General features: G+C 50.4%; 2 protein-coding genes across 3 annotated transcripts in view; one reads left to right on the forward strand and one right to left on the reverse strand.

Annotated features, from left to right (window-relative positions):
* The window catches only part of Slc66a1 (solute carrier family 66 member 1), an 11214-nt gene extending 965 nt beyond the window's left edge, over positions 1-10249 (forward strand). Inside the window, exons 2-9 of the mRNA XM_048443391.3 lie at positions 1849-1973; positions 2569-2813; positions 5751-5880; positions 6456-6543; positions 6923-7065; positions 7213-7305; positions 7984-8169; positions 9795-10249. Coding sequence (XP_048299348.1) covers positions 2650-2813; positions 5751-5880; positions 6456-6543; positions 6923-7065; positions 7213-7305; positions 7984-8169; positions 9795-9872 — 882 coding nt within the window. The 5' untranslated portion in view covers positions 1849-1973; positions 2569-2649 and the 3' untranslated portion in view covers positions 9873-10249. The remainder of the gene's footprint in view (positions 1-1848; positions 1974-2568; positions 2814-5750; positions 5881-6455; positions 6544-6922; positions 7066-7212; positions 7306-7983; positions 8170-9794) is intronic.
* A 7065-nt stretch (positions 10250-17314) lies between these two features.
* Positions 17315-120378, reverse strand: Capzb (capping actin protein of muscle Z-line subunit beta). 2 transcript variants are annotated; one of them, XM_048443387.1, is made up of 10 exons: positions 120274-120378; positions 77926-78015; positions 53817-53938; positions 48370-48483; positions 29048-29189; positions 28619-28735; positions 22186-22251; positions 21434-21510; positions 20258-20370; positions 17315-18120 (listed from the first exon to the last, which is right to left on the reverse strand). In XM_048443387.1, exons 1-9 carry the CDS (start codon positions 120361-120363, stop codon positions 20268-20270), a joined length of 921 nt encoding a protein of 306 aa, XP_048299344.1. In that variant the 5' UTR covers positions 120364-120378; the 3' UTR covers positions 17315-18120; positions 20258-20267. The 2 variants fall into 2 exon arrangements, with proteins under 2 accessions (XP_048299344.1, XP_048299345.1); XM_048443388.2 differs by lacking the exon at positions 20258-20370.
* Between the last annotated feature and the right edge of the window lie 5264 nt (positions 120379-125642).

Here is a 125642-nt window from a genome sequence, read left to right on the forward strand (position 1 = left end):
CTTGCTCGGTCGAAACTTCTTAGTCCTAGGCCCCCCTCAATTCACAAGTTTCCTCCCTTCTCCTCTCCCCTTCTAGTGTCTTTTTCTTTCCTTCTCCCCTCTCCCCTTCATCATGCTTCCTTCCCTTCCCCTCACCTTTACATTTCCTGAGTCTTGGTTGTGTAGCAGATGCATCCTGATCATGAGAAAAGGAAATACACAGACAGGGAGAGCGGAGACAGGCTTGTCTGAAGAGCAGTGTTTAACAAGGATAGTGGTGTGTCTTCTCGGGGTCGGGAGGAGGTCTCTGCCGCACCTCTTGGAGAAGGCAGTTTAGAAATGGGTCGTGTATCACCCAGGCATCTGTGGTGGAGAAGGATTCCGGAGTAGGAGATGAAGTTAGAAGAGCAGTTCTTAGACCCAGGTGGTGGTGGCGCACACCTTTAATCCCAGCACTCGGGAGGCAGAGGCAGGCAGATCTCTGTGAGTTCGAGGCCGGCCTGGTCTACAAGAGCTAGTTCCAGGACAGGCTCCAAAACTACAGAGAAACCCTGTCAAAAAAAAAAAAGCAGTTCTTGAGGTGTGGGGACCTTGTCTCTGTGTATTTGAACTTGATCCAGTATCAGAATGAAGCCTGCATCTGCTTTTGTGGGAAGTACCTTGGAGTTGGAGAGGAGAGGGGTGTTTCAGGAGATCTGTCTCCTGGCCAGCATTTCTGGAAATGAACCATGAGCATCAGAATCCTTCACATAGAGGGATATAACCCAGGGGTAAAGCACTGACTAGCATGTAGCATGTATGAGGTTCTTGGTGCAAACTTTGGTATCAAGGAAAGCGTCTTCGAAGAAGCTGGGAGAGCTGCTTACACCCACAGCCCCTGCTCACCTCATTTCCTTCCTAACCCGGTGAAAGGGGGTGGAAGAAAGACTCCATAGTGGCCAAGATACTGGGTTCTCATCGTCAAACCATCACTACCGTGGATCAGAGTGGGGCTCAGGATTTTTGTTCAGCTCAGAAGGATATTAGCCCTAGTTCATAGACAGGCCCAAACAGGCTGACTCACAGGCCCAAAGCCAATTAAGTCTGCCTTTACAATGGGGACAGTATTCCCTACCCGACCTGGATGTTGTGAGGGAGGACAGTGTATGGATGTGTGATGAACTGTGGTGGCCCATTCGGAATCTACATAGGGGCACGGGGCGGGGGAGTCCGGTAGGATGTGTGTGGCTGATAAGCAAGAGAGCTTCTTAGGCACAGCTCTTACCTGGACTGCGAGTGAATCGAGGTGTCAGGTAATTGCTCCCCAAATGCTGATGTCATCTGCACCAGCCACTGAGACCAGGGAAGAACCTTCCATTCATCCTCTGCCCCATACTGGAGCTGCCACAATGAGCTGGCCAATCAGTGACCTTGGGCACCCTTACCCCCAGCTCTAATAGCTGGTCATGTTAGGTCCTCTGGGCTTCCTGGAGAAAGGAACTGCCTTGCTTCCTCTCCCTGGACCGATCATCGCAAGCTCCGCAGTCCGGGGTCCAGCCAGAGCCAGGCCTCCCTGGCATAAGTGGGAACTGAGAAGGTACCAGAATGAGCCTGTCTCGATGAGGAAGCATCCTCCTAACATGGTGACAAAAGGGGAAGCCGTGGCAGTCACCAGTGAAACCTCTCCCTTGGGCTTTGATGCTTTTGCTTTCTGTCTGGCTGTCTGTCCTAGCCGATGACTTCCCTACTGTGGCCTCGGGTTCCTCCAGAACATGTCAGTAGTGTTCCATTCGAGTCAGGAGGAGGACAATGTGGGATTGCATGCTGGTACCGGAGGAGATAGCTTCAGCCAGCCAGCCAGCCAGACCTTGCCCTCCCTCCCCTCTCTAGGTTGTCAAGTGTCCAGAGTGACAGTGTCCGGAGTGACTCTGCAGGTGGCAGGGATCTGGGAGGACTCCTTTCTTCTTGTTCCTTTAACCAGCCACATTCTGGTGTGGGGTGTGGCTTCCTTGCAGGTAGGTGTCGTGCATGTCTTTCAGGGTTTGGGAGGACCATGGGCCCCAGCTTCTTATCTGGGTCCCTGGGCAACCGTAGGAACCACCTTCTCATTCACACATACACAATGCAGAGGGTAGTCTTTCCTCCAGAGACGCCTGGCCTTAGAGACCTTGTTAGAAGATTGCAGTGGCAAAGGGATGGAAGCCTGGCCTGGTGGTTCAGACCTGGAAACCCAGCACTCAGGTGTCTGAAATAGGATTGTGAGACCCTCTTGAGATACAAAGTCAAGGGAAAAAAATGCTGGGAATAAGGACAGTTGGTGACCTCTTGTTCAGCACATGCAAGGCTCTAGGTCTGACCTCTGAAACAGAAAAAAAAAATACCTACATGTTCATAAGTTGTATCGAAAGATGCTGTTGGCATACAGGCCCACCCGCTCTAACTTTGAACTCATTGAACTGTCCCATGTTAACTGTCACATGTTAAATGTCATATGAAGTAGAGCCTGTCTTTATCTTCACTGTGTAGAGGACAGGGCCAGTTGACATCACCGGATCGTGGAAAGGGGCTACACCTCCCAAGGCTGAAGACTTCCTCTTTCCCTTTTTGTAGAACGAACCTTCGGCAGCCTCTGAACTGTGACCAGACGTACACCTGCACCTTCTTCCCTGCTGGGACCCTTCCTCTGCGGCCATGGTCTGGAGGACACTAGGCGCAAGCAACTTTTCCATCTGCCCCAACGGCTCCATCCAGTGGATCTGGGACGTGTTTGGTGAATGTGCTCAGGATGGCTGGGATGAGGCCAGTGTGGGCCTGGGCCTGGTCTCCATCCTCTGCTTTGCTGCATCTACCTTCCCGTGAGTATATGCCTATGTGGCAGGAGCAGGTGGGGCCTCAGGGGTGGTAGCAGTCCATGTACTGCACAGAGGGTTCAACTGGCTGGCTGGTCATTGGCCCATCTAGATTCCAGGCCACATAGAGTCCCTCCTTCCCTGATCATGTTCACTTATGACCAGCTTGCTCCGAAGATAGGGGGCTGCATGGAGTCTTCATAGGCCAGACCTCATGTGTGAGGGATGCTGGTGCTGAAATAGTAATATTTTCTACCATGTATTCAATACCTACTCTATTTTTGGCCTGTGTCTAAGTGCTGGTGGGGTTACCGCCACTGATCCTCATAACAGCCCCGTGACACAGGCAGAGTTCACTTCCCTGTTTTACCAGATGAGGGCTGGGTGATGCGCTCTTCGTTGCTCAGTTGGAAAGTGACAGGGCTGGAGAACGGGAGTGCTGGGCTGCTTTAGATATGGCTGCATCCTTCAGGTGAAGACAGGTTGGTGGTGAAGATGAAGCAGGGGCTACAAAATCCTGTGGCGGTTGCTAGGCTGGGGGATGAGGACCTTACTGCACAGGGGTCCAGAGCGCCCACCCTCGGCTCCGCCACCTACTGACTGTGACCTGGGTAGACCTCTGCCATGCCCTGAGCCTTAGAGCTCATCTACCCAATCAATATGTGTGCAAGCTGGAAAGCTGGCATAGTGCCAGCGTCCAGCTATGTGAAGTGTGAAAGAGAGCCCCTGACCACCCAGCAGCGGCAGGGAGGGCCGCAGCCAGGAAGAACGTGGGGGTATGTGGGCAGGAAGCAGCTGGTCAGGGGCAGCAGGTGTGTGAGAGAAGGGACGGCTACTCTCATGCCTGGCTGGGCACCGTGGGAGGTGAGGCAGGCGGTAATGAAGTCAGGACCTCACCGAGGGCTCTGTCCTCTAAGGCTGCTGTCACCGTTTTAAAAATTTATCTTGGACTGGGCGTGGTGGCACACATCCTTAATCCCAGCACTCCAGAGGCTGAGGCAGGAGGCTCATGAGTTCAAGGGCAATCTGGGCTATCTAGGGAGACCCTTTAACCCTGAACTCCTGATCTTCCTGCTTCTGTCTCTGAATTACTGGGATTACACGTGTAGCCACCACTCCTGTCCTTTCATTTTTTAAAAAACTATTTTACACGTTTGATTATTTTACTTACATGTACGCAAGTGCACCACATGTGTGCTTGACACCTGGTGCCCATTGACTGTATCTGGACCCTTTGGTACTATAGTTTACAGATGGTTGTGAGCCTCCGTGTGGGTACTGGGAACTGAATCTTTGTCTTCTGCAAGAGCAGCAGATGCTCTAGTCTCATGAGCTCCTTTTTAAAAATTGTTATTATTATTATTGTTTTGTTTTGTTTTGCTTTTTGAGACAGGGCCCTTCTACATAGCTTAGACTGTCCTGGAACTCACTCCATAGACCAGGCTGGCCTCAAACTCAGAGAGACCCACCTGCCTCTGCCTCCCGAGTGCTGGGATTAAAAGCGTGCACCACCACTACCCAGCTATTTATTATTGATTAATTAATTTTGAGACAGAGTCTCACTATCTCCAGAAGCCTGAAACTCACTGTGTAGACCAGGCTGTCCTCAAATTCATAGGGATCCACCTGCCTCTACCTCCTGAGTGCTGAGAGTAAAGTCTGTGCCATTGCATCTGGCTCTGAGTTTCTTTCTTTCTTTTTTTTTTTTTTGATTGGTTTTTAAATTTTTCATCTTATTATTTTATATGTACCGATGCTTAGCCTGCATGTGTGTCTGTGTGTCACATGTGTGCAGTGCCCTAAGAGGTTAGAAGGAGGTGTCTGATGTCTTGGAACTGGAGTTACAGGCGGTTGGAAATCACCATGTGTAAGAGTCGAGAGCAGGAGTGGAGAGCCAGGAATGGAGGTGTACACAGAGAGTTCAAGGCCAGCCTGGACCATCTGAGGCTTTGTCACACACAAACCAACAGTGAGAACAGCAACAGAGCTTTCAGGCTTGAGGCTCTGGCCAGGGTGAATCTTAGGAGTGACAGAGCCATCTGTCCCCACTGTGCAGAATCCTGATAGATCTGACTGTCCTTGTGTTGGGACTCGAGCAGTCAGTACCCACAGGGGGCTTAGTCTGTGCCCAGACCCCTTAGCAGCAGCTCACATTACATTTGGCTTCATACCCAACCCAGCCACAGCCTGAAGGGCCTTGGGGAAGAGTCAGGGACCAAAAGCCTGTGAAACAGCTACAGGAGTCTGGCCACCCTTCTGCTGTGCGCTGTGAGTGACCAGGCTATAAGTCTGCATGTCCTACCATCAGTGGCTCCTAAAAGAGGGCCGGACTGGGCCTCAGACCCACCTCAACTGCCCTACCCCTGCTTCCAACTCCCACCAACCAGATATTAAAGAAGCAGCCAAGGTGTTTCTCAAGGCCGGGTACAGGTTTCAGAAACCTACATAGACCCTTTGTCCCTTCTGGAGACCCCAGGGTGCAGTGGGAGAGAATCTGATTAAGACTGTGGCTCTGTCTGGAAAGGTACACGGTGCTGTGCTCCTGAGCTAGCAAGGGTTACCACTGGTAGAATTCTAACACAGATCAAAGAAACGCTCTGAGGATATTGCCTCTGAAATTCTAGGTTCCAGCCTAAGCCCTGGGCCCTCTCTTGCCCATCATTGCCCCAGTCATACTGTGACTGTTAAGGTCTTCTTTTTGGCCTTGTTTTGGTTTGGTTTGATTTGGGTTAGTTTTGTTTTTTTCAAGACAGAGTTTCTCTGTGTAGCCTTGTCTGTCCTGGAACTCACTCTGTAAACCAAGCTGGCCTCAAACTCACAGAGATCCACCTGCCTCTGCCTCCTGAATGCTGGGATTAAAGGCGTGCGCCACCACCGCCCAGCTCTTATTGGCCTTTTAAGTGGGCCTCAACCTCTGAGCATGTGTTCCCTCCTCTTCCACAGCCAGTACATCAAGGCCTGCAAGACAGGGAACATGGACCAGGCCCTATCACTGTGGTTCCTCCTGGGCTGGATTGGTGGAGATTCCTGCAACCTCATTGGCTCCTTCCTGGCAGACCAGCTACCCCTGCAGGTGAGTGGGTCCCAGGCACAGTAGGGCAGCTAAGGACAAGTGGGAACAGCTGTGGGAGAAGAGACTAGGGCGTCAAATCTGTCAGCCAACACTCAGTGGCCACCATGCTGTGGAACCATGGGTGAGTCAGGGTTCTGTCTAAGTCTCAGTTTCCCCAATTGCCATGCAAGCATATCACACCACAGGGGTCTGTGGTTCCGAGGGGTTGGGACCCAATTAAAATTTTTGAGTGTGGGGTCCACAAAGTAACAAATGGGGTTTTCCTTGGGAACCACAGACATCATTCTATGGCCAGCAGACATAGGGTCAGTCAAGGCCTTGGCCATTCTGCCTCAACTCTGGTACTCCATGCTTTGCGGACTGTCCAGGCTGGATTCTCGCTGGACCCCTTGTCCACCTGATCCCTCATTTACCTAGGTAGGAACAGGGAACCCTCTGTTCAGTTGAGGGAACAAGAGGCTCGAAGAGGTGACGTAACCAGAGCTGGTCACCAGTTGGGGTGCAGTAGAGGGCTGCCAGGGTGCTTGTATCAGGGACTATCGGCAGCCGTTGCCCAGGTCCACTTCTCTTTCCAGACCTACACGGCTGTGTATTACGTCTTGGCCGACCTCATGATGCTGACCCTGTACTTCCATTACAAATTCAAGAACCGGCCATCTCCGTGTGAGTCTAGGGGTCACTTCGGGTCAGGCTCTGCGGGCCTTGGGAGGCTTGGGACCTGAGTTGAAGCGGGCCCAGATGGAGATATATACAGATCAAGCTGCAGGGAGACCCCACTTGCTCCCTCCTCTCTCTGGTTCAGAACCAGAAAGGAGGGTGAGTCATAGAGCTGACCCCTCTGCCCTGACGGTCTTTCCTTTATGTCCCTAGGGTAAGGGTACTGTTGTATCCCCATTCTACAGATGAAGGACTGAAGCTCAGAGAGGCTAGGTCACTTGTCCAAGGTCACATAGCTACTGAGAAGCAAGGCTGGGCCTCCCATCCCAGGCTGTCTGCTGTCACCTAAATACCTAATCTTGGCTTCTCTCCTGCCTCAATCCAGTGTCTGCCCCTATCAATTCTGTGCTCTTCTTCATCTTGGGGACAGTGTGTATCACACCACTGTTAAGCGTCAGTGATCCTGTGGCTGTCCCCAGGGAAGGCTTCCGGGGACGGATGCTCTTGTCTGTGGAGCCAGGCAATAAGGTAGGGGATGGGCCTGTGGTGGTAACATGGGGGGGGGCGCTGACTCTCATTGCCCTGCGTGATGTTAAGGGGCTACTCATCCCCCTGGGGAAACTGTTCCCTAAAACTCCCACCAAATAGTGAATGCCCCTTTCTTCCCCGCCCCAGCCCTTCACAAAGAAGGAGGTCATCGGCTTTGTCATTGGCTCCATCTCCAGCGTGCTGTACCTGCTCTCAAGGCTGCCTCAGATCCGCACCAATGTGAGCTTTCGGTAGGGGTGTGGGTCACGTGGAAGGAGGGCTGGCAGGTTAAGCAGTGGTGTGGTGCAGGAATCTTTATTCAGAAGCTCTTGGCCACAGCAGCTGTTGATGTGGGCAAAGTCCCCCAGCTGGGGAAATTGGCCCCATGACACTTGCCGGGAGAGGTGATTGAGACTGTGTCTCAGCAACATTGGAGGTCAAGTGAGAGGGAGCCGCTGAGCTGAGAAGCCAGAGAGAGCAGACAGGAGATACTGAAGACCCCCTCTCCCACTGGAGGCTTGCCTGGCAGGAGGAGTCCAGTGAGGGCTGCAGAGCGGGGTGGGGGGAGGGGGTGCACAGCAGGCACAGACAGCCATGATGTCTGTGGTACTGGGAGAAGTGCTTGGAGCTGAGCCCTGGATAGGGCTGTTTTAGGTGTCAAGTCATGCTGGGCATTGGGCACACAATGAAAAACCAGCTCAGAGTATGAACCACACAGGGCACACACACAGACAGTTACAATCCAGAGTCTTCCGAGCCTGGGGACAGGGCTGTCTGTGTAGCCCAGATCACCCTTAACTGGCTATATTGTCTAAGCCTGGCCTTGAACTCATGATCCTCCTGCCTTAGCCTCCCAAATGCTGGTGTTGTAGACAAGAACCCTCTCTAAGGGCTCCAACATCACCCCTTTCCCTCCAGTTCCTACGGCAGTCAACCCAAGGCATTTCCTACTCACTGTTTGCGTTGGTGATGTTGGGGAACACGTTGTACGGGCTGAGCGTGCTGCTCAAGAACCCTGAGGTGGGCCAGAGCGAGGGCAGCTACCTGCTGCACCACCTGCCCTGGCTCGTGGGCAGCCTGGGTGTGCTGCTGCTTGACACCATTGTATCCTTTAAGGTGGGTCATGTTGGCAAAATCATGTGGGCAAGGCAGCCGCTGCTTCAGCATGCACGTCCCTGTCTGGGCACCCTTCTGTCTACACATCCATCCACCCATCTGTTCATCCATTTACATATTCATCTACACATCCACCCGCCCATCCGTTCTTCCATTTACATATTCATCTACACATCCATCCATCCGTCCGTTTGTCCATTTACATATTCATCTACGCATCCATCTACCCAACCATTCGTCCATCTACAATCCAGTCTTTTATCCATCCTCCATTAACCCGTATCCAACATCATCCACCCATTCATTCATCTATCCATTCATCCACCACCCATCCATCCACTCACTCACCTATCTACCTACCTATCCATCTACCCTACCATCCATCCATCCATCCATCCATCCATCCATCCATCCATCCATCCTCCCATCCACCCATTCACCTCTTCATGCACACATCCATTCATCTACCTATCCTTCTACCTACAATCTGACCTTTCATTCAAACTGTTTCCCCCTCCAACCTCATCCATCACCCACCCACCCATCCATTCTTCCATCTGTCCATTTATCCACCCATCCAACCTCCCATCCATTATGCATCCATCCACGCACTCATTCACCTTCCCATCTGTCCATCTATTCATCTACTCACCCACCCCCCATCCATCCCTCTGTAGCCATCAGTTCATCCATTCATCAAGAGTGTATGTACCTCTTTTTGTGTGTCAGGCACCTAGCCAGGACGAGCACCATCAGAGAGCAAAGAGAGCAAAGACAGAAGGCACCGGGTTTTTAGGTGGTCACTTCACTTCAGTGACACCAAGTGCTACAGAGAGAGAGAGAGAGAGAGAGAGAGAGAGAGAGAGAGAGAGAGACAGCGAGACAGCAGGAGCATGTCGCCGCTGGACTACTGTCCTAGTTTCGGGTAAACAGAGGCCTCAGCAGGTGTCATCTTACCTGGGTTGGGGGAGAAGTTATTCAGGCGAAAGCAAGGGAGCTTTTGTGCAGCAAGAGTCCAGCCGCAGCCTGTGTAAAGGCCCCGGGGAATAGAAAAGCCAGGGCACCCGTCCACTGGAAATGAGAGCTAGCTCATGAAGACATGGGTGAGCGGGCTTAGATCCTGACCCCCGCTGCCTCCTCACTGAGTGATACGGCGTAAACCCTCAGTCCCTCAGTGTTTCTCTCCTTTCGTCTGAGTTATTAGTCGTTGCTGTCCCACCCCGGTAACAGCTGATGGCATCAATTTCTGAGCACCCTCCCCATGGGACCCGGCACTCAGTGAGTGCTCTGCCAGTGTTTGCCAAGAGGCTCAACTGGATATTATTTGGGTCCCACTTGGCAGAAAGTAAACATGGCCCTTGGCCCTTGCTAAGTCCTCATGGGATATCATGAGAAAGGCCCACGGTGGTCCAGCCTCTTAGTGTTGTAGCGAGAAAGGCAGGGTCCTAATCCAGGGTTCCTGATGGCTGAGCTGGGAGATCAGGGTTGGCACTCAGCGTGGTGGGAGAGCAAGGGCAAGGCTCAGAGGTCCTGGCTGGCACTGCAGAACAGGGAAGAGTGATGCGAACAGCTCTGGTCCAGTGTGTCTGCTGCAGCCTTAACGCCGCCCTCAGATCTCCATCCAGTTCCTGGTGTACAGGAGCCGCTCCACTGCTACCGCCTCAGAGCAAGAGCCTCTCCTCCCAAGCTGACCTGTGCCCTGGATGACGGGAACCTCGGCTGCCATCCCAGGAAGAGCAAAGCATGGGCAGTGATACTGCAGCCCTTGGACTGGGCCTAGGAGGCGGCCTGAGGGAGGCCTGGGACTCTTGGCCTGGTTGCCTCCCGTCCATGCTTGGACTTAGGACAGGTCTGGAGTTGGATCATGCTATGCCGGGACATTACCTCTCAGGTAAAAGGCAGCTGCTCAAGGAGCCTGTAGGGGACCCATAGCTGAGACCCCAGAAGATGGTGTGGCCACCTCCCATCCACCTACCTCAATCTGCCTGTGTACCCCAGGCTACATCCTATCCAGGGGACCCAGGGTTGTCCCTCTGACTGGACACAACCTAGTAAACAATATCTTCCAGCTGGGCCTGTTTCTGCTGCTCCTTCCCATGACACCTGGGGTCTGGGCAGGGACCCAGGGTAAGTTCATACTGACCATGTCCACTATCCATGGGCCCTTGGCTTTCTAACTTTTTATCTCTCTGCCCTACTCTGGTGGTGTGATGTGGCAGTAACAGGGACACCTCAGTGGGCTCCCTGCTCCTGAGGTGCGGGAAGAGGCAGATAACTAGGTGGGGTTTGGTTGGACATCCCCAGAGGCTTGGCATGACCATGCTACTGCTCCGGCATTCTCTCCGGGGCTACATAGAGTGGGGTGGTCTGCCCAAAGCGAGGTGTCGTCAGACATCTTGTGTAGTCAGAACTCAGCGAAGGTCACCTTGGAGGTAAAGAAGAGGTACAAACTGGTGCTTTCCTGAAGAAGGTAGTGACCAGAAGCATGGGTGGAAGAGGAGAAGTGTAGGAGACAGGGCACAGAAGTGACAAGGCCAAAAGGAAGGGAGAAAGGGTGGTTGGTTCCACGTTCCTGTGACTGGGGACAGAGAACTAACGACCTTTCCTGTTAGCCCCCGCTTGTCACATACATTATTTTAGGTCCAAAAACCCAGATGCAGGGCCAGGGGCCACCTGACAGACAGGACTGCCACCTCTGAGTGTTCGTTTAGCGTCTCTGTCCGCAGCTGCGGAAAGGAGAGGGTCCTGGCATCGACCCAGGCAAAGCACTGCTGGCTTCAGGTGCTCCTTGCAGCTGGTTGTCTGGCCTTGCCCCATCCTGGGACCTGGCTCTGTGATACTTTCCTAGCTGGGTGGCACCTTTCCAAGTTGGGAGATCTGGGGCCTCGGTGTGGCACATGACCTGAACTGAAGCTGCGTGGGCAGGAGAAGATGAAATGACAGTCGTGCCCGAGAAGCCCTCCTCTGTCTCTCCAGCAGGGGTGACATCCCTTTCACTGGGGAGATGTGCTCTGCCTGTGGCGAATGCCTGGCTGACAGAGGAGGTGTGGTCTCTTCCCAGGGAGTCAGAATGCAGGCTATCTAACCCCGATTCCTCCTCTGTTTTGGAGGCTTGCTCCAGTGCTCCAAGGAGGGGTCAGAGTAGGGGGCTCGCACAGCCTGGTAATGCTCACCAGGTCTGTCCCTGGTGAGTGGTCCAGGGATTTGAGGATCTCAAGCCTGCATCAGCCACTGGTGAGCCTTGTGACTTGGGCCAACTCCCTCAGCCTGTTCTTCCCCATGACCCCAAAAGCGGGGTTAGTGACTCTCGAAGCTGTTTGTGCTGACTGCCTGAGATGCACTTTTGGGTTTCTGTCCCGGGGCTGGCACATGGGCGAAGAAATGGTAACTACGTGAGTGTCCTGTCCCCATCTGAGGGAGTTTAGCCACCTTCCATCTCCTCAGGCTCCTGGGGCACAGCCAGTTTGACTGACAGGACCCTGCTGTGATGATGGCCCCAGCTGTCTTCCCTTTCTTCTTCCTCTGCCACACCTCTTGCTACTTTTTACAGGTCAAGGAGGGGTGGGATGCTCATTCTGAGGTGGTCTGAAGGTACAATAGGCCCCTCAGGTCTTTCCTCAGGCCTCCTGTGGGCATTTTGGTTCCAGTCCAGGCTCAGCCACAGAAATATACCTGCCAGGAGGGTCTCCCTCAAGCCATTCAAAGGGAGGGGAGGCTGGACCATGTGCCTGCCAAAGATTCCTCCTATAGTGAGTCAGATAGTTGTGTGTATGTGTGTGTGTGTGTGTAATTTTTTTTTTTTTAAAGATAGAGTCTTACTATAGCTTACATCAGCTCCCAGACTAGACTTCTCATTGGTTATTTATCAGACCTGGGATTTTCCCCCCTCACTACAACTAGCACAGTATGACTTCCAGATCTCCTCTTCTCATGGAGGTGGGGTCCCAAATCACCCTTCTCCACCCCTTCTGAATTGGCTTCAGGGACCGCTTTACCATCCCTACCTGTCACCCAGCTCTGCCCACCACAGCTGAGGATGCAGCCGCCCCCTTCTTCCTTCTACACCTGAAGCAGAAAACTGAGTAGAGAGCATCCATTTCTACACTGCTGTGTCCCCAGGATACAGTAGACGATGCTCAGTAAAATGCCCGAGACACTGTCCGCCTAGAGACTGGCAGTGGGGAGCTGGCTGGCTTGCACTAGGTCACTAGCAACCATCCTTGGCGTGGACCACATGGTGAGCACTGCTTGCTTGACAGAGTTCCAGCATTTCGACATTGCGGATCAGGAGATCAGGATTCTCCAGCACGCTTTTACTTACGCCTTTCCCCTGGGGAAATTTTGTGCGGGCTTTGGTGAAGGATGAACGTGTGTACAATGGTAACTGTCTCTAAACAAAATAATTCTTTGGGAAAAAACCAAACCACCACCCTGGGACCATCGAGTGTGAGAACTCGGCCTACTCCCACACAAGTTAGTGCCAGGCTGCTAGAAAATGTAGATAAGTAACATATGCTTGATAGGTGACAGTCAAGACTTATAAATTCCTGAGGTCTGCTCGGGCTCACAGTAATACTTGTCTGGCCTCCTCTTTGCTCACTTTTAAGCTTTAGTTAATTGAATAAACAAAGCCACACAAGAAACTACAATATTCTGTAAGAGTGTCTGATTCCACCAAGAAAGTCTTTTTCTCAAGGTTAGGCATTTAGACGTGTTCCCGTTTCCTCAGGGGCTTGAGGAAAGTTCCTGCTTGCTAAAAAGGAGACAAATTCTTCTGTTTGGCAAGAGGAACTTGTGGCCCTTCCATTAACATATGACTGGCGCCTATTGCCAAGGCCAGTGCTTCCTGAACCCCTGATCTCAAGCCACATGCCAGCTCACGTGCCTCCTTTTTCCCATTTAATCCTATGTGCAACTGTAGCATTTAAAAGATGTATTTTTTTTCCCAATAAACTCAAGGGCAGCCATCCCAATTCACTCTCAGATATTGTACATCTCCTCCTTTCCCCTTGCTGCCAACTCCATACATCCTCTCTGGAACCTGAACAGCACCACCCCCCACCACCCCACCCCAACCCCACTCCCATTCCCCAGGAAGCAGGTCTCTGGTATATCCTTAACTACATTGTGAGACCAACCTAGGCTACACTGGACCCTGTCTTAAAAACAACAGAAACGTAGAAATAGCAAGTGCAAATAAGGCACCAGAACATAGCAATTTAAATAGATTTCAGAGTTTGTGAGTTTATATAGTCTGAATTTCATGTTTTTAAAAGTATTTATTGAAACGAAGCTTGGTCAGGCTGGAGAAATGACTCAGGTTTGGTTTGGTTTTGAGACAGGGTTTCTCTGTAGTTTTGTGCCTATCCTGGAACTAGCTCTTGTAGACCAGGCTGGCCTCGAACTCACAGAGATCCGCCTGCCTCTGCCTCCCAAGTGCTGGGATTAAAGGTGTGCACCACCACCACCAGCTTAATTTTTGTGGGTTTTTCTTTTTTCGAGACAAGTTTCTCTGTGTAGCTTTGGAGTCTGTCCAGGAATTCGCTCTGAAGACCAGGCTAGTTTAGAACTCACAGAGATCCGCCTGCCTCTGCCTCCCAAGTGCTGGGATTAAAGGTGTGTGCCACTGCCGCCCTAATAAAATTTTTTTTAAAAAAATAAAAAACCAAGTTTGGTGGCATAGGCCTTTCATTCAGCACTGGGAAGGCCAAACAAAAGTTGAACATCAGCTTGGGCTACAAAGCAAGTAAAACCCCGACTGGGCAACATAGCAAGACTCAAAATTAAAAAAAAAAAAAAACCAAACAAACAACTGAGTAAGGGAGACACAAATTAAAGCTTAACTATAGAGCAAGCAAGAAAAATAATGTCAACTCGTTTGTTCTAGGGAACTGTCTACACATCTGGGCTTACACCACCACACCCAACTCTACAGTCTGTCTTCAGTTTTACAGAAGAGAGACAATAAGGCAATAAGAAAACACACACACAAAAATCTTTAAAAAAAAAAACCATCATGTGGTCACCATGTGATCAGGGAAGGTCAGGGAGGGCAAGGGTATCCTCAAAAACAACAACAAAAAAATCAAGGTCATGGTTTGGGGAAGGTCAGGTTCCAGGGGCAACTCATAATAGAAACTTATTTTAAAAAATATAGCATAATGGCTCCTACCTTCAAGATGGGGTTAGTCAGGTTCCTCACCAGGGCTACACAGTGAGTGTTAGCATCCAGGCACACCTGGCCCCACCACGTGAGGACCTGGCAGTGTGTCACCCTGAGTGCCGTCCCTTTAAAAGGTGGAACTCCACCTACTTCTCTCTCTTCTTTCTCTCTCCCACCTCTCTCTCTCTCTCTCTCTCTCTCTCTCTCTCTCTCTCTCTCTCTCTCTCTCTGCCTCTCTGCCTCTCTCTCTTCTGTTGCTCCTAATCCCAGAATCTCTTCTGTCCCCTTTTTTATGTTCCCTTTTCCCTCCACACCACATCACACCCAGCTCTTGGGCCGGGAGTTTTTGAGACAGGATCTCCCTAAAGAGATCTAGATCTCCCTAAAGAGAGCTAGCTAAAGATGAAGAGGACCTTGAACTTGTAAAGCACTGTGTGAGAATGCTTTACCTGTGATGTGGGATTCCCCTCTGTATACTGTGAATGTTTTATTGCCATTTATTAATAAAGCAGCGGCTTTGGCCTATGACACGGCAGAACAGAGCTAGGTGGGGAAAATTAAACTGAATCCTTGGAGAAAGAAGGCAGAGTCAGGGAGACACCATGAAGCTGCCGAAGGATTAAGATGCCAGAAACCTTACCGGTAGGCCACAACCTTGTGGTGATACACAGATTAATAGAAATGAGTTAATTTAATATATAAGAGTTAGCTAGGAATATGCCTAAGCTATTGGCCAAAGTGTTATAATTAATATGGTTTCGGTGTGATTATGGGCGGCTGGGAAAAGAACGTGCAGTCTCCACTTACATACATATATGTGTGGCAACCCTGTGTGCATGCCTGATACCCATGGGAGCCAGAATATGACTTTGGATCCCCTGGAACTGGGGTTAGACAGTTCTGAGCCATTATCATGTGAGTGCTGAGAGTTGAACCTGGGTCCCGTAGAAGAGCAACAAGTGCTTTTAACCACTGAACCACCACTGCAGCCCTGAGGACCTTGAATGGTTGGTCCTTGTGCTAACTCCTGAGCCCAGGATTTCAGGTGTCCACCACCATGCCCAGTGTGTGTGGTGCTGGAAATCACCTCAGAGCTTTCTTGCGTGCCAGGAAAGCACTCTATCCTACACCTCTAGTCCTCCCGTTTCTTCTTCCGAATGCCCCATGGGCCCTGCTAGCCATCACGGCTCTTCCACTGATGGGCATCAAGGAAAGAGCAGAGGGCCAAAGTGAGCCAGGCTGCAAATGCTCTTTGATGTGTCCCATGCTGTCCCTTGGCTAAATGGCATCCCCACTGCATAGAGGGAAGTTTGCTGTGCCTGTCCCAAGAGTCCAAGAGTAAGAATATAGGAATGTGGGTTCCAGAAATGGGAATGTAGAAATACATACAAAGTTGTAAGCCTAGGAGAATGAGAGCAGACTGTCAGCCGCTTTAGATTAACTATTAACAGTGGGTTACTCTGCTTTCCAACCCATAACTCTGTCTGCAAGGCTGAAGCAGCTCTCTGCAAACTGAGGGTCAGCTTTTAGATACCCCCCCCCCCCCCCCCCGGCCACTCGTGACCAACAACTGATGTGAGCTGGGTTAACCTTTAAATGATGGGATGTACGTGACTGGTTGTGCATTGTCCCATACCCTCCCCTGCTAAGCAAAACTGGCCGTATCAGGGGAGCATAGAGCTTTGGTAAACACCATCAGAAAGTGCCAGAAACAATGGGCTAAATACAAACTAGTTTAACTGAAAAATCCTGTTAATGGAAATTGTGTTAAAAAAAAAAGCAATTTGTATCTGAGTTTTACCTCGAGATTGTAAAAATTCTTTTGTTCATGCCCAGTGCTTGCTTCAGAAACCACCATGGCTGCAGAAGCCCATCTCTGGCTGTGGTCACAGCTATAGCTGAGCAGCTTTGTGTGCCCTATGGAGATTTTCTTTTCCTGGAATAAAGTTTGCTTCTGGTTTAATAGACTCTGGTGGTCTGTCCCCATCTTTGCACGACACAAGGACTAACAAGTCCTACTCACAGCCCACGGAAATGGGTTTTGGGCAAGGCCCACCTTTTCATTATTCTGATCTGTCCTTACAGGTTGCTTTATTAAAACCAAAACAACCTAGTTGATTCATGCTTGTTTGCTACATTTTCTCCCTGAGCAACTAATCTATATGACACTACAAGTAGCATTTGTGTGTGTGTGTGTGTGTGAGACTCTCTAAGACTGGCACGTGCTAGTGGAGTGCTTGTTCACCAAGCTGCCTCTCCACCCAATTCTGTTGCTTCTTTTTACATTCTGTTTTCATGTGTGCACACGCCGGCCAGTTCTTTCCCTACGTGGGTTCCAGAGATGGAGCTCAAGCCCTCAGGCTTGGCAGCAAGCAGCCTTTCCTACCAGGCAGCACCTCGCTGGCTCACAGCCTCACTAAGCGAGCCTGAAGTTACTCTGAGGACTAGGCTGGCCTCAGGTCTCTGCCAGTCTTCCGGCCACCGACCCCCATGTGCTGTAATTACAAATGTGTGCCAACGCCCAGTTTTCTTTTTAGTTGAGACAACATATGGATGTATATAGTGCAGGCCAGACCAGCCTTGAACTCACAATCCTCCTGCCTCAGCTTCAACATTGATAGCACAAGTAGGAGTCATGGCACCCAGCCTGCTTTACCTCCCATGGAATTCTGTACTCCACAGAGCACCAAATAAGAGAAACTAGGAGTAATGAGTCAGGGACATCACAGAAGATGGGGTGGCAAACATGGCAGCCACAGAACCCAGGGAAAGGGAGGAGCAACCAGCTAAATAAGAAAGGTGGTAGGCAATCTCTGAAGAGCTCAGCACCTTAACCTCCTATCAGTGTGGAATGTGGACAGGAACCTGCACGCTGGTTCCCAGGCCACTGCTGTGCTCCTGAGAAGGTGAAAGTGGACTGAGGTGGACAGGTGTGCTGCAGCTGGATGAGAAAGAACACAAGGCCAGCACTAACTGTGTCCCAGTTTCTTTTTATTTATTTTTTTGTTCTTTTTTTCCTTTTTTTTTTAAGTATGGAGGCTCAAGTAGAAGATGTAGATTTTTTGTTTAAGCTTTACAAAAAAAAACCAAAATAAAACAAAAAACTCCTTTTGCATTCCATAAAAATTGACAGGAAAGCACCTGGCCGGAAGTGCAGCTGGTCGCCAGCTGCCACCCCACTGTGGTCTCCTTGGGTGGGCACGTCTGCGCAGGACAGTGCTGAGGACATCTCTCCGTCCTCCGTAGCTGTCTGCTGTCCCCCCGGCCCCCAACTCCAAGCAACTCCCAAATACACATGGAATCCGATTTCCAGTTCTTCTCTTTCACACACCAGTTAGTTCATAAAATGTTTTTGTTTTACATTTTTTACACCAAGGTAACAAAAAGATGGGAGGAGCAGTGGCTGACAGTACATATGCTTATAAATGGGAGAGGGGAGGAAGACGGGGGCCCAGGCGAACAAAAACCACACGGTCTCTATGGAAACATCATGGGAAGCGGGCCTTGGAGCCAGAGGAGGGTGGTTATCGGGCTTTATTCTTGGGGAGCGATGGCGCTGCATGGTCGATGCAAACTGTTACGTGACCCATGGGGAGGGAGAGGAGGAGGGAAAAGGAGCAGAAAACGAGTTTTCTAAGAAAGGACCCTAATGAGTGCATGGCGTGCCCGGTTAGCGTGAAGTAGAGGTTTAACACTGCTGCTTTCTCTTCAAGGCCTCCACCAGGTCGTTCTTGAGAGCTTCTTGCTTTGATTTGTCTGCAAACGTCTGCACAGACCTACAGGAGAGGAGAGATGACATCAGCCGTGGAACATAGGGGGGTGCAGCCCGGGGCCACCGTGGGCTGCCAGGCTGTACCATCTACCCTGGAGAGTGGGACGAGGACCTGGCTGGGGGCCTGTACCGCAGTATCTTGCTGGGCATCATGGGCAGAGGTCATCTCTACCCAGGCTGTAGGTGCCCTGGTCACTAGATCCCTAGGTCCACAGTTCAGGGTACAGGCCTCAAGCTGTTGGGCGCTTTCAGGAACCACGCGGCCTGGGTCATCTACCTTGGACCTGCTGCCCAGGCTGAGAGGTGAGGACACTGGGCAGTGAGGGCTTCTACTGGAGCATCTGCCCCACCCCCTCTTCCTACAGCCTAGGCTGGCTCCTTACCCTGGAGAAGCAGTGTAGCGACCCCTCCCTCTGGCCCTGCCCTACCAAGTACATAAGAACCAGCCTCTGCGTGGCTGAACCACCAGGATCAAGCCAGAGACTGCATCAATGCTGCTGGCTGCAAACCCAGCCCAGCAAACTCTGCAAGCATGCATTCTAAGGGGCCCTGGTGTCACATTCTGGGTTGGCAGGGAAGCACTCTTCATCAGAGCCGGAGCAACTACGGCTGGGGGAGAGCTCAACTTGTCTGGTGCTTCTCACACAGACTCAGTTCTCAGAAGCATCTCAGGGTGGAGCTTCTTCATTAAGCCTAATTCCCAGGTCAGGAAACAAAGCTGAGAGCCGGAGAAAGGCCCCCCACGGCGGCTCTTTTCCCAGCGCACCAGTTAATTAAGAGCATACTAGACTAGTTGCAGCAACCGTGGGGAGCTCGGAAGCAGTGGAAGAGCAGGGCAGCATGCTTGGCAAGTGGCTCGAGTGCGCACTGGGAGAGGCGCTGTCAGGAAGTCTACCCTCGTGTGCTGAAAATGGCGAAGGCGAGATGCAGTGGGATCCGGAGCGGCAACCCACGAAAACCCAAGAAGAGTCTTCAAGACGGGGAGGACAGGACCGGAGCAAAGAAGCCACCGGACATTAGTGTGAGCTGCTGCTACTCGGGTGCAATTTACTTCCGCTGGGGTGTTTAGGGTCCCAAACTCTCACCAGAGGCCAACATTAGTGTGACATCGAGAGGAGCAGTGTGAGGGCTCAGGCACAGCTTGAGTTGGGGCAGGGAGGAGGACACATCTGGCTAATGGGCTGGGGCTCCCCTCAGGGTACCTCCAGCTGGTTTGCCAGGGAATGGTGGCGGTGGCAGCATCCCTTAAAAGGGCTTTCAACTGGGACATGGGAGGTCTGGAGATGCCACCAAGGCTAGAACTGATGGCTGCCTTGGACCTGAAGTCAGCACATGGACCAGACCACAGTGGCAGGGGAGTCCCCATTTTGGAGCTTCAAGGTAAGTCCCACAGGCCCTTGTCTGGGCTGGGCCTTTGGTGTCCAGCCCCGGGGCCTGCAGCTTCCCAGGAGCCTTGTTTTAAAACCTTCCTCCCTTCTGAGATGCTTACTGTGTTTGCACATCTGTATTTGTCCCAGGCCAAGTCATGGTTCTTGGCCATTGTCAACAAGCAGGGCTGTTTTCCTTTCCACCAGCATGGCTGCTGGAGGACAGCTGCAGCTCATTAAGGGAGGCTGTGGGGACACACAGCATGGGTACAGAGTGCCCAGCGGTGGCCAGTCTGGAGGGGTGCTGGCCTGGCTTAGGGAGTGTTCCATCACTCAGAGGGACTCAGAGGGAGACCATGCTTTCTGAGTCAACAGCCCAAGGGGCCCTGAAATGTAGCTTGTGGGATCCTTGGTAGGCGAGCAGGCAGGAGAAATCGGCTGTATTTCTGTCAGACAAGAGGTGTGTGAGCTGGCAGAAGGCAAGACACAGAGACCCTGCTCCTTAGCCAGTGGGATGTGTGCACACAGTGCCATCTGCTGGAGAGGCCACGGTAGTGCCAAAGACTGAGCTTTGTCAGGAGCAAAAAGCCCAAACCTGGCCTTTGCTCAAAGTGCGAAGCACACACACCGCACACGCGTGTCCACACTATGTGGCTGAGCTATGCGTTAATGTGGCTCCCCACCAGCTGTGAGTGGACACAGGTTAGTGGCAGGGTCTTGGCAGGTTGGTGAGTCCTGTTCAGTGGGGAAGCCTCACGCCCTTCAGGCAGGTACCTGGGTCGGCTCAATTATCGGGCTGGATGTAGGCCTGGCGCTGGGTCAGCACGTGAGAAAGCTCCCTCTGCAGCTGCTTAAACTTGCGGTTGTCAGGGATAGCGTCAAGAGATCTACAGACAGTGTTCGGAGAGGATGAAGCCGTAGCAAGAGAGCAACAGCAATGCAGAACAAGAGGCCAGCAGTCACGGGCAAAGGCAAGGCAGGAGAAGGCTGCCTCGGCCCTGGGGCTGAGTGTGTGTCTCAACCACAGAAGTCTAAGTTGGCAGAGGCCTCGGTCTTTAGGGGTTCACACCAGCCTCCACACAGGCTCAGATTTTCCGTGTTTCCCTGTCATTACTGGGAATGGTGGAGGCTGTCCAGGCAGGAGAGTATAAACGGTACATTTGGTACCACAGCCCCCAAGTGTCAGGTCCACTGGGGATCAACAGGGGCTACTGTCTCACTTAACTCAGACTGCTGGACAAGCTCACAAACTTTGTCTGGCCTGCAATATGAAACCTGGGCCAGGGAAGGGCACTGGAAGACTGGGCCCCAAGGGCACAGCAGAACCCACGAACTCACAGCAGAGCTGAGCTGTAGTGCCCTTCCCGGTTGTTATCAGCTCTCCTAACCCTGCTGGCGCTCTGCCTCCCACACAGGACAGGGCCTCTGAGAAAGGTGTGGGAAGGACCCTGTGACTCCAAGGCCAGTGCTCTCTGCTTCGCTCCCTCCTCAGTCACCGCCCCATCCCCACTGGGCTCTGCCTCGCACTGTACTACACCAGAGCCAGAGGCCACAGTGCGTCCTGCCTGCTTCTGCAGAACCCAGAGCCCGAGACAGTGCTGGGTCCCTCAAAGGAAATGCCATGCCAGGTTGCTCAGCTGTCTTCGGCGTCTTGGGATCTGTGTGTGGCTGCCAGGCCCCAATGCCAAAGAGGCCGAGTGCAGTCTCTAGGGGCCAGTGCCGAGATCTAAGGTGAAGGCACCAAAGGTTGCTGAGGTGAACAAGTCCAGTGGACAGAGCTGGTAGAGGTCACAGAAAGTGCTGGACCAGCTTCTGAGTCTTTCAAACTGAAAGCAATCCCTGACCGCATCTTGTGATGAGGAACTGGGAGGCCCAAGGCCACAGACCACTAAGTAGACAGGACGTAAGTCCCATGTGTGGCCCCAACGCTTCAGAGTTTTGGTACATTACCTCAGCCCATTGACGATATCCTTTGTTTTTCCAAAGTAGATCTCATTCAGTGTACTTCTGATTTTATTTTCCATGTCCTGGGAAGGGAGGTAAGTCAGCAGAGATGGCAAAAGGAACCCTGAGGCCCACATCCACCTGCCACCACCAACCCTGCAGTCCCCTCTGTGGCCACAGGAGGGAGGTATGAGGCTGCTCCCTAGTGCTGAGAGGCTAGCCAGGCTGCCAGAACCCCACCTATAATTTGTGTTTTGGGTCTTTCTTGTCCTTCAGCATTGAGGAAGCCAACATCTAGGGACTGATGGCCAATTCTGACCACTGCTGGGCGCGGGTCTAAACCACATTACCAGCACACTGCCTGGCCACCAACTCTGTGAACAGTTCTGTGAAACCAGAGAACACGTCTCCATTCCAAACAACCTCCCTTCCAAACGAGACGTGGTGACAGGCCAGGCTGTGGCGGCCACGAGTGAAGCTGCTCCAAGGGCCCTGGTGTTCCAGGGATCTGTTTCCACCCCAAGTTCTGATCACTGTTCACACCCAGTGATCAGGGGAAACAGGACTTGATACTTCCCAGGGCCAGAGACCGAGCAGGGACACTGGGGTGGGTAGGCTTGGAGCCGAGCTCTGCTTGTATCCAAGTCAGAAGAAAGCTCAGAAAACCCGGGCAGGACCAGCTGCAGCAGAGACGGAGGCTGCAGAGAAGCACGCTGGTCTATGCTGTACCAGGACCAGGTGAGCCTGAGGCCACTCACCTCCACCAGGCGCCCAATGTTGGCTATGTGTGGAGAAGAGTCACTCACGGTTTCATCTTTCTCCATCTGCAAAGACACCAACGTTTAGTCAGAAGAAGCTGCAGCTCCAGGCTGCCCTCAACTTACGGCTGCCCATGCACTTCAGTTCTCTGCCCCCTGGTGGCTGTCCCTGCACATCACAGTCCTCTGCCCCCTGGTGGCTCTATGGAGCTTTTCTAGCACAAATGACTGAAGTTTGTGGTTGCAAACAGCCCAGTCGGCAGACATTCTGAAGCCCTATTATTTCTATGGCAGTGTTTCTTGATGCTACTCTGAGAACAGATTCCCCACTTAGCTCCTAGGGGTACAGTAGTGAGGGCAAAGGGCCACAAGGGATAGGTCACCCTGGACCACACTCTGGGTCACGTCACTCCTGGCAGGCACAGGTCCAGGCTGCTACCCAGATGTGAGTGAGGCCTGGTGTTGGACTGGAAGCTTCCCTGTGTCACAACACTGTCACACCTCGACCAGCAGAGCCATGGCAGCCATGGGGACTCACAGCCTTGCCAGCAAAGACTCTGGGGTCAGCAGAATTCAGTGCCATGCCCATAACCATGTGTGCAGTTGTGGAGGAACCCCCTTCTTGCTACCGTGTCAAGGCCAGGAGCCATGCAGGGAAATGGTGGGTTCCTGGTTTACAAAGGATGGGGGACAGCAGCCAGCTCTGAGTGCATGAAGGGAGGCAACGGCAGAGGGGTGTGAGCCTCTGCCGTTGGCTTCCGGTTCTCCCATTGTAAGCTTTACCTCCCTGACAAGGGAACAACCGTGTAAAGGAGAACAGCCTATCTTCTGTCTCACAGGGTGCCAGGAGACTCAAGTATATATGAGCTCAACACGGGCTGGAGAGACGGCTCAGTGGTTAGAGCACCGGCTACTCCCCAGGAGACCTGATTCAATTCCCAGCCCCCACACAGTGGTATGTAACTGTCTGTGACTCCAGCTCTCTCCTCCTGGATGAGACATGGGCTACTGAGAGAGGCCAAGGAGTGGCAGAACCTAGGACAAGAGAGATAGAAAAGCTAGAGTGTGTGGGCGGGACCCCAGGATGCCAGCAGGGCTGAGCCTGCCTGCAATCTGGCAGAGTGAGGTGAACTCTCACCGTGTATGGCATAGATGGGTAAAAGTGGGGCGCACACAGCTGTTGGCAGGTGGGTAAAAGTGAGGAGCGCACACTGTTGGCAGAGGTGGGTCCCATGGGTCTCCCCAATAGGCATATGCTCCAGACTACCAAGGAGAAAGAAGGGGGTGGTCATTTGGTAGAGTGCTGCAAGGCAAGAGTCCAGCCTGAGGTAATAATCTGGACCCAAGGACCTTCCAGAACAGAGGTCTGGTCCTAGCAAGGGGTTTGCCCAAAAATGGTGGTGATGGGGAGCTGCTAGTCATCCGTGCCTTGGTCCCTTACTCTAGGCCCTGAAATTTCCTGGGCACTCTTTGGCAAGGGGTCCCAGGGTCTTGCTCCTTAGACAAAACTGTCTCTGAAGTAGTGATAATGCTCGTGATGGCAGTGATGGCCATGGGCCCACTTCAGGTGTGGTCAGCACTTCACGATACCAGAGAAACATGATCTCCCCCAAGCAAAAGCCTGCTGCTAGGACAACTGGTTAGTGTGCGTGTTAAACGGAGCTGGGGAGATACCTAAAGGGCAGGGCCTGCCCCCCATTTCTAAAAGGAGTGTTTAGAAACCAACATCCCACATGAAAATGGCTGCTGTGTCCAGCCTCCGGACTGCTCAGGGCTGCTCTGTGGGCGATTCTGATCCAGCCAACTGTACCATTCTAGTCTCGCTCAGCCCCCTGCTCTATGCAGAGGGAAATTCTTGCCTCCACCCTGCCAGAGTTAAGAGGTGAGGGCTTTGTGGTCTCTCACGGGCCATCTCAGTGAGTGCTGGCAGCCCAGGGTGAGCACAGCACCCGGGGTGAAGGGCACTCGCTGCTAGGCAAGAGAGCAAATCAATGCCTTGTCTCCTTTTTTTTTTTTTTTACTTCAAATCAAGAGCCACCTTCCAGCAGAGAAAGGCTGAAACCACCAGACCCTCAAAGGAATAGTGTGTATGTGTGTGTTGGGGGTGGGGCAGAAGGACTCCCCAGCAGCACACAGGGGGCCTCTAAACTCAAGATCCTGGCACATGCAGGCAGTTTCCATAGCCCCCTTGCCTGCCCCCACTGCCTCCCTCCTCTCCACACCTGGCTGGGGTCAGCTTGCTGGCAATGCTGACCCACCAGGAACAGAACTATTTTTGTAATGCATATATTATTACACCCTCATAAAAGAAGCTGCCAGAAGGAAAACATTTTTATGTTCTGTGGCGGCACAGATGTTCCACAAGGTGGTTCCAACCGAGTCTGGAGTCAGGGCCTAGCTTGCCTGTCCCCAGTGAGACCCTTTCCCCCTCTCTGCAGCTAAGATGGGGAAGACACAAGTGTGCTTGGATCTGGTGGCTGCTGTCCTCAGGCGGGGTGGGTGGTGTGTCCACTGGCACAGAGTATCTCTTCTAGTTTGTTCAAGGAGGCCATCCCGCAGCACGGTGTCTGCCTCAAGCTCACGCTCTAGGAGCAAAGGGCTTGTTGTGCCTGCGCCTCCACGCCCTTGCCGTTACTGTATGCTGAGGGAAAGACCATATACACAGTTCCAGGGTATGCCTAGCAGCACACACTGTTTGTTAAGGAAGTCCCATCCCAGGGCCCCATGGCTTGTGCCCAGCTTGTGCCATAGACATGAGGCTGTGTCCAGCTAGGATCAAACCTGCCACCAAGCGGGAGAGGAGGGGAGGACTGTCTGACTTTTGAGTTAGCAGCCACTCTTCTGAAAGATGCACGGGATCTGCAGAATTAGCTATTCCTTCCTGGGTGGAAATCAGGGGTTGGTCAGAGTAGTACAGGCTTTCAACAGACACCATCAACCCCACAGCTGATGAAAAGTGAAAGGATCTGTCTGGTCATACGGCTGTGAGGTGACAGAGCTATAGCCTCGACCAAGTTATGGAGGATTCTGAAGGCAGCTTTCTTTGAGGTGACCTCTCTGGTGGGTGGATTTTGGATTTTGTATAATGCTTACCAAAAAAGGCAAGGAAAACCCACAACCCAAGATTCAGAAGTTATGAGATGGATCTCTTCCAACCTCATTGGCCTTGTGGAAACCAAGCACCCTGGCCCCTCGTCTCTTCCCCTGCCATAGCCAGACCAGGCTCTCCTTCTGGCTTACTATGTACCAGGTCATTTGAAAAACACTCAACTGCTTCTAGACTTTGTGCCACTCAAATGGCACCGTCCAGGCCACCTCATGGTCCAGAGCCCACTGTTGTCTGTGCTACCCTTCGTTCCCTCCAACACCTACAAGGAAAGGCCATGGGCTTTGTCTTCTTATACAAATACCTTGCCTGCTCTAACTCCCAGGTCAGGGAGGCCGTTCCTGCCAGGGTCCACAGGCAGCGGCTGCTGGCGGCTGGGTTCTTACTGGACCCTGTGGCTCATGAGCAGGGAGGTCTGCTTGCAAAGGACCAATCTCCCCACTCAACACAATATTCCACCTTCCTGTCTAAATATTTAGAATCTGAAAAGAAAATGAAGCGAACATCTGCAGAGCCCTGACCCGGATGGAAGTCCTTGGATCTCTTTCCGGAGATTTATGGTCCGCCTCATTCCCACGTCTCTGCTGTCACACAGCAAAGTGACCTCTCCGAGCAGCTTCCCTTTCCGATCTAGGGCTTGGCAAGCAGCACTTTCTCACTTGTTCCCTGGCCTTCCAGCCGGGGCCTCAGTGGCAGCCTGCCAAGGGGCACCTCTGCCACCACCCACAGACGGGGCCTATGCTGTGGCAGGAGGACGCGATGCTGCTGTAGTGAGTGTCCAGCAGGGCTGTGCCCACCGCCCCACAGATGCAGGGTTTGCAGAAAGACTTTCCCATCTAACTGATGTTCCCAAGAGACAGCTCTGAGTGGAGGCAACAAAAGGACACAGTGAAGGATGAGGCAGAGCTCCCAGCAGGGTACCCTGAAAAGCTGAGACAAGCAGCTGGGGCCATTTATCACAGTGACAGGTGGCACCAAGAGGGGTTCTCAACTCCCTCGATGTATCCCCAGAAGCTATAAGGAGAAGAGGACAAGAAGCAAACCTCAACTACTGCCGGGAGGGGACCCCCGAGGAAATAGCCCCTGGCCTTCCTGTACATGGGGTCTGGGAAACTTGGGACCTAGGGAAGTACCTGGGGTCAGGCTGCTGGGGAAGAGCTACACTGGCAAAATGGGGACTTGCTCATCCCTGATGAGGAGTCTCCTGACAGCTGGACAGCATGGCATGCAAGGTAAGTGCCTGGCGAGACAGCTCCTCCAACCAAGGGGCCCCTTCCTGACATGTGCAGTGGGTGTAAGTGACCAAAACTGTGCAGTCAATGTGGGGGGTGGGCCGTGGGCCCACCCTCTTACCCTGCCACTCACAACTGGAGGTCATCCGAGCCCTGACTCAAAGTGTGTGGGAGGAAGGATATTGTGCTAGACATATGTGGGCTTAAATCCAGGCTCTGCCACTTGTTCTAGTCAATTATTTAATAGCATGGGCCTCAGTTTCCTCACCTGTTAAATGGGAATGGCAACTGGCTAGAATGTAGTTCAAGGAGATGGCCAGGCAGCCGTGTCTACTTGCTGTCTGTATGTTCAAGGCGACCACAGACACTTTCCCAGCTCTCAGCCCTACCTGGCCCGCTTGGCTTTGCTCCCATGCACTGCTCTACCCCGATGGCTCAGTTTCCTCGCTTTGTAAGTTACTTGTACTGTAGCAGAGCCTCGGCTTTGATGCATGGTGGATGAGTTATGGCTCTGGCCCTCAGGATGATGACAGAAGCACGGATTTCCTCAGTAAAGTCCCAAGAGCACAAGGCAGCAGAGGCGATGTGGACAAGGTGTGCCGAGAACAGCCACTCACCAGGCTGAGTTTGGCTTGGCAAGGCTACTGAGTATGGCAGGGCCAGACGCTGGCCATGGGTGGACGGCCCTGATTTAAACTATCAGGAAGACGGAGGATTAAATATTTGTGCAGGTCACTGTACACCAGGTGTAATTATAGACAGTTTCCAGCAGCAAGGAAGGCAGGAAACAGCCTCCGGATGGACTTAGGAGCTCCCACCCATCCCCTGGGTGGCAGGGAGAAGGGGAGGGGAGAAGGCCTCTGCAGTGGCCTTGGCTGCTGGAGGACTTGGCTGGCCCGCCTATATCAAGGGGCCATGTCCACAGAGCAGGACGGGCTCTGCCCTGGGTACTAGCACCTGGTTCTGTGCTGGGCCTGGGACAGTCTGTCTTGAGGATGTAGGCTCCCTACAGTCGCTAACCCTTGACACAGCAGAGGCGAGGAGCGTTTTCCATGGGAGACTCTAAGATGTGCAGGCTGGTACTGGCTCTCCTGCTTTGTGCTGCTGTTTTTCAAATGCATGTAGATGCCCTTGCAGATTGCAGAATGCAAACCTACATAAGAGTTCCTAATCTAAACTCTCCTACAAAGGTTTTCTCTTAAGAGCTATCAAACATAAAACTGTCTTGCATGGTTTTGGTCCTGTGAAGTGAGTCTTCTAGAAGGCAAGAAGTACTCACCCACCGAGCCTCGTCCCAGCCCCCAGAGTAATAATCTTGTGGAGCAGAGGCTCTTCAGAAGCCAGACGCTCAGGAACAGGAGTTCATGAGTACTTCTGCTCCTGAGGCCCCATGCTGGGCTTAGTCTGCTCTTCTGTGCTCCCTGTGCATGAGGCTTATTGCCAGAAAGCCCTCTCCTAAGATGCACAGGTGTGTAAAGGCTCCGGAAGGTGTCAAGGTTATAAACATGAAACTTTGGATGGAGTGCTGAGGGTCTGAAACCTGCTTAGGTGCCTCTAGTAGTTCCTGATGTAGATGCTAAGAGAGAGTTACGCCAGGAAGGCCAAGCTCTATGTTTTGCTCACAGCTCGAAGAGACATTATGGAATGTGGCTGCTAGCAGGACCAGGGAGCAATAGACAGGTAGAACTTGGCAAATCTGTGTACAGAACTGAAGAGTTCCTCACCCAGAATCCTCCACATCCAACACGCGGGACTCAGACCAGGCTGGGGAGCAGGCAGCTAGGACTGAACTGCAAGAAGCAGCTCACGTGGAGTCCAGTCTGACTGCTGGCAAACCCAGCAAAACGTGAGCACAGACGACACCAAGCCCTGGTAGATGACAAGCAGCAATCACTCAGTCCCTACTACACCAAGCAGCTGGCTGGGAAGCAGCTGGTGTGTAGCCACACGCAGCTTAGAGGACAGAAGGCACAACTAGAAGTCCCCGTTAGCTGGTGGGTGGGCAGCTGGCCATGCACATCCCCTAACCTGGGCCAAGAGCTCATTTGTTCTAGGACCAGTGGGCATTGGCAAGAGGCGGGAACACAAGTTCTACCTGTCTGGTCAGGCTGCCTCCCAGGTTCATGGTGCCTGAGCCGGATTTGTTGGTTTGCAGCCACAGCATCACCGTGGAGGTCAACTTGTAATGTGCGGTACGGCCGCTGGACTTCTCCTGGGGGAGAAGATGGAGAGCACAGCCTGGGTGAATCGCAGCTGAGGAGAAAGCCATGCCCTACCCCCATGCCAAGGCCATTCCTCCCTTATAAAATCCCTATGGTTTTTATAGGGCAGATCTGTAATCATGCCTTAAGCACTCGGGAGTCCCAGCATCGGTAAGTACCATTCCCCTGACTTATCTTCATCCAAATGGCTCTGGGCATTTTTTTGGAATTAGTGGGGTCGCACATCCTAGCATATCACTATGAAAGCATCTGGAGATCAGGGCTGCCACGCAGGGTGTGGCACATATACTAGGGGGCAGTACCTGTACTTCCACCACATGGATGGAATCCCAGCAGCCTTTGATCTTCTTTGACCCGTCTCCAGCCTTCTTTATGAGGATCACTCCAGCGAAGCCGTGATCCAGATCCCAGAGGTAGACAGATGAGACGCCACCTTCAAAATACCTGCAAGCGACAATGCCCATGGACCGCTGTCAGTAATGGTGTGCTTAGATGACGCCCGAGACACCTGTCTAGGATTAAGGACCATCCATGCAAGGTGCCAGGGTTGACCTTTTGACATACCCTGGCCTTCCCATGGCTGCAGAGGCAGAAAAGCAAGGCCTTAGATGCCAAGAAGATGGAAGACCAGTCTCTGAGTTTGAGCTTTGTGCTTCTGGCAAGCTCACTGAACTTCTCTGGGCATCAGCTTCCCCCCAGTACAAGATCCAGCACAGTATGTGCCCCTCACAGTAGACTCGGCCATTACTGGAAAATATTGCTTTTGCAATCAACTGTCACTTCATGTAGCATCTCTGTCTTTCATGAAGGTTGACAAGCCTGCCCCACATCCCCACATCTACCAGCAATCAATCACGCTGTTTTCTCAGAGTGATTTGTTAAAGAAGCCGACAGAAATGAGGGTTGCCCTTTCTACTCAGGTCCAAGTCAACACTGAGAACCCACAGATCAGATGAAACCGAGGAGGGGGAAGAATGAACCAGCCATTCCACTAGGGTCCCAAGTCTAAGGGTGGGTGACACATGGACGGCTGCTGAGACCTGTGAGCCCAGCTGCTGTGACCTCACACTCTACCGATAACCAACCAACGCAACACCAGGTAATCACATCTTGTGGCCAGTATTTTTTACTCATCACAAAGGCCAATGCCTCTCTAACCTCAGGGGTCAGGGGGCTGGCACCATGGTGCATGGTGACTCTCAGGCAGACATGGGCTGGTGTCAGCAGCCCTTTGATTGGCTCTGCCTACGACTCATGCAGTCAGGGACAATACGCTAAGGAGGGTATTAGAGGCCTACTGTGCAAATCTGGGATGCAGGAACAATACCAGGACATTAAAGGGGGAAACAAGGTAAGTGGACACCCAACAAATGATTATCTGGGGTGAGGAGGGGTGGTTTCTGGCTCTCATTACCAGGCCCAGGCCTGCCTGTCCTTGAACTCACACTCCTGCCTTGGTCCCCTCAGTACTAGGGTTACTGGTGTGAAAATTATTGCTTTTGATAGTAAAATGAAATATATCCAAAGTTAACAAGTGTGCTTTAGGTCATAATAAAGTTGTTGTATATTTAAAAAAGAAGCTATATGTTAGAGAATGAGGAGGAGAAAACACAGGAATTCTTTGGGGAATCAGCTCCATACATAAAACCCCTCCTTAGGCTCTGGTTAAAAAATGAAAAGGCATGTGCACCAAACATGCACTGACTTTCTCGCCTTCTGATTCTCTAAGGACAGTGCAACTGTTGGTAACTCAGCACTGGAGTTTTCGCTCTCTCAGGAATCTCGGCGGTGTGGGCACACATGCCCATGGTGTGGGTGCTCATGTCTGAGGTGTGGGCGCACATGTCTGAGGTGTGGGCGCTCATGTCTGAGGTGTGGGCGCACATGCCCGTGGTGTGGATGCTCATGTCTGAGGTGTGGGCGCACATGCCCGTGGTGTGGGCACACATGTCTGAGGTGTGGGCACTGATGTCTGAGGTGCGGGCGCACATGTCCGAGGTGTGGGCGCACATGCCCGAGGTGTGGGCGCACATGCCCGTGGTGTGGGTGCACGTGCCCATGGTGTGGGCGCTCATGTCTGAGGTGTGGGCGCACATGCCCGTGGTGTGGGCGCTCATGTCTGAGGTGTGGGCGCACATGCCCATGGTGTGGGTGCTCATGTCTGAGGTGTGGGCGCACATGCCCGTGGTGTGGGCGCTCATGTCTGAGGTGTGGGCGCACATGCCTGTGGTGTGGGTGCTCATGTCTGAGGTGTGGGCGCACATGCCTGTGGTGTGGGTGCTCATGTCTGAGGTGTGGGCGCACATGCCCGTGGTGTGGGCACACATGTCTGAGGTGTGGGCACTGATGTCTGAGGTGCGGGCGCACATGCCCGTGGTGTGGGCGCACATGTCCGTGGTGTGGGCACACATGCCCGAGGTGTGGGCGCACATGCCCGTGGTGTGGGCGCACATGCCTGTGGTGTGGGCGCTCATGTCTGAGGTGTGGGCGCACATGTCTGAGGTGTGGGCGCACATGCCCGTGGTGTGGGCGCACATGTCTGAGGTGTGGGCGCACATGCCTGTGGTGTGGGCGCTCATGTCTGAGGTGTGGGCGCACATGCCTGTGGTGTGGGCGCACATGCCCGTGGTGTGGGCGCACATGTCTGAGGTGTGGGCGCACATGCCTGGCATCCCAGCACTTGAGAAGTCAAGGCAAGATAAGCAGCAGTCTGAGTCCAGGCTATACATTGATTTCCAGGTCAGCCAAAGCTACAGAGCAAGGCTCTGTCCCACAGCAACAAAGGGTATCAGAAGCAATCTAAAATGACTCAGAAGACATGGGAGGAGGTGTGTAGGTCCTGTGTAATTACTCTGTCATTTTATATGAAGGCCTTGGGCATTCAAGGACTGACATCACTAGGCACTGAGGGTGGGCCGGCTACATTGTTTCTACAATCCCACCTCTACTTCCCAACCCAGACAGGGTTTCTCTGTAGACCAGGCTGGCCTCAAACTCACAGAGATCTGCCTGCCTCTGCCACCCATGTGCTGCCCAGTCTGTTTCTGCAATTTGACCTTGACTCTAAAACTATTTCAAACCAACAATCCCCCCCAATAAGATACATACCAGAGTGTAACTGAGAAGAGGAAGCCAGAGTTCCCTTCCTGTCAAGGACACCAGTCTTCCCCCACATCCACATAGTACAGGCGTCATGGCTCATCTACCTTTCACTCCTAATCCCCTGACAAGGTTCCATTCTGTTCCTGTATCCTTGTCCCCAACACCCACCTCCCAACACACACACACACACACACACACACACACACACACACACACACACACACACACACACGGTGATAGAGCCACTTCCTGTGCCTCTACTGTGAAGGAGATCAAACTGAATTTCTGGTCCTGTCTCCCACCAGACGGAGTGGGACATGGCATGTCTGCCCAGTAAACGTCTGTACTGGTCAGTTATGTGTCCAAACGCTGGGCAGAGCACATGCCACTCACGGGCACAGATGGGCACCTGTGAGACCAGTGCTCAGGGAATCCAGGATAACGGCTAACAAGGGGTTCTTGGATTCCACTCTAAGACATTCATTCTTTCTCTTGTTCAGAAACTGTCTACAAATGCCCCTCTGTCTCTGAACATGAGGGAAACAAAGTACTGTGCTTTGAGGCACAAACCAAGCCAATCTGGAATGTTCTGGAATGCGCAAAGATTGGTTGGTCACCTCTGGGCCAACCCTGCTGGATAAGGCTTCGTGGTAGCAAGATTTTCTGACTGTTCTCATGTTCTGTGGCCTCAGCTGCGAGCCGAGGAAGGAGGTACAGCCCAGAGCAAAAGCAAAAAGCGTCTCTAAAGATTGAGGCTGCTCTTAAGCTAGGGCTGTTGGAGGCTTCCTTTCTGCTCTGCCCACTTGGCCCTGCAGAGCACAGGCCCAAAGTCCCAGCCAGGCCCATCTTTCACCCACCCATAGCTTGGAAAGCTGCACTCCCGCTGCAGTGCTGCTCCTGTCAGGGGCCCACTCTTCCGGGTGCTGGCTCAGGCTGTCTTGACTGGTATCACAGAAGTGTCGGTGCCTTGAAAGCTTTTCTCAGCGCTAGCCAGTGACCCGTTCAATAGCACCAGATGACCTAAGGCGGATCCCCTAGGACCTACCCTTTGTGTTCTCTGTTCTGACAGAAAACAACAGCATTTATAAGGTGGGAGGGGCTGCCCCAACCCCAGCACTCCAGCCTGAAGCTTGGGTCTGCTCCGGGCAGTTTCTCTCAGGTATCCTCGGCTTCCCCTAAGGGCCACACAGACAGGGTCTAGAGTTTCAAAACTCTGGAACTGAAGGACGTAAAAAAAGTAAGCCCAAGAGTGACCTCTTTGTGGGCTTCCCCTCCCTGTATTAAAAACTTTTTCAAGATCACGAAAAAAAAAAAAGGAAATTTAAAAATTAGCCCACAATACCATAAATCGGCATTTCCCACAAATCCGATTTTTCCAAAGTTCCTTCCAGTCTTCACTGAGATGTTGCATTTCTATGTAACTATGAGGGATGGTGCCAGGCCGAGCGTGGCATTTTTCACCAGGCATTTCATCCCTGCCCTTTTCCATGGTGGCTGGTGCCCCATCGGCAGGATTCGCCCATCTGACTTTCCATATGGCTCTTGGCTGCACTGAGCAGAGGCCCCACTGCCAGCTCTCCCTGAGAACAAGGGTATTCTCTGTCGGGGCAGGGAGGATGTGCTGAGACTCTGCTCCTCAGACAGGGCCCTAACACAACAACTCAAGTACAGACTTGATTCCAGACACCAGGAGGGACCTCTGGGGACTCCAGTGACTGCACGTCTCAACATGAATGTCCAATACAAAGGGACTGAAGCTCAGGTGACTAGAAGGGCCATTCTGGAATCATCCAGAAGCCACAGCTTTGTTGGTGAGCACTGTCATAAGGCTCCTTGGACTGTCGGGTTGGACGTGGCTGTGGGGCGCACAAATAGTTGCACCCCCATTATGTGGTTTATGGTTTTACTCTGCGCGTGAAGCATTAATTAAAGAAGACCTCAACAAGGCTTTGAAAATTTATTCTTACCTACTGTACTTTGATCACAGTGACATGAAACATGAAAAAAATAATTTTATGTGGTTCACATTTATGAGCTTTTACATAAAGGCTTTTGTGGGTATTTTAAGAATGTGCTAAAATGTTGTCTGAAACCACATGAAGCCGCAGGAGGCGTTGCCCGCCAGAACTAACAGCACACACATGGAAGCACTTTGATTGGCCTTTGTACAGTTAATGAGTCAAATAGTATTAATATTGTTTAAATGCTAACATGCTATTTCAATGAGGTGGCTCTGCCAGGGTTCCAGGCCTACTCTTGGGCCTTGCATGTCAACAAGACTATGGGATCCAACACGGCCAAGCACGAGAGGCTAGGGGTTCTAGGCGATGCCACTAAGAGCTCTAACTTCTCTAACTTGAGGTGCTGACAATTTCAAAAGCCTCAGTTCTCTCAGGAGTGAGATGGGATCCAAGAAGGAAAGACTACCGGGCCCTTGCAGCAGAAGAACATTCTGTAAGAGAGGAAAGCATGGCTCTTCTTGGGCCTCCCAACATAGGGATCTAATTACTGCACACTATCAGAATGGTAAGTGAGTTGCTCAGATCAGGAGACGGGAGCTCAGGAAGACCACAGAGATGTTATCATGGACAAGGTTGGGCCATAAAGGGAGTAGAGTCCCAGAAAGCCTCACAGCAGACTCAATGACAGATCACCAGGGTGTGTGTGTCTGTCTGTCTCTGTATGATATCAGCTTTGCTGATGTCAGGGGAGCAGACACCCATCAGCCAAGCGCCACTGGTCCCATCAGAAGTCTCAAAGGCTCTGGCTGAGGCAGAAATCAATGTCTATGAGGGAGAACAGGCCCGTGGTGTGGTCTTGTGGCTGGGACTAGAGAGATGGGGGCAGGGGGTTAAAGAAGAAGCTAGAGTCCATCTGAGAAGGATGAAGTGATCACTAAATGATGGAGGTACCTCTGCACTGGAAGGGAGGAAGCACAAGGCAGAAGCCTCAGAAGGGCTGGCATTTTGCCAGTGAGACCGATCAGTCACAATTCCGCACCTTTGTCATCCTATTCTACTCTTAAGATCCTTGGCCTTGATCACCATTTCTCTTCTGAGTTTGGGTGATTTTTCCCTGAAAACCCCTTTCCAGCTGCACACTGTCAGTCATGCACAGCACGCATGCTCACAGTCTGCACTGCAGAACAAAAAGCAGAACATAATACACTCAAAGTGACCAACTTCACAGAACTAGGAAGAGGCATTCTGGCCGTCAGAACTTTATGGAGTGTTTGATGCTGAGATGTTGCGGAAACCTTGGATGGAAACTCACTTTGGAAATCTGAGCTGTAACTGTGACCCACCCAATCTGCAGTCTTGGCTAACCTGAACTGCAGATGGAATGAGGAGATGGGCCTTGCGTGGCTTTGGAAGCTGGCCCATGCTCCTGCCTCCTGGGACAGTGGCCAGGTTTGAGTACTCAAATGCACCGAGTTCTGGGTCACAGCCTTTCAAAAAGGCAGCAAGGGCAAGGCTAGGCCAGACTTCCTGGGAACTGACTTCCCAGCACTGTCCGGGAAACCAGCTGTGGTTCTAGGGTGCAGAGACATGCCTTCAGTCATGGACCTTGGTCGGGCTCAGCTTATGAGACTCTGGTGGACGTAGATCTGAGATATCCATGATGCTGACCACAGACCCAGCTACATCACGAGCTTAAGAAGGGAAGCTGGAAAGATGCTAGGTGGGACTTTCTTCCAAAGCTGGATTAAGTCAAAGCAAGCCATCCAGGCACGGTGAACACACTTGTAAGCCTGTTACTCAGAAGGTTGAGGCAGGAAGGTCAAGAATTCAAGTGTTATCCAGACAACACAGTGAGACTCTGTCTGAGGCTGGGGAGATGGCTCGATGGGTGAGGAGCACTTGCAGCACAAACGTAAGGATCTAAGTTTGAATCCCCAGCACCCACAGAAAAAATCTGGGCACGAACTGGTGATGTGATTTAGCAGGCAAAGGCCAAGCCTGATGACTTTAGTCCAATTCTTGGGGCCTACAGGAGGAAAGAGAGAACTGAGTCCCACAAGCTGTCCACATGTGCGTGCACACACGAACACATGCACACATGAATGCACGCACACAATAAATACATTAAAAATGTAAATTTAAAAAGAAAAAAGAAAAGTTGAGGCCGGATGTGGTGATGTACTCCTTTATCCCAGCACTTGGGAGGCCAAGACATGCAAGGCCAGTTAGGTATACATAGTGAATTTCAGTCTAGCCAAGGCTACATAGTGAGACCCTGTCTCAAAAACAAAAACAATGAAAAACAAAACAAAATGCCAAACAAAGCTGTGTGTGCCATGCCTGCCTGTGACCTTAGGGTTGGAGGTGAAGACAGGAAGATCCTGGAAGTTCAGGACCAGCTACCCGGGCTGAAGGGCGAGTTTCACAGAAATGAGGGGAAGATGTCCTTAAGGGCTCTTCCGGCCTCTGCATGAGTGTGAGCACCCGCCTGCACAGGCGTACATCACACACAGATACAACAAGAAAAGGAACCCCCGAATGCCTAAACAAAGGCAAAAACCCAAGCCAGGAATATTAATTGGTACCAACATGGTGCCAAAGACCATTTCCTTATGTGGAAGTCAGCCAGTTAAAGCATGCCTCCCAGAACCGGGGTGGGGGGGAACGACACTCCTCAGCTTGAGAGTAGATTTATGACATACATCTCTGTCAAAAGTCTTGCTCATACAGTTCCAGGGACAGGTGATGTGGGTCTCCCCTCTGTATGCTGTGAATATGTTTTACTGCCGTTGGTTAATAAAGAAGTTGTTTTCGGCCGATGGCATAACCAGAGTAAAAAGCCAGGTGAAAAGTCTGAACAGAGATATATAGAGTAAGCAGAGTCAGGAAGATGCCGTGTAGTTGCTGAAAGAGACACCAGAGAACCTTACCTTTAAACCACGAGCCTCATGGCAATACATAAGTGAATAGAAATGGGTTAATTTAGGATGTAAGAGTAAGCTAGAAATATGACTAAGCTATTGGCTAAACAGTTTTGTAATTAATGTAGTTTCTGTAATTATTTCGGGTCTGTTGGCTGGGAACAAACAAGCAATTCCTACTACAGACAGGACTCACTGCCTCCCGAGGCAAACATTTCTGCTTCAAACACTGGCTGTGAGTAAAGCCTCTGCCTTTGGTATCACCCGGGACAGGAAGGGCACACCCCTCACACATATCTGAAGATGCCCCATAAACTCCCAGAGTTCTGGCCTTCCAATCCTGCAGTGCTCCTCCTGTGACACGGTGTTAAGCCACCATGCTCCACTGAGATATCTCCAGTGTCCTTCCTGAGGTGGGAGAATAGAAAGCTAATACCTGAGCTTTCCGTTAACCAGACCTCTGGCGAGATCAGGACGTGGCTCAGCAGCTCACATCCTTGCTGTCAATATCCCTGCGTCACATGCCATTTACACTGCCACACACTGAGCTGTAAAAGGAACGGCAGGCCGCTTCCCGCCGCCCGACCAGCTAGCCTTACCCAAAATAATTACACGGAAGCTGTATTCATTTAAACACTGCCTGGCACGTTATCTGTAGCTTCTTACTGGCTAACTCTCACATCTTGATTAACCCGTTTCTATTAATGTGTATAGCACCAGGAGGTGGTGACTTACCGGGAAGATTCTAACCTATGTCTCTCTTAGACAGGAGAATCATGGCATCTGTCTCATTGCCTTCTTCCCAGCATTCTGTTCTGTCTACTCCGCCCACCTAATTTTCTGCCCTATTAAAAGGCCAAGGCAGTCTCTTTATTAACCAATGAAAGTAACACATAGACAGATGACCCTCCTACATCACTGAGCCTGCAGTCACCCCAAATAACATCTGCTTTCTTAGGTGCTACCAATGACTTGTCTCCTACTCTGCCCTAGGCCACCCTACCACAAAGGTCTCTGTGACCTGGAATATGAGAAGAAGTGACGCAGGAGCGTAGCTGCGTTCTGGGTTTCACAGACCAGGAAACTGCAAGGCCTTCCAGACAGCATACAGTGTGGGAATGAGCAAGGAAGGCCTGCAGAGGAAACTGAGGTCGCCCTGGAGGGGCTGCACTCGGGTACCTCTGTCAAGCTAAAGACAGAAGCAAGACAAAGGAAGCTCTCAAGGCCTCTGAGAGACGGAGGGAATGGCCAAGGCAGGCGGCTGCGAAGCTAGTTAAGGGCCTAGTAAAACCAGAGCAGTCTCAACTGGTAGGCTCCTTCCTTATCTGGCGCCAGACTGGAGGTGTGGTAGCTCTGAGGTTCTGAACAGCCCCCCTTGCCTCCTCAATGTCCTCTGTCATAGACATGGTCTGTTTGCTCCTGAGATCTCATTAGGTAGGAGTACAAGACTGACAATGGTCACCAGGACATTTTTCACTATAATCAGCATTTGTGGACACAGCAGGGACAAGGTCACAGAGACAAGACTCATGTTTGATGACATTTTGTGGAAAGGAGAAACAACAGAAAGAGCAGAGCAGGCACCCTTCTCATTTCAGAAGGATATGAAGTGAGAAGGTACCTGCTTCCCACAGGTAGGAGCAACTCAACTTCAGCTCAGGAGTAAGGAGAGCCTCCTGTGCCTAGCAAGGCAGCTGGAAAGGCCCGCTGCCTCCTGTCTGTATGACCAACATTCCTTCTGCACCCACTGGTTCCAAACTCATGATTTGTATATTTCCTGCCAACAGCAGAACCCAGGAGTTGCCTCACATGTACCAGTGTGAAGCCCAGAGAACTGCAGATGTCCATAAGGGCTGGGCAATGGGCGCCCTTCTGACTGGTTATACCAGTGCAGTTTAAGGGTGCACGTGGACATGATGTCTGGAGAAGGTGGCGGATCAAGGGCATGGTCCTGGTGCCTGTTGCCATGCATCAGACTATTTTCCTTCGACCCCTACGTGCTCTGAACTGCCCAGAAGGCAGTAATCCCCTCAGAGACACAAAGTCCTGCTTGCTGTGAGCAGAGTCCCACCTCCATGGCCCCAGGAGCTAGATTTGGCCACACACAAAATAGAGATTAGCCTTAGTTGTGGCTGGCTGTGCTGAGATACGATGCAGAAAGCTAGTCACCCTTGTTTGTGTGTCAACAGCTGCTTCTGCCACAGTTTACAGAACATGTCTCAATCTGCCCGCAGACATGGGACAGGTATTCTGTGGAAATTCCTTTCAGTACACACAGGTGCAATGATCCCCTGAGCAAACATACCAATCGGCTTAGGCATGTGCAACTTCAATGCCAGCTATGCTCAGAAGCGCACATCTGGACCACGGCTGTCCTTTACAGCCTTTCAGTTTTTTACTTAAAGGGAAATGAAGTTGTGACTGGAGAGGCTGGGGATCTGGCTTAGCATCTACACTCAACATTGCAGTGAGAGCCTCTGCTTGCATGCTCCACACAGAGATGAGAGCCTCTGCTTGCATGTTCCACACAGAGATGCTGGCTCCGTGGAGTCCTAAGTCCTAAGTGACGCGCCACTCAGGACTCTTGGGTACCAACCACCTCATTTGCCCAGAGCTGCTTTTTTTGGGGAACTCGTTTTGGGTTAGAAGCTTTGAATACATGTTTTCACAGTTAGAAAAACTGTAGAGGCTGGGGAGGTGGACTGAGTGCTTGTCAAGTAAGCACGAGGATGGGAGTTGGGATCCCCACAACCCACATAAAAAGGTCATGGCAGTGTGTGGCTGCAACTGGCGGGTGGAGACAAGACCATTCCTGGGGCTCGCTGGTCAACCTGTCTGGCTAATCTGTGAGTTCAGGTTTATAGTGAGACACCCTGTCTCAAAAAATAAGGTGAAGATGAACAGAAGAAAACATTCAATGTCAACCTTTGGCCGCCACACATGCACGCACAGGAAGGGCACACCTGCACACACTCATAAGCAAGTACACGTGCATTTGCATTGTGAGTCCACATAAACACGGCCCCATGCAAACCAAAACTGTATGCTAGAAAGTCAGGGAATGTACCCAAATCACAGGCTGGGAAGAAGGCAGCTGGGACAGCTGTCTGGGGTGACGTGATTAAGGCTTATATTCTGTGCTATGTTCCAGGAGGCTGACTGGCCTCCTGGAACACCCCAGCTGTGGGGAGAAGCAACACATAATGTCCAGGCTGTGATTACATGTACACGTGAAAACCTGCACCATAAGAAAACAACACATAATATCCAAGCTGTGATTACATGTACGCATGAAAACCTGAACCATAAGAAATCAAAGAGGGCAAGGAGCCCAGAGGTAGCTCAGAAGCCAGGGCATACCACTGCCCATACCATAACCTCTTACAAGGAATTTGGGAAGGAAAGCCCCCTGCTTCAGGGAGCATTGCAGGACTCTATCCTTGATCACTTGCCCCAATCAACTGTCTGTCTGTCCATCACAGTAGCCAGGAAGCAGCTTAGTCAGGGAGCAAAGCACTCTGGAGAGACAAAGGGCTTGACAGTGGGGAGCTAGGCCTGGTTTCCAGAGATGTTTTATTCCAACAGAGCTACAGAAACCTGAGTGTGACTGAATGCCATATGGTTACAGGAACCCAGAATTCGGGAGGAATCAGAGTCCCCAGTGCTGGCTTGGGGGGATTGTGTTCACAAGCAATCTGCCTTTCCACACACTCCTGCTTTCTATTTAGTTGTTTTTTTTTTTTTTTTTTTAGCAGATGAAATTCAGACAGTGAACACAAAGACAACCAATGCCCAGACTGTAGCTGTGAGAGGCCAGGTGATGGGAACTGCAGTGGGTTCTCCTCACTAGTCTCCTGAGCACTGCCCATCTTCCTATGTAATCAGAACAACTCGACTGCAGAGGGCCTGGGGTCCTCCCCTGTCCCCACCCCACACAGGCTGAGACAGTGGGAAGTACTGCCCCCCGGAGGCAGAATGTGTTTTCAGAGCTGAAGATAGGAGTGGCATACATTAAAACCAAATACTAATCACGTTACCAAAGTCCAAAGCAAGAGACCCCTGCAAACCTTTGGACCCAAGCAAGAAAAAGGGCACAGCCCCACGTGAAGTGACAGGAGAGGGTCGCTGTACCATGCTGCTCTCGCCACCTCTAGAATTTGTACGTTCTCCATTACCTCAGGCTGACTGTGCCCCCTGCTCTTCCTCAGCCTGTTCTAGGAGCTCAGAACCCAAGACCAAGGTCCTGGGCTGACATCCCTGGTGGTGAAAAGCATAGGGCCTTGAAATGCAAACCTCACCTGGGCAGATGGAGGGAAGAGCTTAAGCTTGGAGCCGGTCGTTCTTCCCTAGGTCTTTCTGCTCCAGTCTCCAAGCTATACCCAGGGAACTCTTCAGAATCCAACCTTGGGCCTGTGCCTACAGGAACCACGCACTACTCCCCATAGTCTCTATCCTGATCCGGTCATGGAACTGCCTTTCCCACTGCCCAGAGCACAGTCATGGGCTGCCTTGCCAAGTTCACAGCTATGCAGCGCCATGACTCAAGGATATGCTAGGAGGAGCCACAGGACCCAGCACAGCCAAGGGAGAAGGCTGGGGACATAGGTATACAGAGCTGGTTTTCCCTAAAAGATACTGAGGCTTCGGGCTCTCAGAATGTGCGGCTTCTGCATAAGCTGTTCATACAGTTTATGCTTCATTAGGGGATGGCAGACCACTCCGGAGTTGAAGGTCTAGCACCAGCCAGGGATAGCCTTACCAGCAGGCTTTCTAGAGGATCACAGTCTCAAGACAGCTCTCCACCTGCACAAGACAGACCCGAAAATCACCCTAGCTGCTACGCAGTTGGCCACCTTCTATCACCTTCTGGTCCCCTGCTGTGATTCATTCTCTGCACTTACAGGACGGTACAGGCATCTGTCCATCTGTCCTTAGTACTGTCTGTGCTTCTTCAGGGCTGGTTCTGACTCTATCTTGGCTGAACCTATCCCTGCCATGGATGCTCTCTATAAGTGACTGCTGAATGGTCTCTTCAGCTGCCATGACAGGAACTGTCAGTGCCTGTCTGTGTCTCCTCATTGTACCCCAAGGAAAGACTTCCTAAGAATCATTAACTCTAGTTACCAGACATTTACTTGAATTCCTGCTATGTGGGTGTTGGCTGAGCACAGCATAGCCAGTGACACTGATGACATACCCGTCACTGGGCCAAGGCCACTCTTGGACACAGAGAAGGCACGCACATGGGTAACCGCTGTAAGCAGAGTGTGTGTGTGTGTGTGTGTGTGTGTGTGTGTGTGTGTGTGTAGCAAGAAAGTCAACTTGTGCGCCCAAGTCACTCAGTGGGTAAGCGCAGAAAAGAGCCTAGGACCCCCAACTCTGAGGTGACTCATTGAGAGCGGTGGGATTTCACAGGTGGTGTCTGTACCCTAGGCTGGAAAGACCTTTCTCAGCTCAGACATGGCTTCCCAACTCTGCAGGGTTTCCCCGCCACCTCCTACTGTCCTACAGGAGTGGACACAGAATGCCTACATCCAGAAAGGGCTGCACCTCAGAACCCACAGCCCAGGGGGACAAAGTTTCAGAGTTCCAGGACACCATGGTGACAAGGAGCAGAAACAGCCACAGCTCTGAGATGGCTACCGAGAGGGACGAGAAGCTGGGGAGCCGGGAAAGGCCATCTATCGAGCACCCCTACTGTTCCTGCAGAAGCCCACGGGCTTCTGGGATGGCCACAGAACACCAGCCTTGCTCTACTCCGTAAAGTTCTTCCAGGAAAGCGGGGTTTATTAGAAAACCGAATCACAGCTTTTGAAGATCCTCTCAGACCCCAGACGAGGAAGAACACAGGGCTTCTTCCCACCCTGATCCTGGACCTCCAGACTCTGGCCTTCATTAAGTTTTGATTTCAATCAATTGCACACCCCCTAAAATTAACTTATAAGGCCAATAAATTGCAACCGCATGTTTGAAGGTATTATCTGCTCCGAGCTAAGAGCCAGGGATCGCAGAGCACAGGGAAAGATGTCTGGTGCAGATGGGAGTAATCAGCTCTGGAGGGGAGTGGTGCCAGCCCCTTCTGCAGTTAGAACATCTGGTTTGGGGCAGAACCAGAGGCTAGGCCAGAGATAAACCAAGAGCTGGAGTGGGCCAGGTCCCTGTCTTCTCTGGGAACCTGAAAGATCAAGGTGAGGAACTCTGGCTCCTATCAGTCTACTGTGGTTGCTCTGGCTGGTGAGATGGTCCTGTTCCCAGCAGCAAGAAGTCACTGCCCTACACTTGAAGAGTCTACTTCATGTTCCTCCCCAGAAAGACAGGTCTCAGGCCATGTAGAAGTTCTGACTCTGCCGGAAAAGAGTGTACAGCAATCCACGGGTTTGCCGTCTCTGCTCCCTTCTTCAACTCCCACAGGGAGCTGCTGGCTATGCTATCTCAGGCAGACACTTGGGACTTGGGAGAGAGAGAGATGAAACAGCTGGGATTCCAGGGCCAGGGTGGAAGTGGTGGAATCTGAGAGGACTTGGAGCAGGTGGTATTTTACAGTCTGTCCCTGAGGCAAAGTGTGCCTTGCATCCTGGGCAGCTTCACAAATCAACCCTTTATCTAAACCTAGGCTATCTGAGCACCGCTGTCACAGGCAATCTCCAGGAGGGGAAAATCATTGTGATCATTTCTGTCTAGCAAAGAAGAAAGGAAATAAATGGGGAAAGGGGGGGAGCTGGGGAAGTATAGTGAGGAGGGGGGCAGGGAGCAGGGAAAGCAGGAACCAAGGGACTTCAAAGCCAGCCAGGCAGGACCCCAGCTTGGATCCTCGGATTCTACTTGCCCTTGTTCCCCTTGGGGACCACTAGCCCTTTATCCCTAATTGAGAAATGTTCACAGGCCTGCACGTGAGCTGCATCCCGTGGGAGTTATAAGCCAGAGGGGCCTGCATGGCAGCCACCCTGGCCCCAGCCGCCATTCCTACCAGACGGACCCCATGTGCGGGTGATTAACTCCAATTCCCTGCAAAGTTAAAGTCTTTACAGATCCAGGATCAAAGCTGGGGCCTCAAGATAGAATCTAGTCTCTCCTTGGATCTCATGGCAGAGAACCCTCAGGGAGGCCCTGAGCACTTCCCGTCTCAGAAAGGGCTGGTGTGGGCTGAGGCAGCCCCGTACACTCCCTCTCCTTCCGTCATCTTCTAAGGAAAATTAGCAATAAAGACAAGGTCACAGCAGGCAGCCATGACCACATGCATGCACTGATAAGTTGTACACCTGGTCTCATGGCAACAAGGCCATGGCATCTAAGCCCTTGCGTTTTGTTTGGAATGTATGTCAAACCCCTGTATGAGCAGGTTCAGCATGGTCTTCCCCGTGTATGGGAGGGTTAGTCCAGGAACAAGAGGCTCCCTGAAGAGTCACAACAGCACAGTGTTCTTTCTCTATGAGGAGACCAGAACTCTGTGTGTCTGATGCCTGGAAGTTCCTCATAGGATAGGTAAGGTGACTGAAGCCTTGAGCACATGTTAACATGGCCTCTACTCTGTGACTTACCATGATCCAAGACTTCTGAACTACTGGAGACTATCAGAAGTTAGAGGTGGGCTGTCTGTCACACACCCCACCCATAGGGAACAGCAGTTTCAGTCACCTGGCCTTCCAGATCTGGAGCCAGCCTGCCTTCCTGGACACTCAGGGAACAGTCTAGCATTGGGTGGGATGTCTCCACCCAGAGGGCCCTGTGAGTTTGGTCTGTTTCCAACATGAAGAAAAGACAAGTAAGTACACAAGTCCCTGGAAGGGCTCTGTGGCTTCATTCATGGGGTGACAACTAAGACTTCCCATGGTCAATGGCAGGGAGGGGAAGCAATGAGGAGAGAAAAGCATGATCTACCACCCCTGCACACCAGGCAACAATGTGGAAAAGCCCACAGTGCCACACAGAAGCCTCCTAGACACCTAAACCCAGGGGGAAATGGCTAAGACTCCAAGGCCACCAACACTCATACAAACACCACCATCCAGAGGCTAAGAATGGCGGCTGAGCAACAAACCAAGGTGCTTACAAAGTTAAGAAAAAGGTAATCTGTTTTCTTAACATTTGCCCCAGAAATGGGTGGTTCAGTTCACCTAAGTCCTCCCACATGTTCTCGGGCGATTCCTAGCCTCTATGACAATGGATGGTATGACCACATACAACACCCAAACTTTCCCTCAGTCCTGTTTCTCCACCCACTGCAGGCCAAGCAGGGAACCTCCCCATGCTCCCTGACAGCCTCGAACTCCGCCTCCTCCTCTGCCTAGCAGCACCTCAGAGGCCCAGGGTCTGGGGAATCCAGGATGATCTGCACCTGAGACAGAAAGGGTCCCTCCTTAGAACCCTTGATGACAGAGCAGAGACATCCACCATCATGGCCAACCAAGTCCCTCAGAAGAGAGCGAGGGGACAAGCAGAGAGTCCAGGGGAGCAGAGGGCAGAGCACTAGGGGCTCTTCCTAGACCTGGCCCTGAACGGCAGCCCAAGGCAATGCTTCAGAAGCACTTCTCTGAGGGAGAAACACTCACATCCAAGCCTAAACATAGAGCCCCAGGGATCACGATGGGGCTGGGGGCCTCCACGGGCTCTGCAGAAGCACACAGGCAGCTCAGCTCCACACATGTGGAGACCCAACACACACTTCCGAGAGGCACTCTCCACTCCTACCTGACACTTAGCTGGGGCAGGCTGTCTTCCCAGAATGCTCTAAGGCAGTCAGTGAGGAACTTTCAAAGCTACGAAGGTGCCAAATATAATAGGCTTTCAACTCTGCTTCTGAACTCAGAGACAAGGTGTGTGCACGTCCAGGGTGACAGTCTGGGGACATTAGTGTCAGAGCTCCTCTGTCTGGCTAGACCCTTTGGACATTAGTCCTCGGCTCTACAGCCACCTCCTGGAAAGGCAATGTGTCTCCACTTTCCTATCACCTACTCATTCACCCGATTCACTACACACACGCACACACACGCGCACACACACACACGCACACACACACACACACACACACACACACATACACACACAACTCTGGAGTTAGGTGAGAATGTGTCCTGGTTAGTTTACATTAACTTGGCTCAAAATAGTCAACTGAAGAAGAGGAAACCTCAGTTGAGGAATTGCCTCCATCAGACTGACTGTGGGCAAATCTGTGGAGTGGTTGGAGAGCCTGGTCACCGTGGGAAATGCCACCCTTCAGAAGGTGGTCCTAGATTATAAGAAAGGTAATTGAGCAAGCCATGAAAATCAAGCCAGTACACAGTACTTCTCCATGATCTCTGCCTGAGCTCCTGACCCTTCCCTCAGTGATTAACTGCAACCCGTAAGACAGACAAACCCGTTCCTCCCCGAGTTGGCTTTAGTCAGTGTTTTATTACAGCAGCAGAAAGCAGAGGCTAACAGAATGCTTTCGTCCCCTAGTTCTGCCACGTTCTAGCTGTGAACATGGATGAGCTACTTTGTATTTCTGAACATGTCAATTCATTTCTAGGAGGGGATGATTCGCAACAGAGGAGAACACACTCCCTGGTCACCAGACAGGGCTGTCCCACTGTCACTATGACTACAACATGAAACTGGCCCACTTGGCACTCCAGCTGAAGAGCTCACTTATTTGAAGCTGTTTCTGGTGGCAAGGTGACATCAGAGAATGAAAAACTACAAATAAATGACAGAGCTGGTTGTCAGCACTGCCAGGAGGAGCGATCGATCCACAGAGTGGCAAAATGGGAGATGCGAGACCATTAGATACGAAAGCCCATCCTAACTGTGAGAAGTAACATGTGTGCAAATGTCAAGAGAAAGAAGATTTGAATCACCACTCTCTGTGGGCATGCCCTGTGAGTCATGGGGGCCTCAATCTCTGTGTTTTCCTCCAGAAGACCTTAGTTAAAAGGCATTATATGGCTAGAGAGATGGCTCAGCAGTCAGGAGCACTGGCTGCTCTTCTAGAGGACACACACTCAATTCCCAGTACCCATATGACAGCGTACGTAAAACCTCACCATATGAGACATGAAGATAGCCACTACACAGACAAGTAGGTGGGGGCCACTGAAGTGTTTGGGACCATGGGATGATGGCTTCCTGATACAGCCTGTATCAGGCTGAGAAGCAACCCTTTCCTCCCAAATGTGAATGGGAGAGACCAGTCCACAGTCTGAATGCTGGAGCCCAGAGCCTCTCTTCTAACTACGGGTCACCATTTCTCTCATTTCCATTTTTCTGCCTGTATGCTAGACCAGGGTTGAGTCTAGTAGAGATGGAGGCTGAATCCCACCCGAGATGGAGGCTGAATCCCACCCACCTCAGGGTTTCACATATTGTAAAGCGACATATAAAAAGACAAAACCAAGATCAGCCTTCTGTGGCTAGCAAGTCCAATGTGGTCACTATCAGTCCCTTCACGGGAGTGTGCCAACCCTTGTCCTGGGTGTGTATGGGGGGGGGGGGCCTGTACTAACTTCAGAGTGCACATCTCTAGTACAATACTGAATGTGAAACGAGATTCTGATTAAATAAAAAGCCTTCTCCAGGGTCCTTTCTTGAAGAGTAACAGCTAAATGACCTAGTGTCATGGTGGTATGGCAAAATTTGAGCAAAAAGGAACAGAAACAAGCATACTGAAATATTTTCCTGTGCCAGTGCCCTGACCAGCTTTGGACTCAGAGATGTTCATCTGGCCTCAAAGAAGGAGTGCAAGCTTGTCGACCCGGGTTCCAATCCTCAGCGCTTGTATAAAAAGTTGGGCAAGTTGGGCATGAGCCTGTAACCCCAGAACTTGGGTGGGTGGGTGCAAGATAAGGAGGATTCTTGGGGCATGCTAGCCAGTGAGACTTGCCAAACAGGTGTGCCCAGGTTTAGTGAGACCCTGTTTCAATAAATAAAATGGAGAGTGTGTGGCGGAGGATACCTGATATTGATATTGACACATGTACATGTGTCCACATTCACATGTCCATACACACACGAGCACAAAATTATTCATACATCACACACATGCACCAAAGGACAGAAGGGAGGTGAAAAAGATGTCAGTTTGGGGAGAAGTTAATGCAACCCACTGCGTGACACCTCAGTTCACTCTGCCCTCCAACTGAGCAGACAGCACGGCCTCCAGGGTCCAGTCCAAACGGAGCTACACCTGAGAGCTGTGGTATGTTCTTGTGCATCCGTGACCTCGGCACTCAGGTCACAAACAGTCCAAGCTACACTGTACCTTAGCTGCATATTTGTGGTTGGTTGATCATCTGTGTTTGAGTATTAGCTCTATCCCAGCCTTGGGTAAACTGCTTAATCTCTCTGTGTGAGTACAATGTGCTGACCGCACCATCCAACACCTAACTCTTACTGAAACAGTGATTCATTTGAGAGGACCTAAGACAGTGGGAATGCAAAACACCCACCCCGTGTCTCACACACATAGGTGCTCTCCCGACTTACCACCACCACTGTGAACGGTAGCAGAGTAATACAGTCACCTTTGCATCAGGTAGCTCCAAGTTAGCAAGTTAGGTGACCAGGCAGCAGAGAGCCCAGGGTACCTGCTCAGTCTAGTCACGTTTGCATAGAAGATCTTCCCTGTGAAAGCCCCCAAGAGCTAGCATGCAGAGGGAAACTCACAGGTCTCGGTATTGGTCGAAGGCATTGTTGGCCTCCACCTCCAGCTTTCTCAGTCGAGCAGATGGCATGGCCCCATCTTCCAAAGGAGGATCATACTTGTTACTCCATGGTGACCTGGAAGGAACGAAAGAAAGAGGAGATGGTTCTATGAATCATTCCAGAGACGCTTGGCCTGTACACAGCGGATCCAAGCTCAGTTGCCTGAAGTTCAGGGGCCAAGTCACCAAGAGGCTTTCTGGAGAGGCTTACAGAGCAGGGGTTCAGATGGCAGCAGACTGGCTAGTGCAGTTGGCAATGCCAGCAAACATCTTAGCTCCAACCTCACTTGTTCCTGTGGAAAACAAGGCTACCCATTCACTATCCTTGGGCTATTTCGAGGAATAGACAGAAAGCCAAGTGACTTGGCCACAAATATCAGTTGTTTCCCTGTGTCCACCATTCAAGTGGTCAGCTGGTGCCCCTCACCTCTCTGACTTACTGGAGGCTCCTTGCATCTCAGACAATAAGTTTGAAGAAGACAGCTGTCAGTTACTAAAACAGGCAGGAGGTGCCTGGCTCCTTAGGGAACACAATGAACCCAACACACGGGGCTAAGCACACACGAACACCATGAAGCAAAGAGAACCATTCCAAAGACTTGCTGCATTTTAAAACCACCTTTTGCCACACCAGGAGAACATTAGGTCATCAAGAGTGATATGTTCTAAGAAGGTCTCCTTGCTGATTGGTTCCCAGAGGGGGAGGTCACTGGGTGGGTGTTCAGAAAGAAGAGAATTAACAAGTGAGGTTGCGGGGGGAGGGGGCTGCAAAGATGGCTCAGCCGTTAGGAGCACTTGCTGCTCTTCCAGAGAACCCAGGTTTGACTCCCAGCACACAAATGGCAGCCCCCAACTTTTAACTCCAGTTCCATGGGATCCAACATCTTCTCTGGTCTCCAAAAGCACCAGGCACGCACTTGGTACACAGACATACATGCAGGTGAAACATTCATACACACAAAATAAAAAATTGTAACTAGTGAGGGAACAGTAAAGAGGAGGAAGAGATGTGATGAACTGAAGAGAAGTCCTTACACCCTTAAGTACAAACATGCCCTGATGCTGCTGCCCCCAGGATTCACACCGCCCTCCTGATGCTGCTACCCCCAGGACTCACACCGCCCTCCTGATGCTGCTACCCCCCAGGACTCACACCACCCTCCTGATGTGGTTCCCCCAGGACTCAAACTACCCTCCTGATGCTGCTACCCCCAGGATTCTCACCACCCTCCTGATGTGGTTCCCCCAGGACTCAAACCACCCTCCTGATGTGGTTCCCCCAGGACTCACTCACACCGCCCTCCTTTCTCCCAGGGGTTGTACACATTCACACCCTTTCATTTTAGGATTAATGTTAAGGGGGGAAAAGTTTGACTGCTGTCTCTTGACCCCCAACCTTGGAGAGCTGTCCATAGAGATGTCTCTCCCTGGTACCCAGCCTATAGCAGGGAGTCACATGAAATGTGGAAGCCAGGGATCGCGGCGAGGGAATGGCTATAGAGTTCCAGTTTTCTCAGGGATGGCTCAGAGTGCAGAGAGGAAGGGTTGCTGTGTAGTCTCTTGAGGGCTCTAGGCTGCAAATGTGCCTGCCCACATAGAGCAGGGCCCCTAGAAATCTGTCCATGGTCAAGTCCCTAGGCTCAATTCCCAAACAAAACAAGAAACCTCCTTTCCAAACTCGAGCCTGCCCACCTCTACCAACTGAGTTGAAGACTGTAGACAGATGGGGGAGGGGACACAGCCCAGAACTAACTGATGAAGGTCTGTGGGGTGCTTGCCTCTATAGCAGCCTGACAAACTCCACAGGGTCCTTCAGGCCAGCAGGCAGGGAAAAAAGATGGAACTGGAGTGGCATTATATGCCTGCAGTCCTGGCTGCCGTAGAGCAGATGCAGGAAGATCCAGCTTGAGTCTAGCCTGAGCTACCTAACTAGGTCCTAGCTCCAAAATACAACAAAACAAGGGGAAAAAGGAAGAGGAGGAGGCGGAGGAGGAAGAAGAGAAGGAAGGAAAGAAGCTCAGAAAGGCTTCTTTTCTCAGCTCTCAGAAGACAGCTGAGGGTGCTGGCAGCTGCCACTATTAGTCAGCAAGGTTTGGCTCGTCTACCGGGGCACCGTGTGCAAGAACTCAGGACTGTGACCTGGACCCCACCTCCCCTAAGAATCTCCTGACATAACTGGAAGTAGGGCACGTCTCCACCCTGACCCCGCCTTTGCCTTCCCATCTGTCTTCATAGAAGACCCAGCTCAGGACTCTCTTTGAAAGGCAACCTGGAGCCTGCAAGGTGACACCTGCTGACAAGCTTGATGACCTGAGTTCAATACCCAGGACCCACATGGTGAAAGGAAAGAACCAACTCCCTCAAGTTCTTATCTCGAGTGTATGAGCGTGTACACACACACACACACACACACACACACACACACACACACAGAGAGAGAGAGAGAGAGAGAGAGAGAGAGAGAGAGAGAGAGAGAGAAAGAGAGAGAGAAAGAATAATTTGATTAAAAAACTTTAAAGCTAGACAGAAAACCAAATCAACCTGCTAGGGCACAATCATCCATCCCATTTCATGCAGACTTGGGCCTGAAGAAGCCTGGAAGTGCGTTACACACTCCTCCTGCCTCACAGACGACGGCATTTCAAGCCGTTGTTAGGGCCTGGAGCCGGGGTAATTGTAGCTGGGGGAAAATCATAACATTACCCAGAATATTGTTAGTGGAAGGGGCACTCAGAACACATTTAAGAGCTTAAATGGAGGCCATTTGAGAAAAGACAGATGGACAGGAATGCTTAGATTTCCAAAGTCAGGCCTTTCATTTCCCCAGAAGGCTTTTTGTTTCAGCTAACAGGTTTCAAGCAGCGCTGCTGGCAGCAGCTGTGTCATACGGATCTTATTTAAGCAAACGATCAAACACAGGATGGAAATGTGTGGAGAAAATCAGAGGACCTTGAAGTTTCAGATCCAGAAGGGGAGAGGGGAAGTCAAACTCTCTCCTTACCTCCTCTGCTCCCTGTGGAGCTGGAGTGGGGCCTGCAGGGTGCCCTGGAAGGGCTGAAGCCCTTGGGGGAGGGGCACAGCAGCCACCTTATGGGGCTTTCAGAAATAATGCTGACTGAGACTTGGCTCCGTGACACCTCTCCCAGGAAGCCCTAACTAAGCCTGTGCCTGACGAAGGATTTCTCTGTGGCTATGTGCTCCCTGGCTCACCACATGGCTGTCACTACCAAGGGCTGCCCTGGACATCTGCTGGGGACCAGCTCTCAGAACTCCACCTCCACGTCACACCTGCAGGGCACAACAGGCATCTTTAATTCCATCTCCAGGATTCTTCCTTCCCTCAACAGGGACCACACCTTCCAACTGCCACCGGCCTGTACACGGACCTCTCTCCACTCCTTTCAGCCCCAGCCCCAGCTCGTTACTCTCGTCTAACTTCCACTGAAGCAGGAATGGGACATCACCAAAACCAGTTCTCTGATCTCTCAGTGTCAAACAAAGGGCAAGGTCTCCTGCACCAGACTTCAGCAGGTGAAAAGGTCAGCCTGGCTTTCAAGGCCCCTCCCTATTCTACTGGTCTAGATTGTGCCTCTGACCTACCTGCTGTCCTTACAGACTTCTAGATGCTTAGGGTCTGAGGAGCAACCCGATTGCGAATCCTTTTACCATTTATTATAAAATAAAACTCAGGGACAAAAGATAAAGATAAGAACCCGAGACAAACACAACGACTACGAAGCATGCCATCTCTGTCCACTCCCAGCTTGAAAAGGGCCTGTGCCACCTTTGGGCCCCGCCTCTTCTTCGCTGGAGGTCAATCTTTCTCAGTTTGGGGGAACTCTCTAATCCATTCTTACCAGCTGAATGAACCCTGCCTCTCAAACCAATGTCTGACTTCACTGACCATCAGACCACAACACAAAATTCCCAAACACCCCTCAACTCCAGTACTCTAGAGCACAGCTGCGGTCAAGACACCCCTGCTGTGGAATAACCTTTTTGTACACTGTGAAGGTGTGCTGCTCTAGTTGGTTTAATAAAGAGCTAGATGGCCAAAATAGCTAGGCAGGAAGATGTTAGGCGGGACTTGTGGACAGGAAGAGAGAACACTGGGATAAAGAACAGAGTCTCCAGGAGATTTGGGGAGAAGCAAGATGAACATGCCATGCTGAAGAAAGGTACCGAGCCACGCAATAGGATGTAGGTAAGAAATGTGAGTTAATTTAAGTTGTAAGAGCTAGTTAGTAACAAGTCTAAGCTATTGGCTAAGTGTTTATAATTAATAACAGTCTCTATGTGGTTATCTGGGAGCTGGCTGGCAGGACAGAAAAGTCTGCCTACACATCCCTGGCTACCCACTCTGCCTCTCCCTCTCTTGCCCTGTTCTCTTTAGCACCATGTTTGCAATCTTGATCACTTATGCACGTGCACATTATGATCTGTCTGGACCTCACAGGACAGACTCCAGGAACAGAGCTGTGAACAGGACCTGAAGCATAGGTGGCCCTTAAAGAGTGGTGCTCCCGCATGCTCTGCTGGATGAGTGACCACTGCTACTTCTGCTCGCTAGAGCAGAGATGACAAGGGGTGGGCTAAAGTCCCAGTGCTGCTTTGGAGCCCACATGGCTGCTCCCAGACACTCTGCCTGTTTCTCCAACACCAGCCCTCTCCAAAGAGTGCAGTGTGGTCTCTACTAAGCCCAAGCCCAGTGTGTGCAGCCCCAGGGAAATCCCGGAATGTTCCGGGGATTCTCACACTTGGAGTTTTTAAGGGAAATTATCTCAAGTACGCCAGGCATTAAAGACACGCACCTTTAATCCCAGCACTTGGGAAGCAGCAGAGGCACAAGGATCTCTGTGAGTTTGAGACCAGCCTGGTCAATCGAGTGAGATCTAGGCCAGCAAGGGATACATAGTGAAACCCTCTCAAAATAATTAATTGGTTAGTTAGTCGGTTGGTTGGTTGGTTAGTTTACTTATTTAAAACATCTAGTCCAGCATCATTTGCTTCACAAAGTCCTTCTGGAATTGACCACGGCTTCTTCTGGATTCCCCCAAGGCCCCGAGCAGCTCTGAACTGTGTCTGTATGGATCACAGCAGTTTGTCAGCTACTGGATGTATTTTCCTGGGCAGGGACCAATATCAACTTGGCCTCTTTCAGCACGCCACATGGCCGATGGCAAAGGAAGAGAGAGAGGAAGGAAGGACATGCCACCCCATGGGGCAGCTGGCTTTGAAACAGTGTGGCTCTTCCAAGACACTGAGGTCCTCTGTCCAGTGCTTAAGGGGAGGCACCCACGCACGCCTGTTAGTGGACTGGATGGATAGCTGAGAGGAGGAGGAAGAAGGACAAACAGAAAGGGGTGGACGGTCCATGCCGCAGAGGCGAGCACTGCGGTGTGAGCTCACCTATAGGAGTCCCCGTCTCTGTTGTAGTCGCATAAAAGGTAGTCCTTGCCCACCACCTTGTCTCTGGCGATTTTCAGGGGCTGGTCAACAGACGACAGGAGATCTTCACACAGACTGGGGACCTGGAGAAAAGGGGGACAGAGAGAAAGTGCCGTTAAAGCAGCACCTCCAATTCAGGTCCCGCCACCTCCAGGTGAGGTTTTGACATCTGGCTTGTAGTGCCCTGCCACAATTCTGAGTCTGTTCCTCTCCACACGTGCCCAACACCAACTGTAGCTCTCTATAAAGAAATCTGGTCATGAGTTGTCGTGGAGCATGACTTCCAATGTAGTTTTCTTGCCAAACCCGGGTGTGGCTTTAATTACCTGACCACCAGGGTGGTCTATGGGTATGAGGACATGTGTGCTAGGTATTGGTCTCTGATGGACAAAATATCAGCTCAGGCCTTGAGAAGAAGGCAAACACTTCAAATACACAGGAATGCAAAGAACTCAAAGAATAACCGGGCTCTGGAGAACTCCCACAGGCTCCCCCATGCCGGGTGGAGTTTCCAGCACTTTCCAGGCCCCTGGCCAAGCATTACCATGCTGCTCATAGCCAGCTGTCTCTACTACAGAGGTGGATGTCCATATGCTTTCCACAGTAGAGAGCAGCCAGCTGACCTCCACAGCTTCACCTGGGTGAACAGCAGAGGGTGATGGGAAGACAGCTTTGTGGCCCAGGTGGGCTAAAACAAACCAGAGAATACTGCCAATTCCCACCATAGTCTTTGTGGGAGCAAGCTGGGGCTGCCTCCTCCCAACACAAACATCGGTTTCCACCAAAATATTCCAGGAAGAGACGACAGCCCTTGCAGAAACAAATGCCTTTCTGCTTGAGTCACTTCCAGTTTCCATGTCCTGTCTTTCTCATTTCAGGGTCTGGGTTCATAGTTTACCAGGCAAGGGGCTACTAACATATCAATAACTCTCGGAAAAAGGGCTGCCAACCGAGGGGGCTATCAGTAGTTCGGGTCCTGTGTCCCTCCCAAAGGCTCCACCGCTGCATGCTGCTGTCCTTGAGCACACCACTGCTCAGCTTGGAAAGTGCCAGCTGGCACTAGGACATCTCTTGCTCCAGGGGATGGTCCACCTCTTGCATATACATCAGTCCCTGAGAAAAACTACATGCCTCCTACAAAGCATGACATGCTTGTTTTCAGGACTTGGTTGGGAGGTGGGGGATCTGGAGAGATGGCTCAGTGGTTAAGCGCACTGGCTGGTCTTCCAGAAGACCCAGTACCCATATGGCGGTTTACAACTGTCTGTAACTCCAGTTCCAAGGGATCTAATACCCTCACACCAATGTACATAAAATAAAGTTAAATAAATTATATGTGTGTGTGTGTATACATATATACAAAAAAATTTTAAAAATTAAAAGAAAGAAAACAGAACTTGGTCCATGTGTACCTGTGTACCCAACCAACCTGCAAGTGGGGTTATTTTCAAAGTTAGCTTTGGTGATAACACAGAGTCTCTATCACCTCTAGGTGCCCGTTGGGTATTGTATATGATGATGTTGGGTCAGTATATGGCAAAGCATGCTATTCACCTGAATGCTTACACCAGGCCATCAAGTAGGTCACCATTCTCTTGTTTTGCAGATTACAGAGTCCTTAAGCTGCCCAAGGTTCACACCAACAGCCAGCAGTGAATACAGAAATCCAATCGGGACTACGTAACTCCTAAGATCCTCCATTCTGTCTCCAGATAAGCACAAAGGTGCACAGCTCCTCCCAGCCCCCACTGCTGCTCAGTTATAGCCAGAATCCTCTACCTGGGACACCCTGGCTGTGGAAGGAAGTGTGCCACAAGTTTCCATGAGGCAGCTCGGTCTGAGGTAGTAGTTGTGTTTTATGGGCCCAATGAAATGACCCTGGCACCTGCATGCCACCTTGCATGCTGTAGCTTGTCACCAAGGGTACAATCACGTCACTGGGCTACTGCTGGGGACTCCTTGCACAGGAAAAACATGTATGTCAGTTAGTTCTGGCACGTTTTATTCCTCTTCTTCTGAACCTTACATCCCACTAATACTGCTAATACTGTCTGCTACTATTGTCTAGCAATGTCAGCCCTCTTTGCACCTCAATACATTGTGCTGCTTCAGATGGTGGGAGCCGAGGGATGTTTGAGAAGCCAGTCTCCTTTACCAGCCAGGCTGGCAAGATGATGGTAGCTGTCAGGGAAGAGGCTCAATTTCCAGCTGGCTACAGCTGTGTCCATTTGTAGTCCTAATTTCTGAGGGAGGAGAAGGAGTTGAGCCCATGAGATTAATGTCAGCATGCCCAGGCCTGGTGATAGAAACCTATAATCCTAGATATTGGGAGGCTGAGACAGGAGGATTCTAAAGTCAAAGACAGCCTGGGTTACAGAGTGAATTTCAAGCCAACCAGAATAACTTAAGACCTTGTCTCAAGGAAAAATAGACATCTGAGAAAGCAGTTCTGTGGCAGAGTGCTCGCTCGCATACTATGCATGAGGTCCTGAATTTAATTCTCAGGGTTTCAAATAACAAAGAAAACAACCCCACCACTAAACCAAACCCCCAAACTCAGCCTAAAGAGTCACAGCAATGTTAGAAAGTCAGAACCAGAAGATCTTTGGCCACTGCTCTCTAAAAAATATATAAATAAATAAAAACAATATAAAAAAAACTATCAAAAAGAGCAGGCAATTCATGTCAGAGACTAGCTGCTCCTGAAGAGCTAACCCTGGGCTTCTGCAAGCCCACAAGACCCCAGCAATCACTGAAGAACTTATACTTCAGCCGAGCCCCTGCACACAATAGAAAGTCATGGAGATCACGCAGGGCACAGTAGATGCCCCAAGCACAAGTACCCAGGATGGGTCATGGCTGGCTGGCTGGCTCTCCACCTACTCACGTCCCTTAAGAATAAGTTCTCAAGTTGGGCCACATTTTCAAGTTCTATTATATCAGTTCCTCTTCTTCTAGCTTGGAGCTAGATAACACTATGGTTATCACTGGAAACAAGTACAGGCCATACAGTATGGCAGGGGATAGTTGTCCCAGGGTGCACTGGGGTACCACCCACCAGTCCTGCCTCTCATCCTGCCATCCTTCCACCTTCCCAAGACTGACCTACTAGCTATCCCCTCAACACAAGATTTTTAAGAACCCTCCCCATTGAGGGTTGGTACATAAACCGTAAGATGATCAGTTAAATGTGAATTTCACATTTCCAGTGAAGACCATTTTAGTCTGATCCTGTCTCAAATGTTACATGGGACAGTTATTTTTACTTGTCAAAACTAACAGTCTATCACATTCCCCTCAGATGCCCCATTGCTCCTGAAGACCAGTCCTGTCCTTCAACTTCAGAGAGATTCCTGGAGTAACACACTGATGTCAGAAGGCCCGAGTGCTCCTGAGCTGGCTGTCCTAATACCACCAGTAGACTATCCTTCCCTGCCCCCCGTCAATGCTCCTGAACTAATATACTGTGCCCATAGAGGCCAAGAAGGCACCTCAGCCAAGCGCTGTGTCCCATCATCTGCAGAGGGTTCTCAATCTCTGCTCAGGTCCTGTGGGAGGGATGTGGGGTCTTGTACCTGAGATCATGCTGCAGAACAATGGCCGTTCACCTCTGAAACCCAGTCAACTATTCCAAGCTTCTGCCCTCAGTTCTTCCCACCCATCACGAATCGTAAGTTTACGGAGCAACTTAAATGCATGACCTGGTCCAACTAGCCAAGAGTCCACTTTGTGCTATGGGGTGGTGGCTCTGCAGCCTTTAAGGTGAGAGGCAGAGCCAGAAGTAATGGCTTTTGGTTGCTCTCCAAACTGTACATCTGACCTACCTGCCACCACCAGCACCAGCCTTTCCACAGAACCAACATCTAACCGATACCTAACACCCAGGCTGCTGGGAGTTCAACTTAATTTTCAGTGACCTGGAACAGTAACACTGTGCTGCTGGGACAGGGCCTGTAGGGAAGTCTCAGAGCACAGCAGTCTTTATTGTACGAGCGTGTGACCACAGCCAAGGGGCAGAAACCACTGGGGACTCTCACCTGGCTTTGGGTTTAGCGCAAGCACAGCAAAGAAAGTTTTCACGGGGACAGGACAGCGGCACACCTGCAGTCCCAAATACTCAGGGGGCTAAGGCAGAAGGATTACTTGACTCCATGAGTTCGAGACCAGTGTAGGCAACACAGCAAAACCCTGTGCCAGATAATGGTGATAATAAGCCATAAAAGAGATGAGTGTCTGCCGTCATGGGATCAAGTCTGTTGGCGCTGACCTCTTCAGTCTCCAGGGCAGGTCTTCATAGAGACTGTCTGTTTTAAAGAAGAGACACACAGGGCCCGAGAAACAAGCTGCCTAGAGTCACACAAGCCAGTGGCCAGCACCTGAGGAAGGGCACAAGGGACACACAGTTCGGCTGGGATAAGAAATCCGCCACAGTTCTGCTCCTGCCCAAATGGCATGTTTTCCTACTATCTAACCCAACAGCTGATTGCATGAGAGGCGACACAAATCAGAAGCTTCCGGCCACAAGTGAGCCTGTGCGTGCTGTCATATGGTTCTACTTTGCCTCTTCCTCTTCTCCATTAGTTATTAATGTTGAAAAAAATTGTTCAACCAGAAAAAGAAACTTGAGATGAACCCTTAAAAAAAAAAAAAATCACAAAGGCCAGAGTGGTTCAGTTCTCTGAATAATCTAATCCCCGGCGCCCTCGTCTTTCAGAAGTGAACCCTTGGACCTTGGTTTTTTAAAAATGGCCATGCACACACATTCCAGCGTTTGATCTGCCTGCTGGCTGAGAGCCCGCCACCGGAGAGATAAGGATCGAAGGCAGACCCTGTCCACTCGGGTGCACATGCGGATGAGTGATGGTGAAATCATGGCTCGAGAGAGGCCTGGCTGACCCTACTCCAGGAGGGGGGTAGGTGCCAGAGACCCCAGCGGCCAGCAGAGGGCTCACCTGATCCTGTTTCCTTCAAGGCCCCACTGTGACACTTTTAAGAAATGAAACAATGAGAGTTCCTAGTGGCACACATGTCAGCATCTGAAACACAACATACTGGGAAACCAAACAAGTTCAAACTCTGGTCTGCATCATCGGCCTCCTACCCCAGGAACTGGGGATTGGAATGCCCTACAGAGAAATTCCTCCCACACACTGAATATCAGAGTGCCTGCTGCAGGCACAGGACGACCTGCCAAAGATATCACAGGCGACAATACAGACACCTGCAGTTCTCTGGCCAGCATGGCCCAGCCATGGAAACAGACCAGATGCCGATGGGACATCTCAGGACTGCCAGGGCAGAAGAACCTGATGACACTAGGTGAGCCCCAGCCCCACTGGGGTGTCAGGGACGATGAGGAAAAGAGGAGGCGCATCAGCAGGGCCAGCACACAGCTCTGCAGCAGGAGCCCACCACGGCGAGTGTGAGAATGGAGGTGTGCACACGGCTAGAATGGTCTCTGTAAGGCATATAGTAGAACACAGGGCAGAAAAGCAAGCTGTCCCAACCCATTCAAGCTGGGAGGACAGGGAGAAGAGAGGACTGAGGTTTGTGCCCACCGTCAAACAGGGCCTGCTCCCTCAGTGTGGCCCCAGCTCCTCCAGACCCCACCTCTGCTCCTCTTCACCGAACATTTGAATACAGTGACCTGCAGGGTGGGCATTATTAACACTGTTATATGTACAAGTGTGAGAAATCCCTTCCCAACTTTAGAAAAGCTTAATGCGAGTGAGCCAAGCTGGCTCTGAGACAGTTGGCAAGGCAGTCTTGCTCCCTGATGGCACCCAGTGGTGGACTAGTGCTTTGGGGACTGAGGGCCCACAGAAACGGAGATGAGACGCCCAACACCGACACAGCATCAGGACTCTAGACAAGCCATGGACATAACATGAATGAGTGGATGAAGACAGACTGAAAGCAAAGATGTACTCAGGGTGCAGCTTAGTTGTCAGGCACGGGAAGAGGGAGTGTGTGGCCCACACCCTATCTATTCTACTCAGTTCTAGGGCTGTATCTGAAGGGGGCTCCACTGCACAAGCAATCAGGGAGCTCCAGGTCAGTTTCCGACCTGGAACATTTCATGGCCGGAGCCTAGCTGATTTTATCACCTCTGTGGTCACCCAGGACAGGGTTCTCAGAGTTCGTCAAAAGTTCGTAATACTCTATAAAGCAAAATCTATGAGGTATAAACAGCCAAGGTCAGGACCTGCCTTCCACCAAGTACAAATTATGTACCTGGTGGAGCAGAAGGAACCACCATAGTCTCACCAGTTTCTCCCAACTCCATGTTCAAATCAGACCCCTCCTCTTTTCCCTTCTGGGACTGTTTTCTTGCCCAGTCCTTGCCCAACTGATTCCTGAATGCTCACCATCCCCAAGCCTGTTCTTTAAAGGCTCTGAGTGGCTAGTGCCTAATCACTACAAAACAGACAGGGTTTCATGTAGCCCAGACTGGCCTTGAATTTCCTGGGTAGCCAAGGATGACTTTAACTTTTGAGCCTCTTGCTTCTTTGTCTTGAATCCTGGGATTACAGGCATGCAGCGCAGCACCCAATTCATGAAGTGCGGGGTTGACTCGGGACTTGGTGTGCACTGAGCTACATCCTCAGCACACCAGCTTTCAGGAAGTCACTATGTAGACCAGGATGACCTTGAACTCAGAGACCCCTCTGCCTCTGCCTCCCAAGTGCTGGGATTAAAAGCATGTACCACTATGCCTGGCAAATAGTTTTTTTATAAGTGTTTTGTCCGCACATTTGTCTGTGCGTCATTATGTACAGTGCCTGTAGAGGCCAGAAGAGGGCATCAGATCCCCTGACTAGAGTCCTGGGATGGAACCCGGGTCCTCTGAAAGAGCAACTGGTGCTCTTACCCACTGAGCCATCTTTTCAGCCCCACACAGACTCTACAGGGAAGTGTGAAGATGGCAAAAGCCCTGGCTTCTCCAGCTCCGAATTCCTCCAACAACTGCCTCTCCCAGTTGCCCAGCCCACATTCCTGGCCTACTTCAAACATTCAGTCAAGTAGACTGAGCATGTTAAACTCTTACCAAATATGTTTACCTGTCTTCCAAACTAGGCCTGTTTATGGGACAACCTAGGCACTCCCTGCCCAGGATGGGGCCTGCCAGTGCTGGAGAGGAAATGCTGTCTCCTGCCCGGTCCTTGGGGAGGTCCCAGCTCTCTCCAACTCACTTTTCTGTTTTTGTTTTCTCCTTATCAACCAAAACGTAGACTCTAAGTGAAGGGAACCCTATTCTGGCTAGAATTCTCCAGCTACACTTCTCTGGTTTCCAAGAGCAACAGTATTTTGTATGGACATTGTACTAGAGTGGTCAGGCAGACCTCAAACAAGAAAATCCTATGAGGGCCAGGTCAAGGCCAGCATCCCTGTGCAGAGGAGTTGTGCCTTCAGCCAGCAGGGCCTCTTCCTCCTCCTCAGTTTTCTCCCTGAGAGCTGCCGCAGCTACCTATGGCCAAGCAATGAAGGTACAGGAGGGCTGAGCTCTTCTCATTTTCCCAGAGAGGAGAAAAGCCAATAGCCCGGTCCTTGATCTCCTCTCTAAGGGTTCTTCAAGCAACAACACAAACAGCAAAGGTTCTCAGAATACCCCTTGCCAGGTTCCAATTCTACGGCAAGCTTTAATTAAAACAAAACAAAAAACAAGGCTGGAGAGATGGCTCAGAGGTTAAGTACACTGGCTGTTCTTCCAGAGATCTTGAGTTCAATTCCCAGCAACCACATGGTGGCTCACAACCATCTGTAATGAGGTCTGGTGCTCTCTTCTGGCTTGTAAGCATACATGCAGGTAGAACACTGTATATATAATAAGTAAATCTTTAAACAAACAAACAACAAAACAAAGCCTTTCAATAATTCCAGAAACTTAGATTTCTCTGCACAGCAGAATAAAAACCAATGGGAGGCCAATGGGAAAGTTGCCCCAAGAAAAATGAGGACTTTGGAGACCTGCTGAGCAGCAAACATTTAAAACAATGGAATTTGAAACAAACACAGAAGGGCAGTGATGACCCCAGAAGAGCCCTGCACACAGCTAGGGGTCCTTTAATTGGGAGAAGATCTGCAAAGCCTGTAGGGCTCTGGCAAGCCTCTGGAATGGAAAGAACATGGGACCTAAAGGCAGCTGTTAGATATGTTCCCAAGAACAACACATTGCCCTTGCCACCTTCAGGGGCCTCAGCTGATCCCTTCCAGGTAACAGAGGAGCACCTGGCCAAGGAGAAGCCAGGCTGCATTCTCCACTTGTGGGTACCCCCTAAGTCTAAGTAAGGGGGCACTCTCCTGTTGTTTTAAAGAGAAAGAGAGACGGCACACCCTTTACTCCCAGCACTCAAGAGGCAAAGGCAGGTGGATCTCTGTGTGTCTGAGGACAGGCTCCAAAGCCACACAGAGAAACCCTGTCTCAAAAAACCAGGGGGGGGGGAATGGAGCTGGAATTCTGGACTGTCACACATTCCCATATTGGCGAATCAATCCCACACCAGTTATGTTTTAAGGGGTTATTTATTTTGGGGGGTAAAACTTACATACACCATAAACCGTCAGGAAGGGAGCCTAGTTGCTGGAGCAGGAGCCGGGAGCAGGAGCGAGCTGGGAGCAGGAGCCGGGACCAAGCACCGGAACCAAGAGAGCCTGATCCGGATCTGCTTCCCTTTTTAAAAGAGAAATATACCACGCCCCAGTGGGCTGGTATTTTAGCAGCTATTGGCTAACAGCGCGGAAGTCGCTCCCCGCTGCACTGTGGGCTCGTATTTCAGCGACTATTGGTTGAGGCAGCGGAAGTTACTCCCACAACACCTCCCCCTTTTGTTTAAGTAAGAGAGTTCTAAGCCTACTACGAAATTATATACAGTAAGGACAAACCTACACAATAAATACAAATATCCTATTTTAACTAGCTTAAGTCTTGTATAAGAAATAACTTGGCCACGTCATGAAGGGAAAGTAACTACGTTTATATAATCTTATAACTGGCGCCCAACATGGCACCTGATAATTGGCGCCCAACGTGGGGCCCGAACCCACAACCCTGAGATTAAGAGTCTCATGCTCTACCGACTGAGCTAGCCATGCGGGAGCTGGGTGAGGCAAAAAGCAGGCCTGCCTACAACCCCTCACTACATTCCCATACACAGGCAGGTGATACGTAATGGCACAAAAAAAAAAAACTGGCATTACCACTGTGCTCCACACAGAGGGACATCTGGCCATGTGGCCACCAGTGAGGCAGAGGCAGTCACAAATCCAATACAATCTGAGAGAGCTCTCTTTAAACTAGTCACTTAACTTTACCCCCAGGACACGCAGCCTCCCAACAGTGCAGCGTAACTGGATGTCAGGTTAAGAGGACCAGGATGATGGTTTGCACTCCTATTCTTCTCCTGAGTCAAAATCTGGGAGTCCACAAAATGTCAAGTCAGGGGCTGAGCTCCCTCTAGGGCAGTGGCTGTTCCATATAGAGGTGTTGAGAAAGTACTCGCCCAACCAGAAATGCCCAAGTTCTATGAGATCACAGACAATGGCAGTGATACTGGCACATCAAGAACAACTTTCTCTCCACTGATGTGTTAAGTCACTGCCCTTGACCTGACCTGGCTTACCCAGGACTCTCAAGGGCAAGCTTCCATGCTGTGATTAACTGCAGATCAGTCTAAAGGATGAACATGTGCTTATGTCTGCCATGGGCAAGGGACCTATGAGCCCAAACCCAGACCCCAACACCAAGACAATTCCCAGGTTTAACAGACATGCATCTGTACCCATGCAGTCTCTGCCCAGCTTGCTGAGGATCTCCGGACATGATGCATCTCAGGACAGACACACATCTACTCTCATGCAGTCTCTGCTCAGCTTGATGAGGAGCTCTAGCATGAGAAGCCAATCTCGATGGCCCCCAGAAGCCTGCACCACATCTAGAGAGTCTCCAGCATGCTGGCCTCTTCAGTGCAACTGCTACCCATCTTCAGTGTCTCCTTCACCTGTTCCAAGAAGCTTCCCCTGAAGCTACCCATCAAGGTGGACCAAAGCTCGACCCTCTGCGGTACCCAGGGTGCAGTGCTCTGGACTCCATCTGCAATGCTGTCCTCTAGCTGCTGTCATCCTGCAGTCAGAACAGTTGTGCTCACACATACAAGACTCTCACAACATCAATTCATTTATGTCTCCTTGGGGGAAAGGTCACCAGACCCCAAGAGTCCAAGTCATTCCCTCACTCACATCCCCCTCAGCTGCATGTAACCCCTGACCTCAGAAGGGGCATCTGCAAATCCCACCAGGCAGCAGTATAGGCAGGCAATATGGCTCGGGCTGAAGCATGGAGAAGGGCTCAACAGAGACACACAGGAGAACAGAGGGAGATATGACCCATGTGACAATATCCAATCAGACCTACCTGTCATGGTGAAGACTAGGTGAACAAGGCAAGTCCAGGTGCTCATAACCAGATGTGGTTTGTTTGTTTGTGCTTTGTTTTTTGAGATGGGTTTTTCTGTGTAGCTTTGGAATCTGTCCTGCAACTTGCTCTAAAGACCAGGCTGGCCTTGAACTCACTGAGATTTGCCTGTCTCTGACTGAAACTAAAGGAGTGTGCCACCCCCGCAGGTCAGACAGATGTGTTCTTTGTCAGGATTTGTCATTTGTATTAGTTTAATAAAACAGTGATTGGCCAGTAGCCAGGCAGGAAGTATAGTCAGGGCGACCAGAACTAAGAGAATTCTGGGAAGAGGAAAAGTTCAGTCTGCAGTCACCAGCCAGATACAGAGGAAACAAAAGGCAAACGCCTCATTGATAAAAGGTACCAAGCCACGTGGCTAAACATAGACAAGTATTATGGGTTAATTTAAGCTGTAAAAGATAGTTACTAATAAGCCCGAACTAATAGGCCAAACAGATTATAACTAATATAAGCCTCTGTGTGTTTTGTTGGGACTGAATGGCTGTGAGACCAGGCAGGAAAGAAACTTCCATATACGCTGGTCAAAGGTGCATCCTGGAGAGTTTACTCTGGCTGTGGAGAGGTGGGCCCAAAAGCAAGGGTAACTAGAGGTTCTCCAAAGACACACGTGACTGAGGGAGGAGTATAACCAGAAATGTCCTCTGAATTGCTCTAGGTAGGTGTGACTGTACTCACACCCTACAGGCTGGGTGGGGGTGGGGGGATCTGTGAATGACAACGGGGCATGAGAAACAGTTTCCTTGGCCCCCAGCAGCCTGCACCATGTCCAGACAGGCTCCAGCATGCCAGCCTCTCTCCTGGACTCATGCCAGGTCACATGCCCTGCAGCCTTAGGGAAGTACTGGAGGTGACCCTTGTCACCAAGGGCTGAGCATGGCTCCACTACTGTTGGAGGAAGAAGGGACAGCAGAGGGTGTGACTGAGAAGAGCTCGTGTCCTGACCACTTCTGAAGGGGCCACACTTCTCACCAAGCAAGCAGAATCGAGAAGGGAAAGGCAACTGGCTACCTGCTCTGGGGGCTGTGCTTTTCATCCAATCTCCTGTCACAGAATCCCATGAAACAAGTTCACTGTCACCTCCTTGCCCTTCCCTATGCCAGTCTGCACCTTGCAATGCATGAAGCCCTTACCCCATGGGAACTTTGCACAGTCCCCTGAGAACAAGAGGCATTCCAAACCCTTTTCTGCAGCTGAGGAAACCGATCCTAGGGCTGAGACAGGTTCTTTAGACTCCCCAGGATGTCTAGGGTGCACCAGGACCCAGCTAACTCAGACCAACCTACTGCCTGCCAGGGCTGATGTCCTGTGAGTCACACAACTCAGTTCCAGGAGTTATCTGCATGTTCCTCCCTCTTTCATTTCTGACCACGCAGCTTGGAAAGCATGTACAGCTCTCTCACCCCAAATCTGGGGGGTGAGGGGGCTCACTGTTTATACGTTATGTCCACCTACAGTTGACACACGGCCAGGAATTATGTGACACACTCAAGAGACAAACCACTACCTCCTACAGGGTCTCAGGAGCCAGAGGACGGTTCCTTGGGAACTAGGGACATAAAACTACAGCATACAATTACCAGCAAGTGCCCTAAGCCATCCGCAGGTGGGAAGATCAGAGACTGCTGCAGCAAAGCAGGTGAAGGAGCTCACTGTTATGGCATCCCCTGCCATACAGTCCTCCTCACAAAGGGGTGGAGTGTGTGTGACTGACTTGTGTGAGGGATAATCATTTCCAGCCTGGGGCAAATCTTCTGGAAATGCTGTGTTAGCTTCCGGTCAATAGTAATTAAGTATCCCCATACATTTCAGAGAGGGGGTGATGGAGGTGAAGGACAACTTGGTCTCCTCTGTTTGGCTCAGTATCTGTCCTTAGAGGAGCCTGCTGTCAGGTCCCCAGCTCCAGGCCTCCATCTGATACCGTCCCACCATCTGTAACTTCAATTTTGTTCTTAGCTTAAAGGTTTCAATTACATAAAAGGTAATAGGCCCACCAGGACCTGGCAGTCTGGCGGGTGACGAGAGCCGCTCACACTTCTTCTGCACTCACACTTCTTCTGCGGCACACCAAGCATTCAGAATCATTTGCAGAGACCAATTTCACAGAGGCCTAGGGCTGGATGGCCCCAGCCCTTCAGGAGGCCTCTCCCAGGCAGGCTCTGTGCACATTATGACTGACAGGGTCTCTAATGAGCCTTAATTGCCAGTTCAACAGGCCTACAGACACATGCAGCAAGTGGGCAGCCACAAGCCACCCAATTACTAAGCAGTGTTCAGCCAGATGAGGGCCCTGACCCTAAAGGAGGGTGGGCCCCAAACTCCCAAAACACTTTAGCCAAAAGCAGTGAAAAGCCTTGAGGTGTCTGGAGCCCACCCCAGCCCCAGCTGGTATGGCCACTGGGTGCTGGCTTTTGGATCACGTGAAGGTGGGCTCTATTCCCATTAGCGTTTCGTCTTTAATGATGGAGGCCGGACACCCTTGTGGTGTGCAGGGGTAAAGGTCGTACCCTAGGGACACTGAGCAGCACTCCTACTGGCATTAGCTCTTTTGCCAGCATCTGCACTCAGCATCTGTCATCTGCTGGTGACCTACAGTGACAAGGATAAAGCTATTCCTGGGAGCAGCAGTGGGCTCAGACAGTGGCAGGAGAACAGGCTTTGGAATTCCTCAGGCTGGGGCTGAGAGAGTCTGGGAACAACCACACAACCTATCTCCTCCCTTCAGAAGACAACTTGTGGGGGGCACATTAAACCCAAGGTAGGAGCTCTAGAGCACTACCCGCATGGCACCCTTCTCCAGGGCAGTGAAGAGAGGATTCCAGAAGGCATGCCAAATGAGTCCCCAGAACCCACCCAGACAGTCACTACAAGCCAAGCACTATGCCAAGAGCTTTCTGACCCTAATGTCTTAACTCGTCAGGTGGTCTCATCTCCCCTGTGAGGAAACTGAAGCCACAGGAGGAGGGCAAGAGCTGAGCATCACTGGGGCTTTCACTGGTAAGGTGGCCAGACCTCTGAAGTTCACCTAGGTGCACATTTTAGACACCCAATCTAGAGCAGCACCCTAGAAACACCTGCCTCAGATTCTGCAGGAGCCTGATCGGTAAGTACGATAACCAGGTGGCCTGGCAGGAAGGGGCACCAACTGGAGACATTTGTTTTCAAGATGTGTACCAAAGCAATCAGCTCTCTGCTTGGAGCTTTGGTGCAAACTTGGCAACTGGCAGGATGTATAACAACTCTGTGAGGTGAGGGGCTCAAACAGCCTCAGGGGAAAGACACAGAAGGGGGGGGAGAAAGTGATAAACTGCGTTCAGAGACTGTGAAAGAGCCTTAGGGGTGGCCTTGGGGACTCTCAAGCTTGGGGGAGGTGTGTCAGGATTACAGTGCTCTGGAAGAAGACCCAGCAGATCCGAGGTGTGGGAGGGTAAAGTGCAGAACGGGTCTGGAAGATCTGGTTCCCCGGCACTGCCAGTGGCTGGGGTGAAGGCCGAGACCAGAGAGGTGAGATCACCTGGTTTATCCTTGTTCAACCTGACTCGTTCCAACCACAATTTAGATTCAGGGCACTCGGGAGGACAAAAGTGCCCACCTGCAGTCATGGAAAGCAGTGGGCAGGCTAAGAACCTGGAATTAGAACTTCTCAACACAGTGGATACAAACTCCAGGCTAGGACACAGGCTCCAGGCGGCTTCCTCAGATCCTCACATCGGTCTGGAGCAGAGGGCTTTTCCCACTTGGCAGCCTTGCCTTTCTGGGTCTAACAGAGCAGGGCAGACCATTCCCATGACCACTGAAGGCCTCAGCGAAGGCCAAACCTCCCCCCAGCTCCAGCTTAAGTAAGCTGAGTCTCTGTCATCAAGAGCTGCCTGCTGTGGGGGCTGGGCAGGGCGCACCTGTGAAAACACAACTGGGAGGGCAGCTTGGGCAAGAGTACAGCCTCTAGGTCGGCAGAATTCAGGTTCTGGGAAGCCAGTGACGTTAATACAGCATCAACTAACATTTAGTAAGCACTTCCCTGCCTCACCTATTGGCACTTTGGAAGTGTCTTCCTGAATCTTCCATTTACCCCATGAGATATGTTTTACTGGCCCCATTTTGTAATGGAAGAAATTCAGAGAGGCAAAGTATCTGCCTAAAATCTCAAAGCACCCCTAGGCACCCCCAACGATAAAGTCCCACACAGCCCTGGGGAGTGAGGGCTGGAGGTGGTGTCTGCCATGCTCTCGAAGTGTGGTTACCACAGTGGGAGGCAGTATGGTTCAGACCTGAGAGAAATCACTACCTTTTCTGCCAAGGAAAGAGGTTCCTGAGAGTAACGACCTTACAGAGGGGTATCCACAGCACAGTCCCTCTGCTTCCAGGCCTCAGAAACTGAGGTGAGAAAATGAGACTGCCAGGACCTAACATGACAGAGACTGCAGCCCAGAGTCCTATTGGCCTAAAGCAAGTTTGCCAAAGAAACTTCCTAACTTCCAAAGAGGCAGCTCAGACTGCATCTTGCATGCGCCAGGCCTAGTAGCAGTCAGAGTGGCCTACTGCAGGGCTCTGTTTTAAAGAAGAAGACAGCAGGAATCAGCACAGTGTGACCCCCACCTCCACAACTGCACATCAGGAAAGGACTCCAGGAGGCCTTTGGCCCCGTTCTTCAGTTTTCCCATCTACACTTCACAATGTGATTTAAGATTAAACAGGTCACGATGAAGATTACCCCATGACAAGGCCCATAAAAGGAACTTACTGCCGCATGGCTCCCGACTAACATTACTTATTCCTCAAGAAGAGAGTCTAATTCTAAATGTGAGAACAATAAGAATTAATTCCCACCTGAATCCTGGGCCCTTTGAAAAGTCACACGTGTGCACTGCATAGATGACTAACAGTGACAGAGGGAGCGAACAGAATCCCCGCCTGGGCAGTATTTTGGACAGCTGGCCACACTCAACTCTACTGTCACTGATAGAGAGCTGTTCAGGAAGGACTGGAAGATGTACCACGGTGGCCTCTTGATGCTTAACTGTCTGAGCTGAACTCAAAGGAGCTAAAATTATTTTCTTTGTGTGTGCACGTGTGTGCCATGTGGAGGCTAGAGGGGTGTGTGCATGTGCGTGCGCATGTGCATGTGGAGGCCAGAGGTTGATGTCTGGAGGTCAAGTCTTCCTCAACTGCTTCCTATCTTATTTTCTCATTCAGGCAGGGCCTCTCACTGAACCTACAGCCTATTGATTCTGCTAAACTCTGGCCAGTGAGCCAGAGACCTTTCTGTCACTGTTTCCCCAGCACTTGGGACCACAGGTGAATGCCATGAGCTGAGGATTTGGGCAGCAAGCTGTCATTTGACTAACTAGGACATCTCTCTTATCTGGAGACAGGGTCTTTCTATGTAACTCTGGCTATACTGGAACTCACTCTGTAGACTAGACTGGCCTCAAACTCACAGAGATCCGCTTACTTCTGCCTCCTGAGTGCTAGGATAAAGTGTACCACTGTGTCTTTTATCTCCTTTTTATTTATTTTTTTTGTTATTTTTATACCTTTTTTTTTTTGAGATAGAGTTTCTGTGTAGCTTTTGGAGCCTGTCTCTTGTAGACCAGGCTGGCCTCGAACTCACAGAGATCCACCTGCCTCTGCCTCCCGAGTGCTGGGATTAAAGGCGTGTGCCACCACTGCCTGGCTATTTTTATACATTTTTTATTGATATTTATTGAGCTCTACACTTTTCTCTGCTCCCATCCCTGCCTCTCCCCGACCCAGTTCCCCCCCATGCTCCCAATTTACTCAGGAGATCTTGTCTTTTTCTACTTTCTACTTCCCATGTAGATTAGATCTATGTAAATCTCTTACTGTCCTCATTGTTGTCTAAGTTCTTCTGGGATTGTGGTTTTGTAGCCTGGCTTTCTTTGCTTTATGTTTAAAAACCACCTATGAGTGAGTACATGTGATAATTGTCTTTCTGTGTCTGGGTTACCTCACTCAAAATGATGTTTTCTAGCTCCACCCATTTTCCTGCAAAATTCAAGCTGTCATTATTTTTTTCTGCTGTGTAGTACTCCGTTGTGTAAATGTACAACATTTTCCTTATCCATTCTTCAGTCGAAGGGCATTTAGGCTGTTTCTAGGTTCTGGCTATGACAAACAAAGCTGCTGTGAACATAGCTGAGCACATGTCCCTGTGTATATGTCCTTTGGATATATACCCAAAAGTGGTATTATTGGGTCTTGAGGAAGGTTGTTTTCTAATTTTCGGAGAAATCACCACACTGACATCCAAAGGGGCTGTACCAGCTTGCACTCCCACCAGCAATGCAGAAGTGTTCCCCTTTCCCCACAACCTCTCCAGCATAAGTTGTCATCAGTGTTTTTGATCTTGGCCATTCTTACAGATGTAAGATGGAATCTCAGAGTTGTTTTGATTTGCATTTCTCTGATGACTAAGGATGTTGAACATTTCCTTAAGTGTCTTTTAGTCATTTTAAATTCCTCTGTTGAGAGTTCTCTGTTTAGGTCTGTACTACATTTTTTATTGAATTATTTGTTCTTTTGATGACCGATTTCTTGAGTTCTTTGTATATTTTGGAGATCAGACCTCTGTCTGATGTGGGGTTAGTGAAGATCTTTTCCCATTCTATAGGCTGTCGTTTTGTCTTGTTGACCGTGTCCTTTGCTTTACAGAAGCTTTTCAGTTTCGGGAGGTCCCATTTATTAATTGTTTCTCTCAGTGTCTGGACTGCTGGGGTTCTATTTAGGAAGTGTTTCCCTGTGCCAATGCGTTCAAGTGTACTTTCCACTTTCTCTTCTATAAGGATCAATGTGGTTGGCTTTATGTTGAGGTCTTTGATCCATTTGGACTTGAATTTTATGCATGGTGATAGATATGGGTCTACTTCCATTCTTCTACATGTTGATATCCCTACTTGTTAAATATGCTTTCTTTTTTCCATTTGATATTTTTTGCTTCTTTATCAAAGATCAGGTGTTTGAAGATGTGTGGATTGATATCCGGGTCTTCTATTCTGTTCCATTGGTCCTCCTGTCTATTCTTATGCCAATACCAGGCTGTTTTTAGTATTGTAGCTCTGTAGTAGAGTTTGAAGTCAGGGATTGTGATGCCTCTAGAAGTTCTTTTATTGTACAGGATTGTTTTGGCTATCCTGAGTTTTTTGCTTTTCCTCATCTCCTTTTTAAAATGGGAAGGAATGAAGGATTTTCCCTTTGGATGCACTAGGACTCATCAAACCGAAAAATCAGTTCATGTTTACAGGAGAGCAAGCAGATGAGAGTCCCCAGAAGCCCCTCTTCCTCACTGCAAATCACACCATTTTTTCCTGTCTTGGTGGCCACCCACTATACCTTGACACAAACAGAAGCTGCACCATGAAGTGTCAGGGTCCTTGCATCAACAACAGGCTGGAGTCATGACAACAGGTGACAACTCATGTAGTGAGTGGTGCTGGCAGGTGACAGAAGGCCACCTCAGACTCCAAGGCCCAGGGTCAGCTTGCCTGCTTGACTCAGAAACTGGCATAAAAAGGCTCCCCACCATCCTCCAAGCATGCATTCATTAAAGTACTATTGGAGACCTTTAGCTAGAACGCTTTCCCTTAGAATGAGGACTGCAAATGCAGGGCCATCCACAGGAAGCTCAGACATATCAATACAACGGAACCTGTCACAAACGACTAGTTCCCACCCATCCTTGCTCCAGCCCCAGAACAGACTGTAGAGAAAACCTGGTAAACTCCAGCATGGACGGAAGGCAGAACCCAAGTTCTCCCACCTGGGTATTGACATCCAGGGATGTTCTGGGTCAAGAGAGACCTTTTGACCACTGCAAGGCAATGCCCCCTCAAACAAGCCAACTACCAGGTTGGCACAGTCAAACCCCAGGAAGAACAAGACTTTGATGGAGAGAGAAAATGTAGTTTTCCTATTACGATGAGTTGCATGTGAGCATGATATGAACTAGAACACATTCTTTTAAAAAGATAAAATCCAAGTGTTCTCCTCGAGACAAGTGTTTTCGATCTGTGCCTCCCAAAGCAAACATGAATCTGTTCTCTGTGCTGTCAGGGATACTCGGGGAGAAAGGAGATTGAGCTGTAGTCAAATAGAAGCCATTTCAAAGGTGTTGAGCAATGGGGGGTGGGGCACACAGATGAGAAGCTGGCACAGTGTCATCTGGGAGACAGGCACACACAGCTGTTACAGCCTTCACCTTCGCAGGTAGGTATGCCTGCTGTGTATCTTGCCTGACAGACACAGTGAAGGCTGACCACAACCAGGTGCTCCTCCCAAAATGCCCACCCCACAAACACACCTGTCAGCTCTACTGAGCAAGGCCTTGTTACCAGCACCTACAACCACACCCAGCACCCGGTCAACGGGGAATAATAACACTGAGAGAGAATAATTATGCCTGGCAGTTCTCAACACTCATCCCCATGAACAGGTGAAGAACAGAGTTCTGGAAGACCCGTGCTCTGCAGTGATCACGTGTGGGTTCCTGTAGAAGGGAGAGCCAAGGAATAAGAGCTGCACTCCTTCCAGGGCACAGGCTGAACTCACTGCAGGTATCACCATCATCATTGACCCAAAATATAAACCTTCCACCCACTTGTGCTGAGACCCCATCAGACAAGAGGATATATTTCACATTGTCTTTGAAATAAAGGAGGGAAATCTAGACCAGTGGGTCTCAACCTGGGGGTCGAATGGCCCTTTCACAGGGTTTGAAGCAGCAATGAAAATAATTGATGGCCGGGGTCACCACAACATGAGGAAGTGTGCTAAAGGGTGCAGCATTAGGAAGGTTGACACCCGCTGGCCTAGACTAAAAGATGATGACGAAGGCAAAGAGCGGAGAGCATGGTAAAGCAGCAGACCATGCCTGACCTTTAGAATTCCAAGGGCACGGTTGGCCTCCGGGGGTCCATGGACCCAGCACAGCTCCATCACCCACACCTCGCTGGTACTGGAAACATAGTTTCCAGATTCTTTAAGACTAAGTGCAAAGTAGCCATGCTTAGCATTTCCCAGCTCATCTGCGGGTCAACACACTGGTGAGCATTAACTACAGTATGGAGCTTAATTCTGTCACTAGTGACAAAGGGGACCTGGCACACAGGATACTTGGGGCAGAAGGTTCTTGGCCCCCTTCACCACAGCCTCCTGCCCCCACACACAGATGCTCTCTAACAGGCATAATCATACCTGGCCATTCTGACCAGCCCTATCCCATCATGCTCCTGCAGATCTCATGCCACCTGGACAATTTCTGGGATCAGTTCCAAGTGCAGTTACTGCTGGGGCTGGAGCGGAATCCCCCCCCCCCCCCAGTCTCCCCTACCTACCCCATGGCCTTTTCTATCTCTGGAGGATAACCAGCCAACCTATTGCTGTAAGGAGGAATACACTGGAACAAACTTGGTCAGGTTGTCAACATGCTGGTAAAGTATCAGGACTCCTGCTCTACCTGTCCCCTAGGCCTGACCAGGGCAGCCAGCAGCTCTCCCAACTCTGAAGTCTTCCCTCTATTTGAGGGAGTCTGGAGACACCCAAGAAGGAAATCTCTGGGTTACTACCAGAAGGAAGAAACAAAACAAAATAAAACAACAACAACAACAACAACAAAAAACCCAAAACAAAACCACAGCAACTGCTGTTTGCAGAGCTTGCCTCCAGGCCTGGTAAAACACATTTGTGGCTATTTTTGGTGTGGTCCTCAAAAGGTAAAGGACGGATGGCCTGGTGGGTGCCAATCTGCAAAACCAAACTCCTTCCTCAGCTCAGTGCTCAAAATATACCCAGCAGAGAGGCCAGTGCGCAGAGTAAGGCCACAGGTCAAAGGAGAACCTTGCCGTCACATGATCCCTGGTCACATGATCCCTGGCCCATAGGGCTACAGGTGTTGCTGAAACAGCTTAGCAACCAATTGCGGCCAGCGTCCCTCTAGCACAACGGAATTAGTATGTAATAAAACGATGGTTCAGCCCATCTGCAAAGGATGGTCACTTCTTTGCGCCAGAATCCCAAGACAGCAAAGGCTGTGGTGCTGGGAAGGAAGAGTGCAGACTCGGCAGGGCAAACCGGGCTCTCATGACTTGGCTGCCAAGCACACGGTACATTTTGATGCTACCCATAACTGGACCTTGTGTGGATGGGACGGAGTCCCTTGCAGCAGGCTGGCTCTGACATGTAAATAGGACCATTGAGGAGGAACACAGGCAAACCCCAATGTCCCCATCAGTCTCAAGACTGGAGATGTCCCTCCAGAACAGCTCCTTCCTGGCTGGCTCACCTGGTGAGCAGGTGAGCACACAGGAAGGCTGTAGTCCCTCTAAAGTCTCCAGACTCCAGACAATGGAAATGTGGCCGTAGGCAGCTTGAGTTCTCTGAATCACCACCATGGAGAGAAACTCCAAGCACACGGGACTTCAGAACCACAACAGGACACAGAACAAGCCCTGCAGAATGTGAGGACTCTGCAGATTTAGTTTAAGAGGAAAAAGAAAAATGTCATCTCTAAGCACTACAGGAGAAATCTACAAGGAGAAAAGGGACGTATTGAAAGTGACTTCTACAGTCAATCACAGGATCCAACAGAAAGGCAGCCCAAGTGCTCCATACAAATGTACTGCACACGGGGGACTCTGCAGCCAGGCCGTCACATACGGCTTCTGCAGTGTGCTGCTGTGGCTTTAATGAGCCATGCTTCACTAGACCCTAATCTATTGAGAAGTCACGCCTCATTTCTATCTTGTCATCCATCATGCTTCAATTAAAAAATTAAAAAGCACCCCAAATCCCCAACCCACTCTTTGACAGGGGTATGCTATCCAAACTGGAGGTAGATGACCCCAAGGCTGAATTCACACAAGCCGGCACCTTTCAAGGCACCCCATGAAGCTATGGAAGCTAATCCTAAAAGACCTGGCTCTAAGAAGGGAATTCCTTCATGCTCCATATAATATTTTTAAAGTATGACAACTTAAAATATACCTAGGCATGGTAGCTTGTGCCTCTGATCCCAGTAGTAGGGGAGCTGAGGCAGAAAGATGTCAAATTCAAGGTCAACCTGGGATAGATAGATAGACCTTGTCTCAAAAAACAAGCAATAACAAGAAAAATGAACATTCCTATGTCCTAACATTACTAGTGAATCAAGTTATTTAACATGTTCTCTACACACAGGTAAAGCCGACACACCACGGTCAGCCTCTTGCGGAGTCCAAAGAGGAAGTGCAGAGCAGCAGAGACCTGAACTCCTAATGCCACTTGGTCACACCACCCCCCTACAGCCTCAGTTTCTCAAAAAGATGGGTTGGGCATGTGATCTTCAAATTATAAAAAAAAAAAATCAAACAGAGAAACAACAGAAATTTTGTGCTCAGACATAGGCATGCAGTGGTATGCAAGGTTTCCATTACTGTGACCAAATTCCCGCCACAATTTAAAGGGAGGTCATGTTTCTTCTGGCTTGTGGCTTGAGAGCTCTCTGTCCATGGGTGGTTGGCTCTGGTACTCCTGGGCCTGTGAGGAGGCTAAACATTGGAAACTGTGGCTGCTCACCTTATGCTAACCATAAACAGAGGAAGAGGGGCCAGGGTCTCAGCACCTCCTTCATGTCTTGCCCATAGGACTAACTTCCTTCCACTAGGCCCCACCTCCTGTAGGTTCCACTGTCTCCCAACAGGACCATGAGAGGGGGTCAAGTTTTGCATGTGTGTGAACCTTTAAGATGAAACCCTAAGTGTTGGGCACAGTTAACTGTTAGTTAGCTCCTACCCCCATCGCTGGTATCTCTTGTACAGTTCTTATAGAAGACAGGGCGGGAAGGGGAAGTGCAGCAGGGGCCAGGACAGATTCAGTTTGTGGCACTCCACCCTGTGTCTCTGCAGCCTGCACAGGCGACCCGAGGCAGAACGCCCTGACCCAGCATTTGGGGTGAAGCAGCTCGCAGCCTCTCCTTCCCTCCTGGACCTGAGGGAAACTGGCAACTGCAGCAAAGCAATCAAGTTACACACACCGCAGATGAGTGCTGAGGGCCAGGGAAAGCAGCGGCTGTAATACAACGCTTCAGTCGCCATAAGAACAAAATAGCCCATCAGACACCAAGAGTCGGCAGAGAAATAGGTATTCGTCCTCTTGAGCTTCTGTGTTATAGGTGTTTCAAAACTACAGTAATAACTAAGTTGGCCAATTGAGCTGAACTTCAGCTAAGCACACTTTCACAGAGTTTAAAGGACAATTCCCGAAGCTAAGCAGAGTGGGGACCTGAACACACCTCTAACACTGGCCTGCCTCATCCACACAGGGTTAGTCAGAGACTGTTGAAGAGAAAGGCAAGACTTCCCAGACTGCACTTGGCAGTGCTGCCTCATAGGACAGATGGCTGAAGGCTAAATAAGGTCACACACAGAGGCAGCGGACACCCTGAAGGCAACATTTGAAGTGGTGGATGGGACAAGCAGCTACCCCACTGTACTGTGGACATGCACTTAATAGTTTATGTGTGCATGAGCATACGTGTGTATGTACACACCCTGAGACTCTCTCTTTCAATCCACCTTCTCTTCAAGTCCAGTACAAGGCCCCTGTGGCTGGCTTCCTCATAGGGCCACCAACCTCCTGAAAGCACTCCCTTCTCATGCCCTGAACAGTCCGCAATTCCTGCTCACAGCTCCTTCCACTACTCCATGCTTGCCTCACACACCTGCTCACAGCTGGAGCTGCTGGCCCTATAAACAGAGATGGCTGCACTGGAGACTGGCCAGGCTGCTAGGAGCTTCATCTGGGATTGATGGCGATCTCCTACTATTGCAATTGTCTTCCTGGTGAAAGCATTCCAGGTCCCGACAACAGAATAAAAGTATATCACTAGAGCAGATGAATGGTTGAAAACCCCCACTTTAAATGGTGCCTCATTGCTCCACATCCAGGGAGACATGGGACACAATGGGAAAAACAGACTTGGTTCCAGAACCCCATTAAATCATCTATGTGAGCTGGAAGGCCTCCTGGGAGCTGATTTCAATTACTCCTGTGGTGCAGTGTTGAGTATTTTGTATTTCCAAGTACTATCTCAGTGTCCGTTCATCCAAGGCATCATTTGAAAACCAATTATTTTATATGTTTTTCTTTTTTTTTAAAAAAAAAAAAACCTTTAAAAACGAGCTGAATACTTTAAAAACACACATTACTTTTTGCTGTTAAGCTTTTTAGGCTAAAAAGGACACTTCTGGTACAGGGCTGGCTGAGGAAGCTCACCCAATGTGGGGGCCTGGGGTGCTACCTTGGTGGATACCTGCAGAGGTGTGGCCTACATGTAAGCTTCTAGAAATGGTACACAATGGGGGAAGGGGTCCTAATTCACTTTACAACCAATGCTCATCCTGGACTTTATCAATACGGATGGGCTCAGAGAAAGACCACCATATGAAACTCATCTTCTCTCTGTCAGGAGGAATCTCAGAGCCCAGTGGTGGGGTCTGGCTTGGGAGCAAAGAAGTTTCCTGTGTTTTGAATTCCACACAAAGAGCAGCACAGAAGAAAGCAACTGCGCCGTGGCCTCGAGTGAAACCATATGAAGAAGGTACGCACCAGGTCGATCAGGTCACTGAGGTTTTTCTCGATCTGCTGTGGAGGCAGGCGCCTCATTAGGTCCAAGGCACAGTCCAGCTGCTGATCACTCTGTGGAGGAACAAAGAAAGCATCTAAGTCACTCCCGCCAAAAAGGCATTCGTTCCTTCTGACATTGCTTCCTCAGGCTACTCTGAGACCCACAGAGCCTGCAGGCCTCTGCCAGGCCTGTGATGAGTCTGCAGCCCACAGGGATGCCACGCAGATAGTCTGCAGCCCGCAGGGATGCCACGCAGACCGTCTGCAGCCCGCAGGGGTGCCATGCAGACAGTCTGCCCCCTCCCCTAAAGCAGCCTGTCTGTGTGTCACCCTGAAGTGGGATACAGCAAGATGGAGAGTCCTCCAAGTCCCTCAGCACTCCTCTGCAGCAGAGCTGGCCGCTACAGGTGCTAACTCCAGCTGGGTCTACAGTGAGCAGGCTCTTGGAGAAAGGTAGGGTCATCTCTGCTTTGAGCCAAAGATAAATACCATGATGTGACACTGCCAGGCAAGGTGCCCTGACAAACTCCACATCAGAAAGAAAGAAGGGAAGAACCAGGGCCAAGGTGAACAATGGGATTATAAGCTCATCAGTCTGTCAGTAAGTCAGCAAGGCCTAGGAAGTTTCCCGAGTCCCTGCAAACCAGTCTAAGGCTGAAGCACCAAGCAGGTGAGCTCTGTGGCAGGATGGCCGAGAGGGAAAGCACCTGTCACCAAGTGTGGCAACCGAGTTCAATCCCTGGGGCTGACACAGAGGAAGGGAAGGGCTGACTGCCCACAGGTTGTCCTAACTTCCACAAGTGTACCTTGGCACATGCACGCGTGCACAAACACAAGAAAAATGAACTAATTTTTAAAAGGGCTCACTCTAGCCAATAAAATATAACATAAAAAACTGTGCTACCTGCTGCCTCGGGGTACTGGAGGGTGAAACCCACTCTCGCTCACTGAGCCCCTTTCCAAAGCTTCACACAGGTGCTGTTTAATACTCCCCTGATTAACAGTCACAAGGGCCACTGTGCACCACGCACCGCAGAAACATAGAAATAATAAAGGGACAGGAGGTGGGGGAGAGAGAGAGACTGAGTGGGCCAAGACCAGTAAAGAGCAAGGGGAACTTGGTGCACAGTGGGCTGCAGCACAGAGAACTAAGTTCCAGCACCTTGGAACTAAGTGCGGAAGGTATGTTGGGAGAATGGTAAGGACCGGGAAGGGTGGGGAAGAGGGGTGGGGGTGGGACAATCTGAGGGAGGGCAGCCATGGAAGTCCCCAGAGCCAAGAAGAGATTTTGATTCCTATCTAATGCCTGCTCTGGTTCAGTTCATCTCAGGACTTCTGAAGGCCCTAACGAGCCAATCAAAGAGTCTCATAAAACACACAGGAATCCTTACAACGCCACATTTGGCTGTAATGAGCCACAACCTTCGAGGACTGTTGCCATCTAGACTAACCACAGCAAGCGTGGAGCAGGGGCCCACTTTGTATCCACCAGACACGGCACACTGCTAACTGGAGCCAATTTTATTTTCACATATACATACGTGGCGGATTGTTTAAAAAAAAAAAATAAAGTATGTCCCTTGCTCAAAATGGTTACACACGTTCATTTATTCTTAGAGAACAAACTCTAAAGAAAGGAAAACAAGGTACTCCCAAGCCCTGATGCTGCTCTGTTTAACGAGGCACTCGGTAGTCATTCACTTTTAGGCAAGGTATGTTGCCAAGGCCACAGGGACATGGATTTGGCTCACAGGCACAGGAAGCTACTATAACATGTCAGGACACAGCAGAGGTGAGCTGACTAGCTCCACTTCCCGAGTCTGTTCCCCTATCAATTTGGAACCTTGGGCCGGGTGGTGGTGGCGCACGTCTTTACTCCCAGCACTCAGGAGGCAGAGGCAGGTGGATCTCTGTGAGTTCAAGGCCAGCCTGGTCTACAGAGTGAGTTCTAGGACAGGCTCCACAGCTACAGAGAAACCCTGCCTTGAAAAACCAACAACAACAAAAAAGCAAACTTGGAACCTTGGACCAGTTCCTTCGCCTCCACCAGCCTCCATGTGTGCATGAGATGAGGACATGGTATGGTGACTTGGATAATAATGCATATGGGATGTCAGCACACAGCAGCAGTATGTAATACCTGGAGCATCTTATATAAATATCACTCAACCCTCACAGATGTAAAACCTTGATCTAAGGGGCTGGAGGGACAGCCTAGCGGTTAAGAGCACTCATTGTTCTTCCAGAGACCAAAGTTCGATTTCCAGCACTCACACCAGGTGGCTCACAACCACTCACAACTACAGCTCCAGGAGGACCCTCTACACTTCTAGCTTCTGTGGGTTCTCTCACTCTCACACAAGATATCACTATTTTTAAAATTTTATAACACCCCTCCCGTCTTACTGTTGCAGCCAACTAGACAATGTGTTCAACCCCATTTTGTCCGCAGAGAAATGAAAACCCAGGAGTGGGAGACGTGCTCAGCTGGTAGAGTGCTTGCCTAGCATGTGCATGGCCCTGGCTTCCATCCCAGCATAAACTGAGCATGGTGGTACATGCCTGCAATTCTAGCACTTGCAAGGCAGACAGGAGGCTTACAAGTTCCAAGTCGCCCATGCCTATATAGCAAACTCAAGACCAGCCTGAGACAGGTGAGACCCTGACTCTAAATAAGGGGCTAGGCTGCAAGGTTAAGGGGCAGAATTGAGAGGCTGAGGTGGTGTCTAGGAGACAGGAGGTAGGTGGAGAAGCTCAGAGTGCATCCTGTGGAAGCACAGTGTATCTAACTCCAGAGAGAAGCAGAAACTCATACTGGAGAGGGCAGATCTGGACTAGAGGCATCTGTATGTAAACAACCCTGGAAGCCTTGAAGCCTGCAGAACTGGTGCCTCTGTTTACATTCCTGGGCAGTTTAGTGAACACTCACTTCATAGACAGCACAGGGGGAAGCTGCTGGCGCCTGGAGGCTGGGCTGACTTACCGCAGACCCGTCTCACTTGACCAGGACTGGCCTCAGATGGTCTTGTGATCCAGCAAGCAATTGTTTAAAAACAGAATTTGTTTTCTGCTTTGGAACTTAGAACAGTTTGTGCTGGGGGCTATCTGGGAGAGAATCGAGGGCAAACTCAGCCTCCGTGTCAGGTCGCTCTAGAAAAATGCACATTTTGGTCTAATAAAATGAAAAGCAGTTCTTCTATTGAGTGACTGTCCCTGGGAAGGACACTGATGACAGTGGCCCAGACACAAAGTATCCTTGGGATGGCCTTTGTTTCCCGGGAGCATCTTCTACCAAGGGGTCAAAGCAACAAGAGGGTACCTCCCTGAAATGTTGGGGTCTACTGCACATTACCATGGCTGGCTCACTGACATCTTTAAAATTGGACAAACACAAACATCATCTGACATCCAGGGGCCATTTAGTGCTCTTCTGGATCATATGGATGGCCCTAGAAAATGGTAACATCTCAGGAAGAAAGGAGCTCAGGTCCCTGAACAGCCAGCCTGGCCTGTCAGCTTGACAGAAAAATTAACTATTTAAAGTGACCAGCAGGGTGGCAGAAGCAATGTCATTTTGATAGTGTATCCTTCCCACACTGCAGAACTCCCTGGGGCATAAAGACATGGTTGCTCTCCAGGACACACTCTTGGCACCCCAAGACCCATTCTCCCCTGCTTTCTAACTTGACACAGGCTTTCCATGTGGGCTGCCAAGAGTCTCTAGGAAGGAGGGTGTCACTTAAGTTGCCAAGTCACTCAGCACCAACAAAGGAGGATAGACTTGAAAGCAACATCCACCCTTGCCCTGTGTGCCATGAAGCATGAGGACCAACGGCTCCCAATAGCTGCAGTGTGAAGGCGGACAGAAGGCCAAGGGCGGACAACGCCACAGCAGCTCTCGAGAAGTCCTCCTTGGATCTGCTGCACTTTGCAGCCTGCTTCCTGAAGCTTTCTGACCTGTTCGTTTGTCCCACCAAGGTTACAGCCCAGCACAGTTGTGCTACTAAACCATTCCCCTACTAGCCAGGACTTATAAGCCCATCTGAGGTTATCAAAACTCAACTAACGTGACAGACATCTGGCCCAACAGTGGGAATTTCCGAGTGCTTCTCCCAGTCTGTTTATTCCAATGGAAATTCAGTAACGGGAACACAGGCTCCCCATCTAGTTCCAGAGCCACAGGGATGGCCCTTCCCTTCCACAGTCCTTTAGGAACAGAGGCATCCGAAATCACACACTGGAGCTGGAGCTGTGCTTCTGTTTGCAGTCTCAGCCTCCCCTGCAGAACTCTGGGTAGGTTCTTCGTGGAGATGAGAATTCACTCTACAAACCTGGGGGAAAGGCAGAGTTCTCCGAAAGAAACATGTCCCAAGCTCTCGGGAGGGACAGACGCGTTAGCACCTTCTGACACTGGCAGACCCGCACTCAGCAAGCAGGTCTACTTTTGGGCTCTTTTGGGCATCTGTGGAAGGCAGATGCCCTTATTTCCTGTACCCTCCACTTTTCAACACACAGACGGCAACCACCTATCAAACCCGCACATATGTCCTGTGTGCTAAAACTCAACTCCCAACCAGGACTTCTAGAGGCGGTGGCTGCCTGAATCTCTCACAGGAGCGGTTCCCTCACCTGTCCAGGCTTGAAAAACTGATGGGAATCTCAGAAACCTGCCAAGTGAGGCAACTTGTGGCCCAGACTGATCTGTAACACAGTAGACTGGCCATGCAACAGCAAGTGAACCAGGACCCAAATACAAACCCTTCATCCCACACTCATTCCACACGCTTGTGCTTCCCACCCGCTCAGAGCTTAACCGTAGCAGAAACTTCAGAATGAAGCTCGGCTTGCCTCCTCCCCCAGTAGAATGTTGGAAGTTCTGTATCAGGAGAATGGACTATTACAGTATTAAAAGGCCCTGGGTGCCCTGGGTTCCCTGGAAGGAAGCTAGAGAGGGGAAGGAGGAGGACACACGACTTAGACCACTCCAAGTTTTCAGGTGAACTATGCATAGCACGTGCTGCTGAGCCACTGGTGACCAGACCTGTGTCCTGGGGAGGATGGCACCAGTTTCACAGGCAAGCAAAGGGAGTCAGGAAACTCAGGCCACCTGTCCTGGAACCAGAGCGCTACAACACAACTGGCCTCCATGCTTGAAATGTTCGACACAGGCCGCTAACTCCACTCGAACACTAACTTCCAGGAATAGCCTGTTGGCTCAGAATCAATCAGCAATAGTGAGAGTCTTCTCAGGCCATGCAGGGCTGGGGCAGGCAGTCCTACCACCAATCAGTCTCCTTGGATTACAACCGGAGTCTCACACACACTGCTACTGACAGGTGATTTCTCGAAAACACTAAAGCCTTCTGGAGATAGTTTCTCTGGTTGATGGTTTCCTGGCCCCTGCAGAAGAGTCCACAGGGCGCCATCACCTATGGTCTGCTCATTAATGGCTCGCAGATGTCTTCAGCTGCTGCCTCTGCACGATCCTGGCTGGTTTCACATAACCAGCAACTAATCCTCCACTTTGTCAACTGGCAGCTAGACACATAATTAGGGGCAATCCCAAGATTTCTTCAATAAACGGCGTGTGTGTTGTCCACATCCACCTCAATGGCACCGGAAACACAACAAGACTCTTCTCCAACGCCAGACAACTAATCCAGAGTATCCCTGTATTCCAAACACAGAAGAAAGCTGTTTGGAAAACAGTGGACGTGCACTGGCCAAGAGAAGTGGGTTCCTTCTGTAGCAGGGGCAGCCAGCTGACAACCTTCTCCTAAACACATTTACAAGGCAGCCTGGATGCAATCTGCAGTATCTGGACATGGGTTTGCCCCCAAATAGCATCTGCACAGCTTTCAGTGGCTGGGATGGGAGAGTGACAAATCAGGTCCAGTCAGCCAATAGCACAAACAGAAAGGTCCCAGAGCAGTGATACGTAAAGAATGGGGGAGGGGAGGGCGGGGGGTGAAGGCTCCACCAATCCAAGCTTTCTACCTAGAAGCAGGGCAGTGCTGTTTCTTGATTTAGGTCTAAAGCAAGGTTTAAAAGGAGCCCAATACTTGGGCATCAAATAAGCACTGGGCGGGCTGGGATGCTGCTTGCCTAACTAACACACATGAAGCCCTGGGTTCGAGCTCCAACACAGGAAAAATAAACCAACAGCACACATCTATTCTAAAACATATTTTAACTTTTAAATTCACCCACATGTACTGATCAGACCAAGGCCTAGCTACCACCTCCAACACACCATTTCTTTGGGCAGGGTCATACCCAGTCCTCTTTACTAGCTATTTTGAGTGCACGGCTAACAGCTACCCACTGGAGGTGCTGTGCTGTGCTGTGGAACACTGGAGTTCCAGGCAAACGCACCTCTGCACTTGAAGATTCCTATTTCCGGGCCATGTGTAACAAAATTCGGAAGGCTGTATCCAACTTCTGCGAACTGCTGTCTGCTTGTCCCAGCTCAAAGGCTAGACACCACACACCACACTGAACTGTCAGTCGTGGGTACAGTACAGCAGACTGTAATAGAATCCTACAAGGACCTCCCCACATCCCTCCGCTGTATCACCAAAGCTACTCAGCTGATGAGAATCACAACGCACATTTTCCCAACATGTGACATGTTTGCCTTTTGTTTTGTTTTCTTTTCTTTTAATTTTGTTTTTCAAGGCAGGGCTTCTTTGTGCAACTCTGGCTGTCCCTGAACTTGCTCTGTAGACCTTGAACTCAGAGATCTGCCTGTCTCTGCCTCCTGAATGCTGGAATTAAAGGTGTGTACCACCACCACCAGGCATGCTTGCAAATTTAAACTAAGACCTGGTACTCCTCTCTTCCGGTTTACATCATGACCCACAGGGCAGGGAGATGCCAAAAGAAATGACACTTCCTGGCTCACTGTTCAAGACCCAAGGCAGACACCTTGGCAAATCTGGGGCAGCAAGAACTCAGAAGCAAGACAGAGGAGGATGTCCAATCTGTGCCTGCCAAGTCCTAGCAGTAAGTGTCTGAACAAGTCCGTCACCTTCCTGAGCCTTAATTTTTTTTTTCATCTGTTAAGAGGAAACAACCGTAATCTCTCTCAGGCAGGGTCACTAGAAGGCAATGTCTGAGAAGCGCCTGTAAAGAAACCACAGTCTAAAACCATGTCCAGAAGAAGCAGGAATTACCAAGATCCTCATACTGATGATCTGGATGCAGAGAACAACTCCAGTGTTCCTATGTGGAATTCAAAGCCAGGCTTGCCCTCTGCTTATCAGTTAACACTACCCAAAGGCATACAAGTAGGCAGCCTCCAACAGGGGTCTGGAAAATCAATTTGGTCAAAGCCAGTCATTTTGGTTCTTCAGCTAGACCAAAGCAATCTCTACCAAGTGCCCAACTATCCTCCCATCGACAGACGTGGCTCTGGTAAACCCTTTGCCAGCAAGCTACACCTGCAGAGGCCTGAAAACTTCCTACCCTCTGTCCTCGAAGGAATTCTGAGTACAATGTCTCAAAGGAAGCTGTCAAGGAAAGAATTCAAACACCCATGAATGGGCAGAAAGAATTAGAGAAGGAGGCACCAACACCCCCATTCCAAAATGTCCTGAGACCAGGAACTAGGTTCAACCCTGGGCAGTACTGTTGAGTACCATGCTATCAGACTACCATCTTAGGCAGCCCTGATGAGGTCAGGGCAGCTTCCACTAAGTCAAAGTGGCAGGCTCCACCTCACAGCCAAAACAGCAGCAAAAATATAGCTATAGCTTTGTATGCATATGTGTAGGTACATGTGCATTGCACAAATGTATATACGTGTGCAGGCCAAAGGACAACCTTTCTTATTATTTAGACAAGGCCTCTCACTGGCCTGGGACTTACTAAGTAGGCTATGGGGGCTAGCTAGCAAGCCCAAGGGCCCTGCCTGCCTTGTCCTCTTGCTGGTATTGTAACACACAGCTGAGGTCACTGCCCTAAGTGCTCTACAAGCCCATGCTCCCTGTCCAAAGACCCTGCCACTTCTCTGTGATATTTCCACAGAAGGAGCAGTCAATTACTCAACATCTGGGTTGGTACCACTGAGCTGCAGAGGAAGCAGGCAGCACCCTAGGTAAGGAACAGTGATGGGAGGGGCAGTGGAGGGAGGAGCAGGGGAGGGAGGAGCTGTAGAGGAAGCGAGCAACACCCTAGGTGAGGAACAGTGGAGATTTGGTCAGCAAATTCAGACCCCACCAGGTCTGTGTGCGTGGCCTGGGGCAAGCCTATAAATTCCAAGCTCAGGCTTCCCCTAGAAGATAAGAACAGTGACACCCCTACTCTGTGCTATCCTCTTGAGAGAAAATGGGAGTGACTAATACATATGTGGGACATTCAATGTACAGTGACCTTTACACAAGCGTCAACAGGAAAGAGAGAAGGAATGAAAAGGCCTCTCTGGCCACCTCTAGGAAACTCTGTATCACAGCATGGCCTGGAGATTCATGAGCCTAGATGGTTCCACAGCCAGATCGAAGGGGCATGGACAAGCTTGCTGATTTGGGCACATCTCTATGTGCATCTGTGTGACTAGACTTCCGGGAAGCCAGGGGAAACAATCTCTACAGATCCCAACACTCAGTTTCTCAGAATGGCGGTCTCATCCCCATGAAGATAACTCATCCTTATGCATATGCCTGTATGACAGCTTTCACTAAAGGTAAACAGCCTTGGTTGAGGATATAGCTCAATTGTTTCAACCCTAACAGTCACAAGGCCCTGGGCTGGACCCCCAGTGCTGACCCCTCAAAAAATGACAGTCTCATGGCTGCCTGTAAAGATAAGAAATGCCACATGCCTCTGAGGCCAGGAGAGGGAGACTGAAGGAAAAGACCAAGGTATCACACCCCAATTACCTCTACACTGTAGATTCCTAACCTACAGATGACTACACACAACACCTCACCCAACATGGGGAGACACACTTTCCCAATAGGTGTTAGAATGATTTCCAAGAAATGGAATACACGGAGCTTCAACTGCTTCTGCCTCATGGTCCTGTGAATATTCAAGCTGCCTTGAATATTCATCTGCAGTGTGGGACTTGGCGTGAAAGAGTCCTACACCAGGGGACAAATCACAGGGGCAGCTGGGTTCCTGTCACGGCACGATGTCCTAGTACTGTAGTGTTAAAAAGGCATCTATCTGGGGTCCCTCTACCCCCACCCCAGCACAGGGAAACCAGATAAACAGCTACCCAGAGGCCTCAGCAAAGCCAGCTTCAGAACTCACTCACTCATGACACAAAGAGAAAACATCTTTGCTTCACTTTGCCAAGTTTTTCTGATAGTTAGCTCATAAATTCTGCGACCAAATAGAACAGTGCAAGTTCAGGAAAGTGGAGGGGGTGTTTGCTCAGCTTTCTGCTCAGGGATAGGTAGAGGGCAACTCACTTTCCCCTCCCAACTCTTGACTCCCCAGAGAACAAGTGTTTGCACGGCCAATAAATGCTTGGCTTTCTGCAGAACCCAGACAGAATCCATTCATCCATCCATCCGAGTATTGTTCTTACCTCCCACTGCCTCCCCTGGCAGGAGAGGGACCAGGCACATGGCTCCGAGGTCATACTCCTCACTTAAAGGATCGTGGGAATGCTTCTGCCAGCTGGAATAACTGCTTGGGGAGAAGCTGGAGCACTGTGCAGTATAGACCCTGACATGACAGCAGCAGCCGCGGGCAGATGGTGCAGCTATATCTAGTGACCCCACTGTACTCTGCAAACATGCACAGCTCGGGCTTCAGGAGCAACTCAGGCAGGAAAGAGGGTGGGGCCACTCCATGCACCTCAGCGATGTGATGCTGCCCGCAGCTTTGGGAAGGCAGATTGTAATGAGAAAATTCTATTAGGAAATGAACCAAAGGCAAAAAGGAAATGGGGAAGTTTCCCAAGATGACCCCCTAGGCTTCCCACCACTGATGTCCCTTGCTTCTTATGTGGCAGGGGCATGGTCTACCTGTGTGTGTGCTGTCTCCCATGAGATTCTGCACAGGGCCTGAGGACCATGCCGGGGCCTGTGTCTGCACCTCTGCTCTGGAACTTAGGAATGGCTCCAAGGAGAAGACAGAGGGGCTGACCCAGGCATCCTCCACTGTCACCAGCAAGGTTTGCTCACTTTCTTCTGGTTTCTCTTGTGGCCGCTGGCTGAGGAATATGGCTTAGCTCCTTCGCATAGGAAGATTAATTCCAGAGCAAGGGACAGGGAGGAATCCGTTTCCAATCAATGATGGAAAACAGCTTTGCTCATGGCCGGTTTTATTCTTGTATGAATTTTCTCCAAGACCTCGCAAATTCAAGGAGGTATGGAGCACAGAGGAAGATCCTCAACACGTCTGCCTGCCCCCAGGAGCCTGCTGGCTTTGACTGTCCACTTGAAGTGGACAAAGCCTAAGGAAAGGCAGGAGACTGCAGGGCTATTTCAGCCCTATGGGTGAGCATCATCGCAGACACCCATTCATTCTTGGAGAACACTGCCAAACACACTTGGGAGTGCAATGGAAAGAGCCCGTAACAAGTAGTAGGGATTTTGAGTTAAGATCTTTGTTTCTTAAAACGCATCACAGACTCTTGGGGAAATTCAGTTATTTCAGAGTCCCGGTCCCTACACTACCCCACAGCACTGGCTACTCCAGTCTCTGCTGATGGCCACCTAGGGACCATCCCTTCGTACAGGCAGCCTGTTCACAAAGCACTGGCTGAGCTATCCCAGTTTTTTGCCACTCAGCATCCTCCAAAGACCTAAAGATCCAAAGCAGAGCTGCCACAACCTCCCTGCCAACTCCACTTGTCCCATACACAACATTCAGACCACTTGAGAGAGAGAGAGAGAGAGAGAGAGAGAGAGAGAGAGAGTGAGTCTGTCTGTCTGTCTGTCTACATGTGTGTGTACATGCATGTGCTCAAAGAGTTCAGAGAACCACCTCAGGTAACGGGTCCTCCCACCTTGTCTGATCTCTGTTTACCACTGCACACACCAGGTTAGCTGGCCTGCAAGCCTCTAGGGATTCTCGTCTTCACAGCCCATCTTATCCTATCTCACGGCAGGTAGCACAGATGTGTGCTACAAGGTCCGGTTGCAAGCGGTGTCTGGCATTCCAAGACAGGCCCTCAGGACTGTGAGGCAAGCGCACCCTGCACCATCTCCCTAGCCCATTTGTTTGGTTTTGAGAGCATCGCATCCTAACACCCAGAACCGCTGCTGCAGCTCTTCCAGCTTCGCCCCCTTTTAGAGCAGACAGAAATCCAGACATTTGGGTGTGGGTGAGGCAGGGGAGGCAGGGGAAGGCAGGGGATGACAACTTTTCCCACCACTAAAGTAAAACACCCACGCATTACTGACAAGTCCAATGAGCTGCCTAGAGAGTGGCTGGAGACAGACTCATTCAGGAGGCACATTAATAAGAGATACCTTAGTAATCAATGGGCCCCGGAAATGGATGCTGGTAGGGATGACGTGAAAACAATCGGCTCTTTATGGAGATTAAGCATTTCTCCTGAAATCCAACCCTCACAGCTCCCCCCACCCTTTTGCACAATGAAAAGGTGAACTTGAGTCCAGCCTAAGACCAACCGCTCAGAAAGACAAGGCAGGATTCTCAGCAAGGGGCTGCCACCATGCTCACTGTGGGATCTGGGCCTCCACAAGCGACAGACTTGCCTGTCTTGCCTACCCAGCTCGAATCCCAACCAGAGCCCGCAGGGAAGAAACTCACAGCACCCTGGTGGCCTGAGCACACCATGAATGAGTCCAGTGGCTGGGGACTCTGCTTCCAAGTGAAGGTGGGGTATACACATGAACGCTGCAGCCCAGCCCGGGGAAAGAGGAGGAGCCTCAGTGACAGACAGGGAAGAGGGCCTGTTGACAGGGTGAGGGCAGGGAGTGGGACACAGGACACAGATACAACTTCACTCACTGAAAAACTACCACAGGGGATGGCAAAGTCACACGTCTCCCCTCGCTGCAGCACAGATGTCCAAGGGCTGCCGTCACCAGAACCATACAACTGCAGGGGACCACCGGGTGGCAGCAGCAGCAGTGCAGGTCTTTAATCCCAGCACCTGAGAGGCAGAGGCAGGCAGGTCTCTGAGTTGAGGCCAGCCTGGTTTACAATGTGAGTTCCAGAACAGTCAATGCTATGGAGAAACCCTGTCTCAAAAAGAAAAACAACCATTTTACCCATTTCCCAGGTGCTTTGGAAAAAACAAACAAAAACAAAAGGAGCCAAAATCTAAACCGTTTGGACATAGCACTGAATGTTCTGAGTGCTGGGTACTGTGTTAGATATTTCAAAACGAGGAAACCAAACTGCAAAGGGCCAAACTGCTGTCTAGACAGCAGAACTGTGTCAGAGCACTGGCTCCTATGCACCCTTTGCTCTATCCCAGAGCCTTGGCCTCACGCAGTCAGTTTTCTTTCCTCCTAATACCTTAGCCCCATGTAACAGAGCCGCCTCCTGGGATCTGGAGCCAATCTGGATGTAAGTCATCTGTTTTAAAGACTATAGGAAACTCAGGCACCCTATCTAGAAAGCAGTTCTGCAACTAAGTTACAAGTCGGGAAGAAAAACAACCTAAGGGTAAGGACACCAACCCTGACACTCAGCAATCATCAAGACAGTGTAAGAGGCTCAGGACACAAAACATGCTCATTTCCGCCATATTCAACAGTCCAACCTTGATCTCCAACAAGTGTGACACTATACAAAGACGTATAACACACTCTAACCTGTGGCCACTAGCAGGCAGTTTCCAAAGCTCTTAGATGATGCAGTTGAGAGAGGCAGAAAATTTAAAGTACGGGAGCTTTGCTAAAAATATGTTCAGAGAGGTTGGAGAGATGGCTCAGAGGTTAAAAGCATCGCCTGCTCTTCCAAAGGTCCTGAGTTCAATTCCCAGCAGCCACATGGTGGCTCACAACCATCTGTAATGGGGTCTGGTGCCCTCTTCTGGCCTGCAGGGATACATGCAGGCAGATCACTGTATACTTAATGAATAAATAAATCTAAAAAAAAAAAATTATGCTCAGAGAACACTGGGGCAAAACACCAAAATGTAAAAGGTTTTATCCATAAAGGGGAATGCTGAGTGACGCGTTCCTCTCTCCTACCTCAGAACGGTAAAGTGATCCTCCTGCCTCAGCCTCCCAGTGCTGGAATTACAGGTATGCACCACCAAGCCCGGCAATTCTCTCTCTCTTTCACACAAACTCTTCCATTTACCATTTTTCCTGATTGTCTGTTTGTATGTATGTATGGTATGATCTCTGTAAAAAGGTTAAGGCATTGCAAAAAAAAACAAACAAAAACAAAACAAAACAAACAAACAAACAAAAAACACAGTGCCCCTCAACCCCCAAAGATCCCTTTACCCACATATCCCAAAGAGAATAGCCAGTTTGACAGCCTGGTCCCTGCTGCTTGCAAATGTTTCCTGATATTATTTTCAGAATAAAGCAATTACTTTAGCGGCTTAAGTATATGGCTCGGTGGTAGAGCATTTGCCTAGCATGCACAGGGTCCTAGGTTTAAATCTCAGCTCCACAGATGCTACTAACTACTTTAAAGAATAATCCCCACGATCTACATGCATGACATGACCAAATAGCGGCAGCCTGGGCAGGGTGGGAGCGAAGATGACTAGGAATGGTGCGAGGACTTTTCTGGGGCGAGGGAGCCATTCTAAAGTCGGTCTGTGGTTATGGTTACACAACCCTGCACCGTTACTAAAAATTTACAGAACTGCATTATACACTGAACACTGGGAATTTTTATTTGAAAGAAAGAAAACAAAACCACAATCCCAAGACTAGAGATTCTGGTGTCTTTGAGGGTGGAAGCCATGGCTTAGGGCTCTGTTACCAGAAGTCCAGGGCAGGAGTACATGGTACGACATGGGGAAGCTTACCAGATCCCCAGGTCAGCTCCAACTGGCATATGCCTGGGGGCAGATAGGCTCACAGCAGCTACGGCTTCTCTGCAGACATGAGTAGATATAGAGACGGAGGCAGCTCCGTGCCTAAGAGCTATGCACAGCTCAGGAGAACTGAGTGCTGAGCTGTGGGCTGGAGAACTGAAAACACCTGGCTCTCCTTCAACAGGACCCGTAAATCACGGGTCGGGATGGGCTGTGGACGCCGTGGAAGTGCTCAAATAAAGTGGAGGGAATGGGTGAAAGCTAAAGTGAAGATTACAATAATGTGTGCTGAGGAAGGGAAGGGACGCTGAGGCATTACAGAGGGCTTGGGGATTAGAGGCTAGACAAGCTGGATGCCTGCAGGACTCTCTCAGGAACTAACTGGTAGCTAAGCATCAAATGCCCTTACAATTTTCCTTTCCTTCTAAACAGGGCTTCTCTGTGGCTTTGGAGCCTGTCCTGGAACAGGAGCCCAGGCTGGCTGGCCTTGAACTTAGAGATCTGCCTGACTCTGTCTCCTGAGTGCTGGGTTTAAAGGCGTGCTCCATCACCGCCCTGTGTGCTTCCTTTCTTCTATGCGCTACTCAAAGCTGGCACTGGACAGAGGTTAGCTGCCCCTGCAATGTGGACATAGAGACCAGCTTCCCAACACAGACAGGTGGCTGCCCGCTCTGCAACCATTGCTACCTCTGCACCGGGAACACTTGAGTACCTATGACATGTGCGAACAGCACACTGAACTGGTAAGTTAACCCTGACTGGGTGAAAGCACCTTCTTTCGGAGGGAAGATGGCTGCTCTCTTTGCTCCTTTTCAAGCCTGAGTTTTGTATGGCAGAAGTTTTCAGACTCTCAAGGATTACAATCCATCTGTCAACTGAGTCTTGACAACCTGGCCCTCTCTTGGGGGAGCGGGTATCTTCTCCAGACACTTTTTGTTTGTTTGAGAGAGGGTTTCTCTATGTAGCCCAGACTGTCCTAGAACTCACTGTGCAGACCAGACTGGCCTTGAATTCAGAGATCCACCTGCCTCTGCCTCCTGAGTGCTGAGATTAAGGGCATGCACCATCATACCTAGATCAGCTACATTTTAAAAAAAAAATGTGTTGAGTTTTTTGCCTGCATGTATGTCTATGCACTACCTGTGTGCAGTGCCTGAGGGTACCAGAAGAGGGAGCTGGGAACTGAACCTGGGTCCTCAGGAACAGCAGGAGAGCCATCTCTCCAGAACCCAGACATAGAATTCTAATACCAAATATGTGTTCCAAGAGCACATCTTTATTGTCCCAAGCATCACACCCGTCATAGTGGTGACTACAACAGGTCCGTATGCCAGCCCTCTTGAGAACACCTCTACTGTGGGCGCTTAAAACTTCTGTTGTCTTCAGCGTGAAGGGCTGGAAAGATGTGGGAATGAGCTTAAAGGTGGCTAAAGGATGTCTGGCAACCTTTGAGCTTGTCTTGAGAAGACCCGGGAAAGTAAGAACCTTAGGCCTTTCCATGGATCTTCTTCCAAGTATTGTGGGGATGTTGCGGTACAGCCATGTGCGTGCCCTCAGCTGGTGACCATATGCCCCCAAGCTCAGGACCAGACCTCTGTCTGCCCTATTCACAAACCTCATTCAAAACAGTCCTGGCAGCTTGCAAGCCATCACAACACTGTCACAACAATGACAATTAGTAGTTACAGCAGGAAGTTTACTTACAGCTCAGTGGAAGAGCACTTGGCCTAACAAGCTCAAGGACTGGGGTTCAATACCCAGTTCTGCCCCCCAAAACAAACAAAAAACAAACAAGTTTAGTCACCTGCTTTCTCATTCTGATCTCGCATCCCCACTGCATTCTAAGTCACCTTCAGTGCAGCAGAAGACTGAGGGCTGAGAGAGTTCCAGTTCTCTGCTTTTCAAGAGCATTTAGAGAAAGAAATTAATATAGTGCTTCCCTCATCCCCTTTAATCCACAAAGCTCAGAGAAAAATCTCCCACCCTGCTTCCTCTTTGAACCATGAGTCAAACCTGGTTCCTGTTGTGACCATGCAGACCCAGGATGACGTGGTGTCCCGCCCTCCATCATCTGCTGATAACTGCACAGAACTCCCTCTGCCTGGTGACCCAATGTGCAACAGCCTGTCACCCAGCCACCATGTTTCCTGGGGAGGCTTTGCAGCAATGGGTCTCCCCCCACTCAAGACTGATGGTGCCAAGTGCCCTGAGACTCCCACCGATTCTGCAGATTTAGCTTTTTTCCCATCTTCCTTTGCTGAGGTAGTTAATATTCTGACTCTGGCGGCCATTTGGCCACCTGTTGGTCCTCTCCCACAAGACCTAAGGTCCACATCAGAATGCCTGGGTTCTGGTTCACATCTTCTGGGCTGGTTGTTGCTGGATTACCTGGCATTCCAGAAGACAAGGGTTCGAGGCAGGAGAGGCAATGGGAAGTGGAAAGAGGCTACTGGTCACTGCCCTAGGCTGCCCTGACCTCCTGACTGCTCCCATCTGGCTCCCATCTGCCCCATGCAGCTGGCCAGGTGGTTTTCATTTGCAGACGAAACCCCGGCGGCTCTGTGGCCACAGAAACGCCTGACCTTGGAGTCTCTGGAAGGCTGACACACACAAACCATACTTGTGTGTCACTGAGCAGGGCTAAAAGGTCACACTCCACAGTTGGAACCCTGAGGGCTACAAGAATAAAATGGGACCTCTTGGACATTCTGATGACAGCCAGCGTAAGGAGGCACTAGGTGACAGGGCCCACCGTGCCTGTCTCAAACTATAGATGCCTCTACATCATATGCCAGTGTGCTCAAGGCAGGAGAAGCAGGTCTCAAGGTGAACCTCCGGATGTCTACACAACAGCATAGTACAAAAGAGAAAAATTGGATTCATAAAAAAAAGCACAGTTGAGCCCTGAGATGGCTCAAGGGGCAAGGCCACATGCTGCTAAGCCTGACTGAAATGAGTCAGGTCCCCAGGACCCACATGGTAGAAGAGTCAACATCTAAAAACTGTCCTCTGACCCCTCCGCATGTGAGCTATGTGTGGACACACACTTTCTTAAGCAGTGTAATGTACATATGTGACAGAGCCATTTCAAGGGAGAGTCGCAGGCTGCATTTTCAGCAGGCCAGGCACACTGTAGACACTTCATGGGTGAGCTCATTCAGCCTTAGTAATAGTTATAAAACATTCCCCAGCATCATTCCCATTTCCTAGACGAGGGGACAGAGGCAGAGATGCTAAGAGCTTGCCAAACCATGCAGCTAGTACTCGGTAGGGGCTGGAATGGAATCTGAACCCAGAATCATGATTTTAACTAACTACCCTGCTCTACTGTCAGTAACAGAATTCTTTATTAAAAACAGCACCTATGTATACAGACGATCACCAAGATAAAAAGTAAAAGGTCAGGGAAACACCCCACGTGTCTTGTCCAGGCTGTGGGATGAGGCAGGGTTTATCTTCTCTGCTGTGGACCGCCAAGTTTCTAACTTTTCTACAGCTACAAAAGCAGGGTGTAATCAGACCGTTCGTTCTGAAGACCTTAACGAGCAAACAGTTCTGTGACTGGGCATTCAGGTCAGCCTGTCACAAGACCAGAAAAGGGCTGAAGTTACTTAACTCACTGCCTCCCTCAGGCACACAATGGGAATACCACCACGAAACCTCAGCGCCCATGATGATTAGGGATGGAAGGGCACTCTGGTGTGGCTCCTGGCACACCACGGGAATTTTCCTGAGGAGTCCCAAACCAGAGTCTTCACAACAGATGCCACCTCTGGCCTGCCCCAGGAGATCCTTAAATACAGTGAGTCAATGCTAACTCCAGCCAGAGGAAAAGAGGCTGGGATCGTGCTTCAAGACACAGGCCTAACAAAGGCTAAACCCATGAGATTCGAACGGCTCCTACGCCAGCCTATTCAGGTGTCAGGGGAAGACAGGCAGAATGAAAGAAGGGGGTGCAGCTTCTTATCACTTGCCCTCCAAGGGCTATGCCTCACTCCATGGCTACAGCACCCCCAGCCCAGACAGAGGGAGCCCCCTCCTGCTGGAACAAGTCAGTGTAACTCTAGGGTCTGGGTGCACACTCTAAACCAGTTTAACTTTAAGCACTTAATTTAGGAAGAAAAGTTTTCATGGCAGCTGTCTGCCCCCACATCCCTTTCTTTTTAATATGTTTTCCTTTGTTTTTTAAGAAGATCTATGTTTATGAGCTTAAGTGTTTTGCTGCCTGTATGTATGTGTGCCATGTGTGCCTGGTACCAGAGTTCCCGGAACTGGAGTTAGAGCAGTTGTAAGCCCAGGGCCTCACTGCACTAGCAAGGGCTCTGGCTGAGCTTCACTCCTGAGCTCTTAGGCTTTCCCTGTAAGACAAGTCTGGCTCTCCAGCCCAGGCTGACCTGGATCGTGTGATCCGCACGCCCTCAGTCTCCAGGAGTGCTGGGATTCCCATCATGCTTCACCACACCCAGCTCTGGGTTTCCTGTTTTATTGTGTCAGAAAGTTTAAACCATCCCCCCTTAGCAGGAAGGCTAGATCCAACATATCACCGCTGCTTGTGGACACAGCTACAGCAGGGCATCAAGGCTCCAGCCTGATCTAGGTGGGAAAGAGACCATCGCTCCCAGCTCTTTGGAACTGAACAAAAATTAGACCCCAAGAAAGACCAGAAGAGTAAAGGAGTTGATGCCACTATGGGTGGCAATCTTGAAGCCAGAAGACTATGTCCCTATGCAAATGACCTAGCACACCTGCAAACAGGTGCCCTCAGAGACTGACAACTCTGGAACAGGACATGCTTGCTGTGTTCTCCTTTAAGAAACCAGACCGCGGGGCTGGTGAAATGGCTCAGCAGGTACAGGGAATTGCCATGCAAGCCTTAACACCTGCCCTGGATCCCGGGAACCAACATGAGGAAGAGAGAACTGCTTTTCCAGAGTTGTCTTCTGACCAGATGACAGCGCACCACGGCACGCCTGCACTCACGAGGAAGGGCGGGAAACCATGAACATCCTGGGCTCTTCCCACTCCCAAGCAGGCTTCCTGCTGCGGCTCATCCATGAGACACAGGACTGTTTAACTCTGAAATTCCCTTCCAGGTCACCATGGGGCCCCTTAGAGCATGGCTCTGCTGTACAAGAGCTTGCTACACAGAGAGTTTGCAAAGGCCCCCAAACAGCTCCTGGACAGTGCAGGCAGAGGAAGGGCACACAGAGACCATCATTGTAGGTAACTCACTATGCCCAGATGAGAAAACAGAACTCAGAAGGGTAGAGGCTGGCACAGGAGTCCTGGGAAGGGAAACCCTGAATCTCATCCCTTCAGACTTTTGAAGCTAATATTCAGGTTGCTATTTGGAAAATCTTGTGTTCGTGAAGAAGGGGAAGGCATCTAAGCTCCAGACGCGAACACAGCGCTTGTTTTGGACAGGCCCCAGTGACATGACCGCCAGTGTTTGCCTCTGGAATGGCAGAAAGATGTTTATTATTGGTAAAACTCGTCTTTGCTGTTACATGACTCATTCCTGCCTGCGGGGGCTACTCTCATCTGCAGCCAAGGGGAGACTGCTGAATTACCAAGTTTGCAGAAGTTATCACTGACCGAAACTCAATGCTGCGGGGCCAGCAGCCACAGGAGGGCTGTGATTGTTCTCTCAGGACCCAGCTGCTCCTGTCCGCTGAAAGGCCTGAACAACACTGTCCAACTCAGCACCTACGTGGTGGTGGGGCTGCTCAGAAATACCCAGGGTTTGTTTGGAGTTCAGTCCTGGGGTGCTGGGCAGAGGAAGGGGAGACTCCGGAGGCAAGCAGAAGAAATCACAGGCACAGATAAAAGTTATACAAGCCTTCCAGAGTGAAAATGAACTATCCTGTAACATGAGCTTCCCTTGTACTACCAGGGAGAGGACGGAGCTCCCAGAGGCAGACGCAGCACGGTCACACCACCTGCTGTCCTCACCTGTGCTCAGGTCTCCTATTCTCGGGTAGAGCTCAACAGAGGCCCAGGGACACAGGGCCATTCAGTGACAAGCTGAGGCTGGTGGCAGACAGGACATCTCCAGACCATCTCACCTCGTTCCTGTGGCTTCTCATCTCCACTGACTGGAAAGGGCCCTGCCCTCAACACGACTATACTAAAACAAACCTGTGGGTCACGACCCCCTGGGAGGAGAATGACTCTTTCACAGGGCTGAATATCAGATATTCTGCATACCAGATATTTATTCGTAACAGTAGGAGAATCACAGCAAGTAGCAACAAAAATAATTTTATGGTTGGGGCCACCACAACATGAGGAACTCCGTTAAAGGGGTGCAGCGTTAGGAAGGTTGAGAACACTGCCCTAAATTGAGCATCTGCTGTGTGCTATGTGCTAGTAATAATACAAGGCAGCATCTGGATTGACTACTCTAATTATTTTGTTATTTCTCTCCATCCCCAATCCCTTGACCAGTGACCACGGCTGTCTCCTGATGGAGCCACACTTAACTCACCCTCCCGCCTCCTCTATATCTTGGTCAGAGCAAGCTTTCCAAGACTCAGACTCGGCTAGTCCTCAGTGCCAATGAGCTTCAAGGGCTCTTGGGAAAAAGACACCTGCCCTTGGTCTGGGAGACCAGGAGGACCTGCCCACCTCACCATCCACCTAGAATCCCCTCACTGAGCTCTTGAGAACAATTGTTCTACATGCTATACTCCTGCCTAGACAGCTATTTCCACAGTGGGTTTGGCATAATTTCCCTACGCACTGTGCCACTGAAGCCTCGCTGAGCCCAGATAGCAATGGCAAGTCAGATACTTGCACTCTGATACGGAAAAGGGGAGGAGGTTAAGAGCAGGGGTCATCACCCAACTGTCTACCGGATCCTGAGGAACGGCCACACCTCTACTGTGCGTCTCCATGAAGCTGGCCCTCTGTTGCTGAGCGCCTGCACATCAGGAACAACACAAGGAAAGACGGGAAGGAAGGGCTGAATTCACAGGACATGCACAAGGGAAGGAAGGGCCCAGAGGGACTGGCGGTTCCCAGGCTGCAGAGCAATTACAAGCATCCTGGGTGAGGACCGGAACCTAAGTCAGACTGTGACTCCAACTGAGTGGTACAGAGAGGCAGCTAGTGCCTCTTGTCAGATGAAGAAGGGTGTCCATCCGGAAAGCAAAGGGTCTAGGAAGCATGGTGAAGTGAGGGCATAGTGAGCAATGCTAGAGTGCACACTAGCATTCACAAGGCGCTGAGTTCAGGTGGGAGGGAGGCGGATGGTATGAACATGTGGAAAACAGTAAGAGGACCCAGGACTTTCTAATGCACTCAGCAGCAGCAGCAGGAGCAGGGAATTGGTTCTTATTTTTCCCACTTATATAACTTGCCCTGGAACCGAGACTTCCTGGCTTAGAGGACATTAATGGACTCTGCTGGCTGTGACAGTGTCCTTCCTGAAGGACCAAGATGGGCACTTGGCTATTCTGTTCGCCTTGCTTTCATTCATCAAGGTGAATGATGCCACGGAGAATGACCATTAGCCTGGAAGCTCTCTGGTGAGCATGGGTGCTAACTTGAGAGAATGGGTATGGTCGCTGGTACTGGGAGACACACGCAAGCTCTTGTAATGTACAAAAGGCAGCCAGAAGCAACAGCTCACCACTCTTACCACCAAAGGAATCACGCTAGAGAATTCTCTTCTTCAGGGAAAGGAACCTAGCTCACTCCTGCTAAAGGCAGGAAGTGGACGGACACAGGAGCAGACGTGATGGCTGACAGTCATCAGCGCCATCTCCAGAGGTCTTTGTACTTAAAAGCTAACACTGAGCGATGTTAACGGTGCTGCTTGCTTTATTGTGTGTGGGGTGTATACATAGAGGTCAGAGGGCAACTCTGCAGTGTCGGTCCTCTCCTGACCCTTACATGGGTTCTGGGGATCCATCTTTAGGTGGTCAGGCCTGCCCAGCAAGTGCCTTTCCTCCACCCACTGAATCATCTTTCCAACCCCAAATGCATGATAAAAACAAACAAACTCTCTGGATATTAATAAAAAACCTCAGGAGAAGACCAGATGTAAATCTAAGGCATGGCCAGCTGTTCTACTTGGAACTTAAAAACAAAAACAAACTCAAAACACCACCTCTCTGGTTTCATAGAGAGACTGGCATGCAGAAATCTTTCCAACAACAGTGGCTTCAGAGCTCAGTTGTAGAGTGCTTGCCTAGCACAAGGCCCTGGGTTCAAGCCCAGCAAGAAAAGGGAGGGAGGGAGGGAGCGAGCGAGGGAGGGAGGGAGGGAGGAAGGGAGGGAAAAAATTAAGATCGTTGTCTTAGGTCTTCTAGCACGGGTACTCCTAACCTGCAAATCCACTCCATGGGCAGGCTGCAGAACCACCACCCCTCCCTGCAAGACTCTTGTGCAGAGTTCATTTCGGACTGTCTTGCCACGTGAAACCCTCAAACTGTTCCACTTGGTCAATGCACATCGTCTATTTGGGGAAAGGGAAGAGCGGAATCTGTGGCCAGAACCACTCAGATCTGGGGAATCCACGAGCCAAAACAAAACCACAAAAGATCATCCTGGGAGAAGGCAAGCTGCTGACGTGGAACCTCAGTGCAACTTCAGCAGTGGGTATGCCAACATGTGGCATCCCTCCTCCAGGCCGTGGGACAGAGAGGCACGGAGGAGGGCCGCCACACTCATTTCAACAGGCCCTCCTCTCCAGGATTTCTGCCAGCAGTCAGGATATGCACCTGGAGACTGGTGAAGGGTAGGCTGAGGGATGGGGTGGGGACCAAGACCTAGGCAGCACTAAGCCTACCTCTGAACCCATCCCAATTCCACCCCAGCAAGGCAGAAAGGAGGTTCATCGGGAAAGCAGCCACTCTAGCCAAGTCTCGCTGGAACTAAAGTGTGGCAGGAGAATCGGACAAAGGGGAGGGCATTGCGACTAATGGACTCTTTAATTTATGAATTTCCTGAGGTTTCCAGCTAATTAGGCCCTTGGTCATACTGTAATGGATCAAATTTTAACTGAATTCTTGAAACAGTTTATAGAGGACGATGCCACAGAAATCGCAGAGGACTCTAGGGAGCGCAAACAGGCCCGTGGCACCTGCTTTCGGCCTTTATTCCCACTAATGAGGCTGCTCTAGTTCCCCATTCAGTGGCACTCAGAGGGCACTGTATAATCCACTGTGTACGCTTGGGAAGCTCTCTGCCACTCACAAGTCTCCCATTTGAGGCATATAATACACATGGCAGCTAAGCGGTGGTGGCGCACACCTTTAATCCCAGCACTGGGAAGGCAGAGGCAGGCAGATCTCTTTGAGTTCAAGCCCAGCCTGGTCTACAAAGAGAGTTCCAAGGACTATTATACAGAGAATTATTGTCGGGGCGGGGAGGGGGAGGTGAAGGGGTAGGTAGCAGGGAACACATGCACATACGCACGCGCACATACACACACCTACACAGCTCAAACGTGAGAAAACACATTGACTACAACCAGTAAGTGCAGTAGATTAAAATACATCTTGCCAACCAAAGGCCTACAAGTGAAAAATGAGGAATAGTTTACTGCTCAGGGAGCTAGAAGCCAAGAGAAACACCCAGTGTGGACAAGGAAGCCACAGACCGACACACTGCTGGGGGTATCACTAATTGACATAACACTTCCCAAATCAATCTGGTGGCACCAGAGTTGTGAAAGGAGACTGGAGAAATGGTTGCTTTTGTAGAGGGCCAGGTTTCGGTTCCCAGCACACACATGACTCTTCTGGCTCTGAGGGCTCTGTGCACCCAAGTGTTGCATAGATATACAAGCACACGGTATTCCTAACAGGGGGAAGGAGGGGAAAAAATTCACCCTCCCAGTTACTCGTTCCTATGTTGCTCGAAAAACAGAGAAACTGTAAGATTACAGTAGTTTAAGAAAGGAAATGAGAAACCCACCTTGAAATAGTTTTTAAACTTCCTACTGCCTTCCTCAGTCTCCCAGCCCTATCTGACAGTTACTAAGGTGCAAAATTTCTTCTACGAAAGGTGAAGATTTGAGAGGAAGAAATATCATCTCCTGGACTCCTAGCAGGGCCTGGAACTATGTGGACATTGGCAGTCCCTCATGAATGAGAAGTCCTGTTCCTGCCCAGGGCCACACCTGTATCCAAAGGTCTGCTAACAAATGCCTCCTACAGCATCCTCCCCTCATACCCCTACCTACACCCGCCCCCATGTCTGCATCTGCATGCTATCTGTTGCCTCACTGACCTACAGGAACCAGCTATTTATTTCTGGAAAGGAGGACCCAGACAAGGTGGTTCACGTTCTCTTCAAAACCTCACCAGGGCACGGATGGAGAGATGGCTCAGCAGTTAAGAGCACTGCCTGCTGCACTGCCTGCCCTTCCAGGGGACCCAGGCTCAATTCCCAGCACTCACATACCAGTTCACATCTGCATATGACTCCAGTTCCAGGATTTCTGACTCCCTTACACAGACATACATATATGCAGGCAAAACACCAAAACACATAAAAATAAGTTAAAAAAAAAACAGCCAGGTGGTGGCGCACACCTTTAATCCCAGCACTAGGGAAGCAGAGGCAGGTGGATCTCAGAGAGTTGGGCCAGTGTGGTCTACAGAGTGAGTTTCAGGACAGCCAGGAATGTTAACACAGAAAAACCCTGCCTTAAAAAAAAAAAAAAAAAAAAAAAAAAAAGAACATTTCACTAGAGAGGCCCTGGCACTGTGGATCCCACTGCCAGGATGTGTCATGGAAAGGCAGCATTTGCCTCCCCTGTCTTCTTCACTCCTGGGGGCTCTGGCTCAGCACGGGATCCACGGGTATTGCCGGGAGATGAGAAAGCGTATTTTCACAGGCTCTGAGAGGCTACTGGACTCGCACAATGTCACCTGCCAGTAGGGAGAGGTGGCCGTCAAGATTCTCTGAGCCAGCAAGCTTACAAGTCTTGGAGTAGATGGGAGCCTTCAGGCTCTCCTCCTGGGACAGCCAGGCAGAGATACAGACAGCTCCAGTTCTGCTCTCCTCCCTCCCCACCCACTGCCACTCCCTGGAGATGCTGGCAGAAACCCAGCCTCACCCCACTTGTGCTGAGCAGCGCCCCCAAGAGGGCACTGCAGTGGAAGCAGGCTTGCAGTAGATACCGAGCTGCTTAGAGAGCGCCTGGGCAGCCACCTGCCTGCACACCATCCCTTAATCCTAAACCAAAAGAACCACTGCCTCCAAGCTGAACTGAAGACAAGAAAGCAACCCAGAGTGAACTTCCCTTTTAAAACCGAGTTTCTGATGTGGCCACTACAGTTGCACAAACAGAGCACAAAGACCTGCATAAGAGTAAGTGCACACAAAGTTCTTCCCTCCTTCATGAGCAAATAAATTAACTTCATGTACAGGTCAGTGTTTTGCACACCCTCACCACCAGGGTGCCCTCCAAAGAAATAGGGTGATCAGAGGTACCCACATCCTGCAACTCTTGAGCCTGGAGGGATCCCAGTGCTCTTACACCCAAGATGCAGACTGAGGTGTGGGGAGAGGAGGGTATGGTTCAATATTACTCGCACAGCACGTGAACTTCAGGCTCCTGCCACGGTGCCCTAGTTAGCCCACGTCATTTCTGAGCTACACTATCTGGACAGACACAGGGTCTGAGGAAGGTTCCCAGCAAGTATGTCGAATGACTGAGGCTTGATCCTCACTGTTCTGCATATGCACATCTATCTGGGCATCACACTGGGCTCTCTAAGGATGTGTCTGCTTTAGGAAAACATTAGGTAATAATAAAGGCACACACAAATCCAGCAAGTATTGTGCTGGCAGCTGAACAAGCAGAAAAACACGTCCTCCACCACACTGAATTCACTCCAGCAGCAGGTTGAATCAAAACCAAAAAAAAAAAAAAAAAAAAAAAAAGAGGAGAGAAGCTACATCGGGACTGAGCGGTCGAGCGAGGGAGTTCCGGGCAGCAGCGGACACAGGTGTGCTCTGCCCCGCCTCTTCCTTAGCTTATCTTATACACACTCAGACCCAAAACCCAAGTACCATCAGCTAAGCCAGTGGAACCATGTCTGAGTCCTAGATGCCCGACTGCAACCTCAAGGGCTGTGGTGAGCGATGCCTCCTTGCCTAGGTGGCAGGTGACACAGTGCCTTTCTATCCCACTACACGCTTTCTTGACCTCCCATACAGTGAGGCCACAAGTTCTCCTCAAACTTCCTAGTTCAGAGCACCCAAATCGCCCAAATCGCCAGGGCTGTTTTGGTTTAAAGCACAATTTGGGTTCTCACAATACTTCACACAATCACCACATCTGTGTATACATCCACATTCAATGCTGGGATGGAGCCTGAATCCATGGGGGGAGGGCACAACAGAGCATCAGGAGTCCACCTAGCCCACTCTGTTACATCAAGAATGGAGCCTTCGGAGGGAGAACATGAGCAAAGAAGTCAGGACCACGAGGGGTGCATCCACCCACTGAGACGGTGGGACTGATCTAATGGGAGCTCACCAAGGCCAGCTGGACTAGGAGTGATGGAGCATGTGATCAAACTGGACACTCTGAATGTGGCTGGCAATGAAGGCTGACTGAGAAGCCAAGGACAATGGCACTGGGTTTTGATTCTACTGCATGGACTGACTTTGTGGGAGCCTGGTTTGTTTGGATGCTCACCTTTATAGACCTGGATGGAGAGGGGAGGACCTTGGACATCCCACAGGGTAGGGAACCCTGACTGCTCTTAGGACTAGAGAGGGAGGGGGAGGTGGGGAGGAGGTGGAAATTTTGAAGGAAGGAAGGAAGGAAGGAAGGAAGGAAGGAAGGAAGGAAGGAAGGAAGGAGCCTTCGTCTAAAACCATCAGGGATATCCAGGGCCTCAGCATCCCCAGGAGACCCCAGAGGAGCCAGACCAACTCTGAGAGTCAGAAATGCAAACCTCTCAAGACAAGAAACTGGTTCCTGCTCCTCACTGGAAAATGTTCAGTCCTGACAGGGATTAGGCTTACAGGGATCCTCAACACAGAAGATAAAGTATGTGGAAGAGCCAGATACAGTGGTCCAGGCCTGCAATCCCAGCACTGGAGGAGCTGAGACGAGACAGAGAATTCCAGGAAAGCCTGAGCTTCATAAGCTAAACTGCCTCAAAACAACTGGACAACTAGTTCAGGGCACTTGCTGCCCAGCAGGGATCCAATGCCCTCTTCTGGTCTCTGAGGGTACCTGTATGGTGGTGGTGCACACTCAGATCCCAGACATACACATAGGATAAACAAAAATAAACCCTACAGCTAAAAAACAAACATCCTTTAAAACGAACAAGACAGGGCTGGAGAGATGGCTCAGCAGTTAAGAGCACCAGCTGCTCCTCCAGAGGACCGGGGTTCAAATCCCAGCACCCACACAGCTTACAGTTGCCTGTAGCTCCAGTTCCAGGGGATCTGACACACTCATACAAACATATATGCAGTAAAAACACCAATGAACATAAAATAAATTAACTTAAAAACAAAATATAAACAGAACAATGAGCAATGAGACAGCTCAGCAGGTAAAGGCACTTGCAGGCAAGCGGACCAGTCGTGACACAACATGGTGGAGAGAGAAAATGGATTCCTGCAAGTTGCCCTCTGACCTCTACATGCATGCTGTGCCCCAGCCCACACAAATAAATGTGTATTAAAAAAAAAAAAAAAAAACTTTAAACGAAACAAAATGCACAGAAAAATGTTATCTAAATCTTCTTGTATTTGAGGCAGGGTCTTGCTATGTAGCCCAGGCTGGTCTCAACTTCGGGCCTGTTGCCTCCGAAAGCTGGGATTAGAAAAGCATGCAGTATCACGCCTAGTTTCCAATTCTATTTTTACAACCGCCACTGTAACTACCTCCGCCTGGAGTGCATAAGCCAGGCTTCTGGATACCAGCAGGCTCTTTACAATCTGGAGAACATGGTAACATTTTGATCATTTATTTATTTACAGACAGGGTCTGGCTATGTGGAATTTGCAATGCTTCTCTGCTCTGTAAGTGCCAGGATCACAGGTGCTGCTACCATGGCCAGAGCTGTTTGCTTTTCTCCAGGCTGGGGCTCTGGCCATCTGGGATACTCTCGCAAACACTCCGTAGCCAAGGATGACCCTGAGAGCTAATACCCTGCGGCTTCACCCACCAGGGACCAGTTTTAAAGGCAGGCACCACCACAGTTGCCTTAAAACTTAATTTTAACTCCCAAATCAGTACAGTTGGTCCTCTGGTATCCAAGAGGGTTTGGTTTCTGAACCACCCACCTCTCCACCTGTGGTGATCTGAATTAGCAATACACCCCTCCCCTCCCCCATGTATGGAACACTTGGTCCCCAGCAGCTGGTGGTGCTGTCTAGGGAAGTTGTGGAACATTTTTTTTAGGATATGCACCCTTGCTGGAGGAAGTGTGTCACTGCAGGGCGGACTTAGACAGCTCACAGCCTCTCCTGGTTGGCTGTTCACACATTCTGCTTCCTGTATGGATAAAGAGAGGTTCTGCCAGCTCTCTGCTCCTGCCACCGTGCCACGTCCTCCCTGACACTGTAGACCCCTAGACCTCTGAAGTTGTTTTTGTTCACAGTATTTTATCTCAGCAAAGTAACTAATACAGAGCCTACACGCCACACCCCACAAGGACCACAGCCCAGGTGCTCTATAGACCATGAGCAGTATATCCACCCTCGTTTTTCTTTTTAAGATTTCATTTATTATTTGTGTATGTCTGTCTGTCCATGCATGTGTTCTCCAGTACCCATGGAGGCCAGAAGGGGGTGTTGAATCCTTGAGAACTGAACTTAGAGGCATCTGTGAACCACCCAATGTGGATGTGAGATCTGAACTCTGTCCGATTCCCTCTGATAAGGCAGTAAGTGATCTTAATCACTGAGCCCTCTGGTTCTGCTTTTTGTAAGATTTGGTTTTTTTTGAGACAGAGTCTTGTGAAGGTCAGTCTAGTCTTGAACTTGATGTACCCTAGAGCTGGCCTTGAACGCAAATCCTCCTGCCTCTCCCTCCTGAGTTCTGGGATTACAGCTGTGTACCACACCTGGCCCTCTCCTAAACAGTTTATATCAACTCTAGATTGTTATAGTACTTAATATAACAGAATTACTTGCATATGGCTGTTATATGATTTAGGAAATGATGATTAAAGCATGTTTATATAGATGAACATTCAATAAGGACACAATTTTCTCCAAAAATATTTGTATGCACTGTTTGTTGGACCTGTTGACAAGAAGGCAGACTGTACTTGATGCTCTCAAGATAATTCACAAGTACAAGCTGGAAAATGAATACATGATGCTCTGTGTCCCCGCTGTAACTCCCCGTAAACAAATGGTCCCTTTATTAGACTCCTGTGGTGCATTTTCATACCTGTGCATGCTTTGCTGAGTAGCCCATTTTTAGCCCCTAAGCACACAAAGGACACGATGTTACACTGACACTGAATCCAATATGAATTCATCCGCATCACACACTAAGGTCCTTACACAAAAGTACTTAGAGTATCTCAGTCACTTTCTATTGCTGTGATAAAACACCACAACCAAGGCAACTTATAAAAGGAAGGGTTTATTTGGGCTTCTGGTTCCTGGTTAGAGTTTATGACGGCCGAGCAGAGGTAAGAGGTAGTAGGTAGCAGGCAGCTGGAGCAGCAGCTGAGAGTGCACATCTGGAGACAGAGCTAACTGTGGAAAGAGTATCTAAGACCTCAAAACCCACCTCCACTGACAGACTTCCTCTAGAAAGCCACACCTCCTAATGCTCCCCAAACAGCCATGAAAAGGGGGTGGCAGATGCAAGAGACATTTCACTGAAATCACCACCAAGAGTTACATACTAAGCAGATGATGAAAAGGCTGTGACCAAGCCAGGCAGTGGTGGTGCCTGACTTTAATCCCACCCAGCACTTGGGAGGTGGAGGCAGGTTGATCTCTGAGTTCAAGGCCAGCTTGGTCTATAGAGCAAGTTCCAGGACAGCCAGGACCACACAGAGAAAGCCTGTCTCAAAAACAACAACAAAAGACTGCGACCAGGGCTGGAGGGCACAGCTCAGCGGCAGAGCACATGCTTAGTAAGCGAGAGGGCCCTGGGTTAAAGCCCCAACACCCACCAAAAAAAGGAAACTACTTTTAAGGAAAGTCAGCAAGCAGCAGCTCAGGCAGGGAGCTGGACGGGAAGCAATGACAGCTAACCCTGCAAGAAAGGAGCAATCTCAACTTGCAGACAGGCAGATGGAGGAAGTTGAGCTTGCTCTAGGCAGACAGGAGCAGGTCAGCTCCCAGGGCCCCAGAAGCCAGCAGTCAGGCTGAGGCCACTAGGCAAACACACGCTCACTACATGACCAGGAAGAACATGGGAGAAAAGTGCTTATCCTTTTGGCCCAACAGTTTCACTCCTGGGGACTTCCTCAGAGAGGAGAACAGGGGGCAGGCGGAATACAGACAGACAGACAGACGTATAGGAAGGAACCAATAAGCTTCTATTAACCACAGGACCACTTAGAACACTAACTACTTTGCCTTTGCCAGGACTGCCATGAACATCTGTCATACTGCTTGCTATGTGGTCTTCACACCCTATCCTTTGGCGGCCACATAAGTCTACATAATAAACATCACACACACACACACACACACACACACACACACCCCACTAGGAAACTCCTCCCCAACTCTCTCCAGCACCCCAGTTCTGTAATTCATACTTCCCAAGTAAAAATCAAGAGTCATAGGTCAAAGAGACCTGGGTTTACTGGATTTCTTCTTTGACTGGGTCCCAGGACAAACCCCATACTGTATAAAACCAGCTGAATTCTAAGACTCCACAGAGGTTGTAGGCAAAGGATTTGAGAGCAGAGTTAGGAGTACCTGTTTCAAGTCCTGCCTCTGCCAATATTAGCAATTTATAAACATTACACCACTCCAAGTGGAAGGTCCTATGAACCAAGGATCTTGAGCACAGGAGCCTTCTGGGAATGCTTCAGCAGAGCATTGCCTACAAAATTCTAAGGGCCGACCAGCGCCATCAATCAGCACTTGCTCACGTCTGTCCCAGCATACAGCCCGTTACTTGAGGCTTGGAAATCTCAGTCTCTCCTCCCCCATCCCTTCCCTCAGTGATGCTAGAATAAGACCCAAGCTCCACAAAGCATCCAGTTCATCATACCAAGATGGGTATGGTGACACATGCCTGTAATCCCAACAACTGGGTGGAGGAAGAGCAGGAAGCCAAGGCCCTCCCTGGATACAGAGCAAATTCAAAGCCAGTCTGGACTACATAAGACCACCTCAAAATTTTTACAAATTAAAGCTTAACAGAAATGATGCAGGATCTGAGGATTCAACCTTGGTTCTATGTCTACATTCTACCAATTAGTAACATAGTGGGAGGACCCCTCCTGGGTGCCTAGCAACCAATTATCTATGATTTCAAGAACTATATCTTCTGGGGTTGGGGATGTGGCTCAGTTGGTAGCCCTGTGTTGAACTCCAACACCACATAAAACCAGGCATGGTAGCGTGCACCTGTGATTCCAAGTGGAAGCAGTTCAGAAATTTAGGGTCATCTTTGACTACAAGGAGTTCTGAGATCAGCTTGTCTACCTAAGACTCTGCCAAGTCCCTGTCTCAAGAACAACAAAGTAAAACAAAACTAGAGGAATTTTGAACCGGGCGTGGTGGCGCACACCTTTAATCCCAGTACTCAAGCGGAGGCAAGTGGTATCTTGAGGTCAGTCTGGTAAGTTCCAGGACAACCAGAGCTACACAGAGAAATCCTGGAGAGAGGGGGAGAGGGGATTTGAATGTTTTCACCACGAAAAATGCCCAAGTAGATAAGCTCACGGACTTAAACATTATATAAAGCATACATGTACACACATTTTATGTTAAGGACGCCTCTGCTCTTGTACTAGCCATTCAATCTTATACAAAGCATCTCATAACCTTTCAAGACTCCATTTCCATATCTGCAAACAGAGGTGTGGTAATGACACAGAGGCTCGTCCGCCCGGCTCCCCTTGCACAATGGGCCTGGAAGCAACACTCAGAGGCCCACTAGGGGAAAGAGGCCCAGGAGCAAATGCTGGCGCCTGACTGCAGGGCACTCCCTACCTTAACCTGCCCTGGAGATTTACAGGATTTCTTAGTCCAGGGATTCTTAGAACCAGCCCAACGTGACAATGTACATGACGAATGACCAACTTGTTGCAGACACACACAGGCCTATTTCAAGTGCCCGCACGTGAAGTCTGAGACAGCGCTGTAAACAATCACTCTTAGTTAATCCTCTGCTCTGACCTACCGGTGGGGAAGCTGGGCTTGGGAACGAGGCGGTGCGTTTGTGCTTTAACCTGTCCACAGAGGATGCAGATGTGGAGGGGGTTTCCCAACACTGACATGAGGCTCCTTCAATTCCTCATCTCATTTCCCTTTACCAGCTTCCTTCTTACACACCTGAGTCCCAGCACTACCTGCTTTAATATCAAACACATGTGGGGGCAGAAACACTGCTCCCCTCGGCTGAGTTACTAACTCAGAGGCCCCGAGTTCAGTTCCCAGCACCCATGTTAGGCGGCTCACGACCACCTGTAACTCCAGCTCCAGGAAATCGGATGCCTTCTTTTGACTCCAAGACATACATGGCAAGCACACACAGAGGGGCAAAAATAAAACTTTTTTTTTTAAAAAATCAGACACAGAGTAGTGGGAACATGCCTTTAATCCCAGGTGAAATCTCTACGAGTTTGAGGCCAGCCTAGTCTATACAGCAAGTTCCAGAGCTACATAGTAAGGCTGTCTGAAAAATAAACTATCAGGCATACGTCCTCAAACAAAATAGTAAGCTCCCGAGGCAGTTAAGTCTGGTGAGTCCGTGGCAATTTTCACAAATGCAGCATCGGTGAGTAGAGGCCAAGAGTGACTATGAAAACTTGCCACCTTCAGAAGAGAAAAAAATGGGCTAAAAAAATAGGTACAGTATGGACAACGGGCGCTGATAAGCATCATGCCTTGGCCCCTTCTAAGTCTCCAGGTACCAGGGATAGCTGACACACAAGCTTGGTCCCTCATGCTCAGAAGAAAGAAAGAAGAAAAAAAAAAAGGTCCATTTTCCCAGAGAGGCTTGTATTATCACCTGGAACAAAAGCCCCATTTCAGATAGTTCGTTCACGGAGCACAGCTGCATGATCGGAGGTGCTCAGGGCTGGTGAAGTTTGCAGCCTGCCTCCTCAGAGTCGGCTCAACATCAAGAGACAAGCAAGCACACATGTGCGTGCGTGCGTGTGCACGCACGGACATACACATACACACACACACACACACACACACACACACACACACGGCAAAGAGGTGTCTGCACTCGAAGGTCTGGTTGGGTCTAACAACACACTAAGCCTAAGGATGTTCATAGATAGCATGGAGCTCTTCCCAGCGTGCAGTGCAATTAACAGGTTAACAGACTGTGTCTGGCTCTGCGCTGACTTTAATCCTCACAAACCCACTGGAAGTAGTTTTCCCCTCTTTCTGCAGTGCTGGGTTCTGAGCCCAGAGCACTTACCCTAGATAAGCACGCTTCCACTGAGCTACAGACCCCCAGCTTTTTTGTTGATGGGTTTTGGGGGAGGTTTTTTATTGGTGCTGTTTGGTTTGCTTGTTTGTTTGTTTTTGAGTCAGTCGCATGTAGCCCAGATTGGCCTGGAATTCAGAGATCCTCCTGCAGCTTCAAGATGCAAGATTCCCAAGTACTGAGATCAAAGGCATGCACTATCACACCAGCGAGAATAGCTCGTTCTATTCTCACCATTTTAGAGACAAGGCACAGACAAGGACCTCATCCCTAGCTCTCTGCTTCCAGCCTTGGACTCAGGAATCAAGATGGCTTGCATCAGTCCCAGACTCCAAGAACGGATGCTCAGATACTGGCAAAACTTCAGGCCAAGTGCTCAGCACCCACTGGCTTTATCAGGATCACTGGTGAGTCTCACCAAGATCACACTGTCATCTTTGGTGTCAAGAGCGAGCTGACCTGACCTCGGGGACAGACCTGTTCAGTCCCTCCATTCCTGTCAAGCTCTTGACTCGGATGGGCCTTGTGAAAGCGGGTTTAAGAGAAAGCACAGATCCAAGGAACCCTACATGCTGCTGGGTCTCCCATTCAAATCGCCCTGCTCTCTAGCCCATGTATTCTCTCTGTATTAGGATATAACACATATTATGACAAAAACTGATACTAAGTTTTACCTACCCAAAAATGGCAGTCTCACATGGTTCACACTCAAATAGGGAAGCTGTTCACAACATAAAGAGCAAATAGACAATTCAGTCATTCAACAAGCACCTGTGGAGACACACCACATGATAGGGACAATGGAACACTGCTGAAGTACTCTCAACCAAGCAAGGGTACCATTTCCCTCCCAAGGAAAATAAACAAACTGAGCAGGCAGAGTAAGAATATCCAACCGGGTGTGCCCAAAGCTACTTATACCACCAAGTGCCCAAGGCTTGGGGTGTGATAGACAATGGAACCCTACAGCACTTGCCAACCAACACAACCAGCACAACTCCCAGCAGGGACTGCCATGAAGGGTCAACCTGCCGCTGGCCTTGTCACTCCAGAAGCCTGGGGTGCCGAGACACAGGTCCTGCTGTGGAGGCTGAGGTCCATGCTGCCAATGCTTCCAGATCAGCAGCAGTCTTTCTAAAACCATGCTGCAGTTCCCTCCGGCCCAAGAGCTTTTAATTTCAACAACCTGACCCAAAATACAAACTTCTACCTTCTACACTACACCCAAACTCTCTCAGCCACTAAGGCTGAACTACACAGGGACCATTTGGCTTCAGTTTTCTCATCTATAAAATAACCAACCCAGCAGAATTCAAGCGGCAGGAGCTTTTGAGTCGGACAGGCCTGGAGCCCATGGTAATTACGGGTGCCTTGCTGGGGTCCCTGAGTCAGTCACCACTCTCTCTCTCTGAGCTTTACTTTCTTTATCTGCAACAGGAGGAAACAGATCTAGGGTTGGGGTTGACACAACTAGAGATCAAGATTGTGGGCACCCCCGGCAGCAGGAAAGGGACACTTGTGACTAATGGGAGCTCCAGGAGTAGGTACACAATCAACCATGCAGTTTCCCAACAACCACCAATCCCAGGACCATCAGTGCACAACTCGAGCCCAAAGCTGTCACCTCAATCACAGGACAGCCAGAAACAACCACTGACATGACAGGTACAGAAAGGTGCTTGGGCCTGAGTGAGACGTCACCAGAGGGACTTCTGCAGGCTACACACTGAGAAGGCTCACAGCAGAGATCCTCCCCAGTGAATGGCCAGAGAGACGCTTCAGCATGCAAAGGTGCTTTCGGCACAAGCCCTGGGAACCGAGACCAGCCCTTGAATTCCTGGAATTCATGAAAAAGTGGAAGGGATTGTCTTTAATCTACACACACACACACACACACACACACACACACACACACACACTCACTCACACTCACACTCATTCCTCAACAGAAGCTGATGTGATGGCACACACTTTAATCCTAGTACTTGGGAAGTGGAGGCAGGAAGATCAGGAGCTCAAAGGCATTTTGTCTCCATAGCAACCTGTACCCTGAACCTACATGAGGTCACCAGGCAGTTAAAAGAGGTGCAGAGGACCAATAAAAACAAACCCATGTGGCACACCTCAGAGGCTGAACTGACAGGGTCAAACTCTGCACCAGAGGCTGGGTGCACACATGCTCTCCCTGGGTCTTTGAGCACCAACTACAACATAGGAGCCTGCACATGTAAAATCAGAGAAAGCCTAGCGAAGTCAAAGCCTCAAGCAGAAAAACCCTGAGCTAAGGCACAACACAAGCCAGACAGACCTGAACTCTCTATCTGCCATTCACAAGTGCCAGGAAACCTGGCTTAGTGCTAACTGGAAACTGGTTAAGATCCATCTATACCAGGGGAGCCGGTACAGGCAAAGGTGTCTTCCACAACTTGAGCACAGTCTCACACTACAATAACACTTTAGCCAAGGTCCAACTACATGGTCCCTGAGGGTGCCTGCTGAGAGCCTAGCCACAAGGCATGGATTGTATTTGAAGGTAAAGATGGCTCCTCTGGCAAATATAATCCCCTAATTTTTTTATATGTAAGACCACTATAATAGTGGCCAGTCAGATAATGGTTCAGCCTGATGAGTTCAGCACAAGAAGAGGAAGCTTCAGGGAGCAGTTTAAGCAGAAGTTCAGAGTCGGGGCCAGGGGGAACAGCTGCCAGCGACCCACAGAGTGGTAAGAAGAACTCTGAGGCCAGAAGCGCAGGACTGGAGTTCTCACCAGGCTGGTGTTTAACTGGGCTGGTCCCTGAGTCTGCAGACTTTGGGCTAAGGACTCCAATATAGCAAGCAGTCTCTAGTCTCAAAAGGGCTAGTGCATGCCTCCCAGGCCAGCTGGGAGGTTACATGAACAGCCAGCCATCAACTACCCATGTTAATAAAAATAACCACATAACAGCAGCCAACACGCCTCTCACCCTCCAAACATGCCAGGCACTGCCTACACTTTCCATAGACACTCAGGCAAGGCCAGGGATGGCAACCACTCGGGCTTTAGCCACTGCTTTGGACCAAAACAGGATTAGTGGACTGAAAACAACCACAGGGAAGTTAGAGACCACGGAATCAATGTGGACACCAGAGGAAGCACAATAAAGGCAAGGAGGCCCGCCTGGGTCACAGAGTGGCGGGCGTCACCCCGATTCTGCACTTATCTCTAGTTCACCCAGAATCTCAGACATGTCACTTTTCCAGCTTCCCCCACTGGAGTATAAGACTCTGATGGATGTACCTAGTAGGTTCATCTCATGGTAAAGTAGATGTCCACAGATGAATAACCTGATGAAAATGGCTAGAGGGGAGCTGGAGAGATGGCTCAGCAGTTAAGAACTTCTTATAGAAGAACCAGTTTTGGTTCCCGGCAAAACCACCAAAACTCCTAACACTCTCTTCTGAACACTCTCACACATAAAATAATAAATCTTAAGCCAGGCAGTGGTGGCACATGCATTTAATACCAGCACTTGGGAGGCAGAAACAGGAGGATCTCTGTAAATTCTAGACCAGCTTGGTCTACAGAGTGAGCTCCAGGACAGCTAGAGCTGTTTCAAAAAAACCAATAAATAGGGCTGGAGAGAAAGGAAGGAAGAAGGAATGAAGAAAGAAGGAAAGAAAGAGGGAGGGAGGATGGATGGCAGGCAGGCAGCTGGGTCTGGAACCAGGACAGCATAGGAAGGCCTTGGTTCCTCATCTGTATCATGATGGTAGCATGGGCCTGTCTCGTAGCACTGAATGGAATATTAAAACAGTCAATTGAAGCAGTTCTTGTTGCTCTTATATCCACGCTGCAGAGTCTCCCACACTGTAGAATCCCTTAGGAGATGGGGGTCTCAGGCACTTTTATGTGCCTAGAACCTAGAGTACGCTCGCCTAAACAAGAAGAGCCACCAGCAGATCCAAGATAGCTGGCTGCTCGTCGGGCTAACCAGGCTGAAACGCCCACTCAGTTATCAACCATCTATCAAGGTTCGGTGGACACCATCATCTAGGATTTAAACAAATCAGAAGCAGTTGATGTCAATGACGAATCACCCAATCAGAAAGTCCACACAGCGATTTCAGGGGAGAGGGGCAGGTGCACCACTTACCCAGAGAAGGAAACTCTCTCCAGCTCCCTGTGCCCTTCTCCCTTCCTCTACCATGCCTTCCTTCCAGACCACAGTCACAGTGGCAAGACCCTGGTACCTCTCCAGTGATGCCTACCGATGCATCCCTCTGGCCTCCCCCTCCATCTCCAGAACCTCTCTACACAGCACAGCTAGAGAATTCGTGCTAAAATACCACTGCTCCATCAGCCTGCTCCAATTTCCACCTGCCCTGTGAGAAATGCCACTGGCTCCATGCTGTCCAGACCAAACGCAAACTCCTGAGCTTAGCAACTTGAATATCTGGTAACAAACACTAGCGCTAACTGCCTACCCAGTGGTCCTGAAACCCATGAGGCTGACGTCACAGTGACCTTGGACTTGGTATTGGGACTACTGGGCTGATAGTGCCACACCCAAGCCTCCCCTTCCTCTTTGGCTGGGTGAGGTCTTCCTGGGCTCCAGGCCCAGCCCCCAAGCTGGCTGAGGACTGGAGTGTCTACAGAGCTTCCTGGAAGAGGTAGTGGTGTGTACACACACACACACACACACACACGCACGCACGCACACGCATGCACACACACCTACAACTCACATGTGGCCCTTCAGATTCCTTCTCCTATACATTCCCTCTCAGCTGTACTAAACTTCTTGGGCACACCTCGTCTCCTCTCCAGGATGAGATGACAAGGACTGTGGCTTCCTTCCATTTGTGTCACATATACTTGGCTATACAAAATACGTCAGAAGGCAGCCATAGCTCCAACTTAGTGTGTGTCAAGTGTATTAAAAATGCCGTTTCTGAGCCAGGGAAATGGCTCAACGGTAAAGGTACCTGTCGTCAAGCCTTAAGATCTGAGTCTGAGCCGGGCGGTGGTGGCACACGCCTTTAATCCCAGCACTCGGGAGGCAGGCAGATCTCTGTGAGTTCGAGGCCAGCCTAGTCTACAAGAGCTAGTTTCAGGACAGGCTCCAAACTAAGTCTGATCCCTGAGAGCCAACTCCCCAAGGTTATCCTCTGACCTCCACACACACAAAAAACAAATTTAAAACCATTTCCTTTTCCTGGTGTGCCTATGAAATGCTCCCTCACACTGCACATCAAGGAGTTTAGGGGAGAAAGGATAAGAGGCCACCAGGACTCCATTCAGATACACCCATGCTGAAGGCAGCAGAGACAGCCATCTCTCAGGTCACACTTCCGGCTTACTTGGCCATCAAACACTTCCAGAGCACCAGGCAGTCAGTGCAAGGTACAAGTGATAAGGTGCTAGCGCACAAGAGCTCAATCAAGCTTTCTGTCCCCTGTCCTCTCTCTCAGAGGGGACTCCACCCATGCAGACAACACATCCAAATCTAATCGCTTTTGCGCTCTCTCCTCTCTCTCTCTCTCTCTCTCTCTCTCTCTCTCTTTGAGGGAAGGGGTGGTTTTTGAGGCAGTCTCTCTATGTATCCCTAGCCAGCCAGGAGCCCTGCTATGTAGATCAGGCACGCCTTGAATTCATAGAGCTCTGCCTGCTTCTGTCCCCCAAGCGTGGGGATTAAAGGAATGCACCACTATGTCTGGCTCCGAGTCTGACTTCTTATGTTCTGTGGTCCAAGGCTGAACCTTCCTCATCAAGCTTTTGCAAGGCAAAATCAACAGCTTCTGGCAGAGGGCATGGCACAGGGCTAGAGCCCCAGCAGTATCCCCATCTCCTTACACTCAATCATTAATCCGGGAATGCCTAAAATGGTATTGCACCAGCTGCTCCCAAAGCCAGGGAAGGTGCATGGTCGCTTCCAGGCTCCCATACCCCACCCTCCTCAATCAGAGGATCTGCTCCAAGTCCCTACCCCCCCGCAGTCTGCCCCTTACCCACTGTCTTACACGGACCTGTTACCACACCATTCACTTCAGCAGTTGTTGTGCCCAGATTCTGGGTCAGCGACCGTGGAGGACGTCCACCAAGCCCCAGGAACAGGCTGCAAACACACACGTGGCAGGCACGAGACCAACAACACTCCCTTCCCTTCCATCTTGGCCAAAGCTGGTGCTTATGTGCGCACAGTTACGTTTAACATGTCAGGGAAGAGGGAACAGGTGGCTCTCTCACAGGTGGCCCAGGCCAGCCCTGAACTTGAGTAGCTGGAGTTAGAAGTGTGTGACACTATAGCCAGCTTTCCAAGCTATATCTGTCAGTCCCGGGCCCTTCAACAGTGGAAACCAGCAGGCCCAAATCCGTGTCTGCCTCACTCTGCCTCACTCACAGCTGCCTCCTGGCATATAAGCAGCGCACAGCAGTCATATGATCCATATACACCAAAGCAATGGTACCCAGTAGCTTCAGCCAGCAAGGGGCCTTGCAATTGCTGAGCAATAAGCACCTCCCACTCTGGCAGGTCCCTTGCCCTGCCATGCCACCATATCTGTCCTCCTTTCTCCTCCATAGGATCTAACAGTATATAGCTTCCAAGTCTTAAACTGGTAATCACCAATTACTTTTTTCTTTTCTTTTGGTTTTTTGGGACAGGGTTTCTCTGTGTAGCCCGAGCTGTCCTGGAACTCAACTCTGTAGACCAGGTTGGCCTTGAACTCAGAGATCCACTTGCCTCTGCCTCCCAAGTGCTGAAATTAAAAGTGTGCACCAACACTGTCCGGCTCACCAGCTACTTTTTATAACATCAAAAAAAGACTGGCTGGATTTACTTGAATGGGGCTGTAAAACACACATGGGGTCTCTGAGTTGAACTATGCATTTTTAAGGTATAGTGTTTATTTATTTATTACTGGGGGGAAGGGACAATGTGAGTACGGGGATAAGAGCAAGGCTTGGAGGAACCAGCTCTCTCCTTCTCTATAGGAGTTCCAGAAATTGAACTCCGATCCTCAGGCCTGGCACAATCACATTTACCCACTGAGCCATCTCTCTGGCATCTGAATTATGTACCTTATTCACAGGAGGAGACCACCAAGATACATTAGTGCCTACTCCAGGATTTCGTCTTTTAACAGGGGAGTCGCTCCGACCAGCTCCTATCAGCAACGCCATCTGAGCTGGACTGGCAGCTCCTGAGGGGCCACGTTGGCCTTTTACTACTACAGTTCCACCACCAAGCAACAGCATCTTAACTCTCAGAATAATAACCCCTAAATTAGAAGTCAGAGCGAAGCACTTAGGGGTAGTGGTAAGACAGCTTGCTAAGGGAATGCAAATAAACTCCATTTGCCTAAGCATTCTTAACAGGGATGGTGAACCTGACTCCAAGAAAAACCATGGCCTCCACCCCAAAATCAGATGCGTTTTCAAATCTCAGGCCTCTCTTTCCCTCAATAGGAAACTGGAGCTAGCTGTTTGCTCTGCCACCACCCCACTGAAAACAAAACCCCGGTGGTCTTCCTTCATTACCTACAAGCAAGCCACATTCTGCCAACCGGCTTGATCCAACTACCCACACCAGGGCACCAGATCATTCAAGCATGGTATAGATTTGACAAGAGGCAGTCAGAAATTACTTAGGAGTCTGGGGGACGTGAAGAACAAGTTAGGGAGTGAATGAGTAAGACTCCAAGTGGCTAAAGCTCACAGACACATGCTGGAACACTGTAAGTGATCATTTCTTGTTTGAGACGGGGGTCTCATTCTCACTGTGTCACCCAAGTTGGCCTTGGATGCCTAAATGGCTGAGACGACAGGTGCCTCCCTCCCAAGTCGTATCTTTTGGTCTTAGGTACTGTTCTAGAACCCAGAAAGACAGAGACAGAAAACAGAAGACCAAAATCTCAGTCTCGAGAAAGCTCGGGATCAGGCCCACGCAGGCCATACTCTTGTCTCTCTATGACAGTTCCTAGGAGGAAAATTCACACTTGATCTGCAGAGATAAGTACCTGCCCCTCCCTTGCCATGTCTGAGTATCCCATCATTATGTTTCTTAAACAGGACCATCATATCAGACATACAAGAGCACACAAGGAAGATACTGCCGGGAGCCTGGCAGGCGTGCTTCCACAGGCCAAGAGTGGTCTGTACGCAGGCTGAGCAGGCTGAGTACGCTGGGACGGATGTGGCCGCCTTTCTCCACCTGTCTGATGGAGACAGCAGAAGCCTAGAGGACTAGGCCGCTCCACGAGCATCTCTGGCTTTGACTCCCGGAGCACACACAGAAAACTTCACTCTACTTTTCAAAGTGTCACCCGAAACTGTCCTAGACAAGTCCTTCCCCATACAAACTACGGTCAGGGTCCAGACCGCCCGGGGCCAGCTTTCAGCCAAGAGCAATAATACGAAAAAGTATTGCCTACGTTTTTAATCAATATATAAAAAGTTTATTAGCCAGCCAGAATTAGGCACCCTAACTCAGCTGACACACCCTTGGTTAAACAAGGAACAGGACTCCTCAAAACCATCTAGGCCCCAAAGTCCACTCCCAAATATCCATTAGGCAGGCGGGGAGCCACCCACAAAGCTGTGATACAGGCAGTCGGAGGATGGCTTAATTCTGTCTACTTTTACAAGCTTCCTTGACCATGTGAGGTCCTTCCATCTAGGTGCTAGGCCCGCCCTGAAGAAGGTGTCCAAGTGGGGGGGGGGGGTAGGGCTATGGGGGGAAGGACACTCCTCAAATAAGTTTCTCGCATAGTGTGCCTGCCTTCATTACCAAAACAAACAGCACAGAGTTCAACCAGGGATCTCAGCCTGCTAGCTCACCTGATCCGAGGCACCTCCATAATCAGCGGTTCCAACCCTTACAAGCTGACAGTTCAGGGGGAAAGGGAGGCTGCGCCTGCTAGGGTGCATCGTGTCCCGGCCCTCTGTTGGGCTCTGAGCTTGGTGGCCCCCAGCCCCAGAGCTGCGGCCTGACAAGAACGATTGTGCGCTCATCCCTGTCCACTTGGCTTACTCACCGCCAGCGTTCGGCTCCCCACTCTGCCAGGGCGCCCCGCAAGACGCTCTGCACTGGCAACACCGAGGCGGCGGCCACGGGAAATGCTCTGCTCTGCCTTCCGGGCACACAGATGCCGCCCTTTTCTCCCTCACACCCAAGCAGCCTCCCCAGAAGGGGCAAGCCTCAAGTCTAGGAAGGCACAGCACCCGGACCACCCCCACCCCGGCTGGGGCTTCCCCCCCCCTCCCCCCCTCCCCCCCTCCCCCCCCCCCCCCGCTTGCCAGAGACAGCCAAGAAGGAGCGTCCTAGGAATAGGGGAGGGGACACCTGAGTCGGGAGCAGGACACTGAGCAGGCAGGGTGTAGATAGGGAGAGTGAGGGTGAGAACCGCACTGGGCTGACGCAGACTAAGCTAAGTCGTGAGAAGTCTAGGGGAAGGTGATTGCCAGGACCAGGGTCTGAGAGGTGCAGGAGTGGGACACAGCAGAAGTAGAGTCCAGACTTGAGGACCACGGAGAGACTCCATGGGGGTGAAGGAAACAAACGCAGGCTGAAGCCACTGGCAAGGGATTATCAGGGTCCAGGCTGGGTCCACGAAGAGAAGAGTTTGGGGGGGAGGGGGTCTAGTCTGGGCCACAGCAACGATAAGCACCGTCGTAGCCTGGGCCCTGGGAGCCTAGCTCAGGCAATGGGATGCAGGCCTGCGAGAAGGGTGCCTGGCCCGGCCTCTAGGGAAGGAAGGTCTAGCCTGGGATCTTCGAGACTAGCCTGGACATGCAGGGGAAAGACCTGGGGCTCCACTTGGAGCCCAGGGCGGGTCACGGGTCACCCGAGCTTCCCGCCGCCCCCTCCGAAGCAGTGGGGTGGCATCTGCCTAGGGTCCCGGACCCCGCCCCTCCCCCACCCTGGGTCCCCACCCTCCCCAGGCCGGAGAGTCGGCGGGAGAGGGGGACGTGAGTTCCCGCGGGGGGTCCCAGGATGGGGTCGTAAGGGAAGGGGTCCCTTTACCATGGTGGCGGCGGTGGCGGCGGTCCCTGTCCCGGCGTCTGTGGCTCTCCCCCCCGCAGCAGGGCCCGGCGCTTCCACTTCCCCGGGTGCCCAAGAGTGAACATCCGGGTCAGCGCCCCCCTCCCCCCGCCCGCGCCGGGCCGCCGCCACCTTCCTTCCCCGCCCCGGCCAGCCCGGCCCGCCCCCCACGCCGCCAGCTCGCGACCAATGAGCACGCCGGGCCGCGGCGATCGCCAAGTATGGAGCGCGGCGCGGGGGGCGGAGTTAGGGGTGGGCCCTGCGGACGAGTGGGCGTGTCCTGGTGTGGGAGGGGCGGGCCCTAGGCCGGCCAGGCGCGACGGTTCTTTAAGCGTAGGGGTGCAGCATGCTGGAGGGACCGAGGCAGCCCGTGGCATCTTCCTACGGCCAGCTTCGCATCTAGCCTCTGCGGGAGGTGGGGTACCTGAGAGTGGAGAGGTTCACTGACCCCCTGGGTATAGGATGCGGAAGGCCCTGAACTAGGAGGAGACGGGCCCTCCGCGCCCCACCCGGACCCGGAACTGGTGCGCCGGAATGGGGCCCGGCCCCTAGAGAATGAGCGGAACCTGCAGTGGAACGCCGCCGGCGCTGCCTCCCCGGTTGCTGAACACCTGCCCTCACTACCAAGCAGGTAGCCTCTAGGTACCAAAAGGTGACAGGTGGAAAAGCAACAAGGTTCCCTTGCCCGCACTTCCTGGTTACCAGACAGGGTAGTTGTAAAGAAGACACTGGTAAAAAGATTAAAACATTGGGTTCAATAAATGCCGACTGTTTCGTATACTTTTCTACCCTATCTGCAGAGGATCAGCCTGTGCCTACTGAGGCGCTTCCTCGGTCCATACACCGACTCAGAAGTCCCTCTATTTTCAGAACTGAAGATTGAACCTAGAGCTCATACTTACTAGGCTAATGCTCTTACTGAAGCCCCAGCCCTAGAAACTCGCTTTTCAAAATGTTTTGTTGAGTTATCGCCTAGAATGCAAGTCGTGCTTATAATACCCACCTACCAGACTTGCTCATACACTTGTTTAAAGTCAAATCAAGTTGTTAGAGAGGGGATCAGTAAACTTCATCCCTGGCAGACTGTGCCCTAAGCTGCTGAGCTCATAGACAAGTGAAAACCTTCAGGGACAAGCCACCAGCAGAGAAAGCGTCCAGGTAAGTCCCTCAAGAATGGCCTAGACCAGTATTACAGGAGTTCAGACAAGGGAGTGGCACTTAGAAAGTCATTACGCCATAAATATTTATTGTGTAGCTATTGGCCAACCAGTATGCAGAGATTAGCCCGTACTAGCCTAGAGCGTGTCAGTGAGATTTCAGTGCTGGAGATGGAACCTCCTGAGCTTGAATACTGTCAGGAGACAGTTAACCTATCTAATAAAGGCAGTTTTGGGGGTGAGATGTGGGAAAACACCAGAGTGGGTGGAGAAGGTAGGCAGAAGTAGAAGCACTGTGTGGTGGTATTTTAGGGGATGGTCCAAGGGGGCTTTAACTTAGGAAGAAACATTTGATTCGACAGCTGAAAGGGGGTGGAGCGGGCCATGTGTACACAGAACAGCAAGGGCAGAGACCCCTGTTGTATCCGTATATAGTCATCCTGAATTGTGTTAGGCGACAAATTGTAACCCGGAAAGACTGTGAGCCAGCTGTGTGTTGGCTGTGGGGTGAATAGGGCCTCAAGAAGCTATTTGTGTATCCCAGACATTATTTTAAAAGGAGTGTGTAGGGAGAAGGCTCATTTGGTACAGTGTGCTAAGGTACATGAGTTTGGTCTCCAAAACCCATGTCAAAGAGTCAGACTCTGGCGAGGCCAAGACTGTTTGATTTCTGGGACTTCCTGATCAGTTTAATCTAGCTCCAGGCCAGTGAGACATCGTCGTGGACAGTGTCAGATGACCGAATACCTGAGGGTATCATCTGCTTTCCACACACACACATTCCTGCATGCAAACACAGTGACACACATACACACACATACGATTTTTGAAAGCACTAATGTGGGGGCTAGGGAGATGGCACTTTGGGGTAAAGTGCTTGCTGTACAACCGTAAGGACCTTTAACTCCACAGCACCCATGTGAAGGCCAGTTGCCACGGTGCATATTGGTAACCCCAGTGCGATGTGAGGGACAGCATGATCTCTGAGACTTGGTGACTAGCCAGCCCAGCCAAATGTCAAACTCCAAATTCAGTGAGAGAGCCTGGGGTGGTGGCACTTGCACTAGGGAGGCAAGGGCGGGAAGATCTGTGTGAGTTCAAGGTTGGCCAGGGATAAATAGACCTTGTTTCAAAGCAATAAGGTAGAGCAAGATCAAGAAAGAACCTGACTTTAAAATGAATAATAAAAACCCAGAGACAGATACTGGGGTTCAAAATGAAAATCAGAAAAGCAAAGCAGCCAAGTCACTAGAGAAATCTTACCTCTACCAAGGCTGGGCAACTGCCGATTGGTCTCTGAGCTTCTGTCTCCTTCTGTCTTTTTTCCCCTTTAATGCTGGGATTAAAGGCATGTGACTCCCCAGTACTGGGATTAAAGGTGTAAACCACCACCACCTGGATTTGTTTCCGCATTGATCTCGTGTAGCCCAGGGTGGCCTTGAACTCACAGAGATCCTTCGGCTTCTGTCTCCCAAATCCTGGTATTAAAGGTGTGTAACAGTACTGCCTGGCTTCTAGTGGCTTGGTTTTACCCTCTGATCTTGAGGCAAGCTTTATTTATTAAAGCATAAATAAAATATTACTATATTTCAAAATAAAATAAAATAAGAAGGCTATAACTAATATAAGAAAAACTATATACAATAAGTACAATATACAATGTATACAGACATTAAATACATCAGCAATGTCTAGTCCGTTTGCATTTGACAAATTCAGAGAAAATGCTCCATATTTATCCTATCTTGTGAGTCCAAAGTCTTGTACCTCATTTACTTTCTATCATAACTTGCTTTCTGTATCTAGTAAACTAGGAAAACTACAACTTTCTAGTCTTCATCTCCTTCAGAGACCCAAGAAGGAAATAATATTAACTGAGTATCAGGAAGTGCAAGAAAATGATTTCTGAAAATTGTGAGAAATAACAGAAACAGCTGACTGCGTGGACAGGCACCCAAAGTTCCTCTGCAATGCTGGGGCATCCATCTTCAGCCACAGGCCTAGAATATCTCACAGACTTTTCTATGAAACAGGGTTTTTGAAGGACTAACCTGCCTTGTGTGGGCAAGGTCTGACAGTCACTCTCTTTTGTGTTCTGCCTGTTCTTTTAGGACGGCATATAGTCAGCAGGTGAGGCAAGGGCACTTTCTTGACCAGTGGCTTACTTTTGCCACAAAGAAAGTAAACTCGATGTGGAGCTTCTTCGATGCCCATTATCTTTTCTGAAGTAGATTGGTACTTCCAGGAGCAGACATGTCTCATTATCATCTTAAATGACATATTCTGTAGATCTCTGAAGTGTTTAAAGATGACCTGTTTGGCTAAAATGTATCTTTCTTTGACTTTGAAAACATACCTGATGTGACTGTAAGTTTGATTTTAATTAGTGATTAACTACTAATCTGCATTTCCTTATTATCCTAAACAGTTGATAATAATTTTCAAGGACTAGATCTAGATGGAAATTTCTGTCCCACTTGGTTCCACAGCCATTCAGTCTCAAAGAAACACACAGAGGCTTTTATTAATTGTAAACTGTTTGACCTAAAGCTCAGACTTATTATTAACTATCTCTTACAACTTAAATCAACTCATAATTCTTATCTATGTTTAGCCAGGTGGCTTGGTACCTTCTCTCACTGTAGCATTCTCATTTGGCATCCTCTACTTCTGGTTGACAACTGACTCTTTCCTTTTCCTCTTCCCAGAATTTTCTTAAATCTGGTGACCTTGCCTATACTTCCTGCCTGGCTACTGACCAATCAGTGTTTTATTAAACCAATACAAGTGACAAGTCTTCACTGTACAAGAGCATTATCCCACAGCAACTGGAAATTTGTGTGACCTTGTTAAGTATGGGTACAATACCTTGAAAAAGATTAGAAACATGTATAGCCTGATTTAACAAAATTAATCTCAAATTTGTATCAATATACAAAATTTGTATATATTAGACAAAAGTTAAATCTGAATCAGCCTTTTCCGAACTCAAAGCATTTGCCCATTGA

This window comes from Myodes glareolus, chromosome 6, assembly GCF_982192425.1.
Source record: "Myodes glareolus chromosome 6, mMyoGla1.1, whole genome shotgun sequence".
Classification (NCBI taxonomy): Eukaryota; Metazoa; Chordata; class Mammalia; order Rodentia; family Cricetidae; genus Myodes; species Myodes glareolus.

Excerpts from the sequence above, each read along its gene's own strand:
- Capzb (XM_048443387.1), bottom strand. The coding sequence starts at position 120,363 with ATGCACCCTAGCAGGCGCAGCCTCCCTTTCCCCCTGAACTGTCAGCTT. Across the intron at positions 48,484-53,816 it reads AGAGACGGGGACTCCTATAG|GTCACCATGGAGTAACAAGT; the intron begins GTGAGCTCACAC and ends CGTTCCTTCCAG. Across the intron at positions 20,371-21,433 it reads GATATCGTCAATGGGCTGAG|ATCTCTTGACGCTATCCCTG; the intron begins GTAATGTACCAA and ends CACTGTCTGTAG.